This window comes from Halichoerus grypus, chromosome 9 (assembly GCF_964656455.1).
Source record: "Halichoerus grypus chromosome 9, mHalGry1.hap1.1, whole genome shotgun sequence".
NCBI lineage: Eukaryota > Metazoa > Chordata > Mammalia > Carnivora > Phocidae > Halichoerus > Halichoerus grypus.
Window position 1 is genome coordinate 70,987,004 of NC_135720.1, and position 144,179 is coordinate 71,131,182.

At 38.7% G+C, this 144,179-nt stretch overlaps 1 protein-coding gene and 1 long non-coding RNA gene across 3 annotated transcripts; both read right to left on the reverse strand.

Annotated features, from left to right (window-relative positions):
* Window positions 1-9,315: 9,315 nt before the first annotated feature.
* Window positions 9,316-103,933, reverse strand: HTR1E (5-hydroxytryptamine receptor 1E). Of its 2 annotated transcripts, XM_036094785.2 has the most exons (3): window positions 103,426-103,933; window positions 47,491-47,628; window positions 9,316-14,919 (listed from the first exon to the last, which is right to left on the reverse strand). In XM_036094785.2, the coding sequence occupies exon 3, from the start codon at window positions 14,737-14,739 to the stop codon at window positions 13,642-13,644; it is 1,098 nt and encodes a 365-aa protein (XP_035950678.1). In that variant the 5' UTR covers window positions 14,740-14,919; window positions 47,491-47,628; window positions 103,426-103,933; the 3' UTR covers window positions 9,316-13,641. The 2 variants fall into 2 exon arrangements, with proteins under 2 accessions (XP_035950678.1, XP_035950677.1); XM_036094784.2 differs by lacking the exon at window positions 47,491-47,628.
* LOC144378974 (uncharacterized) lies at window positions 89,756-91,488 on the reverse strand. Its single transcript, XR_013440929.1, has 2 exons — window positions 90,410-91,488; window positions 89,756-90,374 (listed from the first exon to the last, which is right to left on the reverse strand). It is a non-coding gene; the product is annotated as an uncharacterized LOC144378974 (long non-coding RNA).
* Window positions 103,934-144,179: the final 40,246 nt, after the last annotated feature.

The window sequence follows — 144,179 nt, forward strand, 5'->3', positions numbered from 1 at the left end:
AACTTACTACAGTACAATTACTTATGAATATATTTTCAAGAACCCTAAGATTTTAGAGGTGGAAGGAATTAGCTGTTCTAATTCCTCATTAGCAAAAATGCTGATGTCTCTGCGCATATCCTTCATTTCATCTTGTCTCTTGTGTTGGTCTCATTAGCTCAGGCTCCTCCACATAGCAGAGAATATGGCCACTGGGTTCCTATTTTTGTAATTCTCAGGAACCGAAAAAAACTCCTAAGAAAGGACTTTGGCCTCCTGGAGCCACATGAAATCCAAACTCCTGAAGGAACTGTTTCCAGAGGAACAGAGGTAAAATGGTTTTGGAGCAGGGGCTGTTGGCCCAGGGTGGGTGCCTCAGGGAAGATCTGTGGGCGGCTCCTTTATTGGAGGCGAGCCGATAAATGCAACCGAGAGCCAAGTGTAGGCAAGGCCTGGAGAATCTAATGATGTTAAGGATTGATCTTCAAAAGTATCCTATAAGACATATTTTGGTTACCAATATAACAAAAGCCAAGGAGAACTATGCAAAACTATGATTCCTGGCTTTTCTTGACAGGCATGATGTACCTCCTACCTGGGGCTCATCCCCTGCACTGAGGCATTTACCAGGACACACAGGGTTCAGAAGAACAGCTTTCTGAAAGGTAACAAGCTCACTGAATATGATCTCATAGAGCTCTGGAAGCCAGGCATGCCATTTTTTAGGATGCTGACTTAGGTAGACATTTAAATATCTTCTGTTAATGATACAGGTATAAATTTTGGAACTTAAAGACACATTTTAGATGTTATACCATATTAAAATGCAAAGTAAAGAGCATTTCCTTAGGGAAGAATCTTTCATTGATGTCTCCAGATTTCCTGCTTTATGTTTCTGTGTCTTGCTGTTGCATTTGTTAGGATTCTGGGTTTGCAGTATCCAATATTGTCAGATGTGAAGCAGCCTAACTAAATAAACAGGAGCAACTTCCTTCCTTTTTCCATTTCCTTTCCATTTCTCTTGGCCTACTTATTTATTTATTTATTTAAAGATTTATTTGTTTATTTGAGAGAGAGAGTGCGAGCAGGGAGAGGGGCATAGGGAGAGGGAGAGAATCCCAGGTAGACTCCCCGATGAGTGTGGAGCTGGATGTGGGGCTCCATCCCACAACCCTGAGATCATGACCTGAGCCAAAATCAAGAGTCCAACACCAAACTGACTGAGCCTTTTAAAATAAGGATTAGTTGAGGAGATGTGAGCCTATGGGATAAAGTGCTTTTATTTATAGGATGGTCAATAGAAGCATAAAAGCACATAGAAAATTATTTAAAAAGTACTGGCATAACTTAATTTGGGGCCAGGTGTTAAATACGAATTCCTCTACATTGTGCTGTGGTCAAAAAAATGACAGCCTGAGAGATGAGGTAAGTGCTCTGTCCTGGCTCTTGTCCTCTATACTTTCATAGCTCAACTTCTACATTTCTGCTTGAGGTCCCAAGTGTGGGTACTCTCATCCCCATTATCTTCTGTCCCAACTTGCTCAAAGATCAGCTCAGATTTTGTCTTTCAATCCCATCAGAATTCTGCAGATCTACATGTATTGTGCTTGTTATTTCTTTTTCTGTTCTTAATTGCCATTGCTCAAATTATGAAATGTGGGACATGCAAGAGGTTTCATTCTCCTGCCAGTTTCTCTTCAAATGGCTTTGGATGAAGATGCCTTAGACCATGTTACATGATTCTATGCCATGCAGGGTTTGGTCCTTAGACCAGCAACATCAGCATCACTTGGGAAATTGTTAGAAATGCACAATCTTGGGTCTTACTTCAGACCTTCCATATTGGAAGTTGGAGAAATATTGCTCTTCACTGTACTTTAACCCACTGTATTGAAAATGCTATTTAAATTAACTCTTCCATTAGACTAAATTTTTATTTAGGGAAAGAATCTGTATTATTTAGTTCACCATTGAATATCTAGGACCTAGCATAATTCCTGGCAGATAGTAGGTGCTCAGTAAATGTTTGTTAAATGATAAATGAATTGAATATCTGCTTGAGGAAGGGTTGTTTGCTTGACTGAGCTGTTAAGTAATCAGTGTGTTTAGAAGGACTCAGTGAAAGAGTAGTGCTAACAGTGGAGAAAAATGAGGTGTGTAATTAATCTATTGCAATTTCCTAGAGAAGATTTTCTGCCCAGTTTACTATGATTAAGCAAGGGTAGACAATCTCCAACATGAGAAAAGGATTGGTCTGTTTGGCAAAGAAGGTGACTCTTGTTCTGTTCTACTATATCCCCAAATTGTGGGATTTATGATCTGCTGCTGAAATTACTATACATTCTCTTTGGCAGTCTGAAACTTTGCTCTCTTTCAATTTAAAAAGGTCATCTTCTAGATAAGTCTATTGATTTGTCTGTCCTCTAATTTTATCTCTGAAATTTCTTTACCATCTCCCCCCACCTCTCCTTCTGCTCACTTTCCTTCTCTTTAGTACAGACTCTACCTTTTTTGCACCCTGGCTTATTCCATCACCTGTCAATCTGGTCTTCATTCTTTCATCTTCTTTCATTCAAGGATACTTTCAAAACTTCAGGTCTGATCATGTTCTCCTTTGATTAGAAACCTCAGGCAAGGTAAGATCGAATGTCCTTAGTGAGGCATTTGTGGTCCTTCATGGACATGCCTGGACCACAAGCCTCCTTTCCTGCCTTTCTCCTTCCTACCCCATACACTGATTACTGCAGGCCACTTCTCATTCCCTGAACACCATTTGAATCTCCGTGTCTCCATGCTTTTATTCATGCTGTTTATTGGTATGAATTGTCAGCCTACTTAATTCTTATATCATGTTCCAGCTCAAATTTTTAGTGAAGGCTCCTCTCCTCCTTCTCACACAGAACTGATGATTTCTTCTTCTATGTGCATGTTGTATATATCTCTACAACTCAATGTATCATACTCTATAGTTTACTTGGCTTTCTCTTCCAATAGACCATGTTTTTCTTAAGGGCTGGGGCTGTATCTTATTCACAAGACAGTATGTTGCAAAGCTTGACACATAGATGTTAATATATGTGTGTTGAATGAACTTTATCTCCAATTATTTAGTAGACTAAATTTCACACACACACACCCTTGCTGGATTTTAGTAATTTCTTCTGGTTATTTTTATTAAGAAGGGGCTCATATCACTGGAAATATGCTCATTTGCTGGAGTATATTCAAATCTACAACATTTTATAAGATTCAGAGAGGTGATTCTATCCCCTAGGGTGCTTGTGACTGAGCTAAGCCTGGCTGAGTACATAGTGGTCGTTAATGTCATGACTCTGCTCCCCTGTAGAGAGGCCAATGACAGGTTGCCCCAAGATGGACTGCATTGGCATATTGGTTTTACATAAAAGTTACTTAAGAGTCAGCCTGAGTAAGAAGGACACTTAGGCCCTTCTCTGTCCCCCTGAAAGCAGGAATTAAATCTCCCATGTGAAAGGTACCCCCCCGTACCAGGACATAAAGAGATGTTCTTATTACTAGAGATGGGAAATTTAGAGCCAAGAAGACTGTGTAAACAATACTTGTTACTTTTTAATAATTTTCTACCCGAGTCCAGATTCTGTTTAGAACTTCTTACTAATTGGGGGTGCCTGGCTAGCTCATTCAGTAGGGCATGCTACTCTTGCTCTTGGGGTTGTCGGTTCCAGCCCCATGTTGGTTGTAGGGATCACATTAAAAAAAAACAAAACAACTTTTGAATTTCTTACTAATTGAAGCTCCCAAAGTTAAATTTTCTTTGTCTTGTCAATTCCTCAAAGATTTATTGTCTCATGTCTAAAAAGAATAAAAGCTGCCTGTCTTGGTCTTATTTTTAGGTCTCAATTTCATTATTGGACCTCCATGTACCCATAATAAAACTTTGGTTTTTTACCTCCTGTTAATCTGTCTCATGTAAATTTAATTCTTAGTCCAATTGGAAGACCTTGAAGGTAGAGGAAGAATATTTTCTTCCCTCACCCAAAGCCCTCAAAACACCTGTTGAGGCTGCAAGTGTAACTGGTTCACAAACCCTCTAAAGATGACTGTCAGTACTTGTCATGAAATGAATATTGTGTCTCCTCCAAATTCTTATATCATAACTTTCCTCAGCACTCTACAAACCAGAAGAGGCTATCAGAACCCAACCATGCTGGAATCTTGATCACAGACTTTGAGCCTCCCAGAACTGTGAGAAATAAATTTCTGTTGTCTCTAAGCCAACTGGTCTATGGTATTTTTGTTATAGCAGCTCAAACAGACTAAGAGAGTGCTTTGGTCTCTCTGCCCACTGCCCCTCCCACCCTGTCCTTTCTATTCTTTCCCACTCCCAAGGCTAAGAATTAAGGAAATCAAAATCAGTTGCTCCTTGGGCAAGGGGTATGTTACTTTATCCTGGGAACCAAAGCAAAGAACAACAACAACAACTTAAAAATAAAAAACAACTTATGAGGAATAGAATTGAAATTCATGGAGTAAAAACTAAATGGAAGAATTTAGTTTCATGAAGGCAACTGAGACATATCAGAGTAATGGAAACTATGTACGTTTCCACATTAGAAATGTCAATGGGAATGAAAAGACTTGAATCTTGTCCAATTGCCCTTATTGTCCAAATGGAGCCAGGGTGCTTGTTCCAGAATCTTATGGCTCAGAGACCTAGGAACTCTGTGTGTTCAGGATCCTTCCATTGGAAGAAAGAGAATAATGCCGGTTACCTCAAATAGTGGTGGTTGATTGTAGTGGTAACTGTTGCAATAAGAGAGAAAGGAGTCTCTGGAATATTCTCACAGCTAAACCTCAGGACCTGGAGCAGAGTTTGGGAACTGGAAGTTTGTCTGGGATTGTAAGTGGCAACTCTAAAGCACAGGCAACACTGTTAGTTTCTCAGCAGCAGGAATTAATTTAGCTTCATTCTTGTGCTTTGCCATGGATGCCAGTTGGCTGCTTTTTTTTGTTTTGGCCTCACTTTGCTTATCTTTCTAGTTCTGCTTCCACTGACAACAGTATGACTCTGTATTTTTTGTTCAAATCCTTGAGTGGTAAGAATGTCATTATTGGGGTGCCTGGGTGGCTCAGTTGGTCAAGTATCCGACTCTCAATTTCAGCTTGGGTTGTGATCTCAGGGTTGTGAGATTGAGCCCTACATTGGGCTCCATGTTGGGCATGGAGCCTGCTTAAGATTCTCTCTCTCTGCTCCTCCCGCCCCCAAAAAAAAATAAAAAAAAAAAGGAATGTCATTATCACAAGCAATCACCTTCTGTGTGGGGTGAGCTTTCACACCAGACCACCTCGTAGCACACAGACAGCATATAGCAGCATTTGGACCTGCAGTTCTTGGGTCAGATGCCCAACTGCCCTAAATAATCAGCTGCAGATAGGGGAGCTCAGGACAGGCAGGGGATGTCACCTGGTGCCACATAGTGAGTTATGCTTAAAGACACACTTAGACCTGCTTTTCTCAGTTGGAGCTGTGTCTTGTAACACATTTAGAAGGAGTTTATGGGCAAGGCAGGCATTCTAAGGCAAGATCTCTCTAGTATAGACATATCTTGGAGGCTCTGATCATGATTCTTCCTAAGTATTACCAATGAAGTTGTTATCTTCATATCCTCCTATTCCAGTTTGTAGAATATCCAATAATTATACATGAAATGACATGGACACAGAGCACACCTGGCATTCATTTCTATTTATTTTAAAAAGATTTTATTTATTTCCTTGAGAGAGAGAGAGAGAGAGAGAGAGAGAGAACACAATTGGGGGAGGGGCAGAGGGAGAAGCAAGCTCCCACTGAGCAGGGAGCCCAACATAGGACTCAATCCCGGGAGCCTGGGATCAGGACCTGAGCTGAAGGCAGACGCTTAACAGACTGAGCCCCCAGGCGCCCCTGGCCTTCATCTCTAACTGGACTCCTGTAACGGTTCTTCCAATGACACCTGCCTGTGTCAAGCTTGCCTTTGTTTTCCTTATTAGAGTGGAAGACACTGTTTTTATTTCTAGATGCAAGTATGTGTGATTAGAAAGGGCAGTTAGGCCTTAGTTTTTTGTTAGTGAGAAACAGATAAATAAGAAGTAATCAGGTAAAGTTGTCAGGTAACACTATTTACACTGTGGTCGTGCTTACTGTTCTTTATAAAATACTTCTCTGCCCATCCCCTCCAAAGTACAGGAATAGAGGATGACTGATGGCTTAGCATTTTTATATAACTGCTTCATACCTCGAATGCATATTTTATTAGCATCTTTCTTACTGATTTACACAGATACTTAAAAAAAAAGATTTTATTTATTTGGACGTGGCGCTGGAAGTGGGGCTGGTTCCCAGGACACTGAGATCATGACCTTAGCTGAAGTCAGATGCTTAACTGACTGAGCCACCCAGGCGCCCCACACAGATACTTTTTGTTATATCGCCAAGTTGTTCTCCTTTGCCATCCAAATGCTTACACAGGCTTGATGGCTTAACTGAGTAATTCATTTATTCATTTCCTAATCCCTTACTGAGTGCTTAACCATGAACCAGAAACACTTGGGGTCACTGGTCTGCTTATTATAAGACTACTTATAAATCTACATTTTCCTCAGAGATCTGTTTCCATCCTCATTCCTTTGGATGTCTTCATAAATTAGCTTTTCTTAAATTATCCCTTGATGTACCAACTGTTTGATACCATGCAAACTGGAAACACATGCCCTTAAGACCTTATTTCTTGTACCCATGTTGTTTATACACTTTCTCTGAAGAAACATCTGTTCTCCTCCATTCTTCAGAGTTTTTGATATCACCCTCTTTTTCCCTAAGATTCAGATGTGCAAAATGCTCTCCTCTGTCTTCTTTCTCTCCCACCCCCTTAAGCAAAGGCAATGTTTATAACTCCCTCTGAAATGCTGTTTTATCAAAATAGAAAATAAATATAATCAGCTTTCTACAAACCTGCTCTTAAGATTTGGGTCTTGTAGTTGTTTTCCACCTGAATTATCTGCTCTCTTCCTCCCCTCCCTCTTTTCTTTCCTTACAGAGATCCCAGTGCCTAGTACGATGCCAAACTCATGGCAGGTGCTCACTTGATGTTTGTGGACCTCAAACCACCACCAACATTATCTCCCCAACTTTGCTCTTTTCATTGCTGTGTTCTTGCTTTCTTCATCTCATTGCTCTTATACCACTTTCTCTTTTTCAATGAAAAACTTTTGTATCTGATCAAACTCATAGCAGATGGTTAATGTTTTTTTTATTGCCTAAAACTCTGTTGATTTTATCTCCAAACTCCTCCTGTTGCTGTTTCTTTTGTATCATCATTGTCCTGATGCCCCCTTTCCTTAAAAAAAAAATTAAATATTTGACAACTCCATATGAAGACGTTCCCTTCTTAACCATAACATAGTTCCGCTTTTAAATTTCTTGAGGTCTGTAATCAATGTGTTCATTTCAATTAAATTCAACAGACATGTAAGTTATATAAATTGAACTCCACCATGCACCACCTTCTGTGTTAGGTGCTAGGAGCTTCCAGGGAGCTGACAGATTACTTTTCTGAAACAATTCTCTTCTCCTAGTGACTGTCTTCTATTCTGAAGGAAATAATTTCAAACCATTTTCGTGGCAAGGCTGAAACCTGCTGTGTATTCTCCAAGGTGGGGTTTATGGAGAGAGAGGAGGGCCCTGGGATAATTTAAGGGTCCCAGGAACATCCAATGTCATCCTTCCTACCATTGGAAATATCTTCTCCTTCTAGTGACAGGTGCCTGAGATTCTCTTTCAGTTCTAACTCTGAAGTGACTTAGGTGAGACTATGTTTAGCCTCTGAAAACCTTTCCATCAAATAAGGATCTGAGTCAATCCTCTGAAGCATCAATACCTCCTCCTTGCTAATAGACATTGTATTGTGTCGTTTTTCTCAATGATCTCTGCCAATGTCATGGGAGACTCTCTAACCAATGTGCTGTCTATATTTATTGGTCTGACCCTCATTTTGATATTGGACAGATTCAAATTGGCCTTGAACCTCTGCAACCCTCCATGGCTTGCAATAAAAGTTCATAGCAGCACTTTTGCAATGCTTAGTCTTCTAAATTCTCAAATAATCCCTAGCCAACACCTGAATTAACATTAGGCTTCTGAGCATCCCATGTCGATGCTGGTACTCCTGAGTTTCTTAGCAGGTAGTGATATTGGTATTTTGGGTGTGGCAATTCTTTTTTGAGTGGGACTGTTTTTCTTTTCTTTTTTTTTTTTTCAAATGCAGGATTTAGCCTCTGTGCCTCGTACTACAAAATACCATTAGTGTTCTCTATTGCAATAACTAGACATGCCCATACACACTCCCAAACACCTTTTAGAACTACTGTGTGGTGCTCAGACAGTTTCCCATCTCATTAATCACTTTTCCTTGTTTCCTGCTGATTATAGTCAATAATTTAGGCATGCTGCTTTTTCACGTGTTGCATATGGTTGTCCTTGAAAACCGAGCAAGATTTGATCCCATTCTTATATGCGATGCTTGTTTTCTCAGCACTTTTAATTTAAAAAATTGCCTTTGCTTGTTTTTCCTTTGTAGTCATATGCTCCTTTTCACTAATTTTTCTGATGCTCTTACAACATTTGCAAACATTGTACATATGGAGTTAGAAGTTGTTGTGTATAGAAGACCTTAAAAACCAAGCAAACACAGCAAACACACAGTAGACAGACCAGTATGATGCTGGATGTCTTGTGCTGGTAGCCAGAACAGTTGCTGAACCTCACTCTGGAACTTCCCTTATACATATCTATCAGAGTTTGCAAACTGGAATTCATATGTATAGGAAGCTATACAGTTATCCAAAGCAGATAGTGGTAGCAATGCTCATAGGGGTTCTTATTGCTACCAGTTATAACCAAACACCTACCGGTCTCCAAGGGAGTGACTTATATCCAAGAATTCTTTTACCAGGTACACAAATCAGGAAGTCCTAATTTATTAGTTAATGGGGGTGTTTGAAATGTCACCCCTGGGGTTTACTTTTAATCCTCTAATGTTTATACTAGAAAAACTAACCATATTGGAAGGAACCATTACTCAAGTTTTAATTGAAAGCAGCAATGGCGGTCAATACCAGCTAGCACTACTGGTTAAATGAGTAAACCAAACAACAGATTTTTTTTTTTCCCAATGGGTTTGATTTATATTAGGAAATAGATATAGATTCTTCTTTGCTAAGGGCAAAGATAGGTGTGAGAGAGTTGCATTTAATTAGGACTTATCTAGTAAATTGTAAATGCGTTAGTAAAAATGAGTAAGTGAAAATTACTTATGCATCTGTTTTTTGTTTTTTATTTAATTAGACTCTTAACATTTTAAAATGCTTAAAATTGCCAAGAATTTTCAATGATGACATGTGGAAGATGATGGGAAAGCAAGTGAGTTGCTCATATAATTTCTAGATATTAGAGATATAATCATGATAAATACTGGATTTTCAGCGTACGCACAATCTCAGTCTAGTCACGCATATTTTAAACCTCAACATCCTCATACATAGATCACCAGGAACTGGGTAGCAAATCGACTTGCCTGAGATATAGGAGCTGTGCATACAGAAACCAATATCCCTTTGAGGTGGACTGTTCCTTGTTCCCTTGTATTCATTCTCTCTTTCTTCCTTTTATTATAATGTCCTCAATTTTAGCAAGGCATGTGGCTGCCCAGCTAGAGATTTACTCTCTTACTCTCTTTTACAATTTGGTGTGGCCATGTGACCAATTATTGCCAATGGAGTATAAGCAGAAGTTATGTGACCCACATAACTTCCTTAAAAGGAAACCGCTCTCTACTTCTCTCTCTTACTTCCTATGGACCGGAATGTGGATGCAATGGTTAGTCAGCTTTGGCCATGCAGATGAGAACAAGCCCTGGGAGGAAGGAAGAACCACCTTGTCCTGGATAATGTTGTGGAGCAGAGTCTCCTACTCACTCTGGGCTGCCCTCCTACCTCTTTACTGTCATGTGAGGGAGAAAGAAACTATCTTGTTCGAACTACTATATTTGGAGGGCCCCTTCTTTGAGAGCAGCTTAGCCTGAATCCTACTGAATAAAGTATATTAATTTATATTCAGCAGGCAATCCTTTTTTTTTTTTTCCATGTGGAAGCTTTTTTTTTTACGCAGTTTTTGGAACAAGATTGGGAAGTAGTAATGTAAGTTTTGGGGAGAAAGAAAGTCAGTATTTCACCATGGTATTTTAGAAGTTTGGTTTTCTCACTGGGAGAAGATGGCACATTGACATTTTCTCTTCCAGGGACATAATTCCATTCACATTAACAGACATTTATTGAGTGCCTACTTTATGCAAAATACTGTAGGAGTCCCTAGGGATACAGAGATGAAACAGACATGGTTCCTGCCCTCAAGGAGCTCACAGTCTTTTAGGGCAGACAGCAGAAATACACAAACAGATGCATTATAAGATAGGGTGCATATAATAATAGTGATAGAAATGGGGTTCTATGGGAGCATAGAGCTGGGAGAGAGGACTTTCACAGTGATAGAGAAGGAAGAAGGATCTCGGAAGACTTTACAGAAGAGATTGCATTTGTGCTGCAAGATTGCATGAAGACTTGGTAGAAGAAGAATGGAAAGCCATGGAGCCAGTGGAATCTGAAGCAGTGGGATCAACTGTTAGGGGAGCCCAGAAAACCCAGAAAATATCCAGACTTTCTGGAGTATGAGGTGGGTGAGAAGAAGTGGTGAGACACAACTCTGGAAAGGTAGTTTAAAGTCACGTAGTGAAGGAGCCTTGAATATTATACTAAGGAATCTTAATTTATTTTAAACTGATGGGGAAATAGTAGAGGATTATGAGTATTATAATTAAAAACCAGTGGTATGCTTAAGGATAATGATTCTCAAACCAGAATCTCCTAGAGGGCTTATTAAAATAGAAGTTTTACTCTCTGAATTTGTGATTCAGTACATCTTCAGTGGGGCCCTAGACATTGCATTTTTCACAACTTCTCAGGTGATGCTATTGCTGCTGGTCCAGAGCTGCCACTCTGAAAACCACTGTTCTAGAAGATATATCTGATAGATGTGCAGTTATGTGGGGGCAGAGTTGCAGATGAAGGACTCCAGAGGTAAGTGGATCAGATGAGAAGATTTGGAATAAGTGAGGGGACCAGCTTATTGGAGAAGAAAGGGGCATATTCAAATATTTCTGTAGAGGTAAATGGATAAGACTTTAAGACTATCTGAATGTGAGAGATAAGCCATGAGAGGATCACATTTATCTAATAGGAATGATAAAAAGCATGGTAATCCTGTTATCTGAGACTGGGAAGGAGGAGAAGGTCTGAGTGTGGAAAAATGATCATGAGTTCAGTTTGGAAAAGCTGTGTTTGAGAACCAACAGGCTATTCATAGGGAGATGTTCACTGGATATAATTCATGGGTCTGGAGTTTGAGAAAGACAGAGATCAGAACTAAAGACACAAATTGAAAAACCACAGGCATGTGATGGGGTGGGATGGAGTATGGAGATACAGGAGGTAAGAGCCGAGGACAATGCCCCAGGAGGAAGAAAAGGAGACAAAGAATGAGGAGATGATTGGAGAACCAGGGGAGTAATGTATTTTGGAAGTCACAGCCTTAAACAAGAAAGGGACGCTTAGCTATTCTACCTGATGAGAGATTGGGAAGTAGATAAGGACAGAGGGAAGGCCATTAAATTTGCCTACTGGCAAGTCACCAAAGACTTTGGGAGATCTGTTTCAGGAGAGCTAGGAGGGGTACACTCAGATGGCACAGGATAAGAAAGTCAGTGGAAGGTGAGAGGTGAGCAGAATGAAGGATTGATGAGTGGAGAAACTCAGGTGGGAGAGCCAGGAGAGAGATGAAGCAGGCTCTTGAGTGGGAAGTAGGGCCAGAGGAAATGTACACCAGTGTCCGAGAGACTTGAGCAAACTCATAGGTGAGATTAAAGAAAAGTGGGGAGAGGAAGGGGGTGGGAGAAAGGGAGGGGAGAAGGGAGGAGGAGAGAGGGGGTGGAGACAGGAGGGGGGCAGCGGAGGAGAGGAGTCAGGGGTAAGGAGAAACGTGCAAGATTACAGAAAAGATTAGAGGGCGTAGATTTAAGGCTAAAACATGGAGGAGAGGGAGCAAATTCATGTCTTCTCAGTGAACAAAGAAGAGAAATGACCTGGGGAGAGTGGAGAGATGGGGAGAAGCTGTGGATGAGACGAGGAGAAGAGGTGTAAAATAGTCACTGACTCGAGAGCATACATGAATTTACAAACTTTCATTCCCTTCTGTCATCACTCTTTTTTTTTTTTTTTTTTTAAGATTTTATTTATTTATTTGTCAGAGAGAGAGAGCATGCACAAGCAGGGGGAGCGGCAGGCTGGGGGAGAAGCAGGCTCCCCACCAAGCAAGGAGACCGATGTGGGACTCGATCCCAGGACCCTGGGATCATGACCTGAGCTGAAGGCAGACGCTTAACCAACTGAGCCACCCAGGCGTCCCTGCCATCACTCTTGACTTAGTGGTAAGCTCCTCCATGTGACTAGAGCAGTCACCCCAGGTCAGGCGAGGTGCTGTCGCCTCAGGTCAGGTCCCATCTGCAGCCTCCTGGCCCCAAGATGCAGTCTGGCATGGAAGCCACTGAGATCCCAGGGGACACAATTTCATACTCATTTCCTCGATGGGTGACCTTTGCGGTAAACATAGATTTTCAACTTTTAATGGTTTTGCCAAGGGCACAACTGGTAACTTAATAAGTAACATTCTCCAACAAAGTTCTTCAGATAATATATTCCTTCATTTGATCACTCTACCCTGTTAAGCTGCTTGTACTCCCACCTGAATCCTTTTAAGTGAGGGAGTGTGTGCAAGGCTCAGTGGGACACTTCTCAGAATGGCAAGACGTCCAATGTGCCTGTCAGGTAATACAACACATGGACCAAAGGAGATTTAGATTATCTTGAATTTGTTTATGTTTCATATTCATAGTCAAAGACCTAGGAAAGTGCCGGAGTATTCATTCCAGGTTCTTTTTAGAGAATGAGGAAGCATATTTAATCATGACTATAATAGCTGTACTATTTGTGCCTAAAGGGAGTGGGCTATGTAGTCACAGTAAATGATTTTAGATCAGGTCTGCAAGCAGGTGACAGTGTAACACTTTTTTTTTTTTATTAATGCTTTATGTAGTCATGCAATTCCCACTAAAACTTGCACGCATATGGAGCCATGACCTCAGATTTAATGCCACACGAGGGCAAGTTATCAGGTATTTGATTTATAAGTAATAAGAACTTCTGCAAGTGAAGATTTATTTTGGCATTCTTTAATTGCAAGATTAACTGAATGGCTAAAAAAAAGTAGTTACTATTTCACCTTATTATTACGTCTATGAAATTTCTGTCTTTGTCGGATGTTTATTTGAAATCATGTACCACAAATAAAACCAGAGGTAGAAAACGGCACACCAGAAAACAAACCTCAAACAAAACGGAACAAATGAACAAACAAAAAGACCACACTACCTTACAAACTTTTCTGAACCAACTATGTTCAAGAATTAATAAGTTGAACCCCTTTCCTCTGTCCACTCACAAGGCTGGTAAAAACAATGCCTTTTGGCTTTTTGCAATCTAAGTATGTTCTCGGCACTTAATTAGCTTTTTAAAAGCCAGCTTAAAGTCTTCATTAAAACTTGTGTAGAGCAGAGGGTTGATCAGAGAATTAACATAACCAAGCCACGTCAAAAAATCAGCCACTTCAGAGGACACCGCATAGATGCTCAGACCAACAATCAACTCTTTGATGAAAAATGGCAGCCACGACAAAATGAATGCCCCCAAAATCAGTCCTAGGATGCGTGCTGCCTTACGTTCCCTGGTACTAGAGATTTGCTGACGTTCTCCTGGGTGATCTAGATCATTATAGAAGGAAGGGATCCTGATAGAGGAGTGGATCTTTTCAAACTCTGTGGTAGGGTCTGAGGTGGAGAAATCAGACACACAGAAAGTTTGTGTAAGTTTACAACTCGCAAAAGAATTTTGGCTATCCGTGCTTCTGTTGCTTAAGTGCCGGCTAGATCCTCTTTTCTGATAAAGGCTCTTCGCTGCATGGTAAATCCGGTAATACAGAATAAGTATCAAAGTCAAGGGGATATAAAATGCCCCAAGTGTGGAGTAAATGGTGTAGATGACATGGTCGTGCTGGATGGTGCACTGACTAGGAGGTGGGCTGAGTTGGCGGTGGCTCCTCCAGAACAGAGGGGGCATGGAGATGAAGATGGAGATGGTCCAGACGGTGAGGATCATCAGCCCAGCCCTCTTGGCGGTCCTCTTCCTGGCATATTCAATAGCGTTGGTGATGGCCCAGTACCTGTCTAGGGCAATCACACAGAGATGGAGGATGGAGCAGGTGCAGCAGGTCATGTCCACACTCAGCCACACCTCGCAGATAAAGTACCCTAGTTTCCAGCTGTCCATGACAATATACATGATGCTCAGTGGCATGACGAGCACTGCCACCAGGAGATCTGTCACAGCCAGGGAACAGATCAGGTAGTTGGCAGGCTGGTGGAGCTTCTTGGTGGTACAGATGGCCATGATCACGGCCAAGTTCAGCAACATGGTCAGGGTGGTGATGATCACCAGAGTCATGGAAATGAGCATCTTCTCAGTGATGGTCTTGGGTCTTGCAGCCACACTGGCTTCTGTGGTACAGTTAGTGATATTCATGTTTTCCCTGTTTCAATCTACACTGTGGAAAAGCTGCTGGTTATTTTCCCTCAGCAGGAAATTACTTAGACTTCAATGCCTCTCATTTATAAGAAGACTGTAGTTTCTTCAGCTATGTAGTTTCTTATGTTCCATTTGTATGGGTAAAAGGAAGCACCACAGCGTTTCTTCTGAGGGTTCCTGGAAGATAGTATGCTACTGGTTAATGAATGAAAAGTCATATTTTTCCCCCTAGAAAATGTTACCATATTTCAGCACTCAGAAATTCTTTACACATTTTCGATATAATTTTCTTTTTTATCTCTGGGTACAAAGTTCACTTTTACATGATTCTTCAAAAGATACTTTTTAAAAATTGATGTATAGTTGACACACAATGTTACATTAATTTCAGGTATACAACATAGTGACTCACAAATCCTTATGCTGTGCTAACTACAAGTGTAGCTACCAAAAATTTTTTAAAAAGTTAAGCTCCCCAACTCTTTCTCATGAAAACATTACCGACTTTAAAGTCTATCTTGCCACCTGAATTACTTTCTTATTTATATTTATTAATATCTATACATTTATACATAAATTATTTTTTATTTTGAAACATATATTCACCTTGCATCATACTTTAGAAATTCTGGGACATTAAAGAAAAATATTATATTGTTTATAATAAGCAGACTTCAAAGCAGTTTTAAAGTTTCATAGCAAATGCTCAACTCCAAAGATATTTTAGTGTCACAATGAAATTGTGTGATTTTGTCTAATTATTTCTGACATTTTACATATCCCACTGTGCATTTCTTTGGAGAAAAGAGAGAAAAAAAAAGCATATAACATTACTTTGATGTTTATGGCAAATTGTTCTCAGAGTAATACAGTAAATTGACTGTGAAACAGCATCATCACCAAGCTCAAAGAACTCCACATTAAAAAAAAATGTGTTTAGTTTTTGTTAACATTTGTATTCTTTCAATTTCTATCTATCTTTATCATCTATCTATCTATCTATCTATCTATCATTTATCATCTATCTTTCTATCTACCTACCTACCTACCATCTATGATCTGTCTGTCTTCTGGATAGCTGTGATTAAACTGGGCAATCAGTGAGATAGTGACATTTATTGAATGCATAGTTGTAAGGAATTAAAAAAAAAAAAGATACGACAGTCCCCCTTATCTGTAGTTTCGTTTTCCGCACTTTCAGTTACCATGGTCTGCAAGCCGATGATCCTCTTTCTGACGAATCCGCAGAAGGTCAATAGTAGCCTAACACTAGTCACAAAACCTGCATCATTCACCTCACTTCATCTCATCACATAAACATTTTATCATCTCACATCATCACAAGAAAGGTGAGTACAGCACAATGAAATATTTTGAGACCCCATTCACCTAATGTTTATTATAGTATACTGTTTTTTTAAAAAGATATTTATTTATTTGGGAGAGAGAAAGCAAGAGACTGAGCATGAGTGGGGGGGAGGGGCAGTGGGAGAGGCAGAAGCAGACTCCCCTGCTGAGCAGGGAGCCTGACTCTGGGCTCGATCCCAGGACCCTGGGATCAAGACCTGAGCCCAAGGCAGACGCTTAACCGACTGAGCCACCCAGGCGCCCCTAAAGTATACTGTTATAATTGTTCTTTCTTTTAATTAGTTTTTTAAAATCTTTTATTGTACCTAACTGATAAACTTTATCATAGGTTTATAAGTATAGGAAAAAACAGTACATATAGGGTTCGGTACTATCTGTGGTTTCAGGTATTCAGTCTTGGAATGCATCTCCTGTGATTAAGTGGGGGGACTACTGTAAACTCAAATGTGAATATATATTCATGAAAACAAGACAATCAAAATCCACATACGAATATTCACAACCAATGGCTGCTGGTCAGAACATCGATCAAATCCTCTGATTTGTCTCTGTTGGATTAGGTCCAGGAAAACTTCAAAGACAACTGGCATTTTGGCAGTTATAAGAAGGGACAGAGATTGATGTGGATTAGGCTTAACAGACATTCTTTAATGAGGGCAGCAGCAAATGAGGCATGTATGAAATGGAGAATGGAGTGGGTGAGAGTCTTTGGGTGGACTGGGGACTGGAAGTTAGGGGGCAGGAATAAAAATCTCCAGCCAGGGTGAGATCTCTCTAGCTCTGGATTTAATTTCTTCTGCCCATTGGGCAAAAATCAAGAAGACTGGGAGATGGTTACCATTTATTCTTTAGATATAGAAAGTAAAAGAAAATTATTTCACTAAAGACCAAATGGGTTTATTAATTTTAAATTGTTTTTAAAACAGTCTTTATCTTTCTGCAGTGAAATGAGAATCATTTTGCCTCTCTGTTTTCATTGTGCTTTTATTGCATTTCTATAGACGTACCCTCTTGAAATTCCTGTTTCCCTACTTCTTCTAGGGGACTTACTCCACCAACAATACATTCTTTCTTGTAAATTAAATGTTTCTTCTCCCCTGGTTATTTTTGCTTCTTTTATAGTCAATTTAAACTTGCATTTATATCTGAGACAGGCTGTAACATTGAAAGTGTGTGGGCTTTGGAATTAGAGACCTAGGTTGCGCCTGAGCCATCTATCAGCTTGGGGCAACCTCTCTACATTTCTCCCTGTGGCCAACATGTTTATTTCTCTATTTTGACCCCTTTCTCCTTAATTACATGAAATAAAGTTCTTTTTTTTCCCTACAAACATTAATCCTAAGTTATGTTTTTCTTGGGTTCTTGAGGTTTGTTGGAAGAGTAGTTTTTTTTTTTTTTTAAAGTAGGCTCCATGCCCAGTGTGGAGTCCATTGTGGAGCCCAACGTGGGACTGGAACTCACAGATCAAGACCTGAGCTGAGATCAAGAGTCAGATGCTTAGCCAGCTGAGCTACCTAGGCACCCGAGAAGAGTAGTTCTAAATAAAAAAGCTTTTCCACTCTGATTGGAAGATTGAGAATATAGAGAGTAGCATGGATAAGAGACAGAAAACTTTAGAAGTTTTAGTTTGATAATAGGGGAAATTAGGAAATGTTATTTTAAAAACATGAAGTAAAAAAAATCAAATAATTCAGCTTCATCAAGCTTTTAAAAGCTGCTCTATTTCCGAGCTCCGATACATCCTAATTCTCATTTCTCTGGTGACACCATTTTCTTCCTTATTTTGTCCCTATTTATTTTTCACCCCCCTCCCCCCAGCTAACTATATATTTCTGGAGGATGGGATGCATGTCTGATTCATCTTTTTAACTGCCTCCAGTTAAATTAGCAAAAACATTACTGGTTGGGGCTACATTGTCAGCTCTTTAATGTGTCTTCCTGGTTTATTTTGTGCCCAAGCCTTTCAGAATAGGAGTTAAGTTTTGTATCCCTGTGTTGTCAGTCACTCCAAATTCCTGCACACATCCAGCTTGCCACCTCTGATCTTTTTTCACTTAAAAATATATCTTGAAGTGTGTTTCATAACACCATGTGGAACATAATCTTTTGAATAGCTGGGTGAGATGACCTGGGGAGCAATTATAGATTGAACAAGTCTGAGAACTGGGTCCTGGAGGTCTTCACTAATCAAAGATCAGGAAGAAAAGGAGGAACCAGCAAGGCAGAGAAAAGCAGCTATTCAGGTGGCGGAGAATGATGAGAGATAATTCCATCCCAAGACCAGGTGAAGAAGTGTATGAAGTAAGAGTGATCAGCTGTTTAAGTGCTGCTGACAGGCAGTGGGCTATGAGGACTTGACTGTTGGGCTGAGTAATGTGGATGACACCAATGACCTTCACAAGACCCGTTTGGTGCCATGGTGGAGAGCGAAGGCTGAATGTGGTGGTTTCAAGAAAGAATGAGAAGAAAGGAAATAGAGGCACTGAATAAGAACAAGTATTTCAAGAGTTTTGGTGAAAAGGGGAGCAGAGAAATAAGGTAGCTGTGGAGGGAGATGTGGGATCAAGGTTGTTTTCTTTTTAGGATGAGAGATTGTCTTTTTAAACTGGACTATTTGCAGTTTTCTTCACTGCTACACTCTGTATCCTTTATATTGGCACCCCGAGCATTTCTGGAGTGAGTGAAATGTAAAAGAGGAAGCAGGAAAGCCATAATGGAAGAGGCTGGGAGTCTGTGGGGCCAGGGGGCACCAGGGAAGCAGAATTCTTTGAGCAATTTAAAGGATTACATTGGGGACTGTGAAGGGGACAAAGATGTAGCCATACTCAGGAAATGATCCTCCTCCAATTGTCTTGGGTTCCTTTATCTTCTTAAGAAAATAACGCATGGTTTTATAATCACTACCAACTCCTTAGGAGGTAGTATGATTTCTAATTAGAACAGTGCTGGTTAAGTAGCACCTGAAAATTTAAGTCTCTTTAGCCTTTTGCATAGTACGGGAGGAAGAACTACAATACTTAACTCAAAACACGCTTTGCAGAACCAGTCCAAACACCAATATCAATATACCAAATGTTCATTAGTCCATCGGAATGGAAAATTAACTGCAATAATCATAGCCTAAAAATGGACATATCCTATCAGGAATTAATGCAGGCACTTCTTCGGGGGTTTGTAACTTTTAGTTTCTGCTCTGATTATGACATGGAAAATACCAGTGCAGTCCAAAGCCATATTTAAATGATTTTTCATTGAAATCACAAATTGGAGAGAATCACTATAAACCAAATGGGTCAATGCATGCTGCTCTCATTTACTGAGATGCTTCAGAGCCTCTGATTTATACTAACCCAGTGACAGAACACCAGGGACAAGAGGTCATGAGCACACTCATTTTTAATTTCACCATCTTATCTAGTCTTTTATTGGTTTTCAGTAACTATTGATAATTTGTCATAAATAACCTTTCATCTCTTCTTTGATCATTTTCATTTTGCCCAAATTCCTTCAAATAATTTTAAAAATCTTTAATATAGGATCTAAGAAATAAAACAAAAACACAGTCATAAATCTCATAAATATAGAGAACTGGTGGTTGTCAGAGGGAAGAGTGGGAGGATGGATGAAATAGGTGAAGGGGATTAAGAGGTACAAACTTCTAGTAATAATATAAATAAGTCATGGGGATGTGAAGTGTAGCTGGGAAGATAGTCAATAATACTGTAATAACTATGTACGGTGATATATGGGAACTAGACCTACTGTGGTAATCACTTCTTAATGCATATAAATGTGGAATCACTATGTTGTATATCTGAAACCAATATAATACTGAATGTCAACTATACTTCAGTAAAAAAAGAAAGAGGGGGAGGAGCAAGATGGCGGAGGAGTAGGAGACCTAAATTTCGTCTGGTCCCAGGAATTCAGCTGGATAGGGATCAAACCATTCTGAACACCTATGAACTCAACAGGAGATCGAAGAAAAGAATAGCAACAACTCTCTGAACAGAAAAGCGACCACTTTCTGGAAGGTAGGATGTGCGGAGAAGTGAATCTGAGGCGATATTCGGGAGGATAGACAGTGGGGGAGGGGCCTCTGTCTGCCGCTTCTGGCAAGTGATAGAGCCGCGCGCGGAGCACGAAATCGGAACTTTTAGAAGTCTGTTCCACTGAGGGACGTCGCTCCGGTGGCTAAGCGGGGGGTGGAACCCTCGCGGGCCAGTGTGGTCCCAGGACCCTTGGGGTCACAGAAAGACCGGGGGTGCCTGAGTGCGGCAGAGCTCCCAGGTATCGGAGCAGGGAAGCCGGCTGCAGAGACAGAGCAGAGGTGTGGGCTCTCAGCTCGGGGTTGCCATAAACCGTGATCCGCGGCACAGTCGGGCCACTGCTCCTCCAGCAGGGACCCAACAAGTGGCAGATCCGGGGAGACTCCCTTTCCTCCCCTGGGAGGAGCGGCGCGGGAGCGCACTGCAGGGATCTGCTGGGTTTGGAGACTCCACACCGGGTCGTGTGCCAGAGATAGAAACGCGCGGTCACAGGCCGGGTGAGCACGGAGTGCGGCCGGAGACGGGGAGACGGGAGTGACTGACGGCTTTTCTCTGGGGACTCACTGAGGAGCGGGACCCCGAGTTCTCGGCTCCTCCGGGGCGGAGATTGGGAGGCCGCCATTTTCACTCTCAGCCTCCAAAGCTGTACGGAAAGCTTGCAGGGAACAAAAGCTCCCGAGAGCAAACCGGAGCAGATTACTTAGCCCCAACTGGGGAAGGGCGGGGCAATTCCACCTCCGGCAAAGACATTTGGAAACCACGGCAACAGGCCCCTCCCCCAGAAGATCAACGAGAACAGCCAGCCAAGACCAAGTTTACCGATCAATGAGAACAGCAGAACTCCAGCGCTAGGAGAATACTGCATACAGAATCCATGGCTTTTTTCCCATGATTCTTTAGTCTTTCAAAGTTAATTTTTTCTTTTATTTTTTTTAAAGATTTTATTTATTTATTTGACAGAGAGAGACAGCACGAGAGAGAACACAAGCAGGGGGAGCGGGAGGAGAAACAGGTTTCCTGCAGAGCAGGGAGCCCAACTCAGGGCTCGATCCCAGGACCCTAGGATCATGACCTGAGCCAAACACAGACACTTAATGACTGAGCCACCCAGGCACCCTCAAAGTTAATTTTTAAAATTTTCTTTATTTTTTAATTTTTCTACCTTTTTTAGTTGAATTTTTCTTCTTCCCTTTTTCAACCAACGTCTTATCAATTACTTTTTAAAAATATTTTTTAATTTTAATTTTTACAGTCATATTTTATCCCTTCATTGCATTTAACCTTATTTTTTGTATATATATGTTTTTCTTTCTTTAAAATTTTGGGATACAGTTTCTTCTAACAGACCAAAATATAACCTAAATCTAGTATATGACGTTGTCCTAGTCTCCTGCCTGATCACATTCTCTCTTTTTTAAAAATTTTTTTTCAGTCTTTTTCAACCAACTTCTTATCCTATTAATTCCTTTTTAAAAATCTTTTTTAATTTTCATCTTTACAGTCATATTCCATCCCTTCATTGTATTTACCGTTATTTTTGTGTGTATATATATATATATATATGTATATAAGTTTTTCATTCTTTAAAATTTTGAGAGGCAATTTCTTCTAACAAACCAAAATACACCCAAAATCTAGTGTGTGGCTCTGTTCTATTCACCAGCCTGATCATATTCTTTTTTTTTCCCTTTCTTTTCCCCCTGGTTTCAGGTCTCTTCTGATTTGTTTAGTGTATATTTTTCTGGGGTCGTTGTTAGCCTGTTAGCATTTTGTTCTCTCATTCATCTATTCTCCTCTGGACAAAATGACAAGATGGAAAAACTTAAAAAAAAAAAAAAAGAACAAGAGGCAGTACCGACTGCCAGGGACTTAATCAATACAGACATTAGTAAGATGTTGCCATCTTCAGAATGTTCAGAATGATGATTATAAAGATACTAGCTGGGCTTGAAAAAAGCATAGAAGATACTAGAGAATCCCTTTCTGGAGAAATAAAAGAACTAAAATCTAACCAAGTTGAAATCAAAAAGGCTATTAATGAGGTGCAATAAAAAATGGAGGCTCTAACTGCTAGGATAAATGAGACAGAAGAGAGAATTAGTAATATAGAGGACCAAATGATGGAGAATAAAGAAGCTGAAAAAAAGAGAGCTAAACAACTACTGGATCACGAGGGGAGAATTCGAGAGATAAATGATATCATAAAGTGAAACAACATTAGAATAATTGGGATCCCAGAAGAAGAAGAAAGAAAGAGAGGGGCAGAAGGTATATTGGAGCAAATTATAGCAGAGAACTTCCCTAATTTGGGGAAGGAAACAGGCATCAAAATCCAGGAGGCACAGAGAACCCCCCTCAAAATCAATAAAAATAGGTCAACAACCTGACATCTAATAGTAAAACTCACAAGTCTCAGAGACAAAGAGAAAATCCTGAAAGCAGCTCAGGACAAGAGGTGTAACCTACAATAGTAGAAACATTAGATTGGCAACAGACCTCTCCACAGAGACCTGGCAGGCCGGAAAGGACTGGCATGATATATTCAGAGCACAGAACGAGAAAAATATGCAGCCAAGAATACTATATCCAGCTAGGCTGTCATTGAAAATAGAAGGAGAGATAAAAATCTTCCAGGACAAATGAAAAGTAAAAGAATTTGCGAACACGAAACCAGCCCTACAAGAAATATTGAAAGGGGTCCTCTAAGCAAAGAAAGAGCCTAAAAGTAACATAGACCAGAAAGGAACAGAGACAATATACAGTAACAGTCACCTTACAGGCAATACAATGGCACTAAATTCATATCTTTCAATAGTTACCCGGAATGTAAATGGGCTCAGTGCCCCAATCAAAAGACACGGTATCAGATTGGATAAAAAAACAAGACCCATTGATATGCTATCTGCAAGACTCTCATTTTAGACACAAAGACACCTCCAGATTGAAAGTGAGGGGGTGGAAAACCATTTACCATGCTAATGGACATCAAAAGAAAGCTGGGGTGGCAATCCTTATATCAGAAAAATTAGATTTTAAAGCAAAGACTATAATAAGAGATGAGGAAGGACACTATATCCTACTTAAAGGGTCTATCCAACAAGAAGATCTAACAATTGTAAATATCTATGCCCCTAACATGGGAGCAGCCAATTATATAAGCCAACTAATAACAAAATCAAAGAAACACATTGACAATAATACAATAATAGTAGGGGACATTAACACCCCCCTTACTGAAATGGACAGATCATCTAAGCAAAAGATCAACAAGGAAATAAAGGCTTTGAATGACACACTGGACCAAATGGACTTCACAGATCTATTCAGAACATTCCATCCCAAAGCAACAGAATACACATTCTTCTCTAGTACCCATGGAACATTCTCCAGAATAGATCACATCCTGGGTCACAAATCAGTTCTCAACTGGTACCAAAGATTGGAATCATTCCTTGCATATTTTTGGACCACAGTGCTTTGAAACTAGAACTCAATCACAAGAGGAAAGTCAGAAAGAACTCAAATATGTGGAGGCTAAAGAGCATCTTACTAAAGAATGAATGGGTCAACCAGGAAATTAAAGAAGAATCTAAAAAATTCATGGAAAAAAATGAAAATGAAAACACAACTGTTCAAAATCTTTGGGATACAGCAAAGGCGGTCCCAAGAGGAAAGTATATAGCAATACAAGCCTTTCTCAAGAAACAAGAAAGGTCTCAAATACACAACCTAACCCCACACCTAAATGAGCTGGAGAAAGAACAGTAAATAAAGCCTAAACCCAGCAGGAGAAGAGAAATAATAAAGATCAGAGCAGAAATCAATGAAATAGAAACCAAAAGAACAGTAGAACAGTGAAATCAATGAAACTAGGAGCTTGTTCTTTGAAAGAATTAAAATTAAATTTTAATTTTAAATTTAAAATTAAATTTAAATTTTAAATTTTAAAATTAAAATCAATGAAACTAGGAGCTTGTTCTTTGAAAGAATTAATAAGATTGATAAACCCCTGGCCAGACTTGTCAAAAAGAAAAGAGAAAGGACCCAAATAAATAAAATCATGAATGAAAGAGGAGAGATCACAACCAACACCAAAGAAATACAAACAATTATAAGAACATATTATGAGCAACTCTATACCAGCAAATTAGACAATCTGGAGGAAATGGATGCATTCCTAGAGGTGTATAAACTACCAAAACTGAACCAAGAAGAAATAGAAAACCTGAACAGACCCATAACCAGTAAGGAAATTGAAACAATAATCAAAAATCTCCCAACAAACAAGAGCCCAGGGCCAGATGGCTTCCTAGGGGAATTCTACCAAACATTTAAAGAATTAATACCTATTCTTCTGAAACTGTTCCAAAAAATAGAAATGGAAGGAAAACTTCCAAACTCATTTTATGAGGCCAGCATTACCTTGATCCCAAAACCAGACAAAGACCCCATCAGAAAGGAGAATTACAGACCAATATCCCTGATGAACATGGATGCCAAAATTCTCACCAAAATACTAGCCAATAGGATAGAACAGTACATTAAAAGGATTATTCACTACGACCTGGTGGGGTTTATTCCTGAGATGCAAGGGTGGTTCAACATCCACAAATCAATCAACGTAATACACTATATTAATAAAAGAAAGGACAAGAACCATATAATCCTCTCAATAGATGCAGAAAAAGTATTTGACAAAGCACAGCATCCTTTCTTGATTAAAACTCTTCGCAGTGTAGTGATAGAGGGTACATACCTCAATATTATGAAAGCCATCTATGAAAAACCCACAGGGAATATCATACTCAATGGGGAAAAACTGAGAGCTTTTCCCCTAAGGTCAGGAACACGTCAGGGATGTCCACTATCACCACTGCTATTCAACATAGTACTAGAAGTCCTAGCTTCAGCAATCAGACAACAAAAAGAAATAAAAGGCATCCAAATCGGCAAAGAAGAAGTCAAATTCTCACTCTTTGCAGATGATATGATACTTTATGTGGAAAACCCAAAAGACTCCACCCCAAAACTGCTAGAACTCATACAGGAATTCAGTAAAGTGGCAGGATATAAAATCAATGCACAGAAATCAGTGGCATTTCTATACACCAACAACAAGACAGAAGAAAGAGAAATTAAGGAGTTGATCCCATTTAAAATTGCACCCAAAACCATAAGATACCTAGGAATAAATCTAACCAAAGAGGCAAAAGATCTGTACTCAGAAAACTATAGAATACTCATGAAAGAAATTGAGGAAGACACAGGAAATGGAAAAATGTTCCATGCTCATGGATTGGAAGAACAAATATTGTGAAAATGTCTATGCTACCTAGTGCAATCTACACATTTAAAGCAATCCCTATCAAAATACCATCCACTTTTTTCAAAGAAATGGAACAAATAATCCTAAAATTTGTATGGAACCAGAAAAGACCCCAGGTAGCCAGAGGAATGTTGAAAAAGAAAAGCAAAGCTGGTGGCATCACAATTCCGGACTTCAAGCTCTATTACAAAGCTGTCATCATCAAGACAGTATGGTACTGGCACAAAAACTGTCACATAGATCAATGGAACAGAATAGAGAGCCCAGAAATGGACCCTCAGCTCTATGGTCAACTAATCTTCAACAAAGCAGGAAAGAATGTCCAATGGAAAAAAGACAGTATCTTCAACAAATGGTGTTGGGAAAATTGGACAGTCACATACAGAAGAATGAAACTGGACCATTTCCTTACAACACACACACAAAATAGACTCAAAATGGATGAGAGACCTCAACTTGAGACAGGAATCTATCAAAATCCTTGAGGAGAACACAGGCAGCAACCTCTTCGACCTCAGCCACAGCAACTTCTTCCCAGAAACATCGCCAAAGCAAGGGCAAAAATGAACTATTGGGACTTCATCAAGATGAAAAGTTTTTGCACAGCAAAGGAAATAGTCAACAAAACCAAAAGGCAACCGACAGAATGGGAGAAGATATTTGCAAATGACATATCAGATAAAGGGTTAGTATCCAAAATCTCTAAAAACTTATCAAACTCAACACCCAAAGAACAAATAATCCAATCAAGAAATGGGCAGAAGACACAAACACACATTTCTGCAAAGAAGATATACAATGGCCAACAGATACATGAAAAAATGCTTGGTTTCAGGGAAATACAAATCAACACCTCAATGAAATACCACCTCACACCAGTCAGAATGGCTAAAATTAACAAGTCAGGAAATGACAGCTATTGGTGAGGATGCAGAGAAAGGGGAGCCCTCCTACACTGTTGGTGGGAATGCAAGCTGGTGCAGCCACTCTGGAAAACAGTATTGAGGTTCCTCAGAAAGTTGAAAATAGAGCTACCCTATGACCCAGCAATTGCACTACTGGGTATTTACCCCAAAGATACAAATGTAGTGATCTGAAGGGGCACCTACATCCCAATGTTTATAGAAGCAATGTCCACAATAGCCAAACTATGGAAAAAGCCTAGATGTCCATCAACAGATGAATGGATAAAGATGTGGTATATATATATATGATGGAATATTATGCAGCCATCAAAAAAAAACAACAACGAAATCTTGCCATTTGCAATGACATGGATGGAACTAGAGGGTATTATGCTAAGTGAAATAAGTCAATCAGAGAAAGATAAGTATCATGTGATCTCACTGATATGAGGATTTTGAGAAACAAGACAGAGGATCATAGGGGAAGGGAGGGAAAAATGAAACAAGATGAAACCAGAGAGGGAGACAAACCATAAGAGACTCTTAATCTCAGGAAACAAACTGAGGGTTGCTGGAGTGGAGGAGGGTGGGAGGGATGGGGTGCCTGGGTGATGGCCACTGGGGAGGGTATGTGCTATGGTGAGTGCTGTTAATTGTGTAAGACTAATGAATCACAGACCTGTACCCCTGAAACAAATAATACCTTATATGTTAATAAAAAAATTAAAAAAATTAAAAAAAGAAAAAAAGAAAGAAAAAAATCTTCAATATGTGTCTGTTTCCCTTTTTTTTTTAAATTTCAGGAGCAGTTGCTTGCCCTCATATTACTAATTTTATCTCTCCAATTGTTCATTAAATTCACTTTCTCAGCTTTCTTAAAGAATTTTCTTGGCCTGTCTACAGGAAAGAAAGGGTAGATAGTTTGTTTCTCATTTGGTCTTCACTGGGAGCAAAGGAGTAGAGGAGATACTGGAGTGTGGGGTTCTTTATTCTCTTCTTCTCGCTTATTTAATTTGTGCTTGGGACATGACATGTGGGTATTATGAGGTTATTATATTCATAATAACAGGAAAACATTATCATTGTAAAAATCAAAACAGAGTACATAGGGTTTTAGGAAATGTTTTTATATTCTGGATGCATGTCTTTTGTCAGAACAATGTTTTGTGAACATTTTCTTCTACTCTATACTTTGCCTTTGTATTTTTTTAATGATGTCTTTTTATAAGCAGAAGATTTTAATTTGATGAAGTCTAAGTTACCTATTTTTCTTTATGCTTAGAGCTTCCTGTGTCCCAGGAAATGACTTCAAGATCACAAAGATATTTTTCTATATTTTCTTCTAGAGGCTTAATACCTTTAGCTTTCATATTGGAAGAGGTCGTCAGGGGGACATGACCACTTGGTGACCTGTGAGCTGGACCCAGACAATCAGGGACATCTCACCACCTACAGTCCCCCATCCTTGGAATGTGTGCCTGGCCTGCCATTCCTACAGTGGGAGCCATTTTCAAGGATGCAGCCTTGAGAGAGCAATGTGTTGGTTAGACTATCTGGATGGTATACATTACTGAACGCAGGTAAGTCTTCTATATAAACTTTAAAGATTCTGGAGGGTGGGTGTGGAGATCTACTCATCTCACGGCCGCCCAAGACAAGCCTCCTGTGTAATTTCCCTTGGTTATTAAACCTGCCACTCACCAATCTGGAGCAGTCTGTCTCTTAGACTCTCCTTGCCCTCCATGTTCAGGGGCCAATTTCAGATTTTACCTGAGAAGTTCCCAAATTAGGAAACCAACAGTTAATGATCCATCCTGAATAAATATTTGCATTTGGATATGAGGTAGGTGTTGAGGTTTATCTTTTCCGCCCATGTGGATGTCTAGTTATTTCAGCAAATTTTGTAGGAAAGACTTTATTTCCCCATTGAAATGCTTTGGTGTCTTTGTCAAAAATCAATCAATTGTATATGTCAGTTGATTTCTATGCCCTCTCTTCTGTTCCTTGATCTACCTTTGTGTCAATATAACGTTGTCTTGATTGCTGTAGCTTTTAAGGTAAGTCTTGAGATCAGGTGGTGTGAGGCCAACCTTGTTCTGTTTTTTCAACCTTGTTTTGGTTATTCCAGGTTCTGCGAATTTCCAAATAAATTTTGGAATCAAATTGTCAATTTCTACAAAAACCTGCTGGAATTTTAGTTGGCATTGTGTAAAAACTATAGACTAAGGAGAATTAAAATTTATCAATATTCTGTGTTCTCCAATTCAAGAAAAAAGAAGCATTCTCCACTTATTTTGTTATTTCTTAGTTTCTCTCAGTAATATTTATAATTTTCAGTGTAGAGGTTTTGCACATATTTCTTTAAATTTATCCCCATGTATCTTTTAATTTAAGTTTTAAATTTGAATAGAGTTGACATGCAATGTTACATTAGTTTCAGGTATACAGTGTAGTGATTTGACAAGCTTATATATTATGCTATGCTCACCACAAGTGTAGCTACCATCTGTCACCATAAAATGCTATTACAATACCATTGACTGTATTCCTTATACTGTCCCTTTCATTCCCATGACTTATTCATTTCATAACTGGAAGCTTGTATCTCTCACTCATTCACCCATTTTGTCCATCCCATGTACCCACTTTCCCTCTGGAAACCATCAGTTTGTTATCTGTATTTATAGGTCTGATTCTGCTTTTTGTTTGTTCATTTGTTTTGTTTTTTAGATTCCACATATGAGTGAAATCATATGGTATTTGTCTTTCTCAGTCTGACTTATTTTACCTAGGTCCATCCATGTTGTCACAAATGGCAAAAATGGCAAAACAAGCCCTCAAACTTTTTTATGGCTGTGTAATATTCCATTGTGTGTGTGTATCTATATCTACATACCACATATTTTTTATCTATTCATGTGTCAGTGGACACTTGGGCTGCCTCTAGATCTTAGCTATTGTAAATAATGCTGCAATAAACATAGGGGTGCATAAATAGGTAGTGTTTCTATAAACTAATAATGCAGTACCAGAAAGAGGAATATCCCTATGTGTTTTAATATTTTTGATGTTTTTGTAAACGGTACTTGTATTTCAATTTCCATATTTACTGCTTGTATAGAGAAATACAATGTATTTCTGGATATTGATTTTGAATCTGTGATCTCTTATCTCTTATTGATCCTAGTAGATATTTTATAGATTCTTAAGATTTTTCTATAAAAACAATGATTTCATTTGCAAACAGAGACAGTTTTATATCTTTTACAATTTTATTGCTTTTATTTCTTTGTCTTGCCATGTCATACTGACTAGAACTATAGAAAAATGCTAAATAGAAGTGGTGAGGACACACATTCTTATCTTCTTCCCAATCAGATGGGGGAAATGTTCTTCATTCACCATTAATATATTAGCTATAAGTTTTTCTTGGATCCTGTTTATTAGTTTGAGGAAATTTTTTTCTATTCCTAAATCTGATAGTTTTTATAATAAGTAGGCATTTTATCAAATGTATCTTTTTCAACTACCGAGATGGTTTTATGATATCTTGTGGTGAATCATAGTAACTGATTTTTGGATGTTAAACCAGTCTTGCAGTCTTGGAAAAACTTCAGTTAGTTTTGATGTATTTTTAAAAAATATATATTGCTGAGTTTGATTTGCTAATATTTTGTTAAGGAGTTTTGCATTATGTCCAGGAGAGATATTGTATGAAAATTTCTTTTCTTGAACTGATTTGTGAGTTTTGGTGTCAAGGCTATGCTGGCTTTAAAAAATGAGTTTAAAAATTTTCTGAAGGAGGGGCGCCTGGGTGGCTCAGTTGGTTAAGCGACTGCCTTCGGCTCAGGTCATGATCCTGGAGTCCCTGGATCGAGTCCCGCATCGGGCTCCCTGCTCGGCAGGGAGTCTGCTTCTCCCTCTGACCCTCCCCCCTCTCATGCGCTCTCTCTCATTCTCTCTCTCTCTCAAATAAATAAATAAAATCTTTAAAAAAAAAAAATTTTCTGAAGGAGTTTGAGAAATATCAGTATTTTGTGAATACTTGATGGAATGTACCTGCGGATTCCTTTGGATTTTGAGTTTTCCTTGTGGGGAGGTTTTTTTCTTTTTAAAGATTTATTTATTGGAAAAGCAGGGGAGGCAGGGTGGGGGTGAGGCAGAGGGAGAGGGTGAGAGAGTCTTAAGCAGACTGTGCTGAGTGTAGAGCCCGATGTGGCTCGATCTCATGACCCTGAGATCACAACCTGAGTTGAAATCAAGAGTCAGACGCTTAACTAACTGTGCTATGCAGGCGCCCCTTGTGGGGGGATTTTTAACTGTAAATTCAGTTTCTTTACTATACTTAAAAAAACCCATCAACAACAACACCAACATCAAAATACCATATATTGGGCTTTTTAGAATTTCTCTTTTTTCTTATATCACTTTTGGTAATTTATGTCCTTTAAGGAATTTGTTCATTTAATCTAAGTTGTCAAATTCATAGTCATAAAGTTAGTCATAATATTCCTTTCATATCCTTTTAATGCCTGTAATATCTATGTGGTATTCTCTCTTTCATTCTTGATATTGGTAATTTTATTTTTTCCTCTTGATCAGTTTAGGTGAGGATTTTTCAATTTTATTAATCTTTACAAAGAATCAGCTTCTGAATGACTTGATTTCCTCTATTATCTATTCTTTATTTAATTACTTTCAGCTTTTATATTTATTATTTCCTTCCTTTATTTACTTTGGCTTAACTCACTCTTCTTTTTCTAGTCTCTTAATGTAGAAGCTAAGATAGTTTAAAACTTTTTTTTCATCAACAACATAAGCATTTAGAATTATAAATTTTGCTCTAAGCACTATTTTAGCTGCATCCTGCAAATTTTAGTATTTGTATTTTCATTATCATTCAGTCAGAAATATTTTCTAATTCCTTCATATTTGACTTATGTAACATTTAGGAGTCCATTTCTTAACTTCAAAAATATTTAAGGATTTCATGTATTCTTTTAAAACTGACTTTTAATGTCATATTACCCAGGCTCACAAAACATAGTCTGTATGACTTCAATCATTTGAAATTTTTTAGGACTTATTTTATGGCTCAGTTTGTAGTCTATCTTGGTGATGTTATATGTATGTTTAAAGTGAATGTGTTTTCTGTGATTGTTCCATGTAACTGGCTTGACAGTATTGTTCAAATTTTCTATACCTTTACCAGTGTTTTGTCAACTTGTTCTATCAATTGTTGAGAGAAGGGTGTTAAAATCTCTAACTATAACTTTAGATATGCCAATCTCCCCCCTTGATCAGGTCAATTTTTGAGTATTGTATTTTGAAACTCAGTTATTAGATGTATACTCATTTAGAATTGCTATGTCTCCTTGATGAATTGACTGTTATATCATTATGTAGTATCTCTGTGTCCCTGATGTTCTATGTTCTGATGTTTACTTTGTATGATATTAATATAGCCACTCCAGCTTTCTTTTAACTAATGTTTATGTGGTATATCTTTTTCTATCCTTTTACTTTTAACCTGTCTGTGTTTTTATATTAAATGGGTTTCTTATGGACAGCCTCTAGTTGGGTCTTGCACTTTTGTCCAGTCTGACTTTCTCTGCTTTTAATTAGAATGTTCAGATTATTTACACATAATGTAATTATTGATGTGCTTGCTTTTAATTCTACCATCTTTGTATTTACTTTGTATTTATTCAAGTCTCCTTTTGTTTATTTCTTTAGCATTTTGTGATTTTCAGCATACAAGTCCTGTGCCTGTGATAGTAGATTTATTCCTAAGCATCTTATTTGTTTGTTTGTTTTTGGGAGTGATTGTAAATGGCATTGTGTCTTTAACTTCAGTTTTGGCACGTTTATTTTTAGGATACAGAAATGTGGTTGATTTTGTGTTTTGACCCTGTTTAACTCACCTATTAGTTATAGGACTTTTTTGGTAGACTCCAGAGTTTTCTACATAGATGATCACGTCATTTGCAAATAGGAACACTTTCCTTTCTTCTTTTTTATCTGTATGTCTTTTCTTGCCTTATCGAAGTAGCTAGACCTTCCAGTACTATGCTGATTATCAGTAGTGAGAGCATGCTTCTTTAGCTTGTTCCCTATCTTAGGGAGAAAGCATTCATTCTTTCCCTATTAACAGAAGAGGGATCATTTTGGGGGAATGAATGCGAGCATATAGTGGTATGTGCCACTTTTAGGCCTGGTCTACAAAAACTTTTAATGTACTATCCTTGCTCTTAATTTCCATCCACCAGTGGACAGATGGAAATATCCTGGGGGGCTCCGAATGATCAGGTGGGGCAGAATACAACCTCTTCCCCGTCTGATTTGCATTAGATGGTGATATGAATGAGAAATAGCATTTTATTGTGTTAAACCACTGATATTTTAGGGTTTATCAGTTAAAGGAACTAATTATTTACTGTAAGTAACATATCCTTGGGTGATTTAATCTTTGGATGCTTGGTTTTACAATTTGAAAAGTGAGGATAATTATATCGACCTTACATATTTATAGAAAAAATGAAATGAGACAGCATTTGCCAAAGTGTTGTCACATTTCCTGACACCTCAGAGGTACTCAATAAACATTTGTTCAGTCTGTTCTTTGCTGAGCATGCTCATATGTAGATATACTAATGGATTTGTTATCTTCATATTGAACTAAGAGGTATTTCCTTATGTTTGTGTCCTTGAATATTTAATCCACCCCTTTAAAATGTATTCTTCAGCTGGGGTGCCTGGGTGGCTCAGTCAGTTGAGCGTCCAACTCTTGATTTTGGCTCCAGTCATGATCTCAGGGTCCTGGGATGGAGCCCCTGCATCAGGCTCCCTGCTCAGTGGGGAGTCTGCTTGTTTCCCTCTCCCTCTGCCCCTCCCACCAGCTTGCTCATGCTCTCTCTCTCTCTAAAATAAATAAATATTAAAAAATATATTCTTCAGCAATAAAAGTGATGAAACAAAATGTAAGCCTCATATATATTGATAAAAATATTATGCATTTGTCAGTCTCCATAACATAGTTTCTTTGTAAACAGTCATAGCTGAATTTGACTTTAAGGGCTGTTTTTCAAGAAAATTCATACCACATGTATTATAAGTTATGCCCATGCCTTTCTGGCTTCTTTTGGAAACACAATTATATGTTTCTGTGCAAAGATGAGGAGAAAAAGAGCAAGGTAGTTTTCCTCATCTACATAAAGTTTATGTGGAAAGCTAACATATGCCTTTTTTAACCCATTAAGTCACTTCCATTAATTCACAGTCATTTTTTAAAATTTAAAATCAATCCATTAACATATAGTGTAGTATTAGTTTCAGAGGTAGAGTTTAGTGATTCATCAGTTTCATATAACATCCAGTGCTCATTACATCAAGCGCCCTCCTTAATGCCCATTACCCAGTTACCCCATCCCTTCACCCACCTCCCCTCCAGGAACCCTCAGTTTGTTTCCTATAGCTAAGAGTCTCTTATGGTTTATCTCCCTGTTTTTGTCTTATTTTATTTTCCCCTCCATTTCTCTATGTTCATCTGTTTTGTTTCTTAAATTCCACATAGAGTGAAATATATGGTAATTGTCTTTCTCTGATTCAATTATTTTGCTCAGCATAACACCCTCTAGGTCTATCCACATCATTGCAAATGGTAAGATTTCATTTTTTTTGGTGGCCGAGTAATGTTCCATTGTGTGTTTATATCTATATCTATATATCTATATCTATATCACATCTTTTTATCCTTTCATCTGTCGATTGACCCCATTGTTTATAGCAACAATGTCCACAATACCCAAAATATGGAAAGAGCCCAGATGTCCATCCATCCATTCACAGTCATTTTGAAGGGATTATGATTTAGAAGATGAATCCAAAAAGGTGTCAAAAGCAAGAGATGGGATTTAGTTGGGACTTGGGAGTCGGGGCACAGGTGGGGAGTTTGGGTTGGGGCTGAAAGCAGAGGATAGCCTGAGTGGGAAAAGGAAGTAATTTAGAGAACTGGGTGGCAAGAAGGAGATACAATTTATTGGCAAAATGGTTTTACTACTTTGGAAATGATAATATAAATGTCAGATATTATTATAATATCCTAGATAACTTATCAAGAGAATTTAGAGAAATTTCTCAAATTTGAAGGGTTTGTCTAAAACTTATGTTTTTAATTTGAATCTTTTATACTATTAAGCATAGACATTATTAGATGCCAGCACACTTTTGTTTTCAAAGAAATCTGGTTAGTTTATTGGTTTGGGCTTTTACCTTATTACTTTCCTGACCTATAAAGGAGAGCCTCAATTTTTGTTATGTTCAGAATATATTCTGCTTCTCAGATTACTACACAAATAATACTCAGGTTATTCAGTGAAGAACAAACATCGCTTTTCCTTTTATTGTGAAGTGTGCTGTTGTTAGTCCTCCCCTGTCTTTTGAACTCATTTAGCTTCCCCAAGCCTTCTTTAACTGTGCTTCTTGGATTGGGCAATGCATTAGCCACAGAATTCTGCCATGCTCCAGGCAGGATCACACATAAATTTGTATCATCTATTTTTTTTATTTTTTTAAGATTTTATTTATTTATTTGACAGAGAGAGAGAGAGAGCTCAAGCAGAGGGAATGGCAGGGGAAGAGAGAGAAGTAGGCTCCCTGCTGAGCAGGGAGCCCGATGTGGGGCTCGACCCCAGGATCTGGGATCATGACCTGAGCCGAAGGCGGACGCTTAACCAACTGAGCTACCCAGGTGCCCCTCTATTTTTTTTAAATAAACTTTTTGTTTTGGTATAATTTTAAATTTATAGAGAAGTTATGAAGATAGTACAGAGAGCATATCCACCACCCAGTTTTACCCATTGTTAACATCTTACATTACAGAGTACATTTATCAAAACTAAGAAAGCAACATTATTCATCACTATTAACTAAACTCCAGAACTTATTTGGATTTAACCAGCTTTTCCATTAATGCCTTCTTTCTGTTTCATTGCAGGATGCCACATTGTAGTTAGTTGTCATATTTTCTCAGTCTCCTCTGGTCTGTGACAATTTCTCACTCTGCTTGTTTTTCATGACCTCGAAGGTCTTGGGGAGTACTGGCTAAATATTTTGTAGAATGTCTTCTGATCTCAGTTTGTCTGATGTTTTTCTCATGATTAGACTGGGGTTATGGGATTTGGAAAGAATACAATGGAATTGAAGTGCCCTTCTCATTCCCTCACATCAGCGTACATCATATCCATGCGACATCAATGGCAATGTTAACCTTCATCACTTGGTTAAGGTAGCTCTTGCCAGGACTCTCCACTGCAAAGGGACTATTTTTCCCTTTCCGTGCTCTATTTTTTAGAAGTGGGTCCCTTTGTCTAGCCCACCTTCAAGGGAAGGCAATTAAGTTCCACCTCCTGGAGATGGGAATATGTATATATATTATTTGGAATTCTTCTGTAAGGAAGATTTGTCTGTCCTCTACCACTTACTTACTTATTCAGTAATTTATATTTATATACATCTATACATTTATGATTCAGTCCTAAGGAAACAGTAGACTCTACTTTTGGGAAAATTATCTTTATAAAAGTGCTGTTGATGCTTATTTACATTATTTGTTTATCAATATGGACTGATGAATATTTATTTTATTCTTTGGCTTATAATTGAATATTGCATTATTTGATTTTGCTCAAATTGTTCCAGGTTTGGCCATTGAGAGCTCTTTCAGTTGGCTGTTGTTGCATCATCTCTTTTATCACACTGTTTTCCTTTGTCCAGAATGGACTGGCTATACCTCTTTGAAAGGTGTTGGGGAAAAACAATCTGCTCTGTAAAGTATAGATAAGGTTTTAGTCAATAGAGAGTCTCTATTGCCAGCAAATAAAGCCTTTTAATATGAAGGACACCTGTAGAAGTGTTATTTACTTTTCAGCTGAGGATAATAAAAATGAACTTTATGAAGTGCCTGTCATTGAAGTGAGCTGGTGCTCGAGGTTCTATTACCATATTTTTTAAAAAATGAAATGACTTTTTTTTGACCCAGCTTTAATGATACCCCTGAAGTGCTCAACTCCTCAGAGAAGATCTGGGCTCCTTCCTGTGCTGTGCACACATTTTTCTTTTAACTCTTCTGCAATGCAATGTGCCTTTGTGGCAGACCTAAGGGAACGAGCATTTAAGCCATGTGCAGGGCTAAGGTTTCCTACTGGGCTTCCACCTGGGGAAGCATTGCTAGCTCAGACCACTTGGCTCTGCTCCAACTAGTTCTAAGGGCATATTCTACAAGAGGGAGGTTTGCAGGTATCTATTTTTTTGGGCTCAATCCACTGCAAGGTGAGAAATAAGAGATAGGGTGTTGTAATGAAATGGAGGGGTCAAGAGCAGAGACATCTGTGAATGCATCTCAGATCTATAGATGGTTGTGTGGCCCTGAAAAAGACACTCTATGCCTGTGGGTCTCAGTTTCCCTGTCTGTATAATTAGGACTTCATTATTTCTGAGCATCTTTCAGGTCTAACATCCTATGATTTTTATGCTATAATTTTATGGTGACTGGAAGAGAGGTATGTGCATATATTTACAATTCAGTTCTGAGAGTGAAGTAACCTCTAGTTTTGGGGAAATTATATTTATAAATGTACTATTGATGCCCAATAAAAATGCTAATGTTTCCTGACACTTATATATCACTATTATTTTTCAAATTTAATTTCACCTTAATTTTCTTGTTTCAACATTTATTTTCTGTTTATAACTTTGGACACATAATCTTTCTATCAAACATACACATTTATCTGTACACTTTGACTCTCATGTTGTTGGTATTTAGACATCTCTCTCTTTTCTTTGCTGGTTTTCTCTCAGTTTGTCACTTTCATGGGTGGTGTGTGGTCTCTCACATTTATGCAAGTCTTGGGATTGCCTTTGTTCCAGACTATCTATTTCAAGGATATTTGTATAGAGAATAGTCTTGAAAGGCGGAGATTGGGAAAGGCAGGCATGCTTATTGTCTAGTATGATAAAGGTAATGCCTCTTTTTGGGGTAATGGGCAGGATGCTTACTGCCCATTATAAAATATTTAGGTTCCCTAAGCTCTGTATGGAAACTGTAATGCACTCACTGCATGTGCAAGAGTCATCTGACCCTTTTTGCATCACTGTGTGGGTTTGGGTTTGGGAAATTGGCACAAGAAAATGCTAATACTCTGGCTACTGCTATTGCTATAATAAAATTCTTACTCTCTGACTCAGGAATCTCCTGTCTTCTGATGGCTTTCACGAAACTGTGGCATGCTTATTTGTTAGCTTACAAGTAGGATAAGATTTCAGATTTTTGACAGTTAGTTCTTTGTAGTGTACTTCCTATTGTGAACTTTTAGTGGGTTGTGTACAATCATGAGTTTTGGGGGGTTGTCCTCTCTTGATTCATACTTACCTTGAGCTTGATATGATACCATAGAAAGAGTTGAGAACTTGGGATTCCCAGAGCTGAGAACTTGGAATCCAGTTGAGAACTGGATTCAAGTATACATTTGGTCACCTTCCAGTTTTGTAATTTTGGCAAGTCACTTAATATGTCTGTACTTCCTTCTCTTTTTAGTGGAGATGACCTGCTTTACCAGGTTATTATGAAGGTAAAACAAGATTCAATATACCTGTGCTATCCAATATGGCAGCCATTGATGACTAAGTTAAAATTAAATTAAATTAAAAATCAGTTCCTTGATTATACCAGCGCCATTTTTCAAATGCTCAATAGGGGACTTTGTTATGTTTCTTTTACCTTGATGAACCCTCTTAGTTGCTAAGCTATTATCAGCTACAGTCCTTCCAGAATATAGTTAATTAGATTTCACCATTTTCCTGCAAAGTGTTGAAAGAGTCTATAGGGATTAGTAGCACTAATCAGAATTTGAAAGAGCACTGATATTCTGTAAATATTATAGGATTATATTTATTTTTTTCTTTTTAAACTGCTACAGGTGAGGTACTTCAAATGTAATAGGAGAGGCAAATAGTTTCACCTAATATAAACTCTAACTCATGGGTCCTGACTAATTGAGTGCTGAGCTGAGGATTCAGAGGTGGTGCCTGGACTCAGCAGAAGAGAATTATGACTGATTAGTGATCAATCACTAGCAACTAGCCTAGATTGGTATCTGAAAAGCTAAGATTTTTTATTTTCCCAGAAATAAAAAAAAATCATTATCCTTCTAAATGGCAGCAAAGGTGCTGAGGACCATTGTCTTGATTCAATCTAATTTCAATTCAGGTTCTGCTTAGAGAAAAACCAATTCTTCCAGTCACCATGCTTATGAATTGAAGCTCTCTCTTATCGGAAAACTGATAGAATTGTGACCCTTCATGCTACTTTTTTATTGTTTATAAGAATCACAGCTAGGAAGTGATACCACTTTCTTCCCTTCTCCACAACATCACAAATAGTAAATAACAGCAGTAGTAGTTACAAAATACAAGCATGTAAAATATAAAATTGTCTTCCAGCCTGGAAGGTGATATAATCCTACTCTCACTAGGAAGTTCAAGACTCTCAGTTGTTTTTCACAAAATGCAGTCAAATGTATTCATGTTCTGCAATTTGAGCTTGTTAATAAACAGTAAGTAAACACTTTATGGCCCAGCACATATTAATTATGTGTCTATATTTAGTGGAAAGTAAACTAACAAGCAGCTCCATATTGGGATACCTGTTGAATGAAGATTGATGAAAAAAGAGAATAATATAATCTCTCTTCCTGAGTCTGATATTCAGAAAAGCAAAATGTTAGTGCTTTTGGCACAACTGTTAACTCTATGAAGAGAAGATGTCTTACCCTGTTACACAGTATAATGAGTACTTATTGAGTTATAGAAATACATCAAAGTCAGACTGAGTCAAATTTTAAATATGCTGTTGTGAGATGAAGTATAATTACAATTTTTTCCCTTCCTTTTTGTTGTTTACTCCATCGTTAACTTGGCTCAGAAAGAAATGGTTTGAATGATATGTTTTCAGCACATTTGACAAGAAATTATGGGAAAAAGAGAATCTGGTTAGGGCATGAAAGCATTTCCAGAAGAGCATTCAAGGGTTTTGACTTCTAGAATGTTTGCCTTTCAGCATTCATCAAACTTGTTGGAGTGCAAGGTTTCCAGTGTAGTGTAGAGTGAAAATGATGTGCACTCTGTGGTCAGAATGCTAGGGCTCAAGATTTGTCTTTGCTACTTGCCAGTTCCTTGCCTTTGAGGAAGAAACTAAGCCTACATGGTCTTCATGAGTTTCCCTCATTTGGATGTTGGAGGTGCTGGGGGTAGGATGGACTGGAACACTCATTTTCTTCCCTTCAGTTTCCCATGGAGGCATGGGGCATATCTGCTTTACTTCCCAGGAGAGAGCAGCATCATTTTCAGTAAAAATTTTCCACCTACTGAAAAAACTTGAGACAGAGTGTGAGATTGGAGAAAGCCTGGCATTTGTGTCCACCCCTCCCTCAGCTCACAGACCTGCCTGGGTGCAGGGAAGGCTGGAGCTCACATGCTCAGGCTGTCAGTAAACGAACCATCAGACCACATGAGCCTGTTCCAGCTACACCTCAGTTCTCTCTGTTCCAGCTTTATAGCATGACACTGGGTGGAAAAGTCAGCGTGGTCATTCCCTAGTTATCTTCAATGCAGGAGAGAGGGACAAAAAAATGTATTTTTTTTTTCTTTTTTTACCAGGTGGGAAGTGAATTTGCCAACCATCTTGAATAAAGCAGATGCCTCGATTCCCAATTGGAGACTTGTGATGGTTGGAGAAGTAACTGAGCTAACATGTAAAGGCATGTAGGTCACACTTGGCACATAAATAAGTCCTATTTAGGTACTAGCTATGATTAGTATGATCATGATTATCATTATTACTTTCAACTGGTTAGGTTGCAAAAGATTGGCATTAGTACTTCCAAACTTCCAACATGATTCAGTACTGCTACCTGACTCACAAGGTTGTCATGCTCATCAATTTAGATAATATGTACCAATTTGCTTTATAAAGCATAAAGCATATTATATAATAGTGATGATAATGGAATATTTAGGGTTTTTATGTGACTCCATGGGGTCATATATCTTGCCAAGTTCTCACTTCTCTCCTGGCTTTTCCAGGACCATTTCAATCTCTTGGTCAAATAACACAGATAAGCATTACAGCTGAATTAGTAAGTATTTTGTTGATTTCCCAGCATGAATAATTCATGGTAAAGATATTTCATAAACAGGCCATCTCTTAACTGTGGTGGAACAAAGCTGTCATGGTTCTGGGCTTATGCCCGTTGTGCTATTTTAAAAGAATTCAGAACATTTATGTAAGAACCCAAGATTGTGAATAGAATTTGGACAGATGTCAATAGTGTTTTAGTCTTAACCTAAACCTGGATTGAACTCCTTCTGCTTTAAATATCTGCTAGTTCTCTTTCTAAGGCAAAGGATATTCATTGAATGGCCAGGACCATTTCTTGTTCTTAGTATTGCCTTATAGTCCTCACTGAACTTGTCCTAATTTATTAATTCAGCAGTTATGAGCACCTACTTTGTGCAGTTACTGTTTCACCTGTTGGGGATATGGTGTAAATAAAACAAATAAAAAACTACACTTTCCACAAGTTTGTATCCTATTCCTAGCATAATTTATCGAAAGTGAAATATTAATTCTGTCTCCTTTAGAGACAGTCTTTTTTTTTATTTTTATTTTTTAAAGACTTTATTTATTTATTTGACAGTGAGAGAGGGAACACAAGCAGGGGGAGTGGGAGAGGGAGAAGCAGGCTTCCTGCCAAGCAGGGAGCCTGATGCAGGGCTCGATCCCAGGACCCTGAGATCATGACCGAGCCAAAGGCAGTCGCTTAACGACTGAGCCACCCAGGTGCCCCTAGAGACAGTCTTAAAAGTACATTTTGTATAATTTCCAGGACACTGTAACTTATGGGAAATGTTTTAAATACATACATACAGGGAAACCTTAAGTGTTTATTGAGTTATTAATTTATTTCATCAGATTAACCTATCAGCATTATTTGCATATTTATTATATAATCTTTAGAGTGTTTATTATGTTATTAATTTATTTCATCAGATTCACCTATCAGCATTATTTGCATACTTACTATATAATCTCCCATTAGGAGAAAGGTAAATAATTGTTTTCAGCATAGATTATACTACTGATAGTATAGTCAAATATCAAGTCATAGTATAGTCAAATATCATATATTTGACTTGACAAATACACATATTTGACTTTATTTATTTATTTAAAAGACTTTATTTACTTATTTATCAGAGAGATCATATATTTGACTTGACAAATACACATATTTGACTTTATTTATTTATTTAAAAGACTTTATTTACTTATTTATCAGAGAGATTGAGAGAGCACAGGCAGGGGGAGCAGCAGGCAGAGAGAGAAGCAGGCTCCCCGCTGAGCAAGGAGCCTGATGCAGGGCTCAATCCCAGGACCCTGGGATCATGACCTGAGCCAAAGGCAGATGCTTAACCAACTGAGCCACCCAGGCATCCCTTGCCTTGATACTTTTAAATAAGAGCTTTATATTTTCCTCAACATCTTTCAGTCACTAAAGCCTCCTTATTTTAGAACTTGAGATATATACATATTTTGGAAGAATATCTTTAAAGCCTGACTGGAAGAACCTAGCAATAGGGATATGTATGTGCCGAAATTAGCAGCTCTTAAATCAACATGTTGTAGAAATTAATTCTGTTTTAGGAAGGAATTTTCTTTCTGGGTTTTGCTAAATTCAATTGAAACAACAAAGAGTTACATGTTAAATTAGATCTGAAAAATGGTTCTCTGTGTTACAAATTGTAAATGGCTCAAGTCCAGGAAAGATGAAAGGGAAAAATATTCTTACCAATAGTTTAAGGTAATCAAACCTGGCTTATTTATAGAAAACAAAAGATTAATTTGCATCATTTCTTTTACATATTAAAGATGTTTCTGAATTTGCAATGCAGTCTGCCATCCTTAACTAAGCTTCTCTTTTGCATGGCCTCTTTCTTTCTCTTTCTGCTTTCTCTAATCAGATAACATAGACTTCACACTGAGAGGTTTAGGGTGTGAAAACTGCATGGTAAGTAGAATATAATTAAATTATGTGATCTGATAATGAATCAGTAATATGCTATATTCCATACAGATTTGACTAGCTTTCATTCAAATTACCCAGTTTCAGGCTATTATTTTTAGAACTTTCATATTTCATAATCTTTCTTTATTCCATTTATTTTCCCAGGAAAGAAAGCTCAGGATCTTTTAAATTCTGCATAGTCAGATTTCAGACTGGCCTTTAGAACCTTAAAAACCCTTTGTCTGGAAGAGAAACAGGTCATTAAACTGAAGACACAAGTTAGGTCCACCAGTCTGACAGGGTGTAGAGCATTCCATGCTTCTCCATCCCAGACTCCTTTCCAGAGCTGACCCATCCCTGGGTCCTCCTTCCCTCAGTTCTTTCCTCACTTCTTTGCAGGTGTATCTCCGGAGAGCACTCTCCAACCAGCATTATGCACACAGTTCTTCATCTCAGAATGTTTTCAGGAGATCCAGTCTAAGACAGAAGTGGAGTGGTCTAGAGCAGTGCCTCTAATCTTTCTTTATTTCTCAAAGACCAGTAAAGGTCAAAAATTTTCTAAAGTACATTTAGAAGGTAGATGTCTTCTAGAGAGAATTGGATACAGGACAATTGGGCACTTACAGCAGAAGGAGAGAGGAGGTAGATACTTATGAAAAAATGTGGTCTATAATTAAGAAGAGAGAAAAGAGATAGGGCTTTTCATGCCTAAAGACATGCTACATTGATGTGTCAATTGTCCCTGTTACAGGGCACACTGATATTTGAGGCCAAGCCTATTTCATTCTCATTCCTGAGGGATTGGTGGATGTTGCTGGAGGGACATGTGGAGGGGCTCAGTGTGCGGAGGCATCACTCAAGGGAGAAAGCAAAGTTAAGTGAACAGTTTCATTATCTATGAAAAACAATGAAGTATTTGAAATGTAGTGGATGTGTCTGGCCAGTGTTGCCAGAGACAATGGGGTAACAAGAATGAAGGTCTTGGCTTTAGAATCATAGGTTCAAATGCTGGCTCTGTCCCCTACTAGCTGCTGTCTATGGTTAAGGTACTTGACTTTTCTGAGACCAGAAAATTGGAGATAATGTCAAAGGACAGTTGTGAGAATTAAACAATATACATAATGCACTTAATACAGTGTATAGTAGGTATTAAATACATAGGAATTTATACAATGCAGTAATGTTTTTTGAATACCCATCTGACAGCTTGCATGGAATACTTCAGCCTTCGCAGTGGACAAATAGCTCTTTCCTTTGTTCTGGGACATTGAAGAAGATATTAAGGATATTAAGGAGAGTTTCTTCAGTGGAGCTGAATTACAAAGTACATGTCTACTCTAGAGCATAAATTTTCCTCTTCATTTCTCATAGCTTTGTGGAATCATTACTTAGGCATGTAAATATTTACCTGTGAAATGGTAAACATAATTTTTGCAATTCAGGGAAATGTTAAGGTTCATGGGAAGCTGTAATTGTTAGACTCAAAAAGTCACTGAGGATTTTCTGTGTTTTAATGTCATCTGCTAGTTTCTTTATCCAAATTTTCATTTAAAATAGCGTATTTAGCATTCTCTATGTCAGTCTGAAAAAGGCCCTTTCAAATTAAGGCAATCAAGAAGCAGCAAAACTGATGGTTCCTATTAGGCATGGTAATTAGGGACATGCCTGAGAACCACAGAATTTTAAAGCTGGAAGTGACATCAGAGACTCTGTGCCTCAACCCCTTTTATGGAAATAAAAGAAGCTGGTGAAGGGACTTGCCAGAGTCCTACAGCTTGTTAATGAAAAGACTCATCACAGCCAGTGCCTCCAGGCCTAAAGTCCAGAACACTTTCCATTTGCACCACACAACCTATTTAATCAGTTCCCGAAAAGACAGACATGATGAGCTGGTGGTGGCATTTGAGATCATCTGTGTACATGGACTTTCCATTGGTCAGCTCTGTAAACTATACCTACACACTTACCCACACTCCACACACAATTTATGTTCATACAATTCAAAAGAGAAATATGAGTCCAGTGTGAAAGAGTATAGTTTGGAGATGGAGTCAACACAAATTGTCCCAAGTTTACATAAACACTTCCCTCTTTGACAGTGATAACGTCGAGCCAGGTTTATGGAACTAGAAGGGTATTTTTGCCTGAGGGAAAAAGGATTGTCTTTACTGTTACAACGTTAATGATTATGAAATATGTATTTGTTTATATTCAAAAGTTGTCAACATAAAGTATAATGACTAAAAACTAACATTAACAAAAGGGAAAGGATTCTAAAATATACATCTTAGCCCAAAATGTGTACCAAAGCTGTTGCAGAACCAAATGTCTCCATCTTTTAATGAGTCCCCCCCATGTGTTGTTATTTGTGCAGTGTCTGTGTTGTGGGGTATCTGTTTGCTCTGTCAGATTCCTTTTCCACCCTTGACCCTATTTGGGGCCTCAGGGTCTGGCCTCTTCAGACAGGATAGTCTAGCTCCTCTTCGCTCAGTTTTTGTGTGGATTTAGTCAACGAAAGCTTTGGCAAGGAAGTCAGAGGATGGGGAGAGAATGAGGATGGTGTGTTTATTTTTCTGGCCTCTTTCCCGTGGGGCTGCTGTTTGGGAGTTTCTGCCTCCCTCACCTAAGGTCATAGCTCCTGTCGGGTGCGCTTGTCTCACTAGTTTAGCTTCTGAGAAAACGCCCTCCTTTTGCCTCTTCTCGTTTAGGAGTGCAGATAGCTTTTCCTGCTGTCAGTCCTAGGCTCCTTCATCAGCCCTCCAGCTTCCCTGTCTGCTTTTTTGGAAATACAGGTGGTCCCCGATTTCTGATGGTCGGACTTAACGATTCTTCAATTTAACGATGGCGCAAAAGTGATATTCGTTCACTAGAAACCGTTCTCCGCTTTTTGAATTTTGATCTTTTCCGGGTCAGTGGCCTGCGGTACGGAGCTCTCTCCTGACCCTGGGCAGCAACGGTGGCAGCCACAGCTCCCAGCCAGCCAGGCGAGCATGAGGGGGAACGACGGCTACGCTGACAACCATTCTGTTGTTCACTTCCAGTACAGCATTCGTCCATCACACGTGAGAGTCGACACTGTTATAGAACAGGCTTTGTGGTAGACGATCTTGCCCACCTGTAGGCTAACGTGAGTGTTCTGAGCCTGTTTAAGGGAGGCTAAGCTAGGCTCTGACGTTGGGTAGGCTAGGTATATGAAGCGCATTTTTCACTTAGGATAGTTTCGGTTTAGGATGGGTTTATCTGGACGTAACCCCATTGTAAGTCGAGGAGGGGTCTGCATTCCTTTTGTTTAAATTTCTTCACACCCTTTTTGATTGTGTATGAGTTTCCTGCCAGGACTCGGGCCGACAGATACACATCGTATTTGTGCATGCACCACAACAGACTGTCATGAAATATCTTAAAGGCTCTAGTGGCTTCCTATGTGTTTGTTGTGTTTCCCACAACAAACTGTAACAGATTCAAATATATATACAACCACTTGTCATATCCAGCAGGCACTTTCCTTGTCTCTGTCCTTCCTTAGATTTACCATGACTAAACTTTAAAAATATGCCTTATTTTATTCCTTTTATCTCCTTTCCCTTTTTCATGATAAATTCTCTGACCACCTACGGTTATTATTCAGTCTCCGGCAATAATTTTAACTTTTTGAGTTGTGACTCCTTTGTGAATTAGATGAAAATAGAATTTTTCTCCTCAGAACAGTATATAAAACATATATGTAACAAATTTGCATATGATTTATTTTACTAAACTGGAAATTGATTTTTCTTAAATATTTATTTATTTGAGAGAGAGAGAAAGAGAGAGAGAGAACATGGTGGGTGGGGGAGGCAGAGGGAGAAGCTAAGTAGGGAGCCCGACAGGGGGCTCAATCCCAGGACCAATGAGATCATGACCAGAGCCAAAGGCAGACGCTTAACTTTACTGACTGAGCCACCCAGGTGCCCTAAACTGGAAATTGATTTTCATCACATTTTGATCACAGAATATTTTATTTATGGAAAAGATCGCATAAAATCTAATAGTGATTTTCTGGAAATAATTTAAATAAATCTAATTTGTACAACTCCCCCCCCCCCCACCCAACTCCCAAAGTAAATATTAACTCTGCCCAAATTAAGGTTAAACTTGATGTTTAACTTAATGTTAAACTGGAAAAAGAGGTTGTCATAGCAACATGAAAGTTATCTTGGGCCCTAAGTTGACTTTGACATTTTGATTTTAACGGCAGCCAGAGCTTAAAAACTGTAACTCAAAGGTAGGTTGTTATCAAAAAATATCAGAATTTTCCAGGACTCTTTTGGGTTGAATTTATATAGCATCATTTCCTTTGTCCTCAAATCAATAAGTTTACCTTTGCAAAGCTGGCATTATTGATTTCCTCTATGCCAGAAAAGAAAGGACTATGAGTCCATATTTAAGTTTTAAAGTTGTTTAAATAGAAGGAATCTGTGAGAGAAATCTCCAGTACTTCCAATTATTTTCGGATTTCTTTCTGCAGGGAAACTGAGAAGGCCTTGTAACTCTTGGCTGTCACCTATAAAAGCACTTTTCCCAGCACTGCAAGTTTGGCATCGATGTCTCCCTGCAATTCTGGCTTTCATACTGGAGCTGAGACATGGTTTCATCAACTAGGATGCTTTTGGCTGCAAATACAAAATCCCAATTCAAGAAAAAATCATATAGTAAAAAAGTTTATTATCTTACATAACAGAAAGTGCAGAAGTAGAATTAGTTCTGGTCAGGTTGGTGACTTAGTAAGTCAATGATGGTCATCAAGAATCCATATTCTTCCTATATTTCTGCTCTGTAATCCTCAGTGTGACAGTCTTGAATTTAGACTTGCTTCTCTTAAGGTTATAAAATAGTTACCAGCACTATCTGATGCAACATACATACTTGTTCATATCCTAAATGAGAGAAAACCCTTTCCCCCAACTATAATTGGACCACGTGACTTCTCTACTTACAACAGGGACCAGAGCAATGCCATATGCTGAGTGCTTTCAATGAAGCAGGAACAACTTGACAGTGAGGTCTGTTCTTCCTCAGTCACTGGGTTGGGGTGGAGTGGGGGAGGGCAACACTATCCAAACAAAATCAGGATTCTATTAGGAAGGAAGAAAGAGAAATGGGTGTTGGGAAGGTAACTAATGTTCTCTATTGATCTTTTCAATAGTATCTATAATAGCACCTGTAGGAAGTATATAAAGATTGACCTCAGCTAAAAATATCTGCCAATTAACCTAAACCACGAATTAACTCTCTATTGAGTTACTCTGAGAATGGGAATTCCTTTTCTCTAAAAGTTTTGCCTTAAGTTTTGTTGTGTTTCAAGAACACTTTTTAGAAAACCAGCAACCATATGTGTAATAGAGAAAAAGTTTATATTCTGTTACACTTTTTAAAAAGGGAATGGTTTAATACCCTGGTTTTGACAAGAACCATAACACTAGACAAGACTAGATAACACTTTCTGATGGCTGGTAGGGGATTGAATCCGAAACATTGACATCATAATTTACAGGATATGTAGTTTCTTTATCAAAGCAGCAAAATCAGGTGTGATGTTAAACATTGCAAGTGTTCCACTTATACATATATTATCCATATTTTGCCTCACTGAAGTTTTGACCGAGAACCTCCTCACCATTTGCAGATGTTGATACTTGTGTAGTTTCCAAAAGTGACTCTCAAAATAGGAATCATTTAAAGGTGTCATTAAGCAAATATATAGATAAAAATCCAGAAGTTGGCTGTACCAAACTTCTAGATGTCAGTTTCATTCAGTTGTGTATTAGCGAAGTGTATGAAGTAACTCTTTCTTCATTACTTGTCAGCAATCTTGGAGTAGAGGATATGTTTTCATTCTGACAGGGACACTGCTTTGGGGCTGATTACAGGGTTAGAGCCCTTTGCCATGGGATTTGGTGGCCAAGTCAGACTCTCCTGAATGGCATCCTGCCACTCTCTTTTCACGTGTCTCCCAGTTAGCCTCCCTCTTCTGCCTTTTCTCTCTTAGGTCTCCTCTTTCTTTCTTCCCTGTTCCCACCTTTTCACTTTCTTATTTTCTCATCTCTCTCCTTCCTTCTGTCTTCCCTAATAACTTCCTTGTATGCCCTTGGTTGTTGCCATTATTCCTGTTACATCGGAAGAATCTTTCTAGCAACAGAATGTGATAGTCAGTGCTTTTCATTAAAAATACTAATAATTTTATTCTCTTTTGACGATTTTTGATCTTCAGAGGAAAATGAGTGATGTGAAGGAGTATGAGTGTGTTGTACATGTGTGTGATATTTAATAATGAAAAACTGATACACTTTCTCTTTTAAACAATGATTACATTGATGACCGGCCTTGTGGGTAGAAAAGGAGGAATCCCTATTCCTTGAGTATGTTTCACATATTCTAATAAAGTTAGGGTTTGGCTAAGGACTTCAAGGTATTAGAATGTCCTTAGACTAAAAGTTCTACCAGTGTCTCCTTTAACTTAACAATTTTATTATTTATAAACAGAGTGAAGAGGATGCCCATGTATGGGGCAGCCTGGCAGAGTGAAAGGGTACACATGTAGGATGGCCTGGGGTGGGTATTGGAGCCCAAGTAGGGTAAAGTTGGCATTCACGTGGGGGCCAGTGGCCTGGCATGGGGGTGTCAGAGATAGAACAGGTTGAAGAAGGTATACAGGGAAGGAGGTATGTAGAGTAACCTGGCATGAGGTTTTGTGACTGAACAGGGTGGGGAGAACATCCATGTGCTTTCATGGCCTGAGTGGAGTAAGGAGGACATCTACATGAGGGAGGTGGTAGTTTCAAAGGTGAGAGACTGGTTACATATAAGGGAAGTGTTTAAATAAGTAATTATATTAAAGTTCAGGGGAGCCAGGTTTCTCACCTTTGGAAAAAGGAATTGCAAATATGGAAAGGGAGAAGCTTGAATAAAAGTGGAGTTAGAAGGCTTAATTGTGAAAACTCAAGGTTTTCAGAATATATAGAACGATGTCTTTTTTTTTTTTTTTAAGATTTTATTTATTTATTTGACAGAGAGAGAGACAGCGAGAGCAGGAACACAAGCACAGGGAGTGGGAGAGGGAGAAGCAGGCTTCCTGCCGAGCAGGGAGCCCGATGTAGGACTCGATCCCAGGACCCTGGGATCATGGCCTGAGCCGAAGGCAGACGCTTAATGACTGAGCCACCCAGGCGCCCTTAGACCGATGTCTTAATAACTATAGATGTAAATGTGTGTAGATTTGTATGTATGTGCACATACACATATTCCAAGATTCCTAATCTCTGTCCACTTCGTGGTCCTGGGAGCACTGATACTGCAAAAGCAGTAAGAACTCCTAGGGCTGAGACCTTGGCTTCTAAATACCATTCTTAAAGGAGCCAGAAGTCCTTGTAGAAATGGATGATTCCAGGTCTGGGACAAGGAAAGTACAAATGAGCTTGAAACATCTTATACCACAAAACAAGGAAATGCTCAAAGAATGATGAGATGAGTCAAAGGACACAAGAACCATTTTGAACAGTCTCCCACTGGCCCAATCTGTGTCAGTTTGAACTTCAAATAAATAATTATAGTATTGGATTAAAACTTATCAAATAAAATGAACAGTGAGTTCATACTGATAAAAATACATGAATGAATAAAAGTCTCAAAGTACATCACCATGGAATATTATTAATTACATAGGGAAAAGAGTAACTTCAGAGTTGAGAAGACTGGCAGAAATCATCTTAATCAAGTGATCAGTGTAAACATAACCAGTAAGAGAACAAATTGCATTCATGTACCATTTAATAGGAAAATAGCATAACTTCTGTGATATTTTTACTAAAGATGCATAACCTAGATGAGTCATGAGGAAACACCAGACAAACCCAAACTGATGCATGTTCTACTGGACCATAGTTTTCTAGTGTCAAGATCATGAGAGTTAAGATTGAGACACTGTTCCAGAGTGAATGAGATTAAAGAGACATGGTAATTAAGTACAACACTTGACTCCAAACAGGATCTATTTACTGTAAAGAACATTACTGGAGTGAGGATTATAGTATTGATGTTTCAGTACTAATTTTCTGATTTTGATGGTTGTACTGCAGTTATGTAGAGAATGCCTTTTTTTTGGTAGAAATACATACTAAAGTATTCAGGGGTGGTGGGCCATTATTAGCTTGGCAACTTAGTCTCAAATGGTTTAAGAAAAAATTCTTTGTACTGTAACTGCGTTTTTTTCCCCCTGTACGTTAGATTGTTTCAAAATGAAAAGTATATGTATATACAAAAGAGGTAAAAAATGAAAATAAAAGGAGATGAAAAGATTTTCAGTTATGGGCACAAGGAGGATTTTATGGAGAAGGAGGCATTTGAATGGAAACTTGAAGGATCGGAGGATCTGGTTGAGCAAATCCTTCTAGGCAGAGGATGCATGTGGGCTGTGTGGGCTAATTGAATCTCCTGCTCAGCCACACACACACACACACACACACACACACACACACACACATGTGGGCTGTGTGGGCTAATTGAATCTCCTGCTCAGCCACACACACACACACACACACACACACACACACACACACACACACTGCCACTGCCTTGGTTTAGATTTATCATTTCTCGCCCAGACTATTGCAGCAGTCCCCTAACAGATCTTCCTGCCTCCAGACAAGGAGCCTAGAGCCTACCGTGAGTTTTAAGCCAAGGATTTATGATGAGAAGGTGTATGGTAGCATGGGAGGGACTTGAGAAAGAAGGAGAATATTTTTTCTCCAGGAAAGTAAACCCTTCTACTGAACACCAAGGAAGTATCCAACCTTGCTAGAGAATTTCTACATCATAGAGCAAGCTGTGAAGTGCAGCAATGATAACGAACTGGCTAATGAGAAACAGCAGCTGTAAAACAAGCTTTAGCCTTCTTACAGCCTCTTTTTAGAAAGCATTTTCTAACGAGGGCTGTTTACCTAGTAATCTACCTGCTCTGGGAACCAGCATCTAGCTATTGAAATAAAACTTATTCTTATAAAAGTTATATGTAGGCATTACAGAAATTTGTGATGGTAAAAATAGAAAATGAGAAGTAAAAATTATCCATCATCCCACAACTCTAATAATCACTGGCAAATTTTCTTCTTCTTTAAAAAAGATTTAATTAATTAATTAACTAACTAATTAATTAATTTAGAGAGAGTGTGAACAGGCGGAGAGGCAGAAGGAGAAAGAGAACCTCAAGCAGATTCCACACCAAGCATGGAGCCTGACGTGGGGCTTGATCCTACGACCCTGAGATTATGACCTGAGCTGAAATCAAGAGTCAGACACTTAAAGCGACTGAGCCACCCAGGCCCCCCTCACTGGCAAATTTTCTTCCATATTCCCCCACCCAGCTCCTGCCCCACTCCTCACACACTCAGAGATATATGGGATAATTCTCTGCCTCTGTGTGTGTGTGTGTGTGTGTGTATGTGTATGTGTGTGTATTTAATTTTACTTAATAATTATATTGTAGTCATCTTGCCCAGCCATGAAGTGATCTTTGAAAACATGATTTCTGAAATTATAGATATGCTATTATTGCTAGAAATTTAGATTTTTCCTCTATAATAAATAGTGCTGCAATGACATCTTTTTTTGTGTCAATTATTTTCCTAAGATAACTCCTCAAAGTGTAATTGACTCAAATGCTAAATATTTCAGGGATTTTCATACAAATGGGAAAACTGCCCTCCAAAAATAATATATCAATGTACACAACCACCAACTATAATAAGGGGTACCAAATTCTTTGTAAAAGTGGTTTGCTTTATCTAGTTTCGGTAAATTATTTTTCTCAGAATGCACATAGTATTCACATATTCTACCTGGCCTTTAAACCCTGCATAGCTAAAAATATGAAGAGTGGAAAAATGCATAAAGAATTTTTTTAATACATTTCACTAACAGAATTTAAACAACATTAACCTGTGACTCGAATGAATAATGCCTTAGCCATCACTTGAGCTATTTTAAGAAGATGGTAATGGAAACATGAAATTATTCAAGTGGTATAAAATTTTACAGTTAATGAAAGTCCTATCAACTAAAGTAGGTAAGATTTTTAAAAAGTATTGCAAAGTAAAAAATTAAAATGCTACATTAAAAATCATAATGATGCAGTAGAACAAAAAATTTCTTATACTCAGATGACACTCACCCCTCTCTGCTTTGAGGATTATATGAAGTAAAATTTTAAAACATTTTTTAAATGGCTTCTGTTCCTGTCTAACACAATGATTATCGTTTTTCTCACCCAGGTAACATATGCTCGGACAGTCCAAACTCATTTTGGTGCCACTGTAGGCCAAATGCAATTAGGAAGGAAAATCTACTATTGAACTCATCATAGAACAAGGTCCCGAAACACATATAAATGACTTTTGATTATCCACTACTTTGCATTCTCTCATCAGCAGAGACAATTGGAAGCTGAATAAAAACAATTTTATTTGCAGAACTCAGAGTAATCTCTTATAGCCATGATGTCTTTGTTTCAGAGTTTAGAGAGTTCTATGTGATTTTTATAATCTGTAAGGATTCTGAAGAGCATTGAGCCTATATGAGGAAAAGGGTGAAATAATCAGTTCTAAGAATAAGTATTTGATATATGTAGTTATTATTATCACAGTAGGTGTATGTTCCCATAAACCTTTATTTAGAAAATCAGGCAGGGGGCCAGGTTGGCTCACGGACTATAATTTGCCGAACGCTGCTCTTGAGGAGACTCAGATGAGCTGGCCGCCCACGGAGACTCTGGCCCAGTCTGCTCCTCTGTGAGGTGGAAACCACTCTAGGGCCTGGTGCTGGGCTGACAGCTGTACATGTGGGCCCAGTGGAAAACTGTCTTTGGGAGTCTCTGACCAAGTCGTGGGTGCAGAAGCCGGAATGTGAGGGCTGTGCTGGAATAGCTTGAGCCTTTCTCATAAGAAGCACCAACTGTGAGCAGAGCATCACATAGAGAGTAGTCGAATCACTATGTTGTATACCTGAAACTAATGTAACATTGTGTGTCTACTATACTCAAACAAACAAACAAACAAACAAAAAGACCAGTTGCTAGGGGCGCCTGGGTGGCTCAGTCGTTAAGCGTCTGCCTTCGGCTCAGGTCGATCCCAGGGTCCTGGGATCGAGCCCCACATCGGGCTCCCTGCTCGGCGGGAAGCCTGCTTCTCCCTCTCCCACTCCCCCTGCTTGTGTTCCTGCTCTCGCTATGTCTCTCTCTGTCAAAATAAATAAATAAAATCTTAAAAAAAAAAAACAAAACAAAACACTCCTACTTAAAAAAAAAAAAAAAAAAAGATCAGTTGCTAATTACAGATCAGGCCTAAATTTCCCTCCTTCCCCCTCCTTTACACACACACACACACACACACACACACACATGCACACACACACACACACACACACACACACGGAGAGAAATTTAGTTACCAGGACAAAGAGTTACGAAAGCTGGGGAGTGAAGGAAAATGTCCACAACAGAGGAGAAAGCATTAAGAAACTAGACTGCTAGACTCTAAAGTACAGAATCCTGCAGAGACACATAAGAGGAATGTTCGACTCAGTCTTGGCCACGTTAGAAGAAGACCTGGGGAAAGAATGTGTCAGCTGAAACCTGAAAGAAAAGTTAAGGGGAACATGCCCTGGGCTAGACGGGCAGGCAGAAGCCAGATGAGACAGGTATGAGAGTTCACATTGTGCAGCCTGGACTTTATCATTAGGGCAACTGGAATAGGTCTCCTAGTACCCTCTGTATCATTTAAGCATTTGTTTTGGAATATTCTCTACTTTTTCTCCTCATATTTTTATCTTAACTTTTCTTTGTTCCTATTTGCTATCTTTTTTTTTTTTTTTTAGAGATTCATTCATTTATTTATTTGGCAGAGAGAGCACATGTGCACACAGGCGCCAGAAGAAGGGAGGGGCAGAGAGAGAAAGGGAGGGGCAGAAAGGGAGAGGAAGAGGGAAAGAATCCTGAGCCTCCATGCTTGGCTCGATCTCACCACCAGAGATCATGAACTGAGATCATGACCTGAGCTGAAACCAAGAGTCAGACACTCAACCACCTGAGCCACCCAGGCCCCCCCCATCTGCTACCTTAATTCCCAGCTAGGCATTCTGCCTGTTTCCTGCATATTACTTGCCCCACACATCAACTTGGATTCAGTAGGTCATATTTAGCACCAACTGTGGTGAATTGACCCAGAGGACTTTCTAGATCCATAAACTGAATAATAGTCTTAACATAGCACTATTCTCTATAGAAGAATTTAATATATGATGGAAGTGACATTTCAAATTGGTGGGGAAAGGTGAATTATTCATTAATGCAGTTTGGACCACTTAGTAGCCATCAAGGAAAAAAAAAGTTAGATCCCTATCTCACATCAAAAAAATGGCAAATGGATTAGTAATTTATCTTCCGAGACCAGACGTGATGCACTGCCATCAGGCTGCTAGGGCCATAGGCGGATTAGTAATTTACCTATAAAATCATAGTACTGGATGAAAATGAGGGAGCTTCTTTTTAAAATAATCTTGTATTAATAAATACTTTTATAAATATGAAGTAAACCAAAATTGATTAATTCATTAATTTATCAAAATTAGACAATTCTGTAAGGCAAAAAATGTCATTAAAAAAGTCAAAAGACAAATAACATACTAGGAGAAATACATGCAATTCAGATTATGTACTAAGGACCAATTTCATTATTATGAGAAGAATTCCCAAAAAGCAATCAGTAAAAGAACAACTACTCCCAAAAAAACAAAAAACAAAACAAAACAAAAAAACACCAAAAAACCTGAGAGGATATAAACAGAGTGCACAGAAAATGAAATAATGATGTTTTTTGAACCTTGAGAAAATGTTCAAATAGCCTCATAATTAGAAGGAAGACAAATGAAACTACCGTGAGATCTTATTTTTCACTTATCAGGTTATCAAAGATGACAAATTTTGATAACATTGTGTTAGTGATAGTGGGGAAATAGGCACTCCTCTACATTGCTGCTGGGAATTTTAATCAACATAGATTTTTCAGAGGAGAATTTGGCAGCAGGTATCAAAATTACTAATTCACATACATTTTGGCCTGGCAATTCCTTTATAGGAAATTATCATATATATAAATATATACTTACCATATATATAATTATCATATATAATTATCATTATATAGATATACATATACATATATATATATTTGCAGAGTTGTTTCTACAAGGCTATTTATTGAATCCTTATAACAGCAGCAGTTTGCAGAAACAAACAAAACAAAACGAAAACCCCTAAACATCCTTTGAGAGTAGGTTAGTTAAATAAATTGTGGTACGTTTATACCTAATATATGATGCAACCATTAAACATGATAATGCAGCATGAAATAATCTCCAAAATATATCATAAGAGAAAGAAGTAGGGTGCAGAACAGTGCATGTAGTATGAAGCCGCAAGAAATTGATTATGGTGACTGCCTTCAGGGTGGGAAACTGGTGGCTGAAAGACAGAGGAGAGAGAGGCGTTTTGGGCATATATTGCCTATCTGAAAATCTCTCTTCTTCTGCAAAGCACAACTGTCCTTTGATGCTCTGACAGGACAGTTGACCCCTCCAAGCTTTTGGTCTTCTCTTGAAATGACTACCTCTGTTTCGTGCTCACATCTTCCAGAGGCCATCTGCCACCTAATCTAATGAGAAATGCATTTAGAACCCTTTGTAAAACATAAAACACTGAACACAAGTAAGGAGTAACTATCATTAGTCCTCATCTAATATTGTAAGTTATGTTAATTTGACAGGTGAAGCAAGGAAAAGTTGGAGTAGAAAAATACATTTCTCAGATCCTAAGTAGATTTAAGTTCTCCTATCTCCTGTGTATTTAATCTTTCCCTGTCAGAGAAAGAACCGTATCTTTCTGAAGTTTAGTATGGTGCTTAGCTCACTGTGGGTGTTTAACGAATGTTAAATAATAATAATAGCTATTTATGGATCATTGCACCACTTCATAATACTTTCCCTCCATTGAATCACACCTTTTAGCAAGCCATTTTTAAAATGTATTCCTAACTAAATTAAGATGCAATAACTCACAGTGAAAATTGATATTTATATAAAAAAGAGAACTGGCACAAAACCAATGATTTAAACTGCAACTTTCCAATTCTTTCTTGGTGGCATTAATAACAGTGCCCTTTTGAAATGTCTTTTCTTTTTCAAATACCATATTATAACTGTGATAGGCTGGCTAGAGGGTATAGTCTTCCCATTTGCTGTTTTTTCCCCTTCCCTTTGCTTTCACATTTTGTGATATGCCATGGGGGAAGAGCATCAAAGGGAATAATAACCTAATTTTAACCTGTAATTGCTCTTGCTCTTTAACTATGTCTGTGTTTTCACAGTCTTCCTGCTCATTATGCTATATCACTTCTCAGCTATGGCACCTGTGTACATGGGGGCTGAGATAATGATCTCTGAGAGCCCTCCAATTCAGACGCCATACATTTCTTTAGAGAGGATGTACATTTTATGTGTCTTGTATTGTTTTTGGTTATGAAGAAGTATGTCTGTTTAATAAGCCTGAATAAAATATTAACCCTTTAAAAGGATAAAAATTCTCTAAGTCCTCTAAGAATATGTCCATGGAGTGGAGTTTCAGAAACTTTGGGGTGATGAAAATGTATATTCATATCTTTGAAGCTTCACAAAAATTGATTATTCTTACGTGGAATGCCTTTTCTCTGCCTGGCAAACTCCTACTGAGCATTTAAAACTCAGCCTAAACATCATCTCCTTTCTGAACCTTTCCCCAACAGAGAAGAGCCAGCTCTGCTCCCTTGTGATCTTACAATGCTGCAACACTCTCTTGAGCTCTATACTTATCTGCTTTGGAGACAGCATCTTCCATCAGACTGTGAGCTCCTTGTTGGCAAGAGTGTTTCTTATCCATCTTTGTTTGAATCCCCAGTGGCTGGAATATGGGAAGTGCTCAACAAATGTTTCCTGAAGGAATGAATGAATAAAGTATTGGAAGTAAGGAATCCTGGGTTCTAGTCCCAGCTCTGCTGCTAATAATGTGTAACTGAGCAACTTGATTAACTTTTCCAGTTTTCAGTTTCCTCAAATATAAAATGAAGGGATAATTTAGAAACTCTCTCAGGCCTGTTTGATGATTTTGTCTTCTTAATTAAGATTACTAACTCCTTTTGGCAGGGATTCTATCTTCTGTGTCATTGTGCATAGCACACTGTTTAATAAATATTTATTACATCACTCAGAAAAATGTATATCAAAAAAGTAACCTATGATTGAGTTGTTGGGCAAATGACTGGTATCACCTCAAACCAAAGGGCTGGCCTTTATGCACGGCTAGGTTTAAAAGAGCATCTCTAATACAGAAGTATTTGTTCATGTTCTTATGCATCTTCAAGTTTGAAGGGCCACTATAAAGTGGTGGCAGAGGGCAGGTCTCAAAGAGACAATGGTTAATGGAAATGAACAATAATCCTTATTATGAATTGATATTTTATTGAGCACTTACTTCATGCCAAGTAAATTACATGTTATTTCTAATTTTCAACACAACCTTCCAAAACCTTAGAAAACCATTGAACCAAACCTTAGAAAAGTTATATAACTTGCTGTTCCAATTATCTATTGCTAGGTAACACCTCCCCCTCATAAGGGCATAAAACGGTGACTATTTTGTTAAGACTCCTGGATCCTGTGGGTATACTTTGTTTCTACTCCTCTATGTCTAGGGCCTCAGCTAGGAAGTCTCGAAGCTAGGAATGCCTGGAAGGCTGGGGGCCAGAATCACTTAAGGGTTTATCCTGGAAGTTGATGCTGGTAGTTAGCTGACATCTCAACTGGAGCTTGGAGCCAGAATGCCTGCCTTTGACCTCTGCATGTGGTCTCTCACTTCTTCACATCAGAGTGACTGGGATCCAGTAGGAGTGTTTCAAGAGGACTAAGGAAAGCTGTATTGCTTTTCATGACATAGTTTCAGAAGTCATGTAGTGCCACATCCACTGTAATCATAGGCCTACCCAGATTCAAGGGATGGAGAATATAGTCCCTGCCTCTCCTTAGATTTAACATCTCGTAAAAAGAGCATGTGTGATGAGAAATCTTGTGAGCATCGTAGAAAATCTGCCACAATAGCCCAAGGCTTCAGAGCTAGAAAGAGGTAGAGATGAGATTCAATCTGTCCATTTTAGTTTGAGACTTACACACTTTTCATTACACCATAGGATCTCAGGCATTTGATGATGCTAATACTTGGAAGGAGATTTCCCTTATTTGTAAGTCTGTTAATTTAAGTAAGGTTACCTTTCCTTAAAATCTCAATTATTCCCTCCTTACTTTTCTCTATTCCCCTGTATCTCTTTTTTTCGTTGGACCCCATTACTTCACCTGACTTCTGTTTTTTCTCTCTTTTTTCTTGGTATATCATTTTTCTTTCTTAAATTCCACATGGCCATGGTATTTCCTTTATTCATTTTTTTTCAGAGTCTGGAAAATTATGAAACCACCCCCACTGTTTCATCCCTTACTGTCTTCTGAGAAAGACTATCAGTTAGAACTACTTAGTTTAGAGAAAGACCACCTATTTGTAATCATTACTCGAGTTATTTACGTATAGCTAGTGGGGTGTGTGTGTTTGTGTCTGTGTGTGTGTATGTGTGTGTTGGGAACGCCTGGATGGACTGGCCTGGCTGTTGGGATTACTTGAGAAGATGAGACTGGGATTATGTGTGAAGCTTACTGCCCTAGTAAGTGGTTCTCCACCCTGGCTGCATGCAAATTAGAACTACTTGGGGAATGTCTGCAAAATGCTGATGACTGTAACCCACCCCAGAACCATTAAATCAGAATCTATGGGGGCAGGGCCAGACACTGATATTAAAAAAACAAAACTGAAACTTCGCAGGTGAATAAAACACAAGAACATGTTTCAGAAACACTGTGCTTAGGAATTCTGATGTTTTCAGTTGAGAATCATTGAGAATCTCTGAACTGGGACTCATAGGAGGTGGAGGGAGTGGTATACATTCCATGCCAGGGAGAGGAGCCTCATTATTGGGTAGGGAGCACTTCTGGAGAGGGTGGTGAACTGCCTAGAGGCAGTGAGTAGCCCTGGTCACACTTTGGGTCAGAGCACAGTGAGCACTCCAGGACTGATGGAGACCCTCCACCTCAGACAGCTCCCCTAAAAGGGTAGGAAGCCCAAGATGTTGAGACCCTCAAATCAGGACTGGTCTGGAAGGCTGCTAGTGGGGCATGGAGTGGGCGCAGTGATGGAGTATTTGGCCTGTAGAGGCAACGGAAACAAGGCAGAAGGTGATTTTAATTGAACAGATTTGGTTCCGAACCAAGAGCCTGAACAACACAATCCGGGAGCAGAGGAAGCACAGGAAATTTGGAGACTATGTTTCCAATGATGTTCCTTCTCATTTCTCTTAATGGTACCATATTGTTTCATTTACTAATTTTAAATTATCAATTGTAGTTTTATGTGAAAGTTATCACTCCTACATATGAAGTAACTCTTCATAATTTCAGGAATAAATGTTACTTAACACTGAACTTTTAGGGAACTAAGGTGGGACATCTGTCAACATCAGTGAAAATTCAATAGCATTGAATTACTGTGCGTCAGTGATCATCATACTATTTTGCTTGCAAACGCCTAAGAGAATTTTGAAAAATTGTATCCCTTGCCCTTCTTAACTTGGCCATCTAAAAACTTGTAAGTTTGAATAGTTGCAAGGAATGTAGCTTCCAGCATATTTAAATTATTGACATATCAAAATAAAACTGTTATTTTTCATTTAAATGTATCCAAAGGAATATAGTCTTATATATTCCATTATCCATTTAAAATATATAAAAACAAATGCTTTTTTTTTTTTTAAACAGAGCATTAGGACTATATAAGGATACTAAAATTAACAAACATTTGTTATTTGCAAAGGTTTATTTTATTCCTTTTTCATTTAGTTCTTTGATACTTTGAATCACTTTTAAGAGAATTTAAGATACTGTGAAGAGATACTCTATAGTTTCTCTTCAGATCATATAAATCTTTTGCCTAAGATACTTCAAAGGCTTTTATTACTGTTGCTAAGAAAAGTCCAAGTAATACAGTATAACCACACTATGTGCTCATTTAACTTAGGCAAATCTAACTACTCATGGTTGAAAAAATATATACAGAGGCAGGAAGAAATCATTTAAATACTGTGAACGACTCTGCTATATCACAGAGTGTATGACCCTTCATCACATTTTCCTTGGTTCTCTCACATTGAGAGCATCATGCTATGCTGAATGATTCTTATATCTACTGCTTAGACCACATATTTATACATATTTATTACTGAATATAATTATAACATAAAACTGCATATGTTCACGTAATAATACTTTATGGAGAACATGCAAGAATTTTATAAATAATTGTAAATATATTTGATTTTTGTCTTGTGTGCTAATAGTGCAACCTTCCCCACACCCCAAGATATGATTCCAATGCATACTATTTTATTCCTACAGATGACTATATGAGCGTTATTCAAAATCAATGATGATTTAGATCAAAGTCATAGATGATTTTTTAGAACTGGAAGGCTGCATAATGTTAGGAAGCCTTCTCTAGCATGATTTGCCTCAGCTAAGATGCCCCTCCTCTGTATTCCATAGTACCCTGTGCACACTTTCCTCCTAGGGTTTTCTAGAATTATATCTTGAATAGTATAGTAATTTTGGCTGCCTCATTGTCCTACCCCTAAGATTATGAGGGCCTTGAAAAGAGTGTTCCCTGTGTTTCCAGTGCTAGACATAGTGTTTGGCATATAGAAGATGCTTGGCAAGTTAGATGCTTGGCAGGATAAATGATTATATTAATTTCTTTATATCGATGTCTGGCCAGTTTCACAAGGAGTTAAGATGATTTGCATTCAATCCTTATTTCTGACCCAAACAACTTCAGGCAAATGTTCTTTTTAAATTTTTTTCTTTATGTGTTGCCTCTCCAAGGGTTGGAGATCACACAACCACATTTTAAATTTTCTTTATTTTTATTTATTATTATTATTTTTTTATTTTGAAGATTTTATTTATTTATTTGAGAGAGAGAGAGGAACAGCATGAGAGGGGAGAGGGTCATAGGGAGAAGCAGGCTCCCCGCTGAGCTGGGAGCCCGACGTGGGACTCGATCCCAGGACTCCGGGATCATGACCTGAGCTGAAGGCAGTCGCTTAACCAACTGAGCCACCCAGGTGCCCCACAACCACATTTTAAAGAGTTCCATTGTTCATCACTAAGAAATTCTCCTTAATGTGCAAATAAAAATCTCACCTGCTTTATGTTCCTTTCTTCTTTGCCCATTTTCTGTAAATAAGAAAGATACATGGAAAAAATGCTCACAGGTAGGCAGTTCTTACTTAGAAGATTAGTCTTGGGAACTAAAGGCAAAACGGAAGCACAGGCATGGGTTGCTGATTTGTTCTTTCTGCATGTTTGAGATTAGCCTCAAAAAATTAGAGTTTTTGGTGGTGATAGTATCCTTCCACATGGATGTCTTCATGTTCATGCATCTGTTTTCCCACACATTTTTCAGTATTGGCAGACATTCAGTGTCTGAGGCTGAGCCATGTGCCCAGCATGCACTTTAGGGAAGGAGTAAATAAACCCACTGGGGGCTGCAGTGGACCAGGGACATTTTTACACCTTCCATGGACAGGTGTCATACACACCATTTCAGATTTAATATGTCTCCATTCTTAATTCCAGGCACTCACATCATAGTCTTCATTTTTTACGCAGGTCTGATATTTCCCTTAATGCTAATCATGAGCATGTATGCCTGGATCTTGTGCCACAAGTTCATGCATTTGTTACTTATCTACCCTGCTGTGGATGTCAGCCTGTGACTTTGCTTTGACAGCACAGGCATAAGAGTAGCCAAGTGTTAAATGAATCTGGAGTAATTAGAGGGCTCATATTTAAAAGGGATTACTCAGATGAAGCTCTGCAAAGGAGCTGAATTTAGTCTAGGTTAAAAAAGTGGAATATCCCTTCATCTTCACTTGCCATCCATTTCTAACATAAAGATCCTTACAAGGAGGCATATATTTGTGTGTGCACGTGTTCCATTACAAAACCCAAGGGCAAAATGAAGGTGACAGTCACTGCTCAGTGGCATGACCTCATCCCTCTTCTCCTGCTCAGCACACTCCTTCAGGTTCTTCATCCAGAGTCAGAACTTCTTAATAGCCATGGAGACACCTCTGGCTAACAGTACCGCTCTGACGCACTTGGCAAAAGAAGGGCATGGAAGTGAATCATTAAATCCCCTGATAAGGAAGAGAAAATTAATTAGAATAACCAGATGCTCAGGAAAAAAGTAATAAAATTTTACCCTGAGCTTGGGCAAATTAAACTCATGTAATTGATTTTAGACACACTTCAGTCTCATTCAAGTAGCATGTGAAAGAATGGGAAAGAGTTAAAGTCTGGTAGAATAATAAACTGAATCAGAAAAAGCATTTTTTATTTCATACAAGATCTCACACTCAGATGCTTAGCATTATAATTAGGTCTGACTTCTAATTGTAAAGGCACGAAGAGAGGATTTTAAAACAGATGAAAAACCCATTTGACTTCCATAGCAACAGGAGATTTTCTGAATCAAGTGAGTGGCAGGAATATTAAAAAAGAAAAATCAACTCCCCAAATATTAGAAGCTTATTTGAAGCCAAAATATTAAAGAATATAATGGTATTTGGAAATATGACCAGATTCTCTTGATAGTTCCTAGCTTCATTTTTCTCATTGGCACAGTATTATTTCCATTTGTAATTAGACAAACATACAGTGTACATGTAAAGCAATTCAGAACCTGTTTTCTGACTCACCCTTGTGGAAAAAATTAACTGTTTTTTAATATGGGTTTTTCAGGACTCAAGTAGTAGAAATAAAATCAACAGCAGCAGTAGTGTATTTGAAGACATGTAGGGATAACGTTAGGCATTAGGAGAGGGGCCTGAGGCCCTTATGGCCAGCAGAGCATCTGAGATTAGAAATCCTATGAAATTGTAAGGCTGGGAGAGAATCAGAGCCTTGAAGATTAAGTGACTTGTCCCAAATTACCTAGAGAGGTGTTAAAACCTACTGGAATTCTGTTCCTCTGACACTGGTCTGGCCTTTCATTATCTCCCACTTTCCTGAAGTGGTTGTACCTAATCCCTTCCTCTCCTCACTCTCGCCTCATAGAGCTTGACAAAACACCTGTGATAACTGAACATGGGCCTCGGTTGAGTCATAAAGGGAATCTAACTGGTGAAGGCCACCAGGTCGGATAACATGAACCCAAAATACAAGCTTTTCAAACTTATCTGCCAAATCTCTTCCTGATTTATCTGGGCAGCTTTTTCAGTGTGCCACTTAAGTTTGCTTATTTAGATAGCCTCTCTTTCAATGTTCTTGTCCGTAAGTTGGGTAGAATGGCTTGGCTTCCTTCCTAGTGCTCAAGAATGTAGTGACACTAGGGAGGAGTGTCACTACAGACGGAGCTGGGGATTCAGGGCCACCTAGCCTCCACCAACAGCTTAATCTTGGCTCTTGGCTGAGATGGGATTGGAAAGCTAGGGCTCCCATTGCCGAACTTGGCTCCATTTCCTTTCTCTCTGTCTCTCTCTCTCTCTCTATATATATATATATTATATATAATATATTATATTTATATATAATATATATATTATATATATATATTAGTTGACACACAATGTTACATTAGTTCCATGTGTACAACATAGTGATTCAATGAACTTGGCTCCATCTTCTGATTCTCTTCCCAAAAGTTGTCTAAAAAATGGTTAAGAGAGGTTCAAAATCTGTCAGGAAGTTACATAAAACTTGCCCCTTCTTCACACATGCCCTTGTTTCTAATCTTTCACCACAGGGCCCTCTATGTCACCTGTGTCCACTGAAGCTCTGTCATCCTGCCTGTGAGGGTTAATTCTGTGTCAACTCGGCTAGGCCATGGCGCCCTGATGTTTGGTCCAATGCTAGTCTAAATGTTTCTGTGAAGTTATTTTTTTAAAGATGAGATTAACATTTAAATCAGTAGACTTTGAGTCAAGCAGACCCTCTATAATGAGGGTGGGCCTCATCCAGGCAGTCAAAGAACTTAAAAGAAAAAAAGACATGTTCCCCAAGGAAGAGGGAATTCTGCCAGCAGACTGCTTTGGAGTTTAAGCTGGAACATTAATTCTTCCCTGGGTCTCCAGTCTGCTGGCCTACTGTGCACATTTTGGACATGTCAGCTCCCTTGAGTTTGTGAGCTAATTCCTTAACATAAATCTCTCTCTCTGTCTCTGTCTCTCTGTCTCTCTGTCAGTAGTAGTTGGAGTGATGCTTATGAAGCCAGTGGAGCTGTTGAATAGGACAAGAGAGAGGATGAATCTCCAATTCAAAATGTGCCCAAAGGACATAGTACTATCTTACATGTCACTCTGACAATTCTGGAAGCTCATGTTATCCTCTCCCAGTAGTAAGGCCTGCTTGTCACATGCTGCTGTTCTTTCCTCACACCTAAGCTCCAGAAGAATGATACAAGCTTAAATTCATGCTCCTTTTTTTTTTTTTTTTTACCATTACTACTGAGAACTAATTACTTAATTTTGTTTCCTTTGCTTTTTACTATATCTAACATTTTCTATTCTTCTTCTAGAATAATTCATTTCTTTATTATTTCCTGCAAGTAGACCTGCAGGAGTCAAAGAGATACTTTGAGACCAATTTTGGATGCTTTTGAACAGTATCATTGCCTCACTAAAGTCTGTGATGGAAGTCACAATCTGGTATGTGACCATGGCTCTGTACATAAGATGGTGGCTGTAGTTATTCCTTTGTGTTCTCCCCTGTTGGAAAAAAATTCATCTTTTGCATTTTTATAAAATAAACAGAGCTATAATGTATGGAGAGAGAGAGCGAGAGAGAGAGAGAGAGATTCTGGAGATTCTGTTTTTCTGGAGAACCCTAACACGCTGCCTCATACTGTTTGGGAGCCAGGCCAACATCTGGTAGATGGACATTTCCCTTTCAAGTCTCTGACTGCTAGGATCCTCTGCTGGGCAAATATTCTCTGAGGCTCTTGAAACAAGTGTCTCTAACAAAGAAGGGAGAGGTCCTTCAGAAGCAGATGTCAAACTTGAAAAAAACTGCTACTTTTCCTTGTAGCTCCTGCCACTTTGGGATTGTGCGGCTGAGAAGAATGGTACAAGGGCAAATGGGCATCTGTCTCATTCATCCAAATATTTATTCAAGTATTTATTGACCATCTACTCTTTGTCAGTTCTCTGCTAAACATTGGAGAATCAAAATTGAACAAGACTGATGAAACTTATGCTATCACAAAACCTGAATTCTAGTTGGGGAAGAAGCCAGCAAACATCTATACAGGTTAATTTTGGGTTGTGGCAAGGGTTTTGAGGGAAAAAAGGATAGCAGGGACAGAGTGAAGGAAGAGAAGTTACTTTATTTTTATTTTATTTTTTTTGTGGACAGCATATAGTTGCATCATTTTTTCCCTGTATCTGATAATCATTATTTTAAAAAAAATTTAATTTCAGTATTAACATAGTGTTAAATTAGTTTCAGGTGTACAATATAGTGATTTGATAATTTCATACAACACCTGGTGCTCATCACAAGTGCACTCCTTAATCCCCATCACCTATTTCACCCATCCCCCCACCCCTACTTCCCCTCTGGTAACCATCAGTTTGTTCTCTAGTCTGCTCTTGGTTTGTCTCTCTTTCTCTCTCTTCTTTCCCTTTTGATTGTTTGTTTTGTTTCTTAAATTCCACACATGATTTCACTCATATGGTATTTGTCTTTCTCTGATGGACTTATTTCACTTACCATTATACTCTGTAGATCCCTTTCCATGGCAAGATTTTTTTTTTGTTATGTCTGAGTAATATTCTACGAGATATCAATCACCTCTTCTTTATCCATTCAGCAGTCTGTGGATGCTTGGGCTGCTTCCATAATTCAGCTATTGTAAATCATGCTGCTATAAATATAGGGGTGCATATATCCTTTTGAATTAGTGTTTTCATATTATTTGGGTAAATACCCAGTAGTGGAATTACTGGATCATATGATAATTCTATTTTTAACTTTTTGAGGAACCTCCATACTGTTTTCCAGAGTGGGTGCACCAGTTTGCATTCCCACCAACAGTGCAAGAGTTCCTTTTTCTCCACATCTTGCCAACACTTGTTTCTTGTGTTTCTGGTTTAGCCATTCTGACAGGTGTGAGGTGATATCTCATTGTAGTTTTGATTTGCATTTCTCTGATGATGAGTGATGTTGAGCATCTTTCCATGTGTCTGTTGGCCATCTGGATGTCTTCTTTGGAGAAATGTCTATTCATGTCTTCTGCCCATTTCTTAACTGGGTTGTTTTTTTGGTGTTGATTTATATAAGTCCTTTGTGTATTTTGAAGACTAACTCTATCAGATGTGTTATTTGCAAATATCTTGTCCCATTTAGTAGACTGTCTTCTAGTTTTGTTGTTTCCTTTGCTGGGCAGAAGCTTTTATTTTGATGTGGTCCCAATAGTTTATTTTTCCTTTTGTTTCCCTTGCCTAAGGGGACCTATCTACAAAAAAGCTGCTATGGCCAATATCAGAGAAGGTACTGTCTGTGCTCTCTTCTAGGATTTTTATGGTTTCAGGTCTCACATTTAGGTATTTAATTTATTTTGAATTTATTTTGGGGCATGGTGTAAGAAAATGGTCCAGTTTCATTCTTTCACATGTAGCTGTCCAGTTTTCTCCACATCATATTTTGAAGAGATTGTCTTTTCCCCATTGCGTATTCTTGCCTTCTTGTCAAAGATTAATTGACTATATAATCATGGGTTTATTTCTGGGGTCTCTATTCCTTTTTTTTAAAGACTTATTTATTTATTTGAGAGAGAGAGAAAGGGAGAGACTGAGCATGGGGTGGGGGGTAGAGGCAGAGGGAGAGCCAATCTTAAGCAGATTGTGCTGAGTGCAAAGCCTGATGTGGCACTCAATCTTGTGGGGCTTGAACTCGTGACCCTGAGCCAAAACCAAGAGTTGGGCCCTTAACCCACTGCGCCACCCAGATGCCCCTCTGGGGTCTTTATTCTGTTCAATTGATGTACATGTCTGTTTTTGTGCCAGTACCACAGTGTTTTGATTACTACAGCTTTGTATTATATCTTAAAATCTGGGATTGTGATACCTCCAGTTTTATCCTTTTTCAAGATTGCTTTGGCAATTTGGGGTGTTTTATGGTTCCATATAAATTTTAGGATTATTTGTCTTAGTTCTGTGAAAAATGCTATTGATATTTTGACAGGGATTGCATTAAATCTGTAGATTTCTTTGGATAGTATTGACATTTTAACAATATTTGTTCTTCCAACCCATTAGCATGGAATATTGTTTGATTTTTTGTGTTATCTTCAATTTCTTTCATCAAAGTTTTATAGTTTTCAGAGTACAGGTCTTTCACCTCTTTTGTTAGGTTAATTCCTAGGTATTTTAATTGGTTTTGGTCTGATTGTAAATGGGATTTATTCCTTAATTTCTCTTTCTGCTGCTTCATTATTGGTGTATCAAAATGCAATGGATTTCTACACATTAATTTTGTATCCTATGACATTACTGAATTCATTTGTCAGTTCTAGTAGTTTTTCAGTGGCGTCTTTAGGGTTTTCTACATAGGGTATCATGTCTTCCGCAAATAGTGAAAGTTTTACTTCTTCCTTTCTAATTTGGATGCCTTTTATTCCTTTTTCATGTCTGATTGCTGTGGCTAGGACTTCCAGTACTAAGTTGAATAAAACTAGTGAGAGTGGATATCCTTGTTTTGTTTCTGACCTTAAGGGGAAAGCTCTCAGTTTCTCCCCATTGAGTATGATGTTTGCTCTGGGGTTTTATATATGGTCTTTATTATGTTGAGGTATGTTCCCTTTAAACCTACTTTGTTGAGGGCTTTTTTCATGAATTGAAGTTGTACTTTGTCAAATGCTTTTTCTGCATCTATTGTCTATTGAAATGATCATATGGTTTTTCCTTTCTCTTGTTGGTGTGGTGTATCATGTTGATTGATTTGCAATTACTGAACCACCCTTGCATACTGGCAATAAATCCCACTTGATTGTGGTGAATGATTTTTTTAATGTACTGTTAGATTCTGTTTGCTGGTATTTTGCTGAGGATTTTTGCATGTATGTTCATCAAAGATTTGGCCTTTAGTTGTCTTTTTTTCTGATGTCTTTATCTGGTATTGGTATCAGGGTAATACTGGCCTCATAGAATGAATTTAGAAGCTTTCTTTCCTCTTCTATTTTTTGGAATAGTTTGAGAGGAATAGTTATTAACTCATTACTCTTCTTTAAATATTTGGTAGAATTCACCTGTGAAGCCATCTGGTCTTGGACTTTTGTTTGTTGGGAGTTTTTTGATTACTGATTCAATTTCATTGCTGATAATTGGTCTGTTCAAATTTTCTATTTCTTTCTGATTCAGTTTTGGGAGGTTATACATTTCTAGGAATTTTTCCATTTCTTCTAGGTTGTCCAATTTGTTGGCATATTACTTTTCATAATATTATCTTATAATTGTTTGTATTTCTGTGGTATTGGTTATTATTTCTCCCCTTTATTTCTGATTTTGTTTGAGTCCCCCTCTCTCTTTTTTTCTTTTTTCTTTTGATGAGTCTGGCTTAAGGTTTATCGACTTTGTTGATCTTTTCAAAGAACCAGCTCCTGGTTTCATTGATGAGTTTTATTGTTTTTTTTAGTTTCTATTTTTTTTATTTCTGCTCTGATCTTTATTATTTTCTTCCTTCTACTATTTTAGATTTTGTTTGTTTTTCTTTTCCTAGCTCCCTTAGGTGTAGGATTAGGTTATATATTTGAGATTTTTTTTGCTTTTTGAGGTAGGCCTGTGTTGCTATAAACTCTCTTAGAATCACTTTTGCTGTACCCCAAAGATTTTGGACCACTGTATTTTCATTTTCAGTTGTCTCCATGTATTTTTTGATTTCCTCTTTGATTTCTTGGTCGACCCATTCATTGTTTAGTAGCATGTTATTTAACCTCCATGTATATGTGTTTTTTCCAGATTTTTTTCTTGTGGTTGATTTCTGTTTTCATAGCGTTGTGGTCAGAAAAGATGCATGGTCTGATTACTGATTCAATTTCATTGCTGATAATTGGTCTGTTCAAATTTTCTATTTCTTTCTGATTCAGTTTTGGGAGGTTATACATTTCTAGGAATTTTTCCATTTCTTCTAGGTTGTCCTTTTTGAATTTGTTGAGACTTGTTTTGTGGCCTAATATGTGATCTATTCTGGAGAATGCTTCGTGTGTACTAGAAAAGAGTTTGTATTCTGATGTTTTAGAATGGAATGTTCTGAATGTATCTTTTAGAACCATCTGATCCAATGTGTCACTCAAAGCCACTGTTCCCTTATTGATTTTCTTTCCCCCCCTTTTTTTATTATGTTATATTAGTCACCATACAATACATCATTAGTTTTTGATGTAGCGATCCATGATTCATTGTTTTTGTATAACACCCAGTGCTCCATGCAGTACGTGCCCTCCTTAATGCCCATCACCAGGCTAACCCATCCCCCCACCCCCCTCCCCTCTAAAACCCTCAGTTTGTTTCTCAGAGTCCATAGTCTCTCATGGTTCGTGTCCCCCTCCGATTTCCCCTCCTTCATTTTTCCCTTCCTTCTCCTAATGTCCTCCATGCTATTCCTTATGTTCCACAAATAAGTGAAACCATATGATAATTGACTTTCTCTGACTTATTTCACTTAGCATAATCTCCTCCTGTCCCATCCATGTTGATGTAAAAGTTGGGTATTCATCCTTTCTGATGGCTGAGTGATATCCCATTGTATATATGGACCACATCTTCTTTATCGATTCATCTGTTGAAGGGCATCTTGGCTCTTTCCACAGTTTGGCTATTGCGGACATTGCTGCTATGAACATTGGGGTGCATATGGCCCTTCTTATCACTACATCTGTGTCTTTGGGTGAATACCCAGTAGTGCAATTGCTGGATCATAGGGTAGCTCTATTTTTAAATTTTTGAGGAATCTCCACAGTGTTTTCCAAAGTGGCTGTACCAACTTGCATTCCCACCAACAGTGCACGAGTGTTCCCCTTTCTCCACATCCTCACCAACACTTATTGTTTCCTGTCTTGTTAATTTTTGCCATTCTAACTAGTGTAAGGTAGTATCTCAATGTGGTTTTGATTTGAATTTCCCTGATGGCTAATGATGATGAACATTTTTTCATGTGTCTGTTAGCCATTTGTATGTCTTCTTGGAGAAGTGTCTGTTCATGTCATCTGCCCATTTTTTTGACTTGATTATTTGTTTTTTGGGTGTTGAGTTTGAGAAGTTCTTTATAGATCTTGGGTATCAGTCCTTTGTCTGTAGTGTCATTTGCAAATATCTTCTCCCATTCCGTGGGTTGCCTCTTTGTTTTGTTGACTGTTTCCTTTGCTGCACAGAAGCTTTTCATCTTGATAAAGTCCCAAAAGTTCATTTTCGCTTTTGTTTCCCTTGTCTTTGGAGACATGTCTTGAAAAAAGTTGCTGTGGCTGATGTCGGTGAGGTTACTGCCTATGTTCTTCTCTAGGATTTTGATGGATTCCTGTCTCACATTGAGGTCTTTCATCCACTTTGAGTTTATCTTTGTGTATGGTGTAAGAGAATGGTCAAGTTTCATTCTTCTGTATATAGCTGTCCAATTTTCCCAGCACCATTTATCGAAGAGACTGTCTTTTTTCCATTGCATAGTTTCTCCTGCTTTGTCAAAGATTATTGACCATAGAGTTGAGGGTCCATATCTGGGTTCTCTATTCTGTTCCATTGGTCTATGTGTCTGTTTCTGTGCCAGTCCATGCTGTCTTGGTGATCACAGCTTTGTAATAGAGCTTGAAATCAGGCAACATGATGCCCCCAGCTTTGTTTTCCTTTTTCAACATGTCCTTGATCATTCGGGGTCTTTTCTGATTCCATACAAATTTTAGGATTGTTTGTTCCAGCACTTTGAAAAATGCCATTGGTATTTTGATTGGGATGGCGTTGAAAGTATAGATCGCTCTGGGCAGCATAGACATTTTAACAACGTTTATTCTTCCCATCCATGAGCATGGAATGTTTTTCCATCTTTTTGTGTCTTCTTCAATTTCCTTCATGAGTATTCTGTAGTCCCTAGAGTATAGATTCTTTACCTCTTTGGTTGGGTTTATTCCAAGATATCTTATGGTTTTTGATGCTATTGTAAATGGAATCGATTCTCTATTTTCTCTTTCTACAGTTACATTGCTAGTGTATAAGAAAGCAACTGATTTCTGTGCATTGATTTTGTATCCTGCCACATTATAGAATTGCTGTATGAGTTCTAATAATTTGGGGGTGGAGTCTTTTGGGTTTTCCACATGAAGTATCATGTCATCTGCAAAGAGAGAGAGTTTGACTTCTTCTCTGCCAATTTGAATACCTTTTATTTCTTTTTGTTGTCTGATTGCTGTTGCTAGGACTTCTAGTACTATGTTGAACAGTAGTGGTGAGAGTGGGCATCCTTGTTGTGTTCCTGATCCTAAGGGAAAGGCTCTCAGCTTTTCCCCATTGAGAATGATATTGGCTATGGGTTTTTCATAGATGAATTTTATGAAATTGAGGAATTTTCCCTCTATCCCTATACTCTGAAGACTTTTAATCAGGAAAGGATGCTGTATTTTGTCAAATGCTTTTTCTGTATCAATTGAGAGGACCGTATGGTTCTTCTCTCTCCTCTTATTAATGTGTTCTATCACACTGATTGATTTGCAAATGTTGAACCACCCTTGCATCCCGGGGATAAATCCCACTTGGTCATGATGGATGATCCTTTTAATGTTTTGTTGGATCCTATTAGGTAGGATTTTGTTGAGAATTTTGGCATCCATATTCATCAGGGATATTGGTCTGAAATTCTCCTTTTTGATGGGGTCTTTGCCTGGTTTGGGGATCAAGGTCCTCATAGAATGAATCTGGAAGCGTTCCTTCTGTTTCTATTTTTTGAAACAGCTTCAGTAGAATAGGTATTATTTCTTCTTTGAATGTTTGGTAGAATTCCCCAGGGAATCCACCAGGCCCTGGACTCTTGCTTTTTGGGAGGTTTTTGATCACTGCTTCAATCTTGTAACTGGTTATTGGTCTATTTAGGTTGTCAGTTTCTTCCTGTTTCAGTCTTGGTAGTTTACAGGTTTCCATGAAGGCATCCATTTCTTCCAGGTTGCTTAATTTATTGGAATATAGTTGTTGATAATAATTTCTAATAATTGTTTCTATTTCCTTGGTGTTAGTCGTGATCTCTCCCCTTTCATTCATAATTTTATTAATTTGGGTCCTTTCTCTTTTCTTCTGGGTAAGTCTGGCCAGTGGTTTATTGATCTTATTAATTCTTTCAAAGAACCAGGTTCTAGTTTCGTTGATCTGCTCTACTGTATTTCTGTTCTAATTCATTGATCTCTGCTCTAATCTTAATTATTTCTCTTCTAATGCATGGCTTAGGCATCATTCATTGTTTTTTCTCCAGTTCTTTAAGGTGTAAAATTAGTTGGTGAATTCAGGACTTTTCTATTTTTTTGAGTGAGGCTTGGATGGCTATGTATTTCCCCCTTGGGACTGCCTTTGCAGTATCCCATAGGTTTTGGACCGATGTGTTTTTGTTCTCATTGATTTCCATGAATTGTTTAAGTTCTTCTTTGATTTCTTGGTTGACCCAAACATTCTTGAGCAGAGTGGTCTTTAGCTTCCAAGTGTTTGAATTTCTGCCAAATTTTTTCTTGTGATTGAGTTCCAGTTTTAAAGAAGCATTATGGTCTGAGAATATGCAGGGAATGATCTCAATCTTTTGGTATCGGTTGAGACCTGATTTGTGACCCAGTATGTGGTCTATTCTGGAGAAAGTTCCATGTGCGCTCAAAAAGAATGAGTACTCTGTTGTTTTAGGGTGGAATGTTCTGTATATATCTATGAGATCCATCTGGTCCAGTGTGTCATTCAAAGCTCTTGTTTCTTTGTTGATTTTCTGCTTAGATGATCTGTCTATTGCTGAGAGTGGAGTATTGAGGTCTCCTACAGTTAACGTATTATTATCAATATGCCTCTTTATTTTGGTTAACAGTTGGTTTATGTAGTTGACTGCTTCCATGTTGGGGGCATAGATATTTACAATTGTTAGATCTTCTTGTTGGATAGACCCTTTAAGAATGATATAGTGTCCTTCTGTGTCTCTAACTACAGTCTTTAGCTTAAAAATCTAATCTGTCTGATATAAGAATTGCTACCCCAGCTTTCTTTTGAGGTCCACTGGCATGGAAGATGGATCTCCATCCCTTCACTTTCAGTCTGGACGTATCTTTAGGTTCAAAATGAGTCTCTTGTAGACAGCATATGGATGGGTCCTGTCTTTTTATCTAATCTGCAACCCTGTGCCTTTTTAAGGGAGCATTTAGGCCTTTCACGTTGAGAGTAATTATTGAAAGATATGAATTTATTGTCATCATGTTGCCTGTTAAGTCCTTGTTTCTGTAGATTATCTCTATAAATTTCTGTTCTATATCACTCTTGGGGTCTTTCTCCTTTTATAGAACTCTCCTTAATATTTCTTGCAGGGCCAGCTTAGTGGTCATATATTCTTTCAGTTTCAGCCGTCCTGGAAGCTCTGCATCTCTCCATCCATTCTAAATGACAGCCTTGCCAGATAAAGTATTCTTGGCTGCATGTTCTTCTCATTTAGTACCCTGAATATGTCTTGCCAGCTCTTTCTGGCTTGCCAGGTCTCCGTGGATAGGTCTGATGTTATTCTGATGTTCCTCCCTCTGTACGTAAGGAATCTCTTCCCCCTAACTGCCCTTAAGGTGGTTTCCTTGGTTCTAAGATTTGCGAGTTTTACTATTACATGCCGGGGTGTTGGCCTGTTTTCCTTGATCTTGGGAGGGGTCCTCTCTGCCTCTAGGACTTGAATGCTTGTTTCATTCCCCAGATTAGGGAAGTTCTCAGCTACGATTTGCTCAAATATATCTTCTATTCCTCTCTCTCTCTCCACCCCCTCAGGGATCCCAATAATTCTGGCATTGGAATGTTTCAAGTCATCACTTATTTCTCAAATTCTGTTTTCATGGATTTTAAGCTATTTGTTCCAGGCCTCCTCCTGTTCCTTCTTTTCTATCAGTTTGTCTTCTAGATCACTAATTCATTTTTCTGCCTCATTTACCGTAGCTATTAGAGTATCTAGATTAGATTGGATCTCACTGATAGCATTTTTAAGTTCTGCCAGATCAGCTCTCATTTCTGCCCTTAGATAATCTACGTTGCCATTAATCGTTTTCTCCATCCTAGCTATTGTCTTCATAACTGTTACCCTGAAGTCTATTTCCGACACCTTGCTTATATCCATATCCATTTGTTCTGTGGCAGAAGTCACAGTCTCTGAGTCTTTCCTATTTTGGGGGTTCCTCCTCTTAGTCATTCTGTTGAGGGGTGGTTGAGGGAATGTACAGAGTCCAAATTATTGACCACAACCCAAGCAAGATGCACCTGTTTTATAGGGACCTTAGGGTTGTTGGCCTCTTGTTCTCCCAGCCTGTCTTCTGGGGGAGGGGCCTGATGTGCTGTTACTCAGGCAGCCCTGTTTGGGCAGAATTGCCCTGCCCCCTGCTGGGGGGGAAGGGCTCAGTGAAAACCGGTTTTTTGGGGCTTTTGTTCTCTGGTGGCTTTCCACATCTCTTCTGAGAGTCAGAGCAGAAGTGACCATTTCCAAACCTCTGTCTCAGGACAGAGAGATTGCAGGCTGTTCTTCAGTGAGCTCTCCAGGCCACACTAACTCCGTTTCTGTCTGTGCTGCTAAAACCACAGCGTCCTGGGTTGTGTGCCCCACAGCAGCACTCCCAGCCCTCGTTCCAGGTCCAGGCATGTCTCTGCCCTTTGTGCTTCTAAAACCTCCAGCTGCCCCCAGTTCACATGCATGCCCCCACAGCTCCAGGTTTCAGTCTAGGGGGCTGCCCTAAAGTCCTTTCCCCGCCGCTACTGGTCTGTGAGTCTGTGCCCAGTCCCCAGCATGGGAGGCTTTCACGCCGGAGGCTCCCAACCCCTTCCGTTTATCTGCCCGTGGAATCATGGCTTCCTGCTTCATACCTTGAAACCAACCACCAGGGATATTTTGTTTGTAGAGATCCAGATATATCTTCTTAAATCTCAGGCTGATTTCATGGGTGTTCAGAGTGGTCTGGTAGATATCCAGCTCAATTCAGGGGACTGGTTGAAATAGGGTCCCCTACTCCTCTGCCATCTTTGCCCAACTCTCTCCCTTATTGATTTTCTATTTGCATGATCTACCCATTGATGTAAGTGGGATGTTAAAGTCCCCTTCTTTTATTGTATTATTATCAATTATTTCCTTTGTGTTTGTTTTTAGCTGCTTTATGTATTTTGGTGCTCCCATGTTGGGTGCATAAATATTTGTAATTGCTATATCTTCTTGTTGGGTTGTTCTCTTTATGATTATGTAGTTTCCTTCTTTGTCTCTTATTATAGTCCTTGCTTTAAAGTTGATTTTGTCTGATATACGTGTTGCTCCCCTGGCTTTCTTTTCACTTTTATTTGCATGATAAATGCTTTTCCATCTTCACTTTCAAATGGATGTGTCTTTAGGTCTGAAATGAGTCTCTTGTAGACAGCATATAGATGGGGCTTGCTTTTTTATCCATTGTGTCACCCTATGTCTTTTGATTGTAGTGTTTGGTCCATTTACATTCAAAGTAATTATTGATAGGTATGTACTTATTGTCATTTTGTTACTGTTTTATGGTTGTTTTTGTAGTTCTCTGTTCCTTTCTTCTCTTGCTCTTTTCTCTCATGATTTGCTGACTTTCTTTTGTGATATGCTTGGATTCCTTTCTCTTTATTTTTTGCATGTCTATTACTGGTTTTTTACCTGAAATTGCCATTAGGTTTGTATATGCCCTCTTCTGCATACAGCAATCTATATTAAGTTGATGGTCACTTAACTGTGAAACCATTCCTTACTTCTACCCCCCATGTTTTAGGTATATGGTGTCATACTTTACATCCTTTTATTTTGTGAATCCCTTGACTGATTTTTATAGATACATTTATTTTTTCTGCTTTTGTTTTTCCTACTTTTCTTACTCTTCCTTATGGTCTTTCCTTTCCACCCAAAGAGTCCTTTCAAACATTTCTTGTGGGGCTGGTTTAGTAGTCATGAACTCCTTTAACTTTTATTTGTCTGGGAAACTCTCTCTCCTTCTATTCTGAATGATAGCCTTGCTGGATAGAGTATTGTGGCAGCAAGTTTTTTGTTTTTGTTTTTGTTTTTTTTTCTTTCATCACTTTGAATATATCATGCCACTCCCTTCTGCCCTGCAAAGTTTCTGCTGAAAAATTAACTGATAGCCTTATGGAGTTACCCTTGTATGAACTTATTGTCTTTTCTCTTGCTTATTTTAACACTCTCTCTTCATTGCTACCTTTTGCCTTTTTAATTACTATGTGTCTTGGTGTGGACCTTCTAGAGGCTGCCAACAGTTCTGTGCCATCTGGCTTACTCCATAGTTCACAGCATAGTTCCTTCTTCAAGGCCAGCAGGAGAGTGAGATATGTCAGCTAGCAAGACTCAGTCTTATGTAATGTAAGGAGTGACATCCCATCAACTTTGCTGTATTTTATTGGTTAGAAGAAGATAACAGGTCCCACTCACATTCAAGGGGAGGAGAATACATAAAAACATGAATACCAGAAGGCAGAATCATTGGGAATCACCTAGGGTCTGTCAACCACAAACAGTTTTCTGAGTTTTAAAATTTGAGTTACTGGGCCTGATGGGACCCCCTCACTTTAGTCCTCAATTACAGAGGAATCAATTACAGAAGGAGTGGCTGTTGTGTGAAACCCAGGTGATAAGGAATCATATTTATATTAGTGCATGAGTTGACAGATAGACAAGTGAAACAGAATAGAAACCCCCAAATAGACTCAGGTACAAATGGAAATTTTGATAATGATCAAAGTGGCATCTACAATCACTGAGAAAATGATGGACATGTAAATAAGTGATGTTGGGATAACTGGATAGCAATTTGAAAAAAGATAAAATTAGATCTGTGTCAGAATTCCAAGTTAATCAGTTTTAAATATAAAAATATAACTGTCTAAGAACAGAAGAAAATATAGGTGAGTTCCTTTATAACCCAGGGAAAGCCTTGAGAATGTGGATTCAAAATCCAGATGCAATGAAAGAAAATATTAATAAATTTGACTACATTAAGGAAAGTCACATTGCAAAACACAGATGTACACAAACACACAGGGAGAATATTTTTGTAGCACATATTGAAGATAAAGGTCTAATCTCCCAATACAAAAAGAACTCCTAAGTTGAGTGAAAAAGAACCAAACCCAATATAAAAAATGAGTGAAAGACATGAATTGACAGTTCATAGAAAAAATATGTAGATGACCTTTAAACATATGAAAACATGTTCAAATTCACTCACAATAAGAGAAATGAAAAAAGTTATACTGAAATATCATTTCTCACCTAGCAGATTGGCAAAAATTTAAAAATTTGGCAATATACTTTATCAGGCAAGGTTGAGAGAAAACATCACTCTCCCACACTGCTGATATATAACATTTCTAGGGATGTTTAACCATTGTCTTAATAATTTTAATTCTATGAATTTACCTCTAAAAGTTTAAAAGAGCACAACATTAATCATTACAACATTATTTTAAAAGTAAAATATTAGAAACAACTTTAAATCTATTGCATATGTTACAGGCTGAATAACCTATGTTTCATCCACAAAATGACCATGTAGTCATGAAAAAAGAATCAAGAGGAAGATCTCTATAAACTGATATGGAACTCTTTCCAAGATTTATTGATAAGCCAAAAAAAAAAAAAAAAAGATAAGGTATAAAAGAGCATATCTTATATGCTACTTTTGTGTAAGACAAAATGTAAATGTATATCTGTAGTTTGTGAAAACACACACACAAAAAAGATAAACCAGAACAAATATAAATTGTTACCTATGGGGAGTGAGTGAGGATGAAGTATAGGCATACTTACTTTTCTGAGTATACTTTGTGAAAATATGTTTTGACTTTTGAACTCAGTAAGTATTTTGTGTTCAAAAATAATTAGTTGAAAAATAATGGGAAAAAAGCAAATTATAAAATTCAGTGTAAGAAGTCCTAGCCTCAGGATTCAGACGACAAAAAGAAATAAAAGGCATCCAAATCAGCAAAGAAGAAGTCAAACTCTCACTTTTTGCAGATGATCTGATACTTTATGTAGAAAACCCAAAAGACTTCACCCCAAAACTGCTAGAACTCATACAGGAATTCAGTAAAGTGGCAGGATATAAAATCAATGCACAGAAATCAGTTGCGATTCTATACACCAACAACAAGACAGAAGAAAGAGAAAGTAAGGAGTTGATCCCATTTACAACTGCACCCCAAACTATAAGATACCTAGGAATAAATCTAACCAAATAAACAAAGGATCTGTACTCAGAAAACTATAGAATACTCATGAAAGAAATTGAGGAAGACCCACAAAAAATGGAAAAATATTCTATGCTCATGGATTGGAAGAACAAATTGTGAAAATGTCTATGCTACCTAGAGCAATCTACACATTTAAAGCAATCCCTATCAAAATACCATCCACTTTTTTCAAAGAAATGGAACAAATAATCCTAAAATTTGTATGGAAGCAGAAAAGACCCTGAATAGCCAGAGGAATGTTGAAAAAGAAAAGCAAAACTGGTGGCATCACAATTCTGGACTTCAAGCCCTATTACAAAGCTGTAATCATCAAGACAGTATGGTACTGGCACATCAAGACAGTATGGTAGGGACACATAGATTAATGGAACAGAATAGAGAGCCCAGAAATGGACCCTCAGCTCTATGGTCAACTAATCCTCGATAAAGCAGGAAAGAATGTCCAATGGAAAATGACAGTCTCTTCAACAAATGGTGTTGGGAAAATTGGACAGCCACGTGCAGAAGAATAAAACTGGACCATTTCCTCACAACACACAAAAAAATAGACTCAAAATGGATGGAAGGCCTAAATGTGAGACAGGAATCCATCAAAGTTCTTGAGGAGAACACAGGCAGCAACCTCTTTGACCTCAGCCACAGCAACTTCTTCCCAGAAACATCGCCAAAGGCAAGGGAAGCAAGGGCAAAAATGAACTATTGGGACTTCATCAAGATAAAAAGCTTTTGCACAGCAAAGGAAACAGTCAACAAAACCAAAAGACAACTGACAGAATGGGAGAAGATATTTGCAAATGACATATCAGATAAAGGGCTAGTATCCAAAATCTATAAAGAACTTATCAAACTCAACATCCAAAGAACAAATGATCCAAACAAGAAATGGGCAGAAGACATGAACAGACATTTTTCCAAAGAAGACATCCAAATGTCCAACAGACACACGAAAAAGTGCTCAACATTGCTCGGCATCAGGGAAATCCAAATCAAAACCTCAATGAGATACCACCTCACACCAGTCAGAATGGCTAAAATTAACAAGTCAGGAAATGACAGATGTTGGCAGGGATGCGGAGAAAGGGGAACCCTCCTACACTGTTGGTGGGAATGCAAGTTGGTGCAGCCACTCTGGAAAACAGTATGAAGGTTCCTCAAAAAGTTGAAAATAGAGCTGCCCTATGACCCAGCAATTGCACTACTGGGTGTTTACCCCAAAGATACAAATGTAGTGATCTGAAGGGGCCCCTACACCCCAATGTTTATAGAAGCAATGTCCACAATAGCCAAACTATGGAAAGAGCCTAGATGTCCATCAACAGATGAATGGATAAAGAAGATGTGGTATATATATACAATGGAATATTATGCAGCCATCAAAAAAATTAAATCTTGCCATTTGCAATGACATGGATGGAACTGGAGGGTATTATGCTAAGCGAAATAAGTCAATTAGAGAAAAACAAGTATCACATGATCTCACTGATATGAGGAATTTGAGAATGAAGACATAGAGGAAGGGAGGGGAAAGTGAAACAAGATGAAATCAGAGAGGGAGACAAACCGTAAGAGACTCTTAGTCTCAGGAAACAAACTGAGGATTCCTGGAGTGGAGGAGGGTGGGAGGGATGGGGTGGCTGGGTGTTGGACATTGGGGAGGGTAAGTACTATGGTGAGCACTGTGAATTGTGTAAGACTGATTAATCACAGACCTGTACCCCTGAAACAAATAATACATTATATGTTAATAAAAAAAATAAAAAAATAAAATTCAGTGTAAATAGAAATGAATGTACATAATCAAATTGATAATATAGTGACACATGTTCTATAATACAAAATAATATATATTCTAATGGAAGAAAAGGAACTGCAAAGAAATCTTGACCTTTGAAGTTTTATTGTTAGCAGTATTGGTTGAGTAATTCTGAAACTATTTTGTGTGTACTGTAGGACAGAACACATGAATAAATACCTGTATGTAGCGGGAAACTACAGAAGAGTTCTCACTGTGAAAGAAGGGAGATACATACAAATATGAAACAGGGGATGGTGAGAAAGACCTTTAGGGTGCTTGATTTGAATTGGAAGCATTGATATAAACTCATAATTTAACATTGTTCTCCTGGTTCTCAAATTATTAACATTTTCCCACATTTATTTGCCTTCTGACTCCCTCTGAGAGAGAGAGAGACACACACACACACACACAAATTAAACATAAACACGTTATGCATACCCTCGTTCTGTTCACTAAAAGACCTAGAAATGGGGTGCCTGGGTGGCTCAGTTCAGTGTCTGCCTTTGGCTCAGGTCATGATCTCAGGGTTGTGGGACTGAGCCCCATGTAGGGAGTCTGCTTCTCCCTCTCACCTCTGTGCTCTCTCTCTCTCTCAAATAAATAAGTAAAATCTAATAAATAAACAAATGAATAAATAAATAAAAAGGCCTAGAAGTAATGACACCATAGCAATAAGTATACCTAAAGCTCAGATTGTGGTTTCTAAATAATATTCTCCAGTAAAAGAAATCTGTACTCCTTGGAGAAATGGATGATTCCAAATTGGTGTAGAGAAAGTGCAAGATGAGCCCAGAACATCTTGTCACTTAAAATAGTTCAACCTATACATATGTGTGTGTACATATGTATAAACACATATAGATATGTATCAATATGCATAATGTATTTATGTTTAATTTGCGTATCTATCTATACCTATCCATCAATCTATCTATCATCTATATATAGACATAAAGAAAGTCAGAAGACAAATAAATGTGGGAAAATGTTAATAATTAGAGAATCTAGAAGGATATATTCATGTTCATTGTACTAGTCTTCCAGCTTTTCTGTAGATTTGACATTTATCAAAATAAAATATTGGGGTAGGGGAAAAATTTCAAGTGTAAGAATGAAAAATAATGGGAAAAGTTACTACATCCAGAACATAATTTGAAGGTTGGCTGTTTTAGCCTTTTATGAGTCCTCTTGACACTTTGGGAGTAACTTCAAGGATGGGAAAGCATGATCTGTTAAAGAAAAATTCAAAGGAAATCACAGAAGACAAAAAAGATAAATTTAGGAGAAAACTATGAAAGGATATCAGAAGATGGGTGGCCCAAAGGGCTTCTAAACTAGACCAGTGTGACAGACCATCTTTGAACCCACTGGCAAGCTTTCTGGAGGCCTTTTCCAGGAGAACCAAACTTTGTTAAATTCGCACACCTTCAACCTTATTCTGACGGACTTATTCAAGTGTTTCTACTTAAAGAGGAAGGCTAAGAGGGAAAGCCTCAAAAACTTTGCAAGAGGCAGCAGCCTGCTGGGGTGGAAGAGCAAAAATTCTACATGTGGTCACCTACATTTCCAGGGTGGGATTTTAACTTCTGTGTGATGACACTAGGCATAAAATGACTTGTGACAATTGATCTTACTACCAAGTATCTGTGAAAGAAGTTCCATTTCTCCTCAAATGTAGATCATTCTACTGTTTTCAAGGTACAAATATAGACATGATCTCATCTGATCTTGATAACCAACATATGAAGTGCCAGCAAGAACAGATAAATTTTGCATGTGACAAGTTGACAGAGAGGAGGCTCTGTTTGAGGTCCCATGATTGGTAAGTGCAGATGGGTAGATAACCTGCATGGAACCCATGTTCCCTCTCAATCATTCTGTAGAAAATAAGCAGTGGTGCCAGCAAGAGAGAGTTTGCCCCAAAAAGACTGCTAGGGAAATTGATTCTTTTTTGGACCTCTAGAAATTATAGGTAAGTGTGATGACATCATAAGACATGGCTCAGGGAAGCTCCTGAAAATCAAGCTTGCTATCAGGAAGCAGATAGTCTATTTGCTCTGGTTTATGCTGTGCTCATTTCTCAGACACATCCTGTGATGGTGCTCTGGAATACGTCTTTCAATAGGGAATGTTCCCAAGATAAGATAAAGGAGAAAAGTAAATAAAAAAAAACATGCTGCAGACCAAATTTAACTCCCATTAAATATTGTTTATCAACCTTTTAAAAGAACAGAGAGTATTTACAGGAACTTCAGATTCAGAAGGGGTAAAAGAAAAAGACAAGCTTGTTTTCAATTGTTGTTGCACATGCTTGCTACTGACTCGGTATTAGAGTACTTATATCATTTGAACAGTTGTCCTTTTCATGACACACAGGCTTTGTCATTACACACTGTGATAGAATGTGCCTCCTGGGTCTCATCCTCTGAGAAGGATCCCACACCTCCTTCCCCAGGGTGGGCTCCCAGCAACCTTGTGTCTCTTCTGTGGCTCTTCACCCAGACATAGTGGGGGTGAACTGGGTGAATATGTGCCCAATGGTACCAAAAGACACTACTTTGTTGTCTGTGTAGGTCACTTGAATTGAAGGCATGCACACTGGTGAATTGTGGGGCCATCCTCTCTGGTCTTGTATACATACAACAAAGAGAAGAAAGTCACAGAATAAGGTTAGTTGTCTCATTGATAGAAGCAGAGCAAGAGACTGTATGATAAGAGGCAGACAGACAGCCTGGAGAAAAACTGAAATCTCCTAGGCTCTGTGATGTTTACAGTTCCCAGTTCCAGTGGTGTCTGGCTATACATATTATCTCTGACTTCCTTGAAATATCACTCACTGGAGATTGCAAAAATGTCCATAATATTTTGCAGCTCCCATCAAGAGGTAGATCTGTTACCCCATTCCTTGAATCTAGGCTGACCTAATGAATTATTTTGACCAACAGAACATGGCAGAAATGGTATTGTGTGAATTTTCAGTTTGGGTCTCAAGAGCTTTGCAGTTTCCTCCATTGATCTTTTAGGAACCCTGTGCCCACCATGTGAGGACACCTCATCTAGTTTCCTGGCTATTGAGAACTACATGACCCACCTGCTTCCTTTGCACTGGCTGATAGCCTGCCAACCCCCAGAGATGTGAAAACATCCTAGATAGACTTGTAACTGACCTGCCAGTTGTGTGCCATTGCATGAGTAATCTCAGCAGAGACCAGCTGAGGCCACAAAAACTACTCAGCCAATTTTCAAAGTCAAGCTAAATAAAGGGTGTTGTTTTATGTCATTAAGTTTTGGGGTCATTTGTTATTCAGTAAAAGCTAACTGATACATCTCTGTACCCTTCCAATAAACTTCTAACTTAAATTTTCCCTAAGCTAACTTGAAGTATGTGGCTTTATATCAGTGTATATTTGTACTTGCAATCAAAAGAATCTTCACTAAAAGAGAAACTGTTATCAATAGAGAAGGCTATAATTAACAGAGCTATAGAAAGTATGTGAAACTGATTGGCTGAGTCACTCAGGGTGGCATACCCAGAGAATTCCTTCATTTGCATTATGAGGTAGTAAAGCAGTTGATTAAGCAAAGAACCTACCCCAACACTAATGGATGCCCATAAAATGTGTTTATCCTACCCTTCACCTTGTAATTCTTGTCCTGTGGGATGCAATATATTCTGTGGTCTGAAAACCAATATGTGGTGTTGCAGTGAATATTTTTGCTTCTTGCATCTTTTCTATGTGGGAGCATTTGTGGTTCTGATAGCTTTCTAATTTTACCATTTAAGCATTGCATGGCAGAATGGAAAAGAGCATTGTCTGAACAAAATTGAGTCTGACCTAGAAGGAAAATGGACAAATCTGGAGATCATTCACTATGAAGAGAGGGGCCTATTGATGACATTTTTGGTTTCAGTTGTTAGATATGACTGATTGGATTAACTCCCTATAGGAAGAAGGTGGATAAGAGCATAGTTCAATGTAAGATAGTTAAATCATGTGTGGCAGGGAGACTTCTTAATAAAGAGGAATAAAGGTAGGTGTGTGTGTGTGTGTGTGTGTGTGTGTGTGTGTGTGTGTGTGTGTATGTATGTATGTATGTATGTGTCAGCCAAAGGAAAAACAGACAGACAACTTTTGGGGGTGTATATCTATAACCCATATCCTCATTTTTTCTGCATCCTGTTCCCCTCCTGCTAGGACTAGATTCTCAGCAACCATGTTTGCATTCCATAACCTTACCCCCTGGCTATCGTTGATTGGGCCAGGGGTAGAGACCTAATTATGGCTGGGCCAATCAGTCTCTTTTCTAAAAATTTGGACCTTCAAGTGAGAGACACTTATTGGTTTTCTCTCTGGATTATTTCAACTTGGACATCTAAACTAAGTTGCTGTGGAACACTTTCATTTGGCTACATGCATGCAGATGTACTAAAAGACAAATCCAGCTTAGGGGAGGGAGAACGGGAAGGGGGCTGGAGAAAGACATATACATACTGAGTCCCAGGTTCCTGATAACTTCCTAGCAGCTAGTTCTGGCTCTTGGGTTCCCACCAAATATCCTCTTATCTTCTAATAAATTCCCACCATGATTAAGCTAATTTGAAGTGGGAATCTGTTACTTGTAATCAAGAGAGCCTCAACTAAGGAAAATTCACACCAGTAAAGGGTCAGTTATTCTGAGTTTCTTAAAAATTGTATGAAAGATATTTGCCAATACCTGGCTGTATCTAGTTACTATTTTGTTTTCTGTTACTTATGACAGTAATAAATCTGGGAGCCAAAAATATTGTGTGCCACTTAAAACTCAGGTGACATTATTTGCATTATCCCATTTATATTATTATTAGAAAAACATTTTTCAGTTTTGAAGGGTATATTTAAATAGACATATCTATTGTTTTTTTCTTTTAGTGAATTGAGTTTTGAATATATTCTTCATCAATCTGCAATTTACTTTTGGAAAATGAGTAGAAATATCAGTTAGCACAAAGACATGTAAAAGGAGCATTACTATCCGTTTAAAATGTTTTATCTGCTTAACAGTCAGTGTTCCTCTAGTCTGTCTTTTTCTCTAGTGGTAATTCTTCCTGGAGTTCATAAATCAATATAGTTATATTCACATAGGAAATGGCACTGGTTGTAAAAGTTGCATCTTCTAAGGAAAAAAAAAATTAGATTTAATGATGATGTATGGAGGTTTTCAGAAGTCTTGTTTGAAAGTAATGCTATTTAAATTAATTTCCTACTTTGGAGTCTAAGCAAAAAAACTTTAAGAGCTCTTCATGAAAAGAAAAACACAAAGGTCTCCTGGGTGGCTCAGATGGTTGAGCGTCTGCCTTCGGCTCAGGTCATGATCCCGGGGTCCTGGGGTCAAGTCCCGCATCGGGCTCCCTGCTGGGTGGGGAGCCTGCTCCTCCCTCTGCCTCTGCCACTCTCTCTCTCTCTCTCTCTCTCTGACTCTCATGAATAAATAAATAAAACATTAAAAAAAAAAAGAAAAACACAAATACTTCAAAAGCTCTGTTGATGAAGTACAAAGTTAAGGACTGAGAAGCAATTTTCAGGTTAGCTTGATCAATGTGGACAACTAAATAGGGCACCCAACACCCACTCAAGTGGGGGAGGAGCAGAGGGGGAGGGAGAGGGACAGGGAGAGAATCTCAAGCAGATTCCGCACTGAGTGTGGAACCCTGAGATCATGACCTGAGCCAAAACCCAGAGTCAGATGCTTAACCAACTGAGCCACTCAGGCGCCCCTGAACATAATATTCTTATTTAGAAAATGTTTTATTCACTCTGCATTTAAGTATTAGACCAATTCTTGGTGGAAAAATTCACCAGGCAGCTGTGTATTCATTTGCCATATGCCACGTTCTCTCCAAGCCAGACATGATGAAATCTGATTTACATTTAGGAGACCAGCTGCCTCCCCCAGCAAACACGTGCACCCAGCACTCAGAAGGTAATGGGAACCTACTAAATGAGAGCCAAATGATTCAAGCATTTTACAAGAGCAATTGGTTTAGTGGGAAGTAATATTTTATTTAAAAAATTTAAAAAAACCTGCAAAAGGTACCAACTATTTCTTTTTCAGTCACTTGTTAAATAGAAATTACAATAAAACGTATTTTAACTTTAAAATTAAATCAATAGGGGCGCCTGAGTGGCTCGGTCGTTGAGCGTCTGCCTTCGGCTCAGGTCATGATCCCGGGGTCCTGGGATCGAGCCCCGCATCAGGCTCCCTGCTCGGCGGGAGGCCTGCTTCTCCCTCTCTCACTCCCCCTGCTTGTATTCCCTCTCTCGCTGTGTCTCTCTCTCTGTCAAATAAATGGATAAAATCTAAAAAAAAATTAAATTAAATTAAATCAATAAATTTAACAATAAATTCAATTAAATTTATTTTAATAAAAGCTATTCAGTTACAAGTTATAATAACCTACAGTCCTAACAATAGGGTCTGGTCACTGCTGTAACATATACCTATTTTGTGGGCTTCAGACCTCTCTCAAATGCTTTTCACAGAAATATTCAAATATGTGGACAGAAACCCTCTCAAAACTTAATGCTTAAATCTCTGTCATAAAGATGATGATGTTAACCACATCATCTTTTAAGAAGGCACACCAAACAGAGGAGAGAGGAGAGAAGAGAGAAGATCTGAGTTTGAATACTAGCTTGGCAGATAAATCTCTGCATAAGTGAAATTTATTCTTCTGTGTTTCACTTTCCACCTTCAAAAAAACAACAGTAGCAGCAGGCATACACTTACACAGTACTTATGAGGTGGCAGACACTGTTCTAAGCACCTTTTACATCAACTTATTGAACCCTTTAAAAACCCTCCAAGGTATGTATCAGCATTCTCCTCATTGGGGAATGTGGTAGGGAAACTGAGGTGGGGGAAAGGTCTTGGAAGTTTCCCTCAGTTTCATAGTGAGCAGTGGAACTAGGGTTCAGTTCCAGAATCTGCCATAACCACAATTCAAAAAGTTATAAAGTATGTACTTACACTATCTTAACCAAAACTCATCTTCATCAATTGAGAGTGTAAGATCTCTGGATTAGTGAAGATCCTTTCAAAGACATATAACAGAAATCCTCTTAAATTGGTTTATGCAAAAACAGGAATGTATTTGCTCATAAAACCTCAGTGTCCACAGGAAATCAGGCACAGGTGAATACAGAAATTCAAACAGTAGAAACCAAGAATCTCATTCCATTTCTTCTTTCCTCCATGTAAGGTTTTATCCTTTGGAGGTTCTCTCATTAAATCGGGTCCCAGCAGTTCCAGGCATAGATCCTCAAATTTCCAAAGCCAGTACAGACAGAATGCCTTGATGGCACCTGTGAACCTCCAAACTGAGTTTCACTGACTCTGATTGGCCTGTTCTGGATCATGGGCCATCCCTGAACTAATCACAGTGGCCTGGAGAACAAGATATTGTGATTGGTCTAGGTCACGTGTAACTTTTGGAGCAAAGTGTACATTCAATTTGATCTAAACCATATGAATTCAGAATGAAGAGATGTGGTTCCTCAAGGAAAATCAGTCCACTATTACCAGAGGAGGGGGATGGATGCTGGGTGGGCAAAAATATGACAGATGGCTACCCCACTTAGACTGTTGCTTTGGCCATTTCCAGAAATAAAGCCTATAAATTTCTACCAAAGGGGAGTGGGCAGGGAGGGGTAAAAAAAGGCCATGGAGTGTATATAAATCCTATTCACACTTAAATTACCAAGCCTTATTTCCTCCTAATGACTTCAAGGACTCTTTTACTATAGAACTTTTACCAAAATAACCAGAATCATAATGAACAAAGATTTATGTAAAAACTTTTTTTTACACTACGATTTATAGTGTTAAAAAACCCTAGTGATAACCCAAAAGTCCAGTAGTAATGATTGGTAAAATCTACAGTATTTCTGTACAGTAGAATGTTATATACTTACTAGAAGTAATGTTTTTAAAGAATATTTAATTACATGTGAAAGTATTTTTTTTAAGATTTTATTTATTTATTTGACAGAGAGATAGAGAGAGAGCACAAGTAGGCAGAGTGGCAGGCAGAGGGAGAGGGAGAAGCAGGCTCTCCGATGAGCAGGGAGCCCGATGTGGGGCTCGATCCCAGGACCCTGGGATCATGACCTGAGCCGAAGGCAGCTGCTCAACTGACTGAGCCACCCAGGTGCCCCTATATGTGAAAGTATTAAAGATATAATGTTAATTGGAAACATGTAGAAATCAAAAAACACATAGTATGTTTCTAATTTTATTAAAAAAATTTCTATTCATATAGAGGAAAAGCAGTGGAGGCAGAAATCAATAGTGACAATCTCTTGCTGGTGGGAATAGAAGTAGTTTGAATTCTCTTCCATATATTTTTCTGTATCTCCATAGTTTCTACAATGAATATGTAAATACATTTTTAAGCAAAAGAAAAATAACCCCTTAAAGTGAGTTGAATGAACCTTTACGTGTTTTGTACCTGCTAAATTTGTGTCACTGTACAGTGAGAGAAGAAATGTAGATAGCACAAGAATCAAACATAAAACACCCTTTTAGATAATCAAGAGTTGGTTTTATTTGCCTACTTCAAAAGGGTGTTTTGTGAGTTCTTTCTTCAATCACTATAAAGCTTGATTATATTCTAGAAGAATATTTACACAGGTGTGCCCAGTTCTACAGGACTTGATATAATATCAGAAAATTCAAGCTAGTTAAAGATTATTTCTATTACAAAAACATTTTAATTATATCACAATATTACATGTGCATTGTAAAATTCCACTAGATACATGCAAACCTTCTCTGTGCATTTGAATTATGGGTCAGTTTCCCAAAATTTTATTTGCATCCATTTTTCAGGGCAGCATATCTAATGTGCAAAGCAAGATAAGATTAAGCCGTATAAAATTATTGTAAACACTGCAAGAAGCTGGATTTGATACATACATTTAAAATAAAACTGATAAAAATCACATCTTCTTAGTTCAGTTGTCAATAGAGGACCAAGAAGCAGTAGCTGAAATATGTTATCATCTGTATCATTGTTGTAATCATCATCATCATCACCATAATCACAATCATCATCATAACCTCATTTCTTTACTTTTCAGCATAATTTCATATATATTATTTCATTTTGTCCTGTTATTATCATTGGTCTTATAAGAGAACTAAGGCATAAAACAAATAGATGGTTTTGCCAAGGTCATTTGCAGAGTAAGGTGTAGAATTCAGATATCTTAATGCTTGGTTTGCTGTTCTTATATCACCACCTGTAATGTGGAGCTAAATTCTCACTATTAATAAAACTAATAAAATCCCAATAGTTTATTTTTACCTTTGTGCTCGCTTCGGCAGCACATATATTTTTACCTTTGTTTCCCTTACTTCAGAAGACATATCTAGAAAGACTTTGCTACAGTGATATCAAAGAAGTTACTGCCTGTGTTCTCTTCTGGGATTTTTATGGTTTCAGGTCTTACATTTAAGTCTTTTTAACCCATTTTGAATTTGTTTTTGTATATGGTGTAAGAAAGTGGTCCAGTTTCATTTTTTTGCATGTAGCTGTCCAGTTTTCCTAAGGCCATTTGTTAAAAAGACTGTCTTTTTCCCACTGCCTATTCTTGCCTTCTTTGTTGAAGATTAATTTACCATATATTTGTGGGTTCCTTTCTTGGTTTTCTATTCTCTTCCATTGTTTTATGTGTCTATTTTTGTGCCAGTACCATACTATCTTGATGATGACAGGGCTGAAATTGTGATGTCTCCAGCTTTGCTTTTCTTTTTCAAGGTTGCTTTGGCTATTTGGGGTCTTTTGTGGTTCCATACAAATTTTAGGATTATTTGTTCTAGCTCTGTGAAAAACACTATTTGTATTTTGATAAAGATTGCATTAAATGTGTAGGTTGCTTTGGGTAGTATAGACATTTTAACAATACTTGTTCTTCCAATCCATGAGTATGGAATGTTTTTTCCATTTCTTTGTGTCATCTTTAATTTCTTTCATCAATGTTTTATAGTTTTCAAAGTACAGGTCTTTCACTTCTTTGGTTATGTTTATTCCTAGGTATCTTTTTTTTTTAAATCTATTTATTTATTTGTCAGAGAGAGAGAGAGAGGAGAGAGAGAGCACAAGCAGGGAGAGTGGTAGGCAGAGGGAGAAGCAGGCTCCCCGCTGAGCAGGGAGCCTGAATGTGGGACTCGATCCCAGGACCCTGGGATCATGACCTGAGCCAAAGGCAGACGCTTAACCGACTGAGCCACCCAGGTATCCCTATTCCTAGGTATTTCATTGTTTTTGATTCTAATTGGGATTGTAGATGGGATTGATTCCTTAATTTCTCTTTCTGCTACATCTAAATAAAAAGTTTCTGCATGCAAAGGAGACAGTCAACGAAACTAAAAAGCAACATACAAAATGGGAGAAGGTATCTGCAAATGACACATCTGATAAAGGGTTAGTATCCAAAATATATAAAAAAACTTATACAACCCAACACCCCAAAATAATCCAATTACAAAATAGGCAGAAAACATGAACAAACATTTCTCCAAAGAAGACACCCAGATGGCCAACAGACACATGAAAAGGTGCTCAACATCACTCATCATCAGGGAAATACAAATCAAAACTACAATGAGATACCACCTCACACCTGTTGGAATGGCTAAAATCAACAACACAAGAAACAACAGGTGTTGGCGAGGATGTGAAGAAAAAGGACCCCTCTTGCACTGTCGGTGAGAATGCACACTGGTGTAGCCACTCCGGAAAATAGTATGGCGGTTCCTCAAAAAGTTAAAAATAGAACTACCCTTGATCCAGCAATTGCACTACTAGGTATTTACCCAAAGAATACAAAAATACAGATTCTAAGGGTACATGTACTCCAATGTTTATAGCAGCATTATCTACAATAGCCAAATTATGGAAACAGCCTAAGTGTCCATCAACTAATGAATGGACAAAAAAGATGTGGGGTATATATATATATATATATATATATATATATATATATGTGTGTGTGTGTGTATATATATATAAATAAATATTACTCAGTGTGTATATATATATAAATAAATATTACTCTGTATATATATATATAAATAAATATTAGTCATAAAAAAGAATGAAATCTTGCCATTTGCAACGACATAGATGGAGCTAGAGAGTATTATGCTAAGTTAATAAGTCAGAGAAAGACAAATACCATATGATTTTGTTCATATGTAGAATTTAAGAAACAAAACAAATGAGCAAAGGGAAAAGAGAGAGAGAGAGAGACAAACCAAGAAACAGAGTCTTAGCTATAGAGAACAAACTGATGGTTACCAGAGGGGAGGTGGGGGGGGGGTGGATGAAATAGATGATGGAGATTAAGGAGTGCACTTGTGATGAGCACCAGGTGTTGTATGGAAATGTTGAATCACTATATTGTACACCTGAAACTAATATTACACTGTATGTTAACTAACTGGAATTTAAACAAAAACTAAAAAAAAAACCTAACAAAATCTTGATTTTGCATTGATCTTTACATTTTACAAATTTCTTTTACATAGATTATCTAATCTCAGTCTAAGAACAGTACTGAAGTAGTAATAGCAGCTGATACTGAATTGAGTCCTTATCAAACAGCTGTTAGTACATTATCATATTGTGGTAGACAGCTTTAAGGTGGCCCTCAATGATCTGTTCCTCCTGGTATTTCCTGCCCTTGTGTAACTCCTTGCCCTTGAGTATGGGTTGGCACTAGTGACTTGCCCCTAATGAATGAAATATAGCAGAAGTGATGGGATGTCACTTCTGAGATTGTTATAAAAAGGCTGTGCCTTCCGTTTTGGAATCTCTTGCTCTCAGCCCTTGCTCTGGGGAAAGCAAGCTGCAACATGTGGGAGAAGCAAGCTCTGTTGATAATCGCCCTGTAGAGAGGTCCATGTGGCATGAACTGAAGTCTCCAGGTGACAGCCAGCTAGGATCTGAGGCTTGTCAATAACTACACGAGTGAGTTTGGAAGCATATCTTCCCCCAGTTGAGTCTTGAGATGTTTGCATTCCTGTTTGACACTTTGATTGCAGCTTTGTGAGAAACCTGAGCCAGTGGACCCGGCTAAGCCATGCCTGGATTCCCAATCCACATAAACTGTGAGAAAATAAGTCTGTTGTTTTCAGCCATTAGGTTTTGGGGTAATTTATGCAGCAACAGATAACTAATACATATTTTAAATTCTCAAAATAGCCCTATGATGTAGTAGTGTTCTGCCAGCCATGTCTAACAAATGAGGAAATTAAGGTTTAGAGAGGTGAAGTAATTTTCCCAAAGCAAGTAGTTAGCAAATGGCAGAGCTCCTGGCTCATTGGACATCAGAGCTTGAGCCCTGTGCTGAACTGCCTCCTAGGAGTAAGACAAGATGCAGTTTGACTTAACACAGCGATGATGTAAAGGATGAATTCCAACAGCACACCTGATTTGAGAAACTTCCCTAAAAGAAGGCTGGGGGGCAGGGCAGCTATTATTGTCTTATTCTAGTGATGACAAACCGTACAGCTCACACAGCCAGGAAGCTGGGGTGTTCACCCAGGCCTCTGAGTCTAAGTCTCTGCTCCATGCCTTTTCACCCTTAGATTCATACTCATTTTTATTAAACAGACAAGCCATATGCTGCATATACCACATATTTTAATATTACAACAGTAATGTGTAGCAATCATAATAACAGTATTTTAGAACCACCAATTATTAATTAAATGCACACCAATGTTATATATGCCTATGAAAGAGGCACTTAGTACACTCAAGGCAATGTGAGAGATTATCCAAAAGTCAGTGGGACCTGGCTGGCCACCTTTTTGGTATGAAGGCATAAATTGCCATGGATGTGCTGGAGAAAATTGCTCCATCTGCTTCACAGGAGCATCGCTTCTGCTACCAAGCTGAAAAACTAATCAAGTCTTGTAAGAGTTGAGACTTTTGTTTCCACTAAAGTCATTTTTCATCCCTTGTAAGGTGCTCCATTTATATGTAAGTGACCAAACCCTAGGGTGAGTGCATTTTGGTCTTCCAATGCCTTGGGCATAATTTAAGGCCTCAGATGGCCTTAGAAACAGGCTTTATCATGTCACAGAAAGGGTCAGAAGATTACATTGCTTTACTAGTTTAGAATCTTTGAAATAAAATATGCTAAAAAATATGCTAGCCAATACGAGTGTATCTTGTAAATTTATTTGCAAAATTGCTAATTACTAATTAAATATATTTAATACTTGATTTTTAAAAAGCATCTGTGTAAGGAACTGAATTAGATTCAGAGGGACAGAATGATCAAATGAAAATATAATGAAAAAGGAAACCCTTCTTCTTTCCCTGAATGTTTACTTAAATTGTGCTGGACAATATGGCAGGAGAGATTCATGGATTACTAAATGCCGAATTCTCATGCAGGTGACAAAGATTTCCTTGAGTAGGACAGAGTTCAACATTAAAATTTGTACTATGTAATAAAGTTTTAAGATGTAAGCTACCTAAATAAGTACACTATTCTTGTTCACTTACAGTAATACAGGCAAGAGTTAGTTACAACACCCCATTGTGTTGTCAGAAATCATGGAGAGATAAATATTACAGAATTCATAGGGATGAGTTTTGGAATGTGGAGTCCGTTCCTGCAGGGTCCTCTTTCTCCATCTTCTTCAGATGAGGTGGGCTTTCAATTCTTATTCTTCTTGGACTCTGACAGAATCTTTTTACATTTCTTAGGCCTGTTTTCTCCCCAGTGATTTGCAAGCTTAGTACAAAACCCTACAATTATATTGTTGCTAGTCAGGCAACCTATTGGCTTTTGTGTATTTTATAGCCAGACATCTTATTGAATTTCCACACACTTTTTAATGGCATTTTCATTTTATTCATTTGTGTTTTCCTGGTTGATATCATCTGTAAGTAATAATATAGCTACTGCATGACCAGTATTTATAAATTTATAAATTTATATCACTTCTTCTCTTTTCTTTTCCTTCTTTCTATTGCATTGATGGTGCTATTAGCAGGCATCCTTGTCTTATCGGTATAGTATTTTACCAATACGCACGATGTTGGCTATTGTTTGAGAAAGATGTTCTTAATGTAAAAAACTGTTCCTTTCTACTTCTAGTTAACTAAGAAATTTATTTCTATTCCTAGATTAGTAGTTTACCAGTTCTTAAAAAATTGTGACTATATATTGAATTTTGTAAACTTTGGTACCCTTTGAGATGGTCATTGTCTCATCGATGTGATATTCTTGCTCATATTTTTAAAGGCAGTTTGCCTTCCCCATAAAGAGGGCTCTGGTAATAAAATACTTGCAACATGACAGCTACATGCTTTCTTGCTTAAAGATTACTTGTCTCTAATCAGGTCTGTAGTTCTTTCAGAGTAAGTTCCTTTACATGTTTTTCTGTTTCTTTGGCTGTAACAAAAACATTTAGTTTTGTGTGTCCTGCTGACTCCCATAGATCTCCTGCTACCCAAGGTGTGGTCTGCAGACAAGCAGCATCACCATCCCCTGGGATTTTGTGAGAAATTTAAATTCTTGGCCTCACCCCACCCTGCTATTTATTAGTAGCTTTGTAGGTGGGGACCACAAACATGAGGTTTAACATGCTTTCCAGGTGATTCTTCTGCACACTAAGATTTGAGAGGCACCCCTACAGACAGTGCAGAAATCATGAGTTTCTAGATGCCGAGCAATTGCAAAGGGAACTCCAGAGTCATATGCTAGGATCAGTCTCTTGTCCTGCATGTATAAAGAAGGGATTTGTGAGTGGATTCAGGGTGTGGAGTTTCAGTGGTTGGGGAAAGTAGCAGGCAAAGGCATTCTCTGGGGCTTGAGGATATATCTGATCTGAGGCAATATTTAGTAATTAAAAGAGAAAAAATTCTTGCCAACAGGGTTCAGGGCAGTGGAACTTGGCCTGGACCCATCTCTCTTTATTTTTTCCAAGGCCAGGACCACATTCTTTACCTCAATTTGGGTCAGGATTATTTGTACAACACCCCGCACAGGAATAATAATGATAATTGTAGTAATACCTATCATTTCTTCATGGCCTATGTTGTACTACTTTCCTTTACTCCTCACAATAGGTCTCTAAGGCAGGAATTGTCATTCACATTGTAGAGATGGGACAACTGAAGCACAGAGTAGTCAAAGAAGTTACTTTAGGTGATAAGGACAAAGTGAGGGAGAGCATCAGATTACAATCAACAGAAGCAAACTGGAGAATTAGAGTAAGAACTCCTACAGAATATCAATACAACAAAGGCCAAAAAAACTAGTGATATTTTCTTAAAAGGTTATGTTTCTTTTATAATGATGCTCTTGCAGATACAAACACTATTTCTGAAAGGGGACCAAACTGTGGGAGAGAAAACAAAGTGGCACCCAGGACTGGAGCTGGGATGGATGCAGAAAACAGTGTAATATTGCCCTTTCTGGGCCATAGAAATTTTGTGGAGTGGCTCTTGGTAGCAGTGCACTAAATACAATTGTGGTAAACTGGGAGCCGCAGCCCCAGCACTGAAGGCAAAGATGGAATGAATTATTAGGTCAGAGGTAGCATCTCCAGCTCAGGAACTCCTGTGTCTGATGTGAGAGCAGGGGTTTCCCCAGTAGAATCTGCTCTTAGAGGTTCTTTAAGCTGCCAAGTTTCAGCCAGCCTCTTGTCAAAAGTGTACAGCATACAATCCCTTTGTGGTGTACTACGTTACTTAATTGAACAGGCAGAGATATTAAGGAGAGGTTTCTCATGAGCAGTTTTTCTGTTATGTTTCAGCTGTCATGCAGGTCCAATCATAAAAGGAGCAGTTATGGCAAAGGCAAAGTCTGTTTCAAGCGTTAAACACACACACACACACACACACACACACACACAGACCCTTTATGATTATTTAAGAAGCTCCTTCCAAAGACAGTTGGCAGGATACCCTCTCTACCTTCGCATGAGAAATTCTGCATCAAGGGACCTCATATGCTTATGGGAATTCTTGCCTTCCATCCACTTGCTGGTTCAAGTGATAGATTTACTTGCTGAAATGGGAGGGAGGAGAGATTAAAGGTGACTTGGCAAATTATTTACAACAGTTTGTAATCTCTGCAGTGGCTTAGAAACCTGGATATGTGAAATAAGTAAATGCAAATCTCAAAGCCAAAAGGAACCTGGAAGGTCTAATGAAATAAGTACATGCAGATCTCAGGGGGGCACCTGGAAGGTTATCTAGTTTAATCCCCTGTAGTTGAAGTCTGAATAAAAAAATGTCCTAAGATTGACACAGAGACATACTGCCCCGATCCCCTTCAAGACAGAGCTTGGAGCCAGCTGCTGAGATTGGGTCAGGACAGCTTCCAGCTGTCAGCCCCTTCAGGGATGTCCTTGGCTGTGGAGAGCTGTCTCTCCTAACATGGTGCTCTTTTTGGGGCAGCTCACACTCAGCACCTGATTCAGGAAGGGGCTGGAAAGTCTGACCCTTTTCGCCTAGCTTGGGACAACTTTGATGGACCATTTTTGCTCAGACTCCCCATGTGGTTGGCTGAGGCTGTTGCTGGGTCTACTCAACCCAACAAGCAGCTCAGTTTCTCCCTCAGTCCAATCCTGTTTCCTTCTCTTCCTTCAGTGTGGTTCCCAAGGGCATTCCCTAATCAACATCATGCACAATAAACCTCATCTTAGACTATGTTTCTCTTAGAGCATGGAGAACCCAACCTGTGACATGTCCCCAAGCATGCTGTACTTCCCAGTGTTGCAGAGTGCACACCTCACAGACAGTCTGTGTTTCAGATAGCGTTAGACAGCTCTTCTATCAGGTGCTGGAATCTGCTTCTCTGCACATTTTGTTAACTAGATCTGTCCTCTCGAACCAACGAGAACAAGACTAGGCTGTCTACATTCTATTTCACTTATTTCCATTCTCTTGCCCTGACTTCTGTACTCTAAAAGGTAAGACAAAGTTTTAGCTGATTCATTATCATCTCCTTCTTTTTTGGTAATTGTGAAACAAAATTGAAGGGAAAAGCAAATGATTCATAGGTCAACAGTTCAGGAAATGTGACGTAGTTCATGTTTCTTTTTAAGCAACTAACCATTACAATTTGGGGTGTGAGGGGTGCTTTTGCAGGAGGAAAGGGCATAGTGGGAGCCAGGGGAGAAACAAAGTGCTTCTTTCAAACACAGATTTGTTTCTATTTAATATCCACACGTTATCATTTCCTTCTTCCACTGTAGCTTTAACTCATCATGTTCTTGTTTTGCTCTCTCCGTGTCTACTGCTACAGCCTTGGCTTGGGCTGTCACAATAACTGCCTCCTCCACACTTACTCTCTTCCACTCCATAGTGCAGCGAGAGTGAGGTCTCGATAACACCAAACTAATTATTTTGGTCAACAGTTTAAAATACCACAATAAAGCATTATCATAGCAAAAAACTGGCAACAACCCAAATGCCCATCCACGGGAGAATGGATCATTAACTGGTGGCATATTCCTACAACACAGTGCTGTATAACAACAGCAATGAGTGAACAGATTACTAGCATAACCATCCACATGAATGAATCTCATGAATATAACACTGAAACAGATCATAAAAGATATCATTCTACGCAATTTATACAGCTATAAACTCAAAATAATCTGTGATGTTGGAATGCAGGTCAGTACATTTAGGGAGGGTGAAGTCATGACTGGGTGGGGACACGAAGGAAACTTGGGTGGTGGCGATGTTCCATTTCTTATCGTGGTGGTGGTTAGTGACATGGGTATGTTCACTTTGAGAAAAGTTGCTGAGTTTAACAATTATGATTTGTATGCCTCCCTGTATGAACATTATTCTTAATCAATACATTTAAAAATCATGTAATAATTCCTTTACCTAAGAGGTAAAGTCCAAATTCATAGGATCCCCTCAATGACCAGCACACTTCTCAAACCTTCTCTCTAGGTATTCTCTTCGTGTATGTTCACTTCACTCAATCTGAATTTTTTATCTCTCCCTGAAAGAGACAGCAGGGCATGACAAATACAGGTTTTTCATGAATGAATGTGGGGTGATAATTGTGGGGCTGATAACACTTACCCTACAGTGCTTTTGTGAGGATTAAATATAAGAATGTACGTGCAGTTCTTGGCACAGTTCCTGAAGCATAGCAGATACTCAGTTCCTTCCTCCTTTTCCCCTCCCACCAGTGCAAATGAATAGACCTATGATAACTCTGGACATTATTAGGGTATTGTAGCTGAAGTCACTTTTTGAGCGGTATTGCCTATAAATCTCATTATCCATTTGGTGGAGTTTATTCCCCAAAGACACTCTGACTTGTCTTCAATTCCCAAGAACACAAATCTTGACACAAATGCGACTTTCTTGGGCAAGCTGTCCCAACAAAACTCATACTTTAATGTTTGAGTCAGAACGTTCCCAAATCCCTTGGAAATATCACCACATACCCATTATCTGATAAAGGGATAAAGAACAGCTGCAGCTAAGGAAAGACATTTCATGAGGTCTGGTTTTACTTTATTTGGTCACTGTAGGTAGATGGGGTCATTAGAAGGATCTGAGAGTTTTAGAACTGCAAGCTGCTGCTTCTATTGGTTGCTGTTTTTCAAAATATTATCTTCTTGCTATAAAAATGCTTTCCTTCTCATGCCAGATTTCATAAAGACCTTCCATCTGGCCTGTACTGATAACTAGAATCTTGAGATGCTCATTCCTCTTACAACTTGTAGTTTAAAATGATCCAGATGTAGAAGAATTAGGTTTTACAGCTTTTTCTAAAGGATTTTGTCTTCCTAATCCTACAACTACATGTATTGAGAACTGACCAACAGGAGACAGCTCTAACAATGAACCTATTACAAGTTTTCTGCTGGCTATGTTATTTTTCATTTGGCATGCTTTAGGAGAATAAAACCATGAAATAAAAGCATTGAAATCTATTAGAATAAGGACCATAGAGAATCAGGTAATCCACAGTGAATCAGGTAATCCATAGTGGGCAAGACAAAAAGGGGAGAGAGAGAGAGAACACTAAGAATGAAAAACAAGACTAGAATCAAACTGTATTAGAAATAGAATCCTCATGGATTTTACCAGTTTGTTGTGATCTAGGAGTATGCCAAATTGACTTTATAAATTCTGATCTTTATAAATTCTGATCTTCTAAATTCTAAATTCTTTATAAATTCTGGTCCTCAATTTCTTAATCCACAAAATGTGGGGAGGGATACTAAATTATGAAAAGTAGATGGGATACTGATGAAAGTCCTTTCATTCCCAGGAAGATAGACTTTGGTAAATTCACTCACCTGGGCCCCAAGCTGTAGGGGCCACACAATGACTCAGGGAGGAGGAAACAAGGGAGTAGTTAGCCACTCCAAAGAGCTGCTGCTCCATTTCCCCCTTTCTCTCCCCTGTTCACCCATCTGCTCCCCTTTTCTCCTTCCTTGTCCACCCATCTGCTCCCTCCTTGCTCATAAAGCATACTTATCTTCAGTGTTTTCCTGAAGTTAATGTTCATATAATTTCATATGTAGAAAAATGTGGGAGGTGCAGAAAAAAGGAGTGTACCACAGGAGATACCCTGAGATGGCCCTGACAGCACATGGTATGGACGATAAACCGCCATTCGGTTGAAATTCATCCCTTGAGCACCTTCGAGCTTATTTTCTCATGTAAATAAGCCTACAGAAATGAAGGAAAGGCCTCCCCCTATTAAAATGTTAGCTTTCGATCTTTTACTTTTAAAGGGTAGCATAGAAATAAAATTCTAAGAAGGACCACAGACACATGAAAAAAAAGTGGCATGTGCATAAAGGCAAGGCCTGGGGAATCAGATGTTTGAGCAATGAGAAGATAACCCAATGGTCAGGGCCTAAGATTTTCTGTAAAGGGATATATTTTTGATTCGAAACCTTGGAATCTTGGTGGTGGTGGTGGTGGTGTAATATGTTGATAGAAAGGAGCTTCAGCCAGTTGGGGCAAGGTGCTGCTGGTGATAATCTCACTTTGCTCTCCAATAATAATTTCATCAAACAGCAGGAAATAGGAACATTGCTGTGTCACCTGAACTAGCAGTGTGTCCTAGATTTTGTTTCTTCCTAAATACTCTCTCTGAGAAATCCTGACTTGGTTATTTACCTCAAAAGAAAAGAAATTTATTTACATAATTGATGCTGACCAGGCATCTGTAAGAAGAAATGGGGAGCAAATGTTTTAATAGGTACCAAAATGGCTAATGAATGTGACATCAGGGTGAGTATCAAGGGAGGTTGTGATTTATGCGTCAACATGTGCCCAAGGGAATGGTGTGTCCTGGAGGATACCCAGAAACACCTGGCCTAGGAATATGCCCCAAAGGAAAGTCACCGGGGGCAGAAGAGAAAATGAAAACTTGAGTTTACTGTTGGTGATGTTGATTCCTGTGGAATTTTTAAATTTGCCAGGTGGTAGATATAAATGGCCAATTGAATACTTTTTAATATAAAAATAATCTGTGAAGTCTTCATCCCTGGAAATCCTTTTGAAAGGAACAATTACCACCTAAAGGAATATTTAGGCATGCATTTACCAAGACCCTGAGAACCAGAGTTTTGGCTACATTATTTATCGAGCTCCTTTCTGGCTCTGTCATTACAAGTCTCAATTTATACAGAGATCTGTAGCCGTCCCTGGGTTTCAAAAGCCCATATGAGGTGATGATGACGTAATAGTTAAGTTTTATCAACAATGATGAGTCAGGATTTGAATGAGTTTCTCTGTATAGCTCTCTAGTGATGAAATATCTGGGCAGAAGTACTTCTCCCACCTCTAGGCAGCAAAATGGTTCATTGTGGAGGTGCTATGCAATTTCAGAAATAAGCAACACACTTTGCTTTAAACATGGTGCAGAAATTGAACTGAGTCCCACTCGGGAGGCTTGCTTCATTTTCACAGTTCTATGGTCTAGGGGCTAAAGTTCTGAAGGGAGGAGAAAGGCAGGCAGGCATATTTTCTGCACTTGTTTAGTGGGCCTCAAAAGCCTCTGCTCATTTATTTGTTGAAGACAGGGTCATCTCATTTAACTCAGCAGGAATACCTGTGCAGCAGCAAGTGCAGAAAGGCTGGCTCATAATTTTCTCTCTGTATTTCAAATATATATTTCAAAGGTATTTCCAATATACTCCCCATGGAAGAGGATGCACAGGCAACCAGACCCAGGCCCCTGCTTCCTGCTCCATAAATGGTTAAGTCAGGGAAGCCTCAGATTCATAGGTCCATCCTGGGTGTTTAAGGTCAGGCACATTATGTCCAAATGTGTAACCAGAGAAAAATGTGACCCGGAGTAATATCGAGTTCAGAAAAGGAGCATAAGCTGCTGGAGCAAGGGGTAAAAGAAGAATGGTGGGAGAACCCCACTTTTGGGAAAAACACCCCTCCCCCAACTTATTTGACCATCTGTTATTCCCTCCTGGACTCAGAGATATTTGATGCAGGAGGCAGGGAAGGACAGTGAGGAAGGTTAGGAAGAAGCATCCGGGGAGCCTGACACCCTCTGTCTCATCCTTCTAACTCAAGGACAAGCAGGGTTGAGTTGGATCCAAAATGGGACACAGCCCCCCAAAATAAAAAATACAAAAGTATGTATATTTTAACTATGCAAAACGATGTATCATCCTGTGATAGGAGCAGGAACCCCTTCCATTTAGCCTGGATGCCCTTTCATCTTCATTATGCAGGGGGCCAGTCTCTCACCTTGCAGTATTGGGTGGAAATAGCTAAAGACTAAACTTCCTGTTTCAACTCTCACTTTCAAGGTTTATTTTGTAATTTAAGAAAATGAGTCAACCCCATCACCTGCCCACCTGGGCATTTTCTTTATGGGGACTAAGCACATCATTATTTTCTGAGGGCTGGAGCAACCGCACAGTCCTTTCTAATCAAAGGTTTTTCAATCAGCGTTGCTTTGAAATCACCTCGTCCTCCAGCGGTCCTCGCCGCACACCCTTCTCCGCGTGATTTCCACTCAAGTTTTTTCCTCCTAGCACCCCTCCCACATTCATTTCATCTTTAAGCCGCCTCAAATCCTTTTGCAAGGAAGCAGGATAAAATTCTTAAACCACAGTTATACACAATGTCGACACTCAGCTTCACACATCTGAGGGTTGTCTGACCGAGAAATGCGTTCCTTACTAGGAGGTCCACGGGGAGGCACAGTGCCCAGGCGACCCCCGTAGTCTCCCTCCCCGTGCCCCAAGCCCCACCGCCTTCGCGCCCCAGAGGGGGCAAAAATCCCTACACCAGTGCTTGAACCCCTGGCCCGAGATGGGGGTGAGCAGGGAAGCCGAGGTCGTCCCCGGCAGCGTGCGCCCCTCACCTTGTGGGCGGTGCGTGCAGCCGCGTCGCGCTGGGTGACCTGGGGCGTCCCGCTGGCTCCCGAAGTCTCACTCCGAACACGCTCGGTTCTCTCCTGAGCTCTATCAAAGCACAGCTTGTTTCCACATCCGGCTCTAGGGCACGCTGGGCTCGGGGCGCTGGCCCCTCGAGCGTCCTTTGCCCGCGCCCGTGCCCCCAGGCTGCGGCGAGAAGGAGCCGGGAGCGCGGCGCGCTGAGCAGCCCCGTGGCGCGGCGGGCGGCAGGCGAGGCGCTTTGCGAAGTCTGGGCGCCCCGACTGGAAGAGGAGGCGAGAGCGAGAGCTGGGAGGAGGCGGAGCAGGAGCGGGAGCGGGAGCAGGAACAAGAACAGGAGCAGGGGCCAGTCTACTAAATCACCCGGCAGGTTGCAGGCGCCCAGGACACCAATGAACGGCGAAGGGGGTGGGAGCCGGGGTGCAATGCGGGCGGTGGCTGTGGAGGAGAACTTGGGGGTCGGAGCTCCGAGGTGCTTCAGGTCTTGCTTAGGCTGGAGAAGAAAAATTCTGGAGCTGGTGGCGCCCTCAGGGCTCCCGGTTGCAAACACTAGAGGGCAGCGCTGTCCATGCTATAAGCCTGGCTTACGGGTTTGGTGGTGTGGACAAGGGTCCCACATCCAGAGCCCTTTGTTGGGGGCGGCCCAGGAGGAGAAGGGTCCAGGTGGTGCAAGGAAGGGCAAATCCCATACTCTTTTTCTGTGGCCAGCCTTGGTTGGGGAGAGAGGGAATACAGTCGTTGGCTCCTCCAGGCAAACCCTATGGAAGTGAATTACTCATCTTTCCTTGAGGGGAAAATTACAGTCAACATCCACAGGGTGCTTTAAGGAGAGGGATGGGAAGAAGAGGATGAGGAAGAAGTAGAGGAACATTGGGGTGGGGAAAAGTGGAAGGGGGCAGAGAGGTAGGGAAAGCAGAGGATAAAAGGGGAAGGGGAAATGTTGGAGGTGATATTTCAGGTTGGCAAGGTCTCTGTGCTCTTCCCAGTGTTCCAGAGGTATCCACCTGCTTCAAGGCCAAAGGAGTTAACTTGGGAGGGACTTTATAGAATCCTGGCACTGTTGAAGGAAGCTTCCTGAGGGCTGGTTGGTTACTTCCCAGAGGGAACTTGGGTGGCTCTGAAACCTTGGGGCTTCAATCAGATCATAGATTGATTCCCTGATATTTTGGGACGAAAAAAAAAATCAGATTATTTGAACTACAACCCTGGCAGATGGGAGAGGAGAGATGGGGAGTTATAAAATAGAATAGCAAATCTTATGCAGACTATATGATCTGTAGACAGCCTGATACAAGTTGAAAGGACTTTGGAACCTCTGTAGACAACCCATATATTTCCCCAAAATGCCTGCCTCACGCTTGCCTTTCTAGTGTGTGGTTTTATGGCTGAATTGAGAAGGCTTTATTTGATTTGATTTAATTTTTTGGTAGCTTGGCTTCTCTAAAACAAATGAAATCCTTCTTCAATTCAGAAAGCAAGCATGCATGCCCTTTTTCCTGCCTTCTGAAGTGCTTCTCAGGATCAGCAGTGGCTGGGTGGTGGTGTGAAGGGGAATTTCACTGAAAAGAGAAAGGAAGGTTGGTAAACTCTAGTCATGAATTGTGATTTGCTTCTGTTAATCCTAAGAGAAAAATCCTTTAGTACACTAAAGCCAAACAGGAGGATGGGATGGAAGGATATTTTCCTACCAAAGAAAGATAGTACTTCCAAGACATCGGTTTGAAATGTGTTTGATGATAGAGCTGTTATGTAAAAACATACAGAACAAGAATCTTTCCTTATTTTAGAAAAGAACCTCATAGGATTAAATTTTTTTTTAGATACCCCAGGAGTAAATGAGGATAGAGTTCTGTTCTGGCAACTCTGGAATCCTTCCAACAGATGAATAAAATTTGAGTTCATTTTTGTCTTTTTTTTTTTTTTAAGGAAATTAGTTTACTTATTCTTTGATTATTACAGTGTTAGCAACTATGGAAACATACATTATACATTTAGAAACTCTCCTGAACATACCTCAGCATACCTTGGCTTTAGAGGCAGATTTTAGCTTCATGAGATTCATGGTTATTCTCAAGCTATTAATTAATTTCTAGGATGTACTTTACCAGTTTTAATGAAATTCAACATCTGCTTAATAGCAGCTGATAATTCAATTTGTGGCTTGCCCATTTGACTTTCCATGGGGCTCTATGAGTACTTTAAGATTGTAGGTATATGTAAATTACATGCTGATTTCATAATGGAGAATTCCTTGTCAAAAAATAACAAAAAATATCTATAAAGATATTGAATGGAGCCTTGGGGACATGGCGTAACAAATTTATCAACTGTGGTGAGAATTCAAAAGTCATTATGAAGGAATGAATTGATCAAATTCATTCATTCATTCAAAAATGTTGGTAAACACCTGCCCTTTACCAGGCATGAGCCAGCTTCTAGGAATACAATAAAGAAGACACAGTTTCTTCTTTGATGCACCATAGAATATAGAGGGAAGACCGATTCACAAACTAACAAAGCCAATCCTAAATAACAGTTGGGAGAAGGGGGAAGTACAGTGTTCTGTGGAAGCACAAAGGAGGGCACTCTGATCCAGCCTTGAGGATCAGGGAAAACCAGCTGGAGGTGCGGGTAGTGGTTGTGTGTGTAAAGGAGAAGGGGTGGTTGGTAGTGGTGGGGAGTGGGAAAAATGATGAACAGTAGCTTGTGTCCATCCCCAAAACACATCCTAGTCTTATTTGTTAGCTTTCTGCTAGGATGCTGGAAACTTACTTAAATATATAAAGAAGCAAGCGTACACATGCTGCATTTTCCTCATATGAATTAGACTAGAATATTCTTCAGGTAGGGACTATGTATGACTTTTTCATGTCACCATTATAGAGAAAAGTCAAGACTAATAGACATTTGCCTGGAGTTTCCTACCTCCACTGTGGAAGTGTAAATAAAATGGAAAAGGAAGGAGTTATGGTGGGGAGGAGCTCATGCTTACTGAGTTTACACTGTCCTAGGTTCTCTCCATATGGTATCCCACCAAACAATCCCAACAACCCTATGATATACTTATCTCTTTTACTGTTGCCTTTTTTTTTTTTTTTTTGAGAGAGAGTGAGAGAGTGTGTGTGGGTGGGGGTGTGAGGGAGGGCAGAGGGAGAGAGAGAGAATCTTAAGCAGATGCTGGATTTCATCTCACAACCCTGAGATCATGACCTGCTGAAATCAAGAGTCAGATGTTTAACCAACTAAGCCACCCAGGTGACCCTTTACTGTTGCTTTGGAAGAATGAACTTCAAATTGCATTCTGTGTTCATGGTGTGATAAAGGCCAGAGGGAAAGGATGAAATGTCTGTAGGTAGCTTTTTGCACTAATCAGTGGTCAGTAAGTTATGCTATGGGATCAAAGCATAAACCCCAAAGATATATATCTTTGGTATATATCTTGCCTACAGTAAATATTAGCTGTGAATTGGCTATAGGTCCACTCCATGTGTTCATTAGGGGACCTAGGCTGATGGGGTTAGACCAGTTTTTAGAGGGAAGAGTAATAGTATAATATCACAATGGCTCCTAAAGCTTTTACTAAAGCTTTCCATTTGCTAAAGTAAGTCATACGGCTGAGTATGCTTCCTCCAAGGAGAGATTCCAGGAGGGGCTCTGTAAAGATGGGCCTGGTAGTGACAAAATATGGCAAACAAATTATCAATTGACAAGTCTCCAGCGATGCTTTTGAATGAAGGCATTTTCTCTTTAAAATATTTATTTGTCATTATTAAACTATGGAAAGAGCCCAAGTGTCCATTGACTGATAAATGGATAAAGAAGATGTGAGATGTATATATAATTGAATATTACTCAGCCATAAAAAAGAATGAAATCTTGCCATTTGCAACTATGTGGTTGGAGCTAGAGAGTATTATGCTAAGTGAAATAAGTCAGAGAAAGACGAATACCATATGATTTCACACATATGCGAAATTTAAGAAACAAAACAGATGAACATATAGGAAGGGGGAAAAAAAGGAAAAAAGAGAGGGAAACAAACCGTAAGAGACCCTTGAAGACAGAGAGCAGACTGAGGGTAGATGGAAGGAGGTGAGTGGGGGATGGGGTAGTTGGGTGATGGGTATTAAGGAGGGCACTTGTGGGGCGCCTGGGTGGCTCAGTCAGTTAAGTGTCTGGCTTCAGCTCAGATCATGATTCCAGGGTCCTAGGATCAAGCCCCACGTCAGGCTCCCTGCTCAGCAGTGAGTCTGCTCTGGCTCTCCCTCTGCCCTTCCCCTTGCTCATGCTCTCTCTCTCTCTCTCAAATAAATAGAATCTTCAAAAGAAAACAAAAAAAAAAAAAAAAAAGGAGGGCGCTTGTTAGGATGAGCACTGGGTGTTGTATGTAAGTGATCAATCACTGAATTCTACTCCTGAAACTAGTATTGCACTGTATGTTAACTAAGTGGAATTTAAATAAAAATTTGAAAAGAAAAAAGATCATTGACTCTATTGGCTAATGGTGTTCACCAACCTCAGGATATAAGGAACAAAATAATGAATCTAGGCTGACTAACTTAATTGATGCTGATATGTCATCAGGATCCAAGCTTTACAGGCATAGTTGTCCGGGCACTAAGAAAAAGCTTTATTCTCTGGGCATCCACTGGCTATTTCTGAGCATCCACTGGCTATTTCTCCATGCCTTATTTCCATAAGGAAATGAGTAAGGCAGAGTAGGTGGATTAGGAGAACGCTATCATGGAACTAAACCTCAGGCTCTGGTAGTATTGGCAGTGGCTCATGATCAACATACTTCTTTACTGAAAGTGATCATGAGAAGCAGCTCACTCAGTGAAGAGTAGAAAGAGTTAACATATTTTCAATAAATATTTCTTAAACACCCCCAGCCAGGACGTTTGAAAGACATACATCTGGTCCCTCCCTCAAGAAACTCCAAAGTCAAGGTAGGGGAAGGCACTTACATGAATTACTACACGAAAGAGCTGAAGAAGCAGAGAAGCCTCTGTGAAGGAATTGGGGCTAAGCTGAATTTGGAAAGACGTGCAGGGTATGACTAGGCTCTCTCTGTGTATGGCTAATCTTTCTGTCTCAGTGCCTGTCTTCCTGCCCTCAGGGAAAAGGAGGAACTCAGGGGTAAATACTTTGCCTAAGGATATAGATGTAGCTGAGTTGAGATTTAGACTCAGGACTGGCTCTAAAGATCTTGCAGTGTGTTCCAGGGATGGGCTGATGGAGTGCTGAGGAAAAGGAGAGATTATGGGCCTTGGTTATGGGACTCAGTTGGCTGTAGGACTCAGACTCACCAAAGCAGGGGATTTCTGTGGCAGAATACGGCAGTGCGGATGTGTGTGTATGGGGCGTGTTGGGTGGACCAATCACAGAGTGCCTTAAGATATGTTTATTATTATTTATTATTATTAGTCATATTACTTTGCATAGAGATTTACAACTCTCAAAACACTCTCATTGTCTCTGCAAAACCCAACAATTCCACATCATTTTTAACAAAGAAACAGAGTTTACAATATAACATATTAGGTGATGATAATACCTTAACTTTATATATATTTATTGACTTATTTGTAAAGCTTTATTGAGGTATAACTTACATAACATAACATTTGCCCGTTGTGAGTATACAATTCATGAGTTTGTTAAATGTGCAGAGTTGTGCAGCCATCATCAGTCCAGCAGGAGAACATCTCCATTACCCTAAAAATTTCCCTCATGCCTGTTTACAGTCAATGTCCCTGCTCCCACCGCCTGTCCTAGGCAGCCACTGATTTGCTTTCTGTCTTTATAAATTTGCATATCAGTGCATATAAATATGCAATATTATGCGTCTGGCTTCTTTTACTTAGCACAATGTCTTTGGGTTCATCTGTATGTAGCAAGTACCAGTAGTTCCTTCTTTCCAATTACTGAATTGTTTTGCATTATATGGATATGTAATACTTTTTTCCCTAGTCTTGTCACCAGTTGCTGAACATTTGTATAATTCCCTAACTTTAAATAGCACTTTTACATTTACAAATCACTTCAGCATATATTATCTTTTTTTTTTTTAATATTTTATTTATTTATTTGACAGAGAGAGAGCACAAGCAGGGGAAGTGGCAGGCAGAGGGAGAAGCAGGCTTCCTGCTGAGCAGGGAGCCCGATGCGGGGCTCGATCCCAGGACCCTGGGATCATGACCTGAGCCGAAGGCAGCCGCTTAACTGACTGAGCCACCCAGGTGCCCCAGCATATATTATCTTAATTGACCCTCACGAATCAGGGGAGAAGTCAAAGCAGGTTGCTGTTCGTACTTTATCATGACAATAAGGATGGTAATAGTAGCTGACACTTATGGAGTTCTTCCTATGTGCAGTGCTGCTCTAAACATATTATGTGTATTAACTCATTTAATCTTTGCAACAACATTTGTGGAGAGGGCTATTATTGTCCTCATCTTTTAGATTGGTAGATTGGTTCAAAGAAGTTAGGCAACATTCCCAAATCTTTGTAGCCAGAGAATGGCAACACTGAGGTTTAAAACCTGGCAACTTGGCACCAGTAGTGAGGCCTAGAGAAGTCAGCAGATAAATTATTTAAGGCCATTGTCAGTACATGGAGGTGTACTTTCAATGTAGATATATTCAATATAAAATTGTTTATCAGATCCCCAAGAATTTTAGAGAAATCTGACACCTTAGACATTAATATATAGTATACTTTTTTTTTTGGTACAGATAAGGATATAAGCTGTGAAAAGAAAGATAGGTATGGCCTTTTCCAAAGTCACACGTCTGGTCAGAGGCAGGGTCTGCATTAGATCCCAGGTCTCCTGACTTCAAAGTTGGTACTTTTGTCATTAGCATCCTCCTTAAAGATTGATACAAAGCCTGGTGTGCTGGGAGACAGAAAAAGAGTGAGCTTGTATTGAATATACTGAAACTGAAAGAAAGAGCATCATGGAGACACAATTGCTTTTCTTTGAATCTGAGGTGCAAAGAGTGCATGTTTGGGAGCCCCAAACCTACTTTAGTTCCAGCAAATTCTTGAATACACAGGTGACTGGGTCAACATGGGAATTCCATGTGTCTATACAGAGAGAATTAGCCACAATCCTTTCAGAAAGTGTTGGTATTAAAAAATGTTTTTATTTTTTTTTAAAGATTTTATTTATTTATTTGAGAGAGAGAGAGCATAAGTGGGGGCAGAGGCAGAGGGAGTGGGAGAGGGAGAAGCAGACTTCCTGCTGAGCAGGGAGTGCGATGCCAGGCTTGATCCCAGGACCCTGAGATCATGACCTGAGCCAAAGGCAGATGCTTAAGCAACCGAGCCACCCAGGCACCCCTAAAAAAGGTTTTAAATTAAAGTTAATTACATCAGGCTCTGGAAATTATTATTAACAAATACTTCCCAAAGCAAGTCCTTGGAAGGAAAGTAGATTGAGTTTCTCACAAGAGTCTCTCTCAAAATTTCAGCCCTAGGAACTTCAGACATCATAATGGCAGCACCAATGGTGAAATATTCTGATATTTTACCTTTCCCTCAGTGGATTTCCAACTCCTTCCTTTCTTCTTACATTTTGAGTAAGGGTCCCTAATGTTATAGCTTAAATGGTCCTCCATGTGGGAGGTGGTTCAAGCCTTCTCCTCACCGCTGTCTTGTTCTCCACGGCCATGCTGCATGGTGAAGAAAAGACTGTGCCTCCCCCAGCACTGTTGGGGAGCCGTTGGGCAGTATGGGATGCAGAGCTGACTCCCTCCAGGCACTGGATTCTCTCTTCATCATAGCTTCAGCAGACTCGGCTTTACATCCTAGGCTCTAGAGGCACAATGTCAAGGCTTGGTTTTCACCTCCCCATATTCTTTTCTTACCCAAACAGGCCTATTCAGAGATTTGAGTTATTCACATTTTTTCCTATTAACCCTACAGGTGAAGATCTATAGCATTTCATGGAGGAGGAAGGATTTAGGATGGTCTGGAAGGAATGATGAGTACGACTGGACAAATTTTGGCAAAGTCCTATTCTGAGCAGAGGGGCGATTTATGCTAGCTAATGTGTGAAATTCATTTGAATCATAAGATAAAGTGTTCAGCACATAAAATAGTTCAGTGTGACTGACCTTGGGGTGTGTGTTTAGGGGTCAGGGCTGGGGTAATGTTTTGGAAATTATCCTTGAAAGGAAGAGGAACCCTGCCAGTCACCGTGAGGAGTATGAAGGATCTTAATCTGGATTGGATCACAGCAGGTCAAGACTGCAAGCAAGGAAAACCAGAGCTATTGCAGTAATTATGTGTGAAGTTATATGAAGCAGAAATAAGACAGAGGTTATGGATACTATAGAAATAGGAAAGTATTTGAGACAGACCTAAAAAGGCAAAATCAACAGGATTTGGTGACCAACTAGAGAGGAGGGGCAGGAGGGAAAAGGAATGTTGGAATTTCACTTGTTTCTAGGCTGGGAGATCAAAAAATGCAAAAATAAAAAGAAAGTAAGTAGAAGAACCCAGAAGGCCATTTTGAATACAAGTATCTAGAGGTCTGTGACAGACCTCTTGAGCAGACTGAGCCAATTCAGCGGCTTCCTCAGGTTTGTGTTCTGCTTTTGTGCAGACCGTCTAATTGTTGGACCAGAGAGTGTCAGGTTCTTGTTCTTCATCAGAAAAGTTCTACACACTGATTTCAATTCAACACTCTGATTAATTGGAAGTCATTTTACTGGTAAGAAAAAGGTGGGTGAGGGATAGATAGGTTTGAGGAGAGGAGAAGAAAACATGAGAGAAGGGGATTTCACTTATTAACTCTATTCTTTCTGATGTGTTTCCCTGGCACAGCAGTTTCTAAACCTGGAGACGCATCACAATCATCTGGGGAATGTAAAAATTAGAGCACCAAAACCCAGACCCTGCTCTAGACCTACCGAATTAAAATCCCTGAGGCTGTGGCCCCCAGTGGCCCTGGAAGCTGTGTTTTTCAGAGACTTCCCCAAATGATTCCTCAATGTGTTAAAAAGAAAACAAAAAGACTCAGATACAATGTATTTTCAACATAGTAGTTTTGTCTTAGAATAGGTTTTCTCTAACTGTTCAGATTATACAGACCTTCTTTTACCCTGCCAGACGTTTAATGGTTGTTTTCGTCTGCTCAGGCTGCCATAACAAAATAACACAGACTGGGTGGCTGAAAAAAAAAAAAAAAAGAAAGAAATGTATTTTCTCATGGTTCTGGAGACTGTAGAGTCCAAGATCAAGGTTCTAGCAGAGTTCAGTTTCTGGTAACACTTTCTTTTTGGCTTGCAGATGGTTGTGTTTCTCTGCCCTCACATGGTGGCAAGAGAGAAAGAGACAGACAGAGAGACAGAGACGGTTGGGGGGAGGGAGGGAGAGAAGGAGAGAGGCAGAGAGAAACATATCTTTTATAATGACACTAGTCCTGTGGGATCAAGTTTGCACCCTTATGATTTCATTGAACCTTAATTACCTCCTTAAAGGCCCTATCTCCAATACAGTCACATGAGTGGTTAAGGTTTCAACGTATGAATTTTAGGTGGACACAGTTCAGTCCATAGCAGTGGTCTACAAAGCCAATTTCACCATCTCAAGTGAGATTTGCAACAACAATAAGACATACATACATGCAGAGTGTCATTCTAGCTTCTCTTCATTACAGTTATTAACATTCTACCTACTTTCTCACCACTGTTTTAAAATTTTACAAAGCAGAAATTTAAAAAAATCTGTGAAATCAAGAAACAAAATTCTTTATAAAGCATCAAAGTGATGCATCCCGTTGTTTGGTAGGACATATCAGAGTAATCTTAGCAGTCTGGGATAGTAGGGTTAGTCCAACTCTTGATTCTTGGACCACTTGCACAGAATTATAGACTTTTATAATTTGTTTAAGGATTAAAATAATCATTTTGTATTTCAGGTAAAAATAGTTTTGTTAGCATATAATAATAACCATAATATCCATGTAGCAGGGTTATGGTGGAACCAAGATCCAAATCCAAGTTTTCTGAGACAAATTTTGTGTTTTTTTCCAACCCAGCTCGACTTCCTATTTCCTGCCATTGTTCTAATACAGTATTGTTCTACTAATTTCCTGGAACATCGGAACAAAGTACCACAAGCTAGCTGGCTTCAAACAACAGAAATGTATTCTCTCACAGTTCTTGGGTGTGGAAGTTCAAAGTCAAGGTTTGGGCAGGGTGATGCTCCCTCTGAGATTCTGGTAGACCCTTCCTTACCTCTCCCAGCTTCTGGTGGTGGCCAGCAGTCCTGGGTGTTCCTTGGCTTCCAGCTCTATCAGTGCAGTCTCTGTCTCCTTTGTCATGTGGTGTTCTCGTTGTGTCTCTGTCCTTATGTGGCATTTCCCTCTTCCTACAAGGAGACCGGTCATATTGGATTAGGGCCCACTCTAATGACCTCATCTGAACTGAATTACATCTGCAAAGATCCTATTTCTGAACAAGATCACATTCACAGGCACAAGGAGTTGAGACTTCAACATATCTTTCTGGGGACATGATTCAACTCATAATATCTGGTAATCCAGCAAGAGCTCCTGGATTTCTGTACCAGACAATCACCTTTGTCTCCACATTAATACAGTATGCTATCTCACTGAGGAAACTGTTCTATAATTTAGACAACATTATTAATTTAAACAATTCTTTAAACTAAAAAGAAAATGTCTAGTTAATTTATACTTGATTGCTATGCATTCCTTTTAGGAGTAGAAAGTATTATTTTATGGAGGAAAAAAAAGATAATCAGAACTCTTAAGTGCCTGAATTCAGAAGGGTTTTTATGTATCTACAGGAACACAAACTCTGGAGTTTGTGGAGTTAAAATTTTTTTCCTCAGTATAACCATGGGCATTGATCTTGATGGTACCACTGATAGTAGATTTCTTCCTTATTTTTTTTTCTTCTTCCTTATTTTTTAAGCTTTTATCAAGTCTCTGCAGTGCACCAGGATTTCAACAGAACAAATAAGATGCTGTCTACCTTCAAATGACACTCACCCTTGCTTTCCCTCCAGAGGGAAAGCACCAACAAAAACTATCTTTGTCCTTGGCAAGACATAATTTAAAAGATATACTGTACCAAATAGGAGAGTGGTAAAAAGATCAACAGAGAGACAGAGAGAGAGAAAGAAAAACTCTAACAAATAGTAATATTCCTCTTGCATTCATGTTAGGATAATTTATTCTGTTGTTTAGAGAGACATTGATAGTATATTTTTTGTTTCAAGGTTTTTCATACTCTTTTTACCTTTGAATCCATTTTTGCTTTCTAATACCTTTTTGTAAATTTATTTTATTTTTTATTTTTTTTAAGATTTTATTTATTTGAGAGAGACAGAGAAAAAAATGAGCAGGGGGCGGGGCAGAGAGAGAGAGAGAGAGAGAAGCAGACTCCCTGCTGAGCAGGGAGCCCGATTCAGTGCTTAATCCCACGACCCTGGGATCATGACCTGAGCTGAAGGCAGATGCTTAACGACTGAGCCACCCAGGTGCCACCCCCCCAATACCTTTTTAAAGCTAGACCTGATGTTCTTTCTCTGAGACCCAGCTTCATGAACTGGTAGATCAAATTTACAATCTGGAGCTGACAGTTCAGAGGCCGAGATGACTGCACAGATGTGGGTACAATGGCTGTTCATTAAGTCCCCTAAGATTACACCATGTCTCAGGATCAGATTTTCTAAAGTTCAGAAAAATCATAGTGCACTGTCAGAGTGAGGTTGCACAATCTCTTGGATGTAAATGAGATCAAAAGACAATGTTTTGTATCCTATTTTGATTAAGGCTTATAGAGAGAACTATACAAATCTATGCAAAAAATTCAAGATTGCTTAGTAAGCTTAGGAGAGTTTCTGTCTTTGTATTTGGCTAGGCGTTGCCAACACATTCATAAATAGTCACTTAGTGGTGTATTTGAACAGATTTTAATATGGACGGTGGATAAGTCACAAATCTGACTTTTGGTGCTCCTAGATGCATTCCAGTGCTGACCCACTATCAAGTAATGACGGAGAGAAAAAAGGCAAGATTTAAAAAGTTCTCAGTTGGCAAGGATATTACATCATATGCTACCTAAGTCTTCACATTGGTTAGTCTGATTTCGTAGAGATTCAAGTGGAAGAGTTTTTCCAAACAAGCAGAGTCCGTCTCATTTTCACCCTGCCATCGCTGCCTGTGCTTGTGAGCACGAGAAGAGCTTGCTGGCTTAATCACCAATTTACTTTATTTTGCTTATTAACTGTCCTCAGTTGAACTTGTGCACTTGTATGGGTCCTTAGCTGACTCCATGATTTAGCTTTGGGCACTGCTCTATAAATTGTATGAAAACAGTGTTTGCAAACAGCATTCACTGTTTTCTAGGAATCCTTGTCACCTACAGGACAAAGTCCAAACATCTTAGCTTTGCCTTCAAGGCCCTGTCCAAATATATCTCTTCGCCTGTGCCCAAAGCCAAACCAGTTCATTGCTGTTTGGACAGGCCCAAGCCTTCTCTCCACCAGCCCTTTGTGCATGCTGTTTATGATGCTTGAAATAACTAACAGGTAATTTAAGTTCTTTCCATTCTTCAAGTTGTACCTCCTTCATAAAGTCTGTAAGAGATATTCCTTCAATTTAGCCTTATGATGATCTCACCTAGGGGATTTATTTGAAAAAAGGCAAAGCAGACTTTAATCAAGGGAAGGGAAAAATACAGATGTTTTTCCTTCCCTTGAAAAGAGTCAAAGACTAGCATTCAAGTCTTTTGGCTCAAAAGGATCAGGAATTATGAGATAACATTGTATTGGTCAGCAGGACACAGGTGGAAGAATGTTCTGATTTAGTGAACCTGTTGTTAGTGCAACCAATAGTAGCTACACCTCCTGACCTCCTCCTTGTCTTAGGAGGAAGAAAGCCAATAACAGATTTCCTCCTATGCAGCATATCTGATATAACTGCTTTAAGGTAAACAGTTGAGCATTAGTAGCAGCTGGTTTTCCTCTGGAAGATCGAAGTCAAGGAGACAGGGACAGTTTTCATGGTCATAGTCCAGGGCTGCAGCAGTGGCCTTATATCTATTACAAAAAGGATGGTATTACTCTAGCTCTCCTGTAGATACATAATTCTAAAGCCTGAAGACTTTCACCTTTTACCTTTGGCCAACACTCTCAACTTCAAGGCTGGATTTGAAATAATGGCTCTAGTAGGAACCTGCATCCTCAATCTTGTCATTGCCAACAGATACACCTTCCATCTTAAATCCTGTTAAGGCTGCAGTTTTATGAACACCTCTTAATACTGCTCTAGTTGAGAGTACAGAAGCAATGGTTGCTTCTATAGCTTGGAGGCTTCAAACTGTGGGTCTCTCATTCAGCTTAGATTACAGACTTCAGGCAGAGAACACCTCCCTTCCTAAAGCAGTGTTTCCTTTAATCTCAGTTTATAGGCTTGGTAGCTCTGATCTGAGTTTGTGTCTCCCTTGTAGACTTTACTAAAAGTGACAAATAAGAGCCCACACATGGATCGCTATGAATATTCCAACTATTTCCCTTGACACTGGAGTCTCTATCAGAACATGAACATACTTCCAAAGTACAGAGGCAAGCATTTGACTAAGTATTTTGCTACCTCATTGTAAAGATCACCAGCTTTCTAGCTGCTGTTCCTCCACTAACTCTTGACATTCTTTGGCTTAAGTTCTTAGTAGCATTCCACTTTCAAGTACCAGTTTCTGTGTCACTAAGGTTTTATTTGGCTATTTATAAGAAAAATTTCAACAACTAGCTCAAGCAATATAGAAATTTATTTCTCTTTCATGTTAAAGAAGTCTGGAGGCAGGAAATTTAGGACCAGAACTCAGTGTACAATTTCTCTTCTATCCTATCCTTTGTACTTAGATTCCAGCTTTTGAGGTTGCCTCATGGTGCAAAGTGGCAACTGGGATTCCAGACATTTTGTTCAAGTTTTAGACAGAAATAATATAGAGGACAAATGGACAACAAAATCCCCTCCTTGTTGAGTCTGTGTCCTTAATAGTGAGTAGGGAATATACTCTTTCATTTGGCATACTGAGGCTTATAATTAAACCAGGATTCTGTTTGTAGGTAGGAGAAATTGGACATTGTATAGACAACTATCGTACTATTTCTCTGGCACTTAACTAGCCATTATGCCAAACACTAAATATAGTAGTAAGCCCCTGAAGATACACCTTACAAGTACAAAGCAAAAATGCCCCAAACTACTCATGACAAAATGACTTGTATTAGTAAAATACTAAAAACAATCTAAATACCCACTCTTAGATTAGTTGAGCAGCCAAAAAATGGTGTAATTTGCCATTGTGAAGTGACAACGCAGATCTTTATGTAACTATATGGAATCATTTCCAGAATATATCATTAAATAAAGCAAGGTGCCAACAGGGTATGCAGTGAACTGGCTTTTGTGTAATAAAGAATAAATAAATAAGAGCACACACACACATTGCTTAGATTTCAAAAAAGAAACATAAGAATGACAACCTAGAAAGTAATGAAAGTGATTACATAAGCAGGTGGGTGAGAATTAAGGAAGGGTTAAGGCTGGGAACTAGACTTCTCTGAATATACCTTTAAATAGTGTTGACTTTTGGAATATTTTATACATTCATGTAAATATTTTATATATTCAAAAATAAGCAATTAAAAGGATGAAATAAAAAGCAAACACTAAAAACTTAATGCAAATACAAACAATCCTCATTGTGTGTAAAGTTGATATCATAACTACACAGAAAAAGGAATTAAAGTAAATTTGAACACAGTACTTTGATCATATACACTTAGAAGAATATATTTCAAGGACAAAAACAATTACAAAACATTTGAACTCTTTTTTTTTTAAAAAAGATTTTACTTATTTATTTGACAGAGAGAGACATAGTGAGAGAGGGATCACAAGTAGGGGGAGTGGGAGAGGGAGAAAGAGGCTTCCCTCTGAGCAGGGAGCCCAGTGTGGGGCTCGATCCCAGGACCCTGGGATCATGACCTGAGCCAAAGGCAGACGCTTAACGACTGAGCCACCCAGGCACCCCATTTGAACTCTTCTTATTGGGTTTGTTGTTGTTAGTGATATTGGTGTTGCAACTCTCCAGCTATCTTGTTTGTGTAGTAGACAGTGAATGAGTGAACACATAGATTTTGGGGGGAAACAAGGCTTTTTCATTGTGGGAGAAGGAGGCTACAAATATGGAATGGGAGAAGTTAAGGAAGAATGCTGGGATGTTGGGTTTGAATTGGAGATAGCAGTATGAACAAATTGTGTATATATATTCTTTGCTGTCTTCACTAATGTCTAAGAAGCAATTACACCCCAGCAGCAACAAGCATACCTCATTAATTTTCTTAGATGAAATAATTGTGTTGGAGTTAGGTAAGAGAATATTCGTATTCTTAAGGGATGCATGCTGAAATAGGGGTAAAGTCATGATGCTTACAACTCTTTTTCAAATGGCTCAGTAAAAAGTTAAATGATGTAAAACAGTCTCTCTTTCTCTCTGTCTCTACCTGGAGAGAAAGAGGAAGCAAATGCAGAAAATTGTTAGGAATTGATGAATTTAGGAGAAGAGTATATAGGTAATTATTGATTTATTCTTTCAACTTTTAAGTAGCTTTGAGAGTAGCTGGAATCTCAGGTTTGGGAAAATATTATCAGGTTGATTAATTCATTAAAAATTTACCATGAAATTACTATGTTTGACTCCCATGCTTTTTCATTCTAACAACTTACTATCCCTGATGCTTTCTATATTCAGTTGTTATATTGCCTGCTTCCCCCAACCCCCAAATGAGTTCCATTGAGTAAGAATTTGGTTTTGATCATTACTATAGCTCCAGACCTAGAATGGTGCCTGGCACCTGCTAGATATTCAGGAAAAATATCTATTGAAAAATATCTGTTGAAAAAGAAAGAAAAGATCTAAAATTTTAGTGATCTAACCTGGCACATGTATGTTACCAGGTGCATTGTCAATAGAGACATGTCTACTGCTCATCTCTGGGAAATTCTCTAGTATTATTTCTCTGATTTTTAAAATGTGACATTTCCAATATTTTAATTTTTTAAATATAAAAATTTAACATGAAACATGTACAAAATTTAAAAAATTACTTAGTCATAGAACACTTTTAATAAAAACTCACATTCCACGCCCATTACCACCCCCACTAATAGTTGTTTTTTTAAAAAATTGAGATATAATTGACTATAACATTGTATTAATTTTAGATGTACAAGACAGTGATTTGATATATGTGTGTACTGTGAAGTGATTACCACAGTAAGCGTAGTTATCTTTCACCTCACATAGTTACAATTTTTTTTGTGATGAGAACTTTTTAAAAAAGATTTATTTGTTTATTTGAGAGAGAGAGAGAGAGAGAGAGTGGGGGGAAGAGGGAGAGAGAGAATTCTCAAGTAGACTCCCCACTGAGCAGGGAGCCCAATGCGGGCCTTGATCCCAGGAACCTGAGATCATGACCTGAGCTGAAATCAAGAGTCTGATGCTTAATTGACTGAGCCACCCAGGCTTTTAAAAAATACTTTTTTACTTATTTGAGAGAGACAGCAAGGGTGGGGGGGAGGCAGAGAGAGAGGGAGAGGATGTCTTAAGCAGACTCCGCACTGAGTCTGGAGCCCAAAGTGGGCCTCAGTCTCACGACCCTGAGATCACGACCTGACCCAAAACCAAGAGTGGGCTGATCGACTGACTTCACCATCCAGGTGCCCCTCTTGCTTTTAAGAAGCAATCATTTTTAATGCTTTTGTTTGCTTTATTTTCAGTGGTTATATCCTTACTTACAATGATATTTTTATACTATCATATTCTTAGTAATCAAGTAGAGAGATTCCTTATTGTTTTCCTGTTTTGATTGGTGAGGTTTTACCAATTTTGGACACTCACCGCCTCTCCTCCATTTTTCCCAAGGTAGATATATTGCTAATGTACGTTATCAGAAACCACTACTTATATGAATATATTCATTATTGTATAGTTTAAAATTTTTCCAGGTACCCTTTTTTCTTTTGGCCAAATTCCATCCACATACCTTTAATTTTTCTAGATGTTCTACCTATTTTGTACTCTAGTTGTCTTCCTGCCCTTTATTCCTTGAATGCCTTGAGGTCCTGGCTTCCTTTGCTCTTGACTGCTGGCCTGACAGTTCCCCAGACATGTTATTTAGCTGTCATATGGGGACTCTCCTTCACCATTTTTTAGGTTGAATCTACCATATCAGGTTTTCTTAACTTTCTTTTTCATGGTTACTGTATTATTTTGTTGGAGCATATTGTCGAGTAGAATTCTTAGAAAAGATGGGCCTGAGGAGAATTTATTTGAATTCATGCATTTATAAAAATATCTTTATTTTACTTCACACTTGACTGATAATTTTGCAGAGTGGAGAGTTAATTGCTGACAATCATTTTCTCTCATATTTTTGAAGGTTTTGGTCTACTGTCCTCTAGTATACAAGGTTACTAAAGAAACTTCATGCTGTTCTTATTCTTTGGTAGATAACCTGTATTTTCTCATTTGTGTTATTCAGATTTGGTGTAACAGAATTTCTAATAATGTTCCCTACATCTTTTTGTTTTTTTTGTTTTGTTTTTCTTTCAGTATGTTGGACACTTAGTGGGCATTTTCAATATAAAAACTTGTGTTTCCATTTCTGGGAATTTCTCTAGCATTATTTCTCTGATAATTTGCATCTTCCAATTCTTCTTTTTCACCTCTGAAGCTCCTATTAATTGGGAGAACCCGTATCTAATTCTTGTCTTAAAGATGCTAAATCTTTCAACTATCTCTGAGGATTTTATCTACAGTCTTGGAGCTATCTCTTTTCTGAAACCTCTCAGTTTTCCTAGAGCAGGACCCTCTGGAGAATGGGCATCTAGGTCCCAGGATTTTACATCTAGGCTGTGGAAGGCAATGGATGAAATAAGTATTTTACATACGAACTTGTAACCAAAGCCCTTGTTTCAGCCCTGTCTTTCAACTCTACCCAATTCTACATCTGACATCTTCAAGGATTGAGCATCCTCAGGATTTGAAGGGGGAAATTCAGTCTTCTTGATTCTATTCCTCCTATGAGTGATGTGGTCTATGTTTGTTTCCATCTTCATTAATCAATTGCCAGAACCTTCCAACTGCCTTCCTTTTTCTGTAATCTTTTTTTGAAATATTTGTTGCTTATGTCCACTCTCTTTTTCAGCCATTTCTTTTATTCCTTTACTAAAAACTTAGTGCATCTCATACTTACATTATATTCCAAGTTATGATCCCACACTGTGTTATTTATTTTTTGCTCAAATTGTTCCATCTCTGGTTACTGAAAGCTCTTTTACATTTGCTTGTGGGTTCAAATCATGGAACTGGATGTGCTGACTGCTACTGGGGTGTCATTGCTTCTAGGCCCTCTCTGCAGACTGAGCTAGGTAATGTATGTAGCATACTAACCCACATATACACACATGTCTATACTTGTTTTTGCATCTATCTATTTGTATTTATATTAAGTTAAACATGAGTTTATACTGACGTCTCTGATTCTAATCTAGTGCTACAGGGTTCAGTCAGCGTGAGGCATTTTTAAAATTTTATTTTATTTTTTAAAGATTTATTTATTTATTTGAGAGAGAGGGAAAAAGAGAGAGAGAGATAAAATGTGAGCAGGGGAGGGGCAGAGGGAGAGAGAGAGAGAGAGAATCTCCAGCAGACTCCCCACTGAGTGTGGAGCCTGATGGGGGGCTCCATCTCTTGACCCTGAGATTATGACCTGAGTTGAAATCAGGAATCAGATGCTTAACTGACTGAGCCACCCAGGCGCCCCTACTTTTAAAATTTTTTAAACTTTTTTAAAATTTTGAAATTTATTGAGTCCATTAATCCATTCTACTCAAAGTCCCACTAAATTCTAAGTAAACACCATAATTATTACTAATTAGCAGTTTAAATTAATCATAAATCTGTTTTATTACATTGTAGACTTATTTAACATGTTTCCTTTGTTGTATTTGAGCACAAAATGTAGGCCCATATGGGGACTCAGAACATGTTGACTTATTTACATTTATCATGGAAGTTTATAGTTTACAGTTGTTTGCATTATTAAGTGAAGCACAGATTCTTTTTTTTAAATTTTATTTTATTATGTTATGTTAGTCACCATACAATACATCATTAGTTTTTGATGTAGTGATCCATGATTCGTTGTTTTCATATAACACCCAGTGCTCCATGCAGTACGTGCCCTCCTTAATACCCATCACTGGGCTAACCCATCCCCCCACCACCCCTCCCCCCTAAAACCCTCAGTTTGTTTCTCGGAGTCCATAGTCTCTCATGGTTCGTCTCCCCCTCTGATTTCCCCCCCTTCTTTTTTCCTGTCCTTCTCCTAATTTTTCTTAGTGGGAATTCAAATGGTCTGCAGTTTCAAGGCAAAGTGCTGGAATTCTGTTAGTAAACATTAAGGGAGAAAAGGCTCAGTCAGGCAATACAGAAAGAAAATGGGGCAGGCAACACTTTGCACCAGCATTACCCCTTAATTACATCTAGTTGGTCATGTATGTGATTGATTTAATGCTAATTCCTTGATAGACACTGAACACCTAATTATTATTTTGTTTCTGAGAATACAACTTACTTTTTGAGCTGGCTTAATAATGCCTTTTCCATGATCACATCATAGCAATACTGGCAAATATTGTCATATAGCATGTTACAATAACTCTTACTATTGTATTTTAATTAAAAATCATTGATTTGGACACAATAGTTAGGAAATTCTCTCATGGTGAAATGATGGCATCTCAGAAGTTTGGAGGAAAAAGAAACAGGTGTGGGAGAGTGTTGAAGGAAGTAAATTCGGGAACTGTAATTCCATCTTCTCTCTAGAAGTACATGAGGGTGGCACCGTGCCTCAGTGTCCTGCTGAGATGTTATTTAGTTAGTTTTATGTGAAACTCTGTGTTTTTTTTAAAAGATTTATTTATTTGAGAGAGAGAGGCAGAAAATGTGTGTGTGCCTGCATGTGTGGGGGGTAGGGGCTGAGGGAGAGAGTCTTGAAACAGATTTCCCACTGAGTGTAGAGTCCGACATCGGGCTCCATCTCACAACCCATGAGATTGTGACCTGAGCTGAAACCAAGAGTCAGATGCTCAACCAACTGAGCCACCCAGGCACCCCATGTGATCCTCTGTGTTTACTTCCTTGTTATTCTAGTCTTTAATCAAGCCTTGGTGAATTTTCAGTTTCTTTTTTCCCTTCTGTGCTTTTGGTTATTAATGGTAGTCAATGCTTGAAGCCAGTAAGGTGGTAGCAGGAATGCTCAAAGGGGAGTCTTGAGGTAAGAGCTGGGGCTCCCCTCCCAAGAGAGGTTGTTTTCTCTATTATGAAGCTTTCAGTAGTCAGCTGTTTTCTTTTATAGGAAGGTGATAAGCCATCATTCCAGACTGATGTGGGTGAGAAGCCTCAGCTTACTTGTGTATGTGGAGCTCAGATGAGATGTTCATCTCCACTTCTAATACAAGACCTGAACCATTGAAAATAAGATTTTAGTCTTCTGTTGCCATAGAACTACAGTGTTCTTTAAAAAATATTTTTTATACCATCAATAATGAATGACATGTTTGTGTCATTAGATTCATGTCAGACAGCCAAAGGTACCCTCTTGATTAGAAGACAGTTTGACTGTAATTACTTTGACCTATTTCTTCTTCCCTGCTGTACTGTATATCATAATAAATGGCACCTACCCAAATCAGAGTAGTGTAGAGAACATTATGTGACATCATTGTTAGTTTCCTTAGACAAATTTTGCAAGGTCTTTGACAATAAGAATTAAATAGGAATGAAGTTAAATAAAATTATAATACAAATAGCTTGTATAAAAGATGATATTTAAAAATGACAGGTTTATTATTATTACTTAAACATCTGAATTAAAAATCTGTAGTGTCAAGTAAATGTCTAAAGCACTTTAAAGGGCATAAAAGAAGGGGTGCCTGGGTGGCTGAGATTGAGCTCCACATAGGGCTCTGTGCTGAGTGTGGAGCCTGCTTGGGATTGTCTCTCTCCTTCTCCCTCTGCTCTTCCTTCCCAACCCCTGCCCAACTCTTCCACGAGTGCACTCTCTCTCTCTCTCAAAAAAAAAAAAAAAAAAAGGGCATAAAAGAAGGTAAAGACTGCAAGGACATATCTAATCTTTAAGTTCCACTCAAATACCATGTACTTTAGGAGTGCTGGCTGAGTCCCTGTGCTATATAAATATTTGCCCATCTCTAAACAACAATATCATCTTATCTGTATCCCACATAACACTTACACTATCTACTCCCTCAGGTGACTTTATATATATATATGTATATATATTTATATTTAGATCAATGTTATCTCTTCCTGGTAAATCGTAAGTTGCTTGAGGATGGGATCCATGTCTTAATCACCTTTGTTTCTCCCTTCATATAGCTGGCACTAGAAAACAAATAGAATGATTGATTGAAGAGACCATTCAAATGATCTATTTTGTAGAAGAGAGGTCTACAGACTTTGCCTATCAAGGGCCAAATAGTAGATACTTTAGGTGTTGTGGGCCAAATGGTCTCCATCTCAACTCTTCAATGTTACCATTGTCATGTGAATGCAGCCTTAGGTAATATGTAAATGATGGGCATGGCAATGTTTCCATAAAAATTTACTTACAAAAATCTGTGGGTGGACAGGTTGGATTTGGTCCATGGGCTGTAATTTGCTGATCCCTGTTGTAGAACATTCATTGGCTCTTCAAACAGGAAATATGTTAACAGTTCTATGCAATAGTGTAAGTCCTATATTTCTGTCCCTCTCAGTTGTAATGGCCCTGCCTCTCCTGCACCCCCTCTGGTACCCCTCTTCCATTCCTCCCCCCCACCCACTTCTCAGATGTCTGGTGATCTTTGACTGTGTCCCCATATTTAAACAAGTGTATCTATACAGCTGATGGATGGATGCTGTGTTCATGTGGGCAGGGCATGTCAATAGTGCATTTTAGTGTGTGGAGACCTGAGTGGGCCATTTCATTGGGAAATCTGGGGTGATATCTTTAGGCTTTTCTCTTGGGCTGATAAGATTCCCCAGAAAAGAACTCTATCACCAACATGGGGCTGGAACTCACAACTCCAAGATCAAGAGTCACATGCTCTACCAACCAGGTGCCTTGCTCAGAAAAGAGTCTTCTAAATGCTTTTTTATAAAAGGGAGGGGAGGATAATTAATCACAATGAGGACACTATGGTAAAAGCCACAAAATATGCTTAATCCACATTACATAGAGATGAAAGAGCTCATGTACTAATTTTTCTTTACTAGAAGACTGTGAACATTTAGCAAGCATAAACTATGCCCCATCTAAGGTTGTGCCACCACCTAGCATGGCATCTAACACAGGGTAGATGGTCAGCAGATCTTTGCTAAGTGACTGGAGAACATAGGGCTGGAAAGTCTGGGAGGGATATTTCTCTGTTCCTGACACCTCATCTAATTCTATCATATTTTCTTTTCTTTTCCTTTCTTTTGCTTCCTTTTCCCTTCTCTTCTCTTCCCTTCCTTTTCCTTCCTTCCTTCCTCCCACCCTCCCTCCATGCCTACCCCCATCCCTCCCTCCTCTCTCTCTCTCCCTCCCTCTCTCCTCTCTTTCTCTCTTCCTTCCTTCCTTCCTTCCTTTCTTCCTTCCTTCCTTCCTTCCTTCCTTCCTTCCTTCCTTCCTTCCTTCCTTCCCTCCAAAGATCACTTCAGTGATGTATACACCTGGAATGGTTTTGTTTTCCCCCAACTAACACATGTGAAGGAAGCAGGAGGGAGTAAACCCCAGTCTGCTCTGTTAAAATCATTGTGATGTACATCTTTCTTAATTGTAATGTGAAATGAATCCAATGAATCCATACCTCTTATATGTATATCTTCTTGTGGGGCTTGTCAGAAAAGATTACCAAGTCTGTAAGAATCAGCAGAAATAGGAAAATAATTATATTCAAGTAAAATGATAATTTGTATTTATTTTTTTCAATAATTTTATATTCTTTAAGCACTGTCTTCTTAATTGACTGGTTTGTTTAGAACCACTTACAATCATCATTTGGAATTCATTTAGGTTACTTTAAATTTACATAAGAAGTTTCTTGTCTGTTATTAAAGATTCCTTAATTCAATTAGATTTTTAACTTCTATCAAATAAAATGGTAACTTAGCAACCAAATTTGGATATTTCCCACATGTTGATAAATAGTGTTATAGGACTCAATCTCCAACTTTCTTGAAATAACATAGACCAAAGACAAAAACTCTTTTAATACTCAGTTAATAATTTTATTAATTGATATGAGAGGTCATATATGCTTATGACCTGATATTCTACAACAGATGTTCATTACCTTATTCACCTGACATCTGTCTAATGAATTGATTAGGTAAGGCAGAGACTGCTAAGGGTCCCTTGAGTTTCAGCTGGGCACATGGCTCTCTTGCAGATGTGGGGAGGCAACTAAATTCTACACCACAGGAGAGCAGCAGTGATGTGCGCAACTTCTGGGTCATGTCCCTTAAAAAAGAAATTGCTTGGGGCACCTGGGTGGCTCAGTCGGTTAAGTGGCTGCCTTCGGCTCAGGTCATGATCCCAGCGTCCTGGGATCGAGCCCCGCATCGGGCTCCCAGCTCTGCGGGAAGCCTGCTTCTCCCTCTCCCACTCCCCCTGCTTGTGTTCCCTCTCTCGCTGTCTCTCTCTCTGTCAAATAAATAAATAAAATCTTTAAAAAAAAAAAAAAGAAATTGCTTGCTTTCCATTTCTTTTTCCCCCTACTTCTTGAAGTTCGAATGTAGACATGATGCTGATGAGCCAGTTTTTACTACACTGCCGAAAGGAATATCCTATGGAATGATGGAGCAACAAGACAGAGGGAATCTGAGTGACTCTTTGTGGCACCACTATGGGAGATAGAAATCAACTTCTACCTCTTTGAGGCACTTTTAAACAAGGGATTTTCCTGTATCATAACTGAGAAACCTAGGTACCAAATTTATATACCTTTTATTTAAGGCAGTATATATGGTAGGTTTAAACACTTATAAATTTATGTTATTAGTTACTTTTGTCAACAATATGCTTATGAAATTAGGTTTAACCTTTTATTAAAGAATTTACAATACTGTCAATGTCATTAATCCAAGTGGTTCTAATTAATTAATCTGAAATTTCTTTAAAATATATTATTGAAATTTATGATAAAGCCGACCAACCCAATTCTGATTTAGTGAGATATTTGGCATAATTACACAATTACTCTAATACACTTAAATATATTTCTATGCCATACTTTTTATATTATATGTTCATATGGTCTTCTACATTAGATTAAAAGAGAATAGTATGTTCATATGTTCATGTCTACTATTATTATGTAACTAATAAGAATGAATGGATGAATACATATACTCGTTACAAATAGTTTCACTTTTACTGGTTTTATATGCTAAGGACTATGTAGAGAAATCTGTGAAAGCTAGATATTACGGTCTTCTTAAAATTGGAGTAGTCATGCCAAATAAAGAACATCTTTTCAGGAAATATAAACAAACAGCAGATTCACTACATTTGGAAACTGGGGATAACAGACAGTAAACTTATGAGGTATCTGAGCAGAGGGAATGAACTCCTGTGCAAGTGGAATTCAAGTCTGTGGCTGGGCCTTATTTTTTTTAAATCTTAGAAAGTAAGAAATGGATTAATGTAAGTTGTAAGTGATATTTAGTGCTGATTTTAAAATACAAATAAAATTAAAACTACACTGAAGTATTTTCCTCCTCTAAGTTTGACACAGATCAGAAAGGTTGATGAATAATTCAACTGTTGCTCAGCAGAACAATCTACTGCTATTTTTTTCACTTTAATTTTTAGTAAATAATTTTTTGACATGATACAACATTAGAAAGTCCAAATGTATATTCAGTAAAAGATATTAATGACAATTGTATATTAAAAATGGTATCTTGTTTTGAGTTACCCAGTGGTTTGAATAAGGGAAAGATTAATTCTTGTATGTATTTATAGATAGGCAAGATTTTAATGGTCAGTTTCTACAACTGTCTGTAGCAGACATTGATAGTTATCTCCCAACATTTTTCACTTCTTCCATTATTACTAATTTATTTGGCTAGCCACTATGACTATAAAAATAATGACTCTACCAGCTTCCCTTGCATCATGTGACCAAGTTTGGGCCAATGAGTTGTAAACAGAAGTGTCTTGTGGTAGCTTTTGGGAACGTTCTTTAAAAGACAACTATTACATGCCTTTAGTCCACACTTCTTCATCCCTTCCTCCATCCTGCTGACTGAACCATGGATGCAGTGGCTGCCATTTTGAACTTCACAGAGTATGACTTCATCTTAGAATGGCAGAGTGGTGAGCTGAAAGGAGTCTGGGTCCCTGAGGATTGTTGGGAAACATAACGCCATATCAGTTCTGCATTCCTAACTTCACACTTTGATGTAAGATAGAAATAAATTTCACTATATGCCATTATTTTTCATCTCTATAACTTATGGACAAATCCATTTTCTACTGATAGACTGACATGACATGTACAAAAATTGTGCCTAATAACAGGATAGAGAGAACCATGAACACATAAAGAAAAATGAAAATAGATTCTGAATAAAAATCTGAATACTTAATGATGCCAGATGAAACAGAGTTTGGAACTTTCCAGGGGGAAAATGTGACAGTGAAGAGTTTATCCTCTTTCCTTCCAGGGACTCATTATCCTACCTAAGAAAGAAGAGAGGATCTCTAAAATGCTAAAGGAATGATGTCTGAGTGGTCAAAGTGAAAGCACTGAGTGAAACCACTACACACTAATTAGCAGAGAGTGCATTCTGCAGTTCAACCTCCAGAACCCCTCTGCTTTTCCTGCCTTGGGTCCTTGCTTGTTGAGGGCCTGAATTCAGAGAGCTGACATATAATCACCTCACTTGGACCTCTCCAAGTCCACTCCAGATCCTCAGGACTAAGTTCTACTAGCTGGTTTTATTCATTTGACACGATGACTCCTTCAGCAGTATTTATCACATTCTTGTTCAAGTTCAGAAGAAGGAGGCATGGGGTGTACCTTCTTTTTTTTTTATGAGGAAAAGCAAAGCCTTCTTATAATCTTCGGAAGTCTTCCCCTTATGTTTCACTGGCTAGAACATTGTCACATGGCCACCCTTAGCTGCAAAAGGATGTTTTTAAAAGTGAGTACTTTGCTGGTGTCTGGGCTCATCACTGCCTCAAAGAAAACTGGTTTATTTGAAAGGAAGAAGAGGGAAGGATGTCCACCACACTGTATGTAAGGTCATAGGGAAAGGTGGGGACAAAGGTGACTGGAGGGTACATACTCCAGTAAATAAAGGAGGCTGCCTTTATTCAGTGTTTGCAGATTTCCCATGCTTTTCAGAGAAACCAGAAATCTAATTTTTTTTTAAAGATTTTATTTATTTGTTTGACAGAGAGAGACACAGCGAGAGAGGGAACACAAGCAGGGGGAGTGGGAGAGGGAGAAGCAGGCTTCCCGCGGAGCAGGGAGCCTGATGCGGGGCTCGATCCCAGGACCCTGGGATCATGACCTGAGCTGAAGGCAGATGCTTAATGACTGAGCCACCCAGGCGCCCTGTGAGAAATCTAAATTTTTATCAGAAATTTTCTGATTTCTAAAGCACTGTGCAGACCAAATAACATATTTTAGTGGTCAAATGTGACCAGCTTGTGACCTCTGACTTGGGCACTTCAGCTCAGGTGTATGATTTTGCATTGTGAATTCCAGGTCTTCTCCACTCCATGGTTCACTCTTTATAGGACTCTGAATGTGTCTGCTGCAGCTATAGAGGTTCTGGGCATTTGGACTACGTGCATCACACCTAGTGGCCAGCCCATTCATGCTTAGAGAGTAGTATTTCTCTCTGTTGCTTCCATCCATTTTAGTGGCATTTCTCCAAAAATGACTCAGCTTCTTTTTTCTCAGTCCCAGTACCTACTAGGATGCTTGGCCACCTTTCTCAAATTTCAAGTAGCATTCTCATTTGAAGTGTGCTTAGCCAATTATCCCATAGCGACAGCTGAATCTCTAGAGGATCTGATCTCAGCGGTTGGAACCTGGCAAAGACCTTGAGGCACTCTCAGTCTGTCTGTCATTGAGTTCCTTCTCCATCCAGGGACCCTAATTTCTTAAGAAATATGATGCCCTTAGAAGATGGGTTACTAATAGATGACCAGTTTCTTCAGCTTCCTCAGTTTGGTGAACCCATCAAGCATTCATAGGGTAATGTCCATCATTCCCCTCTGGCTCCATGTTAATATCTAAGAACAGTCACTTTGTCCTCTGGACTCTGTAACTGCAGTATTCCTTCTGTCAGAGTAAAGGTGCTCTCTGCACAAATATGAGGTGTTTTGCCTGAGGCCAGATGAGTACTGTACTTTAGGCCCCAAATCTCTAATGATGCTGCCCAATTATAACACAATCTGGCATTCCATAAAAACAATAAGTTTTACTGCCTCCTCTTGAGAAAACACAAAGCCATTGTTTCATATATCTTGTCCATTTTTCTACTTATTTTGGCATGAGGATAAATCCAGGCCCTGGTACTCCATCACGGCCAGCAAAGGTGGTCAAAACGCAGCTAACTAAAGCTGTTTCCTCTTTTATAATAGTGATTCTTTTCCTCCCAAAAGCAGCTCTGTTAATTTCCACTCTATCATTAACATCTTTGGATTTTCTAGTTTTTCTTTGTTTCTACTATCTTGCCTGGTACCTCCGTTGGCATAATAAAAAGCTAAATAGCTGCCAGGGCAACTTAAGCATCTTCATCTTAGCACGTGAAAAAAGCTGGGACTGGGGCTGGGGGGTCAGTGGTGGGAAGAAAAAGGTGGCAGACACACCATTTTACATCTTTTATCCGTTATTCCTATTTACATTAATATTGCTAATTTACTATTTATCTCCACCATTAGGAGGCTTTAATCTCTATGAGGATAGGGGCCTTGTCAGTGGTATTTACCTCTATATACTTAAGTAAAGAGGCATGTGCTTTGCGCATAGAAGGACTTAAGTTTATTTTGTGAATGAATACATATTATAGGCGAAATGTAGTGGTTGCACATGTGAATAGAGTTGAGGCAGAAAACTTTTAAGAACCATTTGGTAATGGCTTTTGAGTTTTTTTGTTTTTTGTTTTTGTTTGTTTGTTTGTTTTAGAAGCACTATAACCCACAGACTAAATTTTGTAATAATATTTCCTATGTTAAAAAAGTCTAAGTTCACTGTTATTGGAGTTTGAGGAAGTTTCTGATTTTATTATAATTATACAACGCTTCCTGCTTATAGTTTTTATGTGAATCATCTTTGGTAGAAGCATTAACATTTATTTGCTCACCACTGGAAATACTGTATTAAAAAAATCATAGATTCTGAGGGGCGCCTGAGTGGCTCAGTTGGTTAACCATCTGCATTGGGCTCAGATCATGATCCCAGGGTCCTGGAATGTAGCCAGCTGCTGGCTCGCTGCTCAGTGGAGAGCGTGCTTCTCCTTCTCCCTCTGCTGCTCCCCCTGCTTGTGCACACCAGTGCTCTCTCTCTCTGCCAAATAAATAAATAAAATCTTCTAAAAAAAATCATAGATTTTGAGACCTTGGTGATGTAAAAGGCATATAACTCAAAATTTTGGAATAGTTTGGACACAGAAAGAATGAGCATTATTGGTTGATAGTATTATTTAAGCTGACTTTGTAGAAAGAAAACTATATAAAGGAAGGGGGTGTTGCTATTTTGATCAAGGAAATTAATTTTATAAGAACTTTGAAAAATCGGGGCGCCTGTGTGGCTCAGTTGGTTAAGCAACTGCCTTCAGCTCAGGTCATGATCTCAGGGTCCTGGGATCGAGCCCCGCATCGGGCTCCCTGCTCGGCGGGAGGCCTGCTTCTCCCTCTCCCACTCCCCCTGCTTGTGTTCCCTCTCTCGCTGTCTCTCTCTCTGTCAAATAAATAAATAAAATCTTTAAAAAAAAAAAAAAAAAAAGAACTTTGAAAAATCATTAGCTTTGCAAAAATCTGGCTTACCCTATAAACTTCCTGTAACATTTATAAGCTCCTTGGGGATTTGTTGTTTGCTTGTTTGTCTTTTGTAGAGGAAAAGAGAAAACTAAGGTTTACCCTTTGTGGCAAGCACTTTGTATATGCTATTGATTACTACATGGTCCTTCAGATGCTGGTATAAGTGAAATTCATTTCCAATGCTCAGAATATCATAATCAAGCAATCGCATTTGATTTTCATTAAAAGTAGGCATAATATAGTAGATACTGAGTTTTATAGAAATGTATGTTTTAAATTTTTTTTTTTTTTTTAAGTAGACTCCATGCCTAGCGTGGAGCTCAATTTGGGGCTTGAACTCATGACCCTGAGATCAAGACATGAGCTGAGGGGCTTCTGGGTGGCCCAGTAGGCTAAGTATCCGCCTTTGGCTCAGGTCATGATCTCAGGGTCCTGGGATTGAACCCCCATTGGCCTCCCTGCTCAGCTGGGTTCTGCCCTTCCCCCCCTTCTTGTGCTCTCTGTCTCTCAAATAAATAAATAAAATCTTAAAAAAAAAATTAAAAAAGACCTGAGCTGAGATCAAAAGTCAGATGCTTAACTGACTGAGGCACCCAGGTGCCCCCCAAATTTATGTTTCAAAAAAACTTATATTAGTGTTTCCTTTTATACATGAGATGGATGAATTATAGAGCTTCAAACTTGTCAAACAAATCTGTATTTAAAGGTTTGAGAAGTTGTGGCTATTAGCATTAAATGTCTTTCTAATTTCTTAGGGTTTTTGTTATGATCTTTGTTCCTCCAGCCTCCTGCTCACACTGGAGCTGTCCCTCTGTGTCCCCAGAAAGACTAGGTTCATAATGTCAGATTACAGCATATTTGTCCTAGAAGGAGTCATTCCTTGCCTCACCCCTCCTTGTGAGGAGTGGACACCAAGGTCACCATTCATGGCAAAGTTTGAACTGGGTTCAACCTGAGACAAGTTCCACCTGGGAATCATGCTCTACTTTTCTCTCCTTTACCTCTGCCACACCTCAGCTCGAGCTTCTAATCAGACACTGAAATCTGTCCATTTTACACCCTACATATATGTATAAATTCCATCTTTTCCTTTGTCATTGTTAATGCCATTCATTCTAACTCTGTCATGTCTTAAGTGGACTAAGCAAATAGCTTAGAAAAGAAAACCTTTTAGTAGCTCCTATTACCTACAGAATTCAATTAAAGCTTCTTAGCATGGCCTATGAAGCTGTGGGTAAGCTAGCCCCTGTTTACCTCTTCTGGTTAACATCCTTCACACTTTCTGAAGCACCAGTACTAGATGACTTCTGGTTTTCTGAAGCCATCATGATGCTTCTGGCCTCTGAGCCTTGCATTTGCTCATGATGCCTCCTTACATGATCCAGGCAATTCCCTGTATATTGTGTAAAACTCCCGTCAGGGTTACTTCTCTTGGAAAGCATGAGACAGCGAGGCTCAACAGCTTTCCTCCTCCTTTGTAAAGTTCTATCCCTGCCACACACCTGTGACGGCAATCATGATGTACACTGTGAGTGCCTATTTAGGTCTTTGTTTTACCAGTATACAGTGCTGCTTTCCTCATGGTGTAATGACTCTAAGTGGTGTCTAGGAAAAATTGGAATACCAGATAATCAGAGCTTTTTTTGTGTTCTTTTCTTAAAACTTTATGTATTAGATTGTGGATGTACATGTTTATATGTCCACATAGCCAGATTAGGTAAATGAAAATCATGATATAGTCCATAAATGAGGAATTATTCCAGCTAAAGGCAGTTATTTGGTGACAAAGGGTCTGACCACAATAAATTATCATGATGGTTCAAGAATGTAGTTGTATTTTTAACTTTATGAGAGAACTGATGATCAAAGACTAAAATTAGGATAATTTCAAAGTAGACCTTTATGCTGAGGATATGTGGATAGTAAAGAAAATTGACCATTAAAATCTATTTAGAAAATGTTGTACTTCTTTTAACTTTAGAATTACAATTATAATATGGATTTCATTTAATATAAATGATAAGAGATATTTTTGTTGAATAAGTTTGCTAGGAATATATTTGATTTATTATAGGTGATGGTAGTTTGAACAAATAGCATTCAATTAAGTTGGATAGAGATAAAATAATAGGTTTTGAACTCCAACCAATGAAAAAGAACCACCAGAATTATCATTACATAATTTTACAGGCTTATAAATTTAAATTTAACAAAGACTCATTTCAGAATTTAAACTAACTCATGTTCTTGGGAGAAGTTTTTAATATATCAAATAGTGCATAGCTGTTAAAAAATACGTTAAGTTTAACCATGAGAGACGATGGACTCTGAAAAACAAACTGAGGGTTCTAGAGGGGAGGGGGGTGGGAGGATGGGTTAGCCTGGTGATGGGTATTGAGGAGGGCACATTCTGCATGGAGCACTGGGTGTTATGCACAAACAATGAATCATGGAACACTGCATCTAAAACTAATGATGTAATGTATGGGGATTAACATAACAATAAAAAAATAAAAAAAAATACGTTAAGTTTTCCAATAAAATAGCATTGCAGAATATCTTTGAAATTTGAAGATATAGATATTACTGGCTGAAAATTATTGAAGTATATAGAAATTCTTTAATGTATCATTTATACTTACAGGTAATAACCCATGCAAAATAAATGACATGTACTTGAAAACAGGGAGACAAAATTTAAATATTACTTTAGAGACAAAAGTTGAATGGGATAACTGAATGTCTTAATTAGAATTATGACAGAATATAATGTAGCATTGTAAAGTTTAAAACACATGCCTTCCCTAAAAAATTAAACATTGAATTAAAGCTCTAGTCTTACAGCCCAAAGAACTGAAAACAAGTACTTAAATAGATGGACATGCATGTTCATAGTAGCCCTACTCCTAACAAAAAAGGTGGAAATAACCTGAATGTCCATGAATGAATGAATGGATAAACAAATTGTGGTATATACATACAATGGGATATTATTCAGCTTTGAAAATGAAAGAAGTACTGACACGTGTCAGTATCTTGAAAACATTAGGGTAAGTGAAAGAAGGCAGAAGTAAAATCATACATATTGTATGATTCCATTTATATGAAATGTCCAAAATAGGTAAATCCATAAAGATGGAATGCAGATTGGTGGTTGCCAGGGCCTGGGGAGGGGGGTGAGGATAGGAGGGGAAGTAACTGCTGGAAAACTGGAGTTTTCCTTTGGGATAATGGAAATGCTTTGGAACTAGAGAGATGTGGTGGTTGCACAACATTGTGAATGCATGAAATGCCACTGAATTGTTCACTTTAAAATGGTTAATTTTATGGGAATTTCACCTCAGGAAAAAGAAAAGGCATTTCTTAAACAATTTAAAAATGCTAGTGGGAACATAAAGGACATGAGAAACATACTTTGGGAAGAAACCTAAGTGACATTAAAAATTTGCTATGCTAGGGGCACCTGGGTGGCTCAGTTGGTTAAGTGACTGCCTTCGGCTCAGGTCATGATCCTGGAGTCCTGGGATCGAGCCCTACATCGGGCTCCTGGCTCAGTGGGGAGCCTGCTTCTCCCACTGACCTTCTCCCTTCTCATGGTGTTTCTCACTCTGTCTCTCAAATAAGTAAAATCTTTTAAAAAATAAAATAAAATAAAATTTGCTATGCTAGTTTAGTGATTCAACCAGTGCTATTTTTTACATGTCCTAAGATTATATTAGTCAACTTTTGACTAATAAATGAACATAATTTTCCTTAGGACTCTAGTACATTAGCAGTCTCACTACTTTATTATGAGTATTGAAGGGTAGAAAATTAAAAGCTTGTTCTTCTGATTGCTGCAGTCAGAGCTGGATGTCCTTTTGAATAAACTAAAGTTATAAATCACGTAATCCTCCACACAGTGGGTGACCTCACACCTTCTCTGTAGATGCAGGTTCCTTTCCCCAAAAGGCAAAATACACACTTTCAGAATGTAGGAAGATACTCAAAGAGAGACAACAGCCAGGCATGCCTGCTTTTTCTTCAGTTGCATGAATCACTTCTCTTTGTCTTAGAATGAGGTATAAGTGTTGGGGAGAGAATCCAGGAAACATGAGGAGTGAGAAAAAAGCAGTTTACTGTGAAGAGTTGTTTTCAAGATTTTTATTTGTTTGTTTTTGATATTCCAAGGTTTCACTACAACTTGTCTGGGTGTGGATGTTTTTCTCTTACTTGGGATTCATACTGTTTCTTCAGTGTAATGATGCACTGTTTCGCGATTTCTGGCACATTATCAGCCAGTGTTTCTTTGAATGCTGACTCTTCCCCATCCTTATACTGTATTCTTTAAGATCTCCTGTCTATCCTCCATGTCTCTTAACCTCTACTTCACATTTTTCATCTCTTTCTCTGAGCCATCTCCTTGCCACTTTTTGGCAGGTCAATCATGTTCCTGTTCCAGGGCCTTTGCACTGATGTTTGCTCTCTCTAGAATGACCTTTCAGATAGTCTCATGAATCATTCCTTTCTTTAAGTATTTGCTCAAAACTCATCTCCTCATAAATTATTTCTCCGAATCTTTTCTAAAATTGTCTATTTTCAATCTCTAGCTCAGTTTTCTTTTTTATTGTTCTTAAAAACCTATTACCTGACACGACATTATATATTTATTTTTATTTATTTGATTATTGCATCTTCTCCTCTAGGTTGTAAACTCTACAAGGTCAGGAAAGAAATTCCTTATTCATGGATTGGAAGAATTAATATTAATATTAATATTGTTAAATATTAATTGTTAAAATGTTCATACTACCCAAACCAATCTACAGTTTCAATGCAATTTCTATCAAAATACCAATAGCATTTTTCATAGAACTGGAACAAATAATACTAAAATTTGTATGGAACCACAAGAGACCCCAAATAGCCAAAGCAATCTTGAGAAAGAACAGAGCTGTTGTTGCAAAGATTGTTTGCTATCAAAGCAAAGGTATCACAGTCCCCAGATCTCAAGGTATACTACAAAGCTGTAGTAATTAAAACAGCATGGTACTGGCACAAAAATAGACACATAGATCAATGGAACAGAATAGAGACTGAGCCATAAAAAATAATGAAATCTTGCCATTTGTGACAACATGGATGGACCCAGACGGTATTATGCTAAGTGAAATAAGTCAGACAGAGAAAGACCACATGATTTCACTTATAAGTGTAATCTAAAAAACCAAAAAACAGACAAAAAGCAGAAACAGACCCATAAGTACTAAGAACAAATGGATGACTACCAGAGGAGAGGAGGTTAGGGGGATGGGCAAAATGAGTGAAGGGTAGTGAGAGATACAGGCTTTCAGTTATGGAATGACTAAGTCACAAGGATAAATGGGGTATGGCGTAGGGAATATAGTCAGTGGTATTGTAATAGCGTTATGTGGTGACAGATGGTAGCTACACTTGTGGTGAGCACAGCATAATGTACAGAGTTGTTGAGTCACTGTATTTTACACTGGAAGCTAATGTAACATTGTGTGTCCAGTATACTTTAATTAAAAAAAAATTCAGTCAGAGGTTTGAGTGGACCCTTCCTATGAATCTCCGGAGTTCTGTCTCTTTGTACAGCTCCTTCCTTTGTGGCATTATGTTCCACAAATTCTAGCCTAAGTGGGAGTGGGGTAGGGTGTGCACATGGTTACAGCAAGATGTGATCATCTTTAAGCTTCTGGCCTAGTTATCTTTCAACAGATATCAAGAGGGAACTGTATGAGAGAGAGAGAGGGAGAGATAGACAGAGAGAAAGTTAAAGTGTGTGTCATAAGAGCTTCTATTTAAAATGAAGAGAGGGCACCTGGCTAGCTCAGTCAGAGGAGCATGACTCTTGATCTTGGGGTCATGAGTGTGAGTCCCATGTCAGGTGTAGAGATTACTTAAATAAATAAGACTTAAAAAAAAAAAAAAGAGGACACACATAATGCTGTTTTGAGATCTACCATGGACAAGAAAGGCACATGTTAAAGCAGCCCTGAGTAGTTGTTTTGACACCAAGCTGGCGTCCTTGGTGAGCTGGGATTTTATAGGCATTGGAAACACACTGTTTCTTAGATACATTAGCAAAGATTGCACACAGAGAAACCATGCGAGACAAGGAAATAAGGAGGAAGACATTAATGTATGACTTCCCAGGCATTCTTCTCCTTGCTTTGAGTTGGGAAAGAGGATTTAAATGGGTCTGTTACCTGAATTCTATGGAAGGGGACTGAGTCAGAGAAATATTGCTGTGTTACTTTTTCATAATTTTATAGGCTGGTAGTCTGTGAAACACTATTTGCTCCATGAGATTACTACTGGTCAAAGGATGAGCCAAAAATGAGAGACTAACAATGACTTAGATGCTGTCACGGTTAAGAGCTGAACTCTGATAACTGTATGTCAGAAGGAAGAACAGTTACTGCAAGGAAATATTGAATTAGCATCACTGTGGAGATGCAGGTTATCCTATTTCACAATTGATGATAGTCTCAACTTACTTGTTACACCAATTGTTGATCATAATTGTCCAAAAGGGAAAAAAATGGAAGTCCTTATGTATGTAAAATAAATGATTATTTAAAAAGATATACATTACTCTGGGTCCTAGCAAATGTTACTGGGCTGAGTGATCTCAAGCAGCATGTTTTGATCCGGACAGACCGTTCTTTGCTTAGGATTATGTAATTTTCTCCTTTTGTTTGAGTTTGAATGGTATTTCTGAGCACAAAAAATGGATTGAATTTGGAGGATTGAATTTAAATGGAACACTTGTTCATCATTTATGTGTTTGCATAATGGTCATATAAATTATAAATATTAAGAACTAATACTTCAGAGGTAATTTAGGAGTCAACAAATTATGCTGTATAAATTATGCTAAATAAATTTTCTGGAAAGCTGAAGGTTTTGTTAATTCTTTTTTTCCCTCTTCTCCCTTCATGTCTCCTTTTATAGTAGAAGTGATCTTTACCATCTTACAGTTCTGTGAGGGCTATAATTTTAAAAGTCTGTGATTTGTACAAATATAGTAATGTTGTTCAGGGTACTGGAGAAAGTAAATGTCAAGTAAACAATTAAGATACTCAACTGATTATAAAATTTTGTTTGAAATGTAAATATTGTTCTCTGAAAAAAGAAAAGGATTTACTATGTATAAATATAATTTTCTATAAATTTAATTTTTGATATGAATTTAAACTGTATTTTGAATAGATCCTTCTGTTTTTAATCCCTTTTTTAAACATTTTACTTTGAAAAATATTCAAACTTACAGAAGAGTTACAAGAATAGTAGAATAAACTCCTTATATTTCACACACATATACATACATATTATTTTTATTTTTGCTGAAGCATTTGAGAATCAGTTTATTTTTCTGATCCAGGATTAAATCTAGGCTTATGTGTTGTGTGATGTTTAGTTTTCTCCTTTATCTCACCTAATTTGGAACAGGCTTTTCAGTCTTCCATGACATTACTGATGCTTTGAAGAGTGCAGGTCAGTTGTTCTGTAAAATGTCAGATTGGGTATCTGTGATGTTTCTTCATGATTAGATTCAGCTTACAAGTTCAAGATTTATCTTTCACACGATATCAGTTTGTCCCATTTATTGGTGATATTAACTCTATCATTTGGTTGAGGGTGTGTCTGCCAGGCTTCTTTTGAAGTTACCATTTCTGCAATTAAGTAATCTGTGGGGAGAATCCCTTGAAACTGTGCAAGTATTTTGTCCTAATCACACTTTTGCCCAATGCATTCTGGCATCTACTCATGGTTCTTGCCAGAATGAACTGTTATTGTTATGGCAATGTTCTAATTCTGTTGTTTCTCTCACATTTACTACCAGAAAGGACTTTCCTTCCTGTGTTAGTTTGCTAAGGATGCTATGATAAAGTACCATAAACTGAGTGGGTTAAACAGCAGAAATTTATTGTTCCACAGTTCTGAGGCTGGAAGTCTGAGATCAAGGTGTCAGCATGGTTGGCTCCTTCCAAGGCTGTGAAGGAGGGATCTGTTCCAGGCCTCTCTCCTTTGTTTGTAGATGACTGTCTTCTGTCTATGTCTCTTCACATTGTCCTCCCTCTGTGTATGTCTCTGTGTTCAAATATCCCCACCCCCTATTTTTATGAAGCATAGTTGACATATAATGTTACATTAGTTTCAGGAGTACAACATAGTGATTATGCTGTGCTCACCACAAGGGTAGCTACCATCTGTCACCACAAATGCTATTACAATACCATTGACTATATTCCCTATGCTGTACCTTTGATTCCTGTGACTTATTCATTCCACATCTGGAAGCCTACATCTCCCACTCCCTTTACCTATCTTGCCCATCCCCTGACCCCCTCCCCTCTGGAATCATCAGTTTGTTCTCTGTATTTACAGGTCTGTTTCTGTTTTTTGTTTGTTTGTTCATTTATTTTGTTTTTTAGACTCCACATATAAGAAATCATATGGTATTTGTCTTTCTCTGTCTGACATATTTCATCTTAGCGTAATGCCCTCTAGTCCATCCATGTTATCACAACGGCAAGGTCTCATTCTTTGTTATGGCTGAATAATATTCCATTATATATATACATACACACACCACATCTTTATCCATTCATCTATTGATGGACACTTGATTGCTGCTATATCCTGGCTATTGTAAAGAATGCTACAGTACACATGGGGGTGGATATATCTTTTCAAATTAGCGTTTTCATTTTCTTTGGGTAAATACCCAATAGTGGCATTACTGGATATCACATGGTATTTCTATTTTTAATTTTTTGAGGAACTTCCATACTTTTCCACAGTTGGCTGCACCAATTTATATTCCCACCAACAGTGCACCAGGGTTCCTTTTTCTCTACATCCTCACCAACACATGTTATTTCTTGTCTTTTTGATTCTAGACATTTTAACAGGTGTAAGGTGATATCTCATTGCAGTTTTGATTTGTATTTCCCTGATGAATAGTGATGTTGAGCATATTTCCATTCAAATATCCCCTTTTGTAAGGATACCAGTCATACTGGATTAGGGCCCACTCTGACTTCACTTTAACTTGATTACCTCTGTAAAGACCCTATCTCCAAATTAGATAATACTCTCAGATACTGGGAGCTAGGATATATGAAATTTTTTTTGGCTGGAGGGAAACACAATTCAACCCGTAATACTCCCCCCCTTTCCCTTTATTTAATTATTGGTATGGATACATGTTTTTGGGGGGGGTTATAATCCATTTCTGTCATTATTAATTTTAATGATCAAATTATTCCGGATTCAGCCTATGCCAGCTTTCCTGGTCTAGCTCCATCATCCTTTTAACATATGGGTCCCTCAGTTTTCAGCATTGCCCTACTATCTGCTCTAACATGTTCCAGGTTCTTTTTGTATTTTCCCTGCCCCAATCCTGAAATTAGCCATTTCCCCAAGGACCTCTGGTTCTTTTTAGAGCTAAGCTCCTTTTTCTTTAATTGAAACTTGGTTAGAAAACATAACGGGAGCTTGAAACTATAAACAATAACTAGCAGTTTGTTGAGGAATCTTGTTTATTTTGTGAACGTTGACTTTTAACCTCGAGACTAAAAATGCTTGTTAGGGTGACCTACATTTGTTAAAATGCTTTTTGTAGAAAATTTCCTTGCAGGGCACCTGGGTGGCTCAGTCAGTTAAGAGTCTGCCTTCGGCTTAGGTCATGATCCCAAGGTCCTGGGATCGAACCCCATGTCAGGCTCCTTGTTCAGCGGGGAGGATGCTTCTCCCTCTGCTTCTGCTTTCCCCCCCTGCTCATGCTCTCTCTCTTTCAAATAAATAAATAAAATCTTTAAAAAAAAAAAGAAAATTTCCTTGCTCACATAAGTTTCTTAACTGTATTTTCCATAATGTTTTGACTTTATTATAAAACTACCATGATCTCTCAATCTGTCTCTAATTAACCAGTATAAGTTACTTTGTAGATTCTCTTAAAACGAGGCAAATAGTTAAATTATTTATTTTTGTAAACATTTATTGTACCAAAAATAATGTGACTCCAACAGATCAACCTTGAATCTCCATTAGCTATGACTCTACACCTGTATCAATCCTTATGTCTCTCCTCACTGTCTCAGAGGAACTTGTGTCTCTCCTCCTGAGGGTAAGTCTGGTTACTCATGGTTTCATTCTTTCCTATCTCCTTGGAGATCTTTTTCCATCAATGATCTCTACTGTATTTTAAATTTGTCCATCTCCATTGCATCTTCCTCGTTCTAGAAGCATTGTAGACACAGCCTATAAATACCACTTTCTCATTACTTTTAGTCCCCCTCCTCATCCAGGTTAAAGTCCCAGGACTATTGCTTGAGCCACACTTTTGCTAGAATCCCCAACTCTCCTAATGTATTATGCTTCTGTCACATCCACAAAACTCTAACCCAGATGAATACAATTGCTTGCCCTCTGCTGCCTGCATTTGGCTGCCAATAAAGATTGCACACCTAGACTGATGCCACCATAAATTCATTCCAACAACCTTAAAAGGATGTCCAAGCTGCAGAACAACCCCACTCCGTTTCCATAGTCTGTGCTCTCTCTCCTTCACATGGCTGCTTCCCACATTCTCTGTTCCTCTTGGATCTCCCTACATCCCCGTCCTTTGCTCCTCCCTGTTCTCTTGGCAGATTCCAGCTTTGGTCAGAGAAGAGTTTCGAGTGAGTTTACAAACTTAATGCTCCATCAGCACACCCCCTCCCCCTTTCCCTCCTGGGATGTCCCTTCTTCCATCTGAGGCTCTTCCCCGGAACTCTGCTCAGCAAAGCCTCCTCACTTCCACCTCAACTCCAGCATACCTTCTCTCTCCTCTGTCTTTAAACGCTTTTTTGTATACAAACTTTTTCCATCACTTAAAAACTGTCCACATCTTTCCTGTGTTACATAACAAACTCTCCTGGAGCCCATCTGCCCCTCCGCAGCTACTGCAGCTTCCTTCTCCCACCACCTCTCTGCTTCTTAATCCACTGCGCTCCCTCTTACGTGACTGAAGCAGGGAAAAACTTCTCACCCATAAATACTCTGACACACATTCAGTCCACATACCTTGGTTCTTTTTGACTTCCACTTTGGAAGCATTTTACACCTGTGATGCTCTCTTTCTGAGGGATGTGTTTCCCTTGCTTTCCATGACCCCACCTACTCCTGTTCTTCAATGCTCTGGGTCTCTCTCAGTCCCCTTCTCAAGCTCCTCTTTCTGCACCAGCCCTAGAATGTTGGTGTTCCTGTCTTAGCCCTGCCCTCCATACTATATAGTCTCCTTCTGCCCAAGCTTCAGTGGTATCTCTGTGCCCCAAATTCCCACTTCTGTTTCTGGTTTGGACCTCTCTTCAGAGCTGTAGACCCACATGTATGTTCAAATCTGGACTCTGTCTTTCACTCCAGGCCTGTCCTCCTTTCTTCTATTCCCCAGTTTAGTGACACTGCCTTCCATTCCTCTACCTACATCCAACAAATTATCAAGTCTGGGAGATGCCAACTGTTACAATCTTGAGTCTTTCCATTTCTCTTTATTCCCACTACAAGTAC

Bases quoted from the DNA above. Each gene is read 5' to 3' on its own strand.
- HTR1E (XM_036094784.2), bottom strand. From the start codon at position 14,739: ATGAATATCACTAACTGTACCACAGAAGCCAGTGTGGCTGCAAGACCC.